General features: G+C 38.5%; 1 protein-coding gene across 3 annotated transcripts; it reads left to right on the forward strand.

Annotated features, from left to right (window-relative positions):
* The first annotated feature begins 25,050 nt into the window (after positions 1-25,050).
* Positions 25,051-103,500, forward strand: IGF1 (insulin like growth factor 1). 3 transcript variants are annotated; one of them, XM_045084779.1, is made up of 5 exons: positions 25,051-25,368; positions 30,143-30,299; positions 81,643-81,824; positions 83,315-83,366; positions 96,883-103,500. In XM_045084779.1, the coding sequence occupies exons 1-5, from the start codon at positions 25,306-25,308 to the stop codon at positions 96,999-97,001; spliced, it is 573 nt and encodes a 190-aa protein (XP_044940714.1). In that variant the 5' UTR covers positions 25,051-25,305; the 3' UTR covers positions 97,002-103,500. The 3 variants fall into 3 exon arrangements, with proteins under 3 accessions (XP_044940714.1, XP_004743052.1, XP_044940715.1); XM_045084780.1 differs by lacking the exon at positions 25,051-25,368 and adding an exon at positions 27,145-27,249; XM_004742995.3 differs by lacking the exon at positions 83,315-83,366 and having other exon boundaries at positions 25,056-25,368.
* The last annotated feature ends 40,679 nt before the right edge of the window (positions 103,501-144,179 follow it).

Genomic DNA, 144,179 nt, shown 5'->3' on the forward strand with positions numbered 1-144,179 from the left:
AAATAAAAGATTGTAGTTTTAAAGCTATTAAGTTTGGGAGTAGTTTGTGACATATTAGCAAATGGTGGCGCTCACAAATGAATACAGGTATTCTAATTCTCAAGTCCACATTTGCAGTTTATACAGAGTACTGCACTGCCCAGATAACCCCTGAAGGAAAGAAGGTTATATTCAAGTGCTGGGTGTGCTGCTTACCAATAGCTCTCAGTCCTCAGGCTTCCAGAGTAATTGCCCTTGGCTGAAAAGAGACACCTTGCCCTAAAGTCATGACTCCCTCGAGGGACAGTTTGCATCCAACATCTGTTTCATGTAGAGATATGAAAGCTCAGCCTCCTTCTCCAGTCTGGGCCAGTTCTGAAGGGCTTCCCCAGCTTCAGAACTCTCTAGGGTCAGCTAAGGCCTTGCTGCTGCCATGCGACAATACATCCTCTCTCCCAATCTGCTTCTTTCACTTCCTCCACAGGTGCAGATCCTGAGAAACATCCACCAAAACTTCCTGCACACAAATATCCACTTCAGAATCTTTTTCTTGGGGAATGCAGCCTGCAACACTATTCTTATTCATCATTAAAGTAGAATGAGATGTCCATAAAGGATAAGCTGAAGGCATTCAAGCACAGACACTTGATGGGGCTAGTTTGTCAATGTAAATAACTTGAATTGATTGCCTACTGCATGGGGATATAAAAATAAACTGTCTTTATCTAGAAATTCTTACTGTCTAATAAAGGATATACACAAACAAACATGAATTGTAATACAATGTAATAAGTACTATGAGAGAAAAGGATTCTAACACATCCATGGGAACCCAGAGGACCAGGAAATGTGTTTCCGTATTTTGAAATAGAGGAGAATGTAAGCATTATATAGGGATCTGTAGGCACTGCTAAAAATACAAAAGGACAGCGCTAGTAAGTGGTATGGCTAGAAAAACGTTCACAGGCTGGACCATGAAAGACTTCAGTACCAGGGTTATGGGATGTATTTTACTTTATAGAAAAATAGGGTTCCACTGAAGACTTTCAAGAAATGGATCATCAGAGTTATATCATATATTCTGGAAAGATCACTGTGGCCACATCTTGGAAGATGATTTTTAAAGTGGCAAGACTGGAAATAGGATTTAAGGTTTGCTGTAGCAATGATCTGGATGTGACTCTGATCTTTTTTATTCTTCATTGGAATCAACTAAGAAAAATGGGAATTCTGCACCTCTCCCCTAACTCCCTGCCAAAGATTAAACCACCTGGGCAGTCTATGCTAAATGTGGATGCCTGTACTGATTCAGCTGAGCAACTAGCTAACTAATCCTCTCTTCCATGGAGAGGCTGAGGAGGCGGAAGAAACTCTAACAGTTCACCAGTTTCATTAGGGAAAAATAGTTCCACTAGCCCCCAGTACTCCAGAGAAAGCACCAGTTATTCAAAACGAGAATCTGTATTATACACTTCTGTGACATGTCACTGCCCAGTCAAATGTTGAGACACTCTGGGCACCCCTAAGGAGTCGCTTCCCTGCCCCAGAGTGTCATGACCACTCAGGGACTTCCCTCAAGGATGAGAACATTTCTGCTGGAAGTGTATTATCAAGAACATCTAGTCCAGCTTGTGCCAGAATTTACTTGTTTGTGCTTGTCTTAAAACAGTTTTCAGCTACCATTTCTTTGGTTCACAGGAAAGCAGAGACCTGTGAAGCATGCAACAGCAAAAGAAGTCTGGAGGAGGTGGTTTTCATGATTGGCTGGGAATGGAGTAATCTCAGCATCAGGACATCTAAGATTTCCAGAAATTTTCTGGAATCCTTTGAGATTCAATTCCCTTGTGATTAGAAGGTGGGAATAGAAGTAGCGAGAAAAGGGTCTGTTTTCTTTATTTAACTACAATATACACATACATACACACACAACTCCAATTCACTTACCATTTTAATTTCTTAAAATAAGTATTACTTGAGCATATTAAAAAATTACACAATACAACATATTATAGTAAAAAAATAAGTTTTTTTCTCTTTCACCTTGTCTTTCTCTCATTCTCAATTTCCATGTCAGAGGGATTATCATGTCCAATTTCTTCAATATCCCTCTAGCAATATTCTATGCATATATAAATATATATATACATATATACACATACATGTATATGCACACATTTTTGCACATATGGTAACATACTATTCAAACCATTATTAATCTTGCTTTTCTATATTAATAATATATGTCAATGATTCTACTGTGTCAGTAGAGATAGAGCTTTCTTATTTATTTAGCAGTCACATAGAATTCCAATATATGGTGGTGCAATAATTTGTTTAATCAGCCTCTTACACTGATAGACACTGAGATCGTGTCCAAAAGTTTGCTACTATAAATAATCTTGCAAGGAATATCCTTGAATGTATACATGTATGTATTTGTGCAGATGTGAGCATTTCATAAGTGTGTAAACTTATAGAATTGGAATTACCGTATAGAAGAGTATACGTGTTTAAAATTTTGAAAGATTATGACAGATAGGCTCTGTAACTTTGCTCTTGATGCTCCCACCATACCCCTTCCTCAGTCACTAATGACTTCCTACTGCAAGCCTGCACCTCTTTTTATGAGGTTTTCTTCCTGGCTATAAAAGTGTGCTTTGTGCACTCACAAGGTAGGCCAGAAAAATTGGGGACTGAACATACCCAAGAGAAGTCCTCAGTCAATGACAAATAAATGCCCCCACTTTCTTCACCTTTGGCAGAGAACAACTTTATACAGAGTTCCCTAGTGGAACTGAGCTGAGCCTCAGCTATCCACAATGATAACTCCCTCATTAACATACCCTTTTATTGACTTCTTTCCCTTTCTGCTCCCTTACCAGTGCTATATGGGATCATCTTCTAAGAAAACTAATTGTGCTCAAATCTTTGTCTCAGGGTTCTTCCTTTTTTTTTTTTAATTAAACTTTTTACATTTTTAAAAAAATTTTATTTTATTTTGTGTGTGTGTGTTCCAAAATTCATTGTTTATGCACCACACCCAGTGCTCCATGCAATATGTGCCTTCCTTAATAACCACCACCAGGTTCACCCAACACCCCACTCTCTTCCCTCCAAAACCCTCAGCTTATTTCTCAGAGTCCACTGCTTCTCATGGTTTGTCTCCCTCTCTGATTTCCCCCAACTCACTTCTCCTCTCTGTCTCCCAATGTCTCCCTTGTTATTCCTTATGCTCCACAAGTAATTGAAACCATATGATAATTGACTCTCTCTGCTTGACTTATTTCACTCAGTATAATCTCTTCCAGTCCCGTCCATGTTGCTACAAAAGTTGGGTATTCATCCTTGTTTCTGATGGAGGCATAATACTCCACTGTATATATGGACCATATCTTCTTTATCCATTCGTCTGTTGAAGGGTATCTTGGTTCTTCCCACAGTTTGGTGACTGTGGCCATTGCTGCTATGAACACTGGGGTACAGATGGTCCTTCTTTTCACTAAATCTGTTTCCTTGGGGTAAATACCCACTAGTGCAATTGCAGGATCATAGGGTAGTTCTATCTTTAATTTCTTAAGGAATCTCCATACTGTTTTCCAAAGTGGCTGCACCAGCTTGCATTCCCACCAATAGTGTAAGAGAGTTCCCCTTTCTCCACATCCTCTCCCACACTTGTTGTTTACTGTCTTGTTGATTTTGGCCAGGAAACACAATTTAAAAGTACCCTCCATAAAGGCTGTTGTAACTTGCACTTCCACCAAGACTGTCTGTTCCCCATCACCACCACAATTCCATCCCCACCCCAACTCACCATCAGTTTTATTGTTTATTTATTCATTTTTTCATTCATTCAAAAGATAATTTTTGAGCATTTTCCTTGTTTCGAGCACTTAGCTGGCTCCTGGATATAATACAAAGCACTAGAGATCAGACATACCTCCATTACCTATATTCCTCCTCCTTTAAGTTGAAACCTGAATTTTTTTAAGAAAGGTAAGTCCAATATTATTTCACAGTCAGAGCAAAAGCATGGAAAAATGCCTAATGTTGATTAAAGAAGCACAAGAATAAGGCATTCCAAGAATCTGTAATCAGCAACAAGAAGACAGATTATCAAATCCTCCCCAGGTTTGTAGAGGTTGAGGGTTGAAAAGAACAGGAGATGTCAGACCCTTGAAGTAGGTCAAGGGGACCTGGGACAGAAGATATTCTTCAGTGATTTCACATGGTGATCTAGACTAGGGTCTGGTCCAGGACAAAAAGAAACTGTGTAGTGAGCAGTTCTGTCATACAGCTACAAATGTTCTGCTTTCATGATTTATGAACATGTTTTTGTTTTTCAGACTGCCTGTTTTCATAGTAAAGAGCTTTATTCCCGGGGCGCTAATTAATGGAGGTATTATTGTTCTTAACAGAACAAGAAGGAAAGTCACCCCTATCCTGGATAAATGCCACAGTCTGCCTTCTCTGCTCCTAAACCAGGCTGCCAAGCTTTGCTGGGAAGAAGTCCCTCCATTCCATAATCATGGACTCCAACCACAGCTGGGCCCTGGATACTTTGAGTATAAATTGTACTTGTCTGTGATTAACTTTCCCCCATTTTTCTCAGCAGTTATTTCCAACTTTCTCCTTTCTCTTTAAACCCTTGATCTTCTACCTGTGGCCTTAACCTAAGCACATGAAACTTTTTCCAATTTAAAGGGAAAAAACAGACAATCCAAACATGGGCTTCTCTACCCACAAATCTCTCCACATCTGCACCAACTCCTGCTCACTATTACTGAGAGGACTCAAGAACCTCACCTATTTCCCTGGTCCTCTCCAACCCCTTACTCTAGGGCTCACCTCCTGTGTCTCTTGTATCAACACCTTCTCAAGGCCTTACTATAGCCCTTTATTTTAAGCAAATAAATATGCCCAGATCTTTCCCATTTTTAAATAAAAGGTGCTTTTTCTGTCATTCTTTCTAACTGGTTCCCTCTCAGTTCTTTGATAATTTGATGCCTTCAAATAAGTGCCTATCTTCATTGCCTTTCCTTCTTCTTCTCCCAATCATTCCTAACTCCCTACATCTTTATCCACGCACCATAAACACGTGTACTGTTCTCCTCTTCCACATTTTCAATTCCAGTAAACTTTTCCCAAAGCTCACCTTCTTCAAAATCTCTATAACAATGAGTCTCAAAAGTGGTCTCCAGACCAGCAAAAAAAAAAAAAAAACACCATCACCTAGGAACTCCTGAGAGACTTAAATTCTTGGGCTACCCTCAAGACTTACTGAATTAGAACTGCTTGGGCTGGGCCCAACAATTTTGTTTTAGTAAGCCCTCTAGGTGACTTTGAGTTTAAGTTTACTACTTCCTCTTCTCTTCCTTTGCAAAATTCTTTCTTCACTTAGTTTCTGTGAACTAGATAGCGCTGGCTCTTCTTTTACATTTTAAGCTATTCTTTTTAGTCTCTTTCTTCCATTCATCCATAAATATGGTTTTTCCTGGTGTTCTATTATCTCCCAATCTGTCCTGCCCATGTGATGTCATCTATTTATAACACTTTAGTTAAAACCTGTGTTAATCAAAATTCTTGGTTATAAATGGCAGAAAATGCAATTCAACTTAAGTGATGTTGAGCAATGTTAAACAAAAGATGGAATTTATTGGTTCATGTAACATGTTTGTCTTGCCCCAGGATCTTAAATAATCTTATCAAGATTTGGCCTCATTCTCTTTATTTGTTAGTTTTGCATACATCTGAGTTAGTTTGGTTTCCAGTCCAGGCCCCCTCAGTGGGGTTTCTTGAAGCTCCAAAAGTACAAATTCTCAGTTTCAGAGCCATATTAGTTTATGTGCCCATCCTAAACCAGCCATTGTCTCCAACAAAGTAGAATATAATTACTTCCTTAAGCCTGAGTCATATCACCATCTCTGCTGGTAGGAGTGAGGTCAACTTTTAACAAACTGACCTTTATTTAAAAGCACTGAACACTTACTATGTGTCCAGTACTTTTCTTGGCTCTAGGAATGCAACAGTTACCAACAGAGTCAGTCCCTAGGCTCATGGAGCTTATATTACAGAGGGATATATAGTCAGTAAACAAAACAAGCAAGCAGATAAATATAAGCATAGGAAGATAAAGGGGTGGAGAGTGATGAGACTGCTGAGGGGTATAGGGGTAACTTCCCACAGACTATCAGAATATTAATAGGAATAAAGAATTCTAGGTGGGTAAAAACAATAGATACAATTACCAGGTCTACATCTTTAACAATTATAACCAACTGCCTATTGACCCTGTCACTTAATAGTAAAATTAAAATGTCCCAAACTAAAATTAGCACATTCCCTACTTTTAACTTTCTGCTTGGTTTTCTTTGAATAGATTTTTCTTTTTAAATGAATAACTTTTTAAACTAATAAGGATCAATTATTCTCTTTATCCCCTCAAATTGGAGGTTATAAATAACAAAGGATAATAGATTGGAAACCTCACCAACAGGAATGGATAGAAGCTACAAAGACTATTTTTGAGAAGTCTTAGGTAGGAAGCTTGTGGAAGGATGGCCAGAGTGCAAAGAAATAAAAAACCTATGGACAACAGAAATGAACAACTTCCCATGAGTAACCTTCCTATTAAGTCCCTTCCAATCATCCAATGAAGTACTCTGGGTAAAATCTTAAATCTAGAATAATTTCATTTGCCTGTTGTCTCCAGGTTCTACCCAATGGTTCCTGATATGAGCAAAGCTGATTATTTAATTTCCCAAGTCATGTTTCACTCATCAAATCATGCCAGTTCTGCCTCCTAAATGCTGCTGGAAAATATTCCCTGACCCACATTCCTGTGACCTCTTCTCTAGTCCATGGCTCATCATCTCTTTTCTCACTCTCTCATCTGAATCATACCCAGTCTTCTTCTTATAGTCTTATCCCCTCCCCCAACATTCTTCACATTATTTCCAAAAGTCATGGATTTCCAAGCAGGTTGACTTGATGTTTCTGGTAAAAAATAAATAAATAAGTAAATAAATAAATAAATTTAATGTGAGGCTGCTTAGCCTGATTAATATTTTCTTCAGCCACATTCACCTGCTCCAGGTACTCGAAAGGGATTCAGAATTGAGGTTTTGCTTGACAAGTATGATGGAAGAGTATTAAAAGAGATGAGCTGGAAAGATAGAAAATGGTATGTAGGGAGTAGTATACTTAAAAGGAGGATTTGGGAGATTATCCTTTTTTTTTTCCTTTCCTGAAAACATGTTTATCTATCATATTCTGAAAATAATGGAAAAGAAATAGATCGAATTCACTTTAAAGTGGAAGCATGGTTCAGCAATGGAATTTTAAGTGATAATATTTGGTAACCTAAGCAAGTGGCAAATGCCACAAATCCCCAAAGAGAAACTTGAACCCAGAACCCTCAGATTAAAAGTTCGATACCCTACCAATTGAGATATCCAAGATAGTGGTAATTGAAATAGTAATGTCTGGGTATAGTGTATGTGTGGGAGAGGGGGTGATAGCCAAGATAGAGTGGAGGAACAGAAGATTGGATACAAGGAGGTCAAGGAGTTCAAAGGTCACATTGTCAGATGTACTGTTCATATGGATGCTGAAGTCCTCGAGAATGGTGACAAGAGCAATGATGGAAGGAAAAACAATGATACAGACAACAAATCTTCAATGCATAAAGGGGAATGACCAAAAAGACAATCAGTAATAGCAATAAGGTGGCAGAGAAGGTGGCATATTCTGAGAGTTTGTGCTCCCAAGGAGGTGGAAGTGAAGTAGATTTGGATAAGAGAAAGAAAAGTCAGAAAGTAATCATAGGGAATAAGGAGGATACCTATCCATCATCCCAGACCCTTTTGTTTATGAAATATAACATAAAAAAAATAAAAAGAATCTCAAGAGAAGACTGGGAAAAATTTACATCCTCTAGAGAGACAGATGGGTTTCAGTTAGAGCAAAAAGGGGAAGCAAAAGAAGATGAAGTAACGGGGGATTTTGCTGATGACATGTCATGAGTTCTAGAGAGCACAGCAGAAGAGTTCAGGGAAAGAATACAGAAGACTAAGTCAGATTAAGGAATGTGTAGAGCAGGATAAAGAGTACTCACAATGAGATATGACCTGGAATGTAAACAGGGATCAAAAACATGATGGATTAGTCCATGTGGTCTTTTAGAGAGAAGTTAGTAACCAGCTATGATTGTAGTCTTTTCTCTGAGACTAGTACCTGAAACAGTTTTCAGTAGTGAGTGGGAAGTATGGAAAGCAACATGGTCTTGCTAAAAAGCATGAGAGAATTCTTTCATGTGTTTGTTAGTCATTCATATGTCTTCTTTGGAGAAGTGTCTGTTCATGTCTTCTGCCCATTATTCACTTGTTTTGGGGGGTGTTGAGTTTGAGAAGTTCTTTATACATCTTGGATACCATCCCTTTATCTGTACACTTTATTATTTACAAATATCTTTTCCCATTCCATGGTTTGCCTCTTTGTTTTGTGGACTATTTCCTTTGCTGTGCAGAAGCTTTTCATCTTGTTAAAGTCCCAAAAGTTCATTTTCGCTTTTGTTTCCCTTGCTTTTAAAGAGGTGTCTTAAAAGAAGTTGCTGTGGCCAATGTCAAAAAGTTACTGCCTATTTTCTCCTCTAGGGTTTTGATGGATTCCTGTCTCATATTGAGGTATTTATCCATTTAGAGTTTATCTTTGTATACGGTGTAAGAGAATGGTCAAGTTTCATTCTTCAGTATATAGCTGTCTAATTTTCCCAGCACCCTTTATTGAAAAGACTGTGTTTTTTCCCTTGGATATTTTTCTGCTTTGTGGAAAATTATTTGGCCATAGAGCTGAGGGTCCATATCAGGGGCCTCTATTCTGTTCCATTGACCTATGTGTCTGTTTTTGTGCCAGTACCATGCTGTCTTGATGATCACAGCTTTGTAATACAGCTTGAAATCAGGGAACATGATGCCCCCAGCTTCAAATCAAATCCACAGTGAGATACCACCTTATATCAGTTAGAATGGCAAAAATTGACAAGGCAAGAAACAACAAATATTGATGAGGTTGTGGAGAAAGGGGAACCCTCACACACTGTTGGTAGGAATGCAAGTTGGTACAGTCACTTTGGAAAACAGTGCAGAACTTCCTCAAAAAGTTAAATATAGAGCCACCCTGTGACCCAGCAATTGCACTACTGGGTATTAAACCCAAAGATACAGAGGTAATGAAAAGAAGGGCCACATGAACCCAATGTTCATAGCAACAATAGCCAAACTGTGGAAGAAGCCGAGATGCCCTTCAACAGACAAATGGGTAAGGAAGATGTAGTCCAATTGGGGAAGGTATGTGCTACGGTGAGTGCTGTGAAGTGTGTAAATCTGGCGATTCACAGACCTGTACCCCTGGGGCTAATAATACATTAAATGTTAATAAAAAATAAAAAATTATAAAATAAAAAAAGAAAATGTGGTCCATATATACAATGGAATATTACTCAGTCATCAGAAAGGATGAATACCTACAATTTGCATCAACATGGATGGGACTGGAAGAGATTATGTGACGTGAAATAAGTCAAACAGAGAAAGACCATTATCATAGGGTTTCACTTATTTGTGGAACATAAGGAATAGCATGAGTGACATGAGAAGGAAAGGAAAATTGAAGGGGGGAAGTCAGAGGGGGAGATGAACCATAAGAGACTGTGGACTCTGACAAACTGAGGGTTTTAGAGGGGAGGGAGTGGGGTTTGGGTTAGCTGGTGATGGGTATTAAGGAGGGCACAGAGTGCATGGAGCACTGGGTGTTACATACAAACAATGAATCATGCAACACTACATCAAAAACTAATGATGTACTGTATGGTGACTAACATAATGTAACAAAAGAAAGAGAGAGAGGAAGGAAGAAAGGAAGGAAGGAAGGGAGGAAAAAAAGAAAGAAGACAATTGACACAGGAAGGGAATGACTGAATTTCTTTACTAAATATCTGGATGGGCAGAGAAAATTTTGACAGTCCTTGACAGGTGATGACATCTAAAATGATATGTCAAAGTGTTGAATGAGAAATGAACATGTGATTTCAATTTATTATAAATATGTACAATAAAAATGTTTCATTTTAATGCAAAAAAAAACCAAACCAACAAACCATGAGAGGCCCTGTTAGCCTTATAAGGAACCCCAAAGAAATTCTATTAAGCTCTGCATAAACTGTAACCTTTTCAGGGACTGTTTGTATTTTTAAGTGAGGCTGTTTCCTTAACTGAATGGAGGAAGAGACTTGAGCCTCTGCATCTTGCTTCCTGTGACCCATTTTTATATATGTTCCCCAATTCATCTCAGCTAATTGTCTAGAGAGTTAATATGGCAGAACAAAGATTACAGCTGCTATTCTCCTATCATCAAATCATCAAAATAAAGTAAATACTAATACTTACTGTAATGTTTTTCTAAATTAAAGCTAACAAATATGACAGAGAGATCACTGTGACTATTTGTGGTATGAAGAAATTTCAGAATCTGAAATTTTTTGGATAGTTCTTAGGTTGGATATTTAAATTTGGTTTCCACTGTGGATTAATGACAGGGATGATACATTTTATACTAGGTTTATAGTAGTATTTCCTAAGAGGTTTGCAATCATTCATGTTAGCTAGCTTATTTATCAAGACTTACATAAATTTGGGAATACCCAAACCAGTTTGAAACGGGTCACCTTGAACTTGACCCAACTTTTCTACTAAATAGAGGCCATCAGAAAATTCTGTATTACAGATAACACAAAGTAAATTCCAAATTGGAGAACTTTATGTTAGTGGTTTGTACTAAATATATACAAGCATTCTCATACCTACAACATCTATTCTATTAGCACTTTTTGTGTGCTCAATCTGTGAGGTAGATATCCATATCCTCATTTTATAGATAACTAGCCCACAATCACACCAACAGTTAATGATGCCGCTGGGATTTAAGTCTCAGTCCATTTCAACCTGGGATTGTAAATAGGAAACCAGAATGAATAACTTGTCCAAGGCCATAGAACTAGTTGGCAATACTTCTGGGATTTTAAACCCAGATCTTGTCTCAACTTCTGTGACACTCATTTTGGAGGGCTATCATTTACTATTTCCAACATGATGCTTCTATGCCCCAACCTGGACCATCTTGAAGCTTGGCTTATCCACTGAAAAATCTAAACTTCCTTTCTTTTTGTGTTACCTCTCTTTCCTGAGACACACAAATCTAAAAGAAATATTTTTCCCAGGCAAGTGACTATCAGTGTGTCAAAGAGGTCATCCTTACCATTTCTTCTTCTACAAAGTGCCACACGAGTGAATATATGCAGTAAAAATACACATTTCTTCCTTCTTGTTCTCTTGCCCAGTTGAGATCACTGTACCTCATTATTCTGTACATATCCTTCATCAGATCTCCCTTTCTCCATTTCAGTAAGATATCAAATGAATAGGCAGTTGGACTTGAGGTGGTTTTCAAGGTCCCTTCCAATTCTAAAATGCCATGAGTCCCCCAATCTGTATTTCTCATTCTTGTCTTGAAATATAGTACATTAAGCACTGATAGTAGATATGTGTTTTTGTTGCCACCACCCTTCCACCCCTGACTCCAGCAAAAATATGCATAGTAATTATTTTAAGTATTGGATTTGCATGTCTGTAGTTTCTTCTATGATGTCAAGTAATAAAGTTTCATCATAAGGATGAAAGGTGGTCATGATTTTCTGTACTTGCCATCCACGTTTTCAAATACTCAGCAGTAAGATGAAAAGATGACATTGATTAGCCTGTCTGTGAGGCTGAGAATAGGTATATATTTATCAAGTTGTTTATGTTCTTCATGTAGATGTCTACAGATTGGCTGTTTTAGAAATTGTCTTGGCAATTTATCAGTTGAACGTTGTCTATTGCAGCTTTTGATTTTTCATGAGTCTTCTCAAATAGCCATCCACCTACACCTAACACAATTTTGGTACAGTTCTATGAGATAGATTGAATTATTTGCTGCCTATAAACTAAAATTATCATAGTTTTAATTCAGTTATATAAGGAGCAATATCTAATTCAGAAATGCATTCAAGATGTTTTATGTTCTAAATGTTTATGAACTCCAAGAAATCATAGCTGCATGAAGAAACTGAGGCATGTAGACATTAACTCACTTGCTAGAATACTGGCTATGAAGTCACATTATAACACACAAGCCTTTATTTTTATCCCAATTTTCTTTTTATTGTACCCACTTTTGAGAAGTGCTTTTTTCCTAAGGAAAATACTTCATTTATATCCAGTTGGAATCAGACCTTTAGAAATTCTTACCACTGTTAAACTGTGATTTCCCCTGCTCCTGGGAAGGTAGAATCAAGATGGAAAAACCAGCATATATATGTGCTGGTGAGAATGATGCAGGATGAAGGGCTAATTGAGAATACAGGAAAGGGGAAGAATTTCTGGAGTGACGTCCTTGAAGAGGCAAGAGGGGGATGCAAATGGTGGTTGGGGTCAACTAGGAGCATAGATATTCACACCTACTAATAGAAAAGAAAGCAATACACGTAGCAACAAAAGTGAGTGGATAGAAAAGTATTGTGGGAAGAGCGTGGAGGAAGTCTCTGGTAAAGCTTCTATCGTTTTGATGAAACAGGAAGTAAGGTTTTCAACTAAGAGTAAGGATGGTAGAGAATTTGGGAGAGAAATGTAAACAGCCATCTACAAGAGGAGGTGAATGAACAAACAAGAAAAATAAAGTATGATTGCCAAGATCAAAGACCCATTCTCCCCTTTCTGCTCACATAGCAATAAACACATATCAATAATCAGAAATCTAGAAAGTGATCACATGTTCAGTTTAATATTTCATGATTATATGGTCTCTAATCTTTTTTGTGTGTGTTTAGTGTCTCTTAGGCAAGATAACAAGCTTCTCAAGCCCATCATAGATCATATCTCTTCTTTCTTTGTGATCCTATAGTGCCTACCAAAGGTGCTGGGCATGTAGCAGAGTTTTAATGAATGCTCACTGCATTCAGTTAGAACCATAACCACTACCTCTCTAGAATCAGAATTGACCTGGTGTGCCAGAGCTCACAAGTCTGATCGCAACACAGAAAAAGGTGTGGTTCATAATGGTTGATTTTGAGCTCCTTGGCCTTTGGGGCTTGGGGATTTGAGCTGGGCATAGTGGTTAGGAGAGCACCAACTAAGAAACAAATACTGGAGAATGGTCTGCTATGTGGAGACTTCAGACCACAGAGATGGCTTTGGAAGACTTACTATGTTCAAGTAATGTCATGAGGAATGCATGACAGAAGTTTATTTAGCCCATGGCAAATACAGTAAAATCTTTTTATATCTGTAACATTTAGATGAGTTTACTAATATTTATTCTCAATCTATTTGCTTGCTCATTTTTTAAAAACATTTGAATATTTGTTTCTTAACTCTGTGCCTTCAATTTATAGAAACTACAATTTCAATGAGGAAGACATTTGATTCAATTTATAGTACTAAGCTTATCCTGCCAGTAAAAGGTTTAAGCAACTTGAGATTTTAGTTTTTGTTATTGCTTCTTGACACCATGATTACTATAACAGCTGATTTCTATATGTTCAGTTTTTTTTTTTAAGAACTACCTCTTGATTCTATTTCTAATCTTATTGCAAATTTAAATTGTCTACCAATTCTTGAATCTAACTTATTTCTACCTGCATTTTAAAAAAAAAAAAGTTACTTGGGGTTCATGTTGTTTAGTTAAAGCCCATAGTTAGTGCTCACAGCACACCATCCTTTTGTGCTTCTAGGAGGCCTTTCTTCAAAGTGGGTCACTGACACAATCAATTAATCTACATAGTGGATATTGGACTACAGCTAGAAGAATACTGGTTGTATTTCCATTTCTTAGAATGTTGTCTATTCGGCTCAATGACTGATTTATGAATGAAGGAAAAAATATACAAATAAGTGTCTACATGCCTACATAATGCATACAAGAGAAGGACATGAAAAAGTGAAATGAGAGCTTACAGGGATGAGTCGTCTCTTCTAGCTAGCACGGGGGTGAGGAGGGCATGAAAGAAATGCCAGAAGGATTAGGAAGGTGGAAAATGTACCAGAATTTTCAAGCTAAATATGCTGGGATTGAGACGGAGGTGAAGATAGTTTAGTAGGAGCTACAGGTACAAATGGAGCAAAGCATGTTTAGAGTACAGCAAGTAGTCTAACTTGGCCCAAGGGACAGATGAAGTTATGTAACAAGAGGTACATTTGTTTGCAAAGATCAGTTCAGGTTGAACTGCAAAGGGCTTGGAAATAGAATTAATTTCATAATAACTTAAAAACATTTGTGTGATTCAAAGCATTACCCTCCAGGATAGAGAACTTTGTGAAGCAGATATCTATAATCTAAAATTCTAAATACTTTTTAAGATGACTCTTTAGAGGTTGCTTAAAACTCCTCCTTTCAGAGATTTTTATATTTAAGCAAAACAACTAATAGAAGACTCTTGCTCTGATCATGCAGGACATTGAGAGATCTGATTTAACAAAGGTTGGTTACTGAGTGATAGTCAAGCTGATCTATACCTGTACCTGCATTTGTATTTCATGCCCCTAGACCTTTCCAGCAAAGGTTCTGTTTGACCGTGGAAATGAGCATGGCACCATCAGGCTAAACTGGGAAAGATCTCAGAATGGAAAGGTCCTTCAGGATCTCCTTTGCTTGCTTTTTCTTTTCTTTTTCTCTTTAGTCCCATTGTTTTTTATGTGTTTGTTTTGTTTTGCACACATACACTTACTTAACTGGAACTATGGTATTTCGCATTATAATTCCACACATATCATATTTCAGGTGTGTCTCCGTCTCAGTTACTAAAATCAGACTTCCCGGGCAAGGAGAAAGCCTCCACTTTGCTCCCAGCAGATGATTGGGACATAATGAACATCTGGAACATATACTCGGCTTCTTTACATGATTACTGATAGACCCAATCCTGTTGTGTTCTTCCAAGACTATAAAAACGTGTTAACATGGTTACATCACACACTTCAGCTGGTTTGTATAAGGCATGATTTTGCCACATGATATTTACTTTAAAAAGTAAATAATAGTCTCGTTCAAAGTGATGCTGTAACTCGGGGCACCCATGTCAGCCCTGCCCTGGCATTTCTTGCCCATTTTCTGGACTGAATGAACTTACTTGACAATAAGCTATGTAAGCATATTTTAGTGTTAACTACTAACTAAAGCAGCATAGTTTAGTAGTTATTGGAGGATGTTTTCTCCAGTTTGGGGTAACTCCAGCTTCAGTGTGGGTGGCTGGAATACCCCCATCTGATGAGTTGTATCTTCTAGTCCTATGTTTCAGAAATAGCTCTCCTTTCACGAAGAAAATCCCTTCTGTGTAGGATAACACAGCTCTGGGTTTGGCATGTTTGGGACATGGTTGTCACTAAAATTTTTCAAAAGGGCTCAGTGAGGATCCTGTGGAATTGTTATTTATAAATTGCAAAAAATGAAAATTTATCACCACTGGTGCTAGATGCTGACAATTGCTATTGTCTGGTTTTCCTGACTGCACTTAGCATCTGTTCTTGGTTCTTCTCTCCCACTGAAAAGATTCCCTTCATTCCCCATACCATGAACATTGGGTTTATGCTTTGTCTCTTTTGTATTTGGGTCCTAAGAGTTGGCCAGGTTTGGATCACAAGAGTCCTTTGCCCCACTGAGGCTGTCTTTGGGGGCAACACCTGGCAAATTATCTTTGATTTGGCAACATTTGATTCATCTTAAAAATTCACAAAAGTGAGTGGATAGAAAAAGTTTAGATGTTGGAAAACTTGACCTAGATAGCCTCTTAGGGGAAACAGATGCCTTCACTTAGCAGCCCTAGCCTCTCTCCAAACCCTGCGAATGCTACAAATGCCTCTGGATGTCTCTTGCTTTCCAAAGTAGTGGAGTGAGTTTAACAACCTTGGCACCTTGCAGAGAATTTAGTCATTCCAGGACATGGGATTGCTACCTTGATGGGAACTCAAGCCGGGAGGGAGCCTGCCAGTTGGATTGGCAGTGATCTAGCCCCAGCAAGATCCAAATCTGAAGTCACCATCTTCCTTGTGGAGAATCAAGGATGGAAAGCCAGAGAGCAGTTGATTAAAGAGAACTAGTTCAGTTAGTATTCATTAGCCAGCAAAAGAGTGGAAAGAAAGGGGGATATAAACAAACACAAAGCATAACTGGGAGCAAAAGGCCAAAATACAAATTAGTAAGCATACAGTCTGGTCAAACCATCCTACCTTGAATTGAGTAAAGTCTGTAAGACTTTAGGAACTGTCCCTAATCCACCCTGAGCTCCACTTGGGAATTGCCAGACAGGTAAAGTCATAGCTTTCTAAGAACTGTCAAGCGGCACTGGTTCTAAGGCAGGTTGAAAGGGATTTGCTATGTTTCTTATCCCAGGACAACCGTAGATGTTTCCCTAAACTTAAGAAGTATAGAAACAAAAAGACTGAGTTTGCCCAAAGATTGAGTTTGCCCTAATCTCTAAGTGTCTAAGAAGTTGAGCATAAATAACCCTTAAATAGGAAATGTTAAGGTGTTTGTGACTCATTGAAACGAAATTAATATAAATCGGAATAGGATGCAGTAGATAGATGCTGGACAGCGTGAGTTGCTTCACTACAGCTGCCCTCATTGACATCCTACAAATCTATATTCTGTTCTTATAGCAATCGTAAGAGTTAAAGTGGTTTTCTGTCTGAGGCAAGCTCTGCCTGATTTTCTGCCTTGGACTCCTGCACCATTTGCGCCTTGAGAGTAATTGTCCATTTAAGCAAATTTGGTTACTTGTTTTGCTTTATTAGAAGTCCCATAGTATAATGAAAAATCTGAAGGGACTTTTTTCTCTATGTTTCTGAAGCAGCAGCTCAGGCTGGAAGTAAACATAATCTTTCCTTGTTGGTTTCTCCTAAAATGCTCCACACATGGCTCTCCCCAGACTCCACCCTAAGGGCCCATCTCTGAACTTTTCGGACTAGCTATTTCGGAAATTAGTATTACAGTTATTCTAAATTCATGTTTAGAATTAATCATCTCTTTATTGAGCAGCAATGTGAGTACAACATTTTACAATGGGGGGTGTAGGGGTCATATAACAAAATACTGAAAAAGATCATTCAGCTACCAAAGTTGTGCAAATCATGCAATGTTGTATATTAGACCAGCCTGAATTTGAATCCTGATTCTGTAGTTTACCAGCTATGGGGCGTTAGGCAAACCATTAAATTTTCCTAGCTCAATTTTCTCTTCATTCATCCAACAAATATTTTTGAGAATCTGAGTATGTTCCAAGAACTGCACCAGGCACTTTGGAATGAAAGTGGAAATAGAGTATTTCTTTGAGGTAAGTGAGAATTAACGGAGACAATTAAGGTAATAATGGAATAAAAAATTGAATATAACATATATACAATAATGTTAGAGATTATTATCATTATTAACTAGCAAATATATATTGAGAAACTATTAAAAAGCAAGCACTACGCTGGGGCTAGTGTTATACTAACGGACAACAGGTTGTGAAGAAGCCATGATAGGCCTTAGAACGAGAAGAGGTTGCTGAAGAAGGGGGTGTTTGGGATGGGAGGAGAGAGACTTAGATGTGGCCCAGGGACTCTGAAGAGGTGTGAAATACATGAACATGGCATTTGAGGATGGAAACCAGAATTGGCTAGACTGACATGAGGGAAGACTGTTTAGAAGCTCATGTAATAAACCAGGAATTCATTAATTCAAAACTAGAACAGGGCTGGGCAAGTTGAGAGAAGGAGGCTGAACCTTTTGTAGACATTATAAGGGAGAGCGCCAGAATGAGGGTGATGTTCGATGAGTGCGTACATATACGTGTCCTATAAGTAAGCCAGGAGAAGACAGTAATCGTAGAAGTTCAAAAGATTTGCAGAGGTAAACCGAGTTACTAAATACACATCCACTCCAAAAACACACATATATGCTACATATTAAGTCAATACTAGGAACAGATAACACCTATCAATGATGTCTTCAATAATTGTTTGGACTTTTCCTGATTATAAAAGTAATACCTGCTCAATATAGAAAATAATAATAATTGGAAAATGCAGAAAAGTATTAAGAAGAAGGTTAAAATTACTTGTTGTCCCACTACTGAAAGGGCCATCACCCCCATAAAGCCAGGCAAGGCGTCAGTCTCTGAAGGCACAAGCATGAGGAAATTTCTCTCTCCATTTTGCCAAAAGGCAAGATAACACGATAGGCCTGAAACTTCTCTCCAGTGATATAAACAGCTATTTCTAAAATAAGGGAATGAATACATTACCTACTATCTAGAGAAACTAAGCTCAAATATTTATGTGTGCATGTGTTTGAGGTATATGAGTGTGTTGTGAGTGTTATATGCACACTTGTCCCCCTTAGTGGTAAGGGAAAAAACAGGGTTATTTTGGGCACTAATGACTAGTATCTTCATAAAATATAATGACATAATCAAGGCAAGTGCCTTGTGACTTCCTTTTATAAATGATCAGGGAATAATGAGTACAGGAGCCAAAGGTTTAAGGAAAATGTATGGGAGGAAAACTCAGAATTGGGAAATATAATCCATTAACTTGGGTTTTCCTTTCTGAAACTGGGAAAAGACTCTTATTATTGTTCAATTTAAGTGAGGGAGAACTATTGAGTATACCTTTACAGACCCAGGGGTGTGCTGGTTAATATATACGTCTTGACCAATTTTGGTCAAATTCTAGATGTTTCTGTGAAGACAAAATTTTTAAATAAGATTCAGAATTAAATCAGTAGACTTTGAGTAAAAGCAGATTATCCTCCATAAAGTGGGTGGGCCTCATCCAGCTAGTTGAACACCTCCTGGGAAGAAGAGGGAATTCTACCAATAGACCACCTTTGGATTCAAACTGCAACTCTTCCCTGAGTCTTCCACCTGCAGGCCTATTTGCAGATTTTGGACTTGCTAAGTCTCCATATTCACATGTGCCAATGCCTTAAAATAAATTTAGATAGTGATAGATAGGTATCAATTGATGTTATCAGCTCTGTTTCTCTGGAGAACTCTGGTCAGTACAACTGTGTTTAAATATTTATTTTGAGCTCTGAAAGAAACTGAGGACTACACCATGTGTTGTGAAAAGGAACAAAGTATGTTCTAGACATATCTGAATGCCTGCAAGGTGTCCACAGCTGACTTTCACTCTGGGATCAGGGGTCTGTGCTTGGCAGAGGATAAGGTACAGTTTCCAAGGGTACATGCTTACCAAATGGATCATTACCAAGAGTTTCCCTAGAATCTGTATCTCCTCTTCAATTGATTACTCAAACTGCTATTTATGCAGGGAACCTTGTCAGGAAGCAGTCTGAAATATTCCCTAGCAGCCATCTTTAAATAAATAATTAAGGCTAGAGACTGTGTTCCCTGCTCTTAAAGAACACAACAATACTTTTCTAACTGACCCACATGAAGAGTGGTAAGCTCTGATGAGTAAGTTTTTCTAGCAAGTTCAGGGCTCATCAGAAACAAGACCTTTTTGCATCAACCTTTATTCTGCAAAATCTTTATCAAGTATAATTATTTCATTTTTCTACTAAAAAGTACTTAGCAAAGTAGAAACAATCCAATCTTTCAAAATGGAAGCTCTGGAAAGACCATTAAGTGAGTGATAGACACTTCCGTTCTTCTTACCTAGCACTGCTCTCAAATCGACCTATGTTGTAATGTAACCCAGGTCTGTTGTTTCACATGTACCTCAAGGCATGATGCCATTCCCAGAATTAATCACAGATTTGTCTACATACAAATCTTTTTATACTGGGGGGTCATGAGAGAATTAAGATTTTTTTTCCAGTCTTTTAGCTAAGCAAGGACTAACTGATGGGGAAAGGAGAAAACCAAAGGGCTTCCACAGTACAGAAATCTGAGATCATGGCTACAACCTCATCCCCCACATTGCCCGAACACTGGGAACTTCCTCATTCTTATACAACTTTTGTCCATGCTGTTCCTTCTGCCCAGAACAGCCTTTACTATTTTCCTGTCATCTTGAAGGTAAACTCATACCTCAAGACCTAACTCAAATGCTATTCATGGAGCACTGAGTGGGGTGAAAAAATAATGAATACTGTTATGCTGAAAATAAATAAATTTAATTTAAAAAAATGCTATTCATTCCCCCAAACTTTTTCCAACATCTTTAAACTCTATGAAAGACTAGAATAAAAATGAGTGTGAGCTTAGAAGGTATTTAAATTACAAAGATCCATAATTAATACATATATAGGTGGTATTTTTCTTTGTTCCCTGCTTTTTCATTGTGGCTATGTACTTTTTTCCCCAGCGCACAGCATGTTCTACTGCAGTGATTCTCAAACATCAGACATTCAAATACCAATTACACTATTTTTTTTTTTTTTTAGTCATAACTGTTGGCCACTTGTAATAGTATTTACTTAAAACAATTTTTTCTTAAATTGATTTTTTAAGAGTTATATATCTGTTTCAAAAACAGCATCACTTGCCTTAAATAGAAGTTATCGTTAAAAATAAATACCAAGAAAATAAAACCGTATTGTTAAATTCTGGATAAAACCACTGCATTTTGTTTCATTAAACAAGTCACTTTTCTATCCACCAATGCCCTACCCTTCATTTTCCTTTTTCACTCTCAAGAGAGCTTATGATAGTTTTCACGTGAATTAGCTTTATTTTTAACATCACTTATTTTCCAGGCTTTCATTAAATCAACAAAATGTTTTGAACTCATACCAGAAGCTCAGCTTTGGGACTGCGACCACGGGGAAGACATTTGCACCCTCGCTGAGTTATCATCTTTCTTTCTCCCCTTAGCTCTCTTCCCCTTTTAAAAATTACAGCAAATCAAATATCCCGGTTTATTTATTTCAAACAGATGAAAAGATTAAACATCAGTGCATCTTAAAGTACATTTGAATCCAACGTTTTTCAAAACGCCCCATTCCTCCAATACACACATTAACCAAGATTGCCGTGGCAGTTTCCCCACAGGCCACTAGGCGGCGCGCACATTTTTTCGATTTCGAAAGAAAGTGCGTATCTAGGTACTACTCCTGAACTTTGGAATTGGTGTCTCCTTTCCCCACTTTCTGTTCAACTTGGGGTATTTGTGGCGAGCCCTCAGGTTCTTTCACTCCACTAAACCATCCTCGACCCATGCAGTGACTCCTTCCTTGTCTGCCATTACGAAGAATTCTTTCACTCCCCAAACCACAACAGTTTTGCTTCTGACTGTTTTCAGCATTTGCCCTTTTGACATTTTTGAAGAAGTAAGATCCAAGTTTAATGTTGAAAAGAAAGCACTGATTTATTTAGTGAGAAGATTTCTTCTCCCTATTACCGTTTTCCCTAGCTGTGGGGAAAATGCTCCTCTAAGGATTTAAAGCAGCTCCTTTGAGCTAAAGATCTTTCTGAGGAATAACAGAGCTCTTTATGAGATCTTTCCGAGCTGACATTGGTGCCCTTGTCAGCAGCATGTTGTATTTTTTAAGGTCCGGCCTTTTTCTCTGATTTTTACATTCTGACTTAACAAGGCCTTGATTTCGAATGCTGCCGAATACACTCCCAGACCAACTGTCCTTACAAATCATAATCCAAGACATACATCCAGGAGTTCCTACATTCTTTGCCTTGAGGATGGCCCTGGAACCTTCGACCTCACCCTTTATCGGATCCCAAAGTCCCCTTCCCGCTAAATATCCACCCTGAGCTTTTCTTGGGAGTCAGCAAAGACATTAATGAAATAAACTGTCAGTATATACACCCTGTTGCCCATAGATAGGAAATTGCCTTTTGGATGAGCACCTCTGAAGTTAACGTGGGGACCTCTGGGAACAGGGCTTCAGCAAAAAGAGTGAAGGCTGGGCCTTGCCCACCCCTTCCTGTGAATCTCAATCAGCCTGTTCTTTCAAGAGATGAACAACTTTCTTCCCCCTTTCTTTCTTTCTTTCTTTTTTTCTTTAACAAAGGTGTCAGAAGTCTTCTGAGGCTGCAGCTTTATGCAAATACACTACTCAAGAAGCTGGCTTTAGGGGAGAGTTATTTATATCCCACAGGCATTACACATGCAAAAGGTGAAACTGTGAATCTCTGAATTTCCAGGAGTGGCTATTTTCATGATGAACGCATCCTTGCAGTTAGCTATTTTGGTGGTACACAATTCCCATACCTAACTGTCAGATTGTTCTGGGCAGGAGACTACATAATGATCCAGTAATTTTGGAATGACCCTGTATGTTTCTCTCCCGGTGGGACCGCATGACCTGAACTTTTTCTCCGATTAGATTTACTACCACCTTGGTCTGTCTAGTAATAGATACATTTCATTTCTTTTTCTCCTAAACAGCTACAGCTCTCAGTTATTAAAAGGTAATCATGCGGCACATTTATTGCCCCTTTCCCGTTCAGACTGACTCCTGGAATTAGCAAAGAAAATGGCTATGTCTCTAGGAATTATTGCCCTGCTCTGTCGCCGGCTCACCCTACCCAGAAATACAGACCATTCTCCACATCGAAGTCTACAATAATCACTTCAGGAAATTGCTTTCCCTATTGGAAACTGAGAGCTCACATCGGAATGTTTCCACAGCACAGCTGATGATAATTACGACTCACTGAAATTTCAGTTTTCTTTGATTGTGACATAAAAACTGGGACATAAATTAAAACCCAATTATCCTTTAAGGGTAATTGGGGTTATAAAACCAAGAGACTGTGAGTCAGTGTGTCGATATCGCAGGAGCACAATGTCTGATGGAACAATATGTGTTCTGTATCCCAAACAGCCTTTCACTTGAAACGGTTGGGGATAAGGTGATCTGTGCACAGTGCATACCAAGAGAGTACATCAGACTGGGTGACAGCCTTGGAGAAATGCAGTGAGCTTCTAGGACATCTTGGAGAGATTAAAATATGTGAAAACTGCAACAGGAACCTCCTGGCCTTCACCTGTGAAGGTGCACAGCGGTAAAGCAAGGCTCCCAGCACCAAGACTCCAGCCAACACCTGAGTGCGCACTTGGAAAGTGTGTTTCTTTCTACTGGGGCAATAGGCACAGTTCTTTGGTTTAACACAATCTACGTCATTATGGTCCACGAAAGGATGGACTTTGTTTTTCACAAAGGGCATGATCCACAAAGGCTGCAGAAAAGATTTTTGGTAAATCAAGTCATAAATTAACTTCACGAAGAGGAGCTCATTAAAGGAAGATTTGGATTATTATTTAAGGACAGGAAGTGCCCATATACCTGTGGCTCCCTACCAAGCCACCTCTTGAAGATGCATATGTGCATAGGCTTCGGATGAAATCATATTCACCAAAATTTCCCAACCATGTACCCCAAACCCTCTCGTGACACATCCGTCATTCTGGATTGCCCAAAGAGTTTCACTTCCCTGTCTTTCTAGAGAATTTCTTATTCCCTTTCATGTGCAGTGTTCATATTTTTAAAAGAGTACATACCTACCACATGCCAGTGACATTTTTCCTTTCTGGCTCTGCCCCTCAGCTGAAAGCCCTTGCAGGGCTTTGACTGTGATGCAAGTGTTGGGCACATAGCAGACACCCACTAAATGATGCTGAATGGGATGCACCATCAGACAGCATAACTCCAGATTTTTAATTCTTCTTTTTAGAAGGTAAACATTGCCGTAAGTTATTAACTACACAGAAGACTTGACCAGCCCCAGCTCCCTTTCAAAACCAACCAGGTTTTACTTTGAGGGCACTCACCTCTGCAAACAATTTTCCGGCCACAGGACAACATAAAGGTCCAGACTAGGGTATCCAGCAGACCTCTGTTTTCAGTGGTTGCGTCAGTCTCATCAAGTCCCCTGAGAATCACGAGAGAGAAATGCAAGGTCCAGGTTATTTCCACCAACCCTGGGAAACCAAGCTTGGATAGACATCTAGGGAAAGTGTTATGTCTGATCTGGGCTTTTGCAACCTTATTTCGTAATCCACTTTCTTATCTACTATCTCACAAAACCAAAGAGCAATTGGTACAAACTGTATTGATAAAAGATCAGAACTTGATTCTCAATGGCAAAGGCAAGTATACATTATAAATAGCAAAACAGCTGGTTTGGACCATGTTGCTGGCCACTCATCCAGTTGAGGGATTTGAATGACATCATAACCCTTGAGAGGGTATTGCTAGCCAGCTGGTGTTATTTAGAATACACAAAAATTGGAGAAAGAAAACACACACACACACACACACACACACACACACACACACATACAGGTTTGAGTTATGCAGAAAAATATGAGTAATGGAAAAGAAGTTTGCCCCTCAGGTGCCCTTCCCCTTGGTGGGGCAGTGGCAGGGTGGCGGGGGCGGGGGCGGCACTGGTGATAGGAAGCCTAGTAGAGAAAGGAAGAAAAAGATTTTATTTTTTTCAATTGGCTTTATAGCTTAGCAAAGTCTTTGCCCTGTCACGGGCAAAAAGCATGAGACAGTGTCCTAAAGGGAGCCAACTGCAATGCTGCCTGCCCCTTTTCTAGGTTCTAGGAAATGAGATCATTCCCCTTGCTTGGCAACTAGGACAAGGGGTCACCCCAGTGCTGTCTTCCAACCTACTTTATCCCAGTCGTTTCAGGGTTAAAATTGTGAGGTTTGCTCGAGATGGTTTTTTTCTTCATTTCTGTTTTTTAATTTTGCATTTGCCCTGGAATATTAAATTGCTTGCCCATCCCCCATCGTATGTTCCTTTAATACCGGTAAGGTGTATTAGCAGATGTGTTGTCTCCATGCCCAGTAGAAAGTTAATCAGAGAACAGATCCTTATTTTCTATGGCAGCATCAGTATATTAATGTCTGCTAACCCTGTCACTCACACACATTCTTTTAAGGGAAAAAAATGCTTCTGTGCTCTAGTTTTAAAATGCAAAGGTATGATGTTATTTGTCACCATGCCCAAAAAAGTCCTTACTCGATAACTTTGCCAGAAGAGGGAGAGAGAGAGAAGGCAAATGTTCCCCCAGCTGTTTCCTGTCTACAGTGTCTGTGTTTTGTAGATAAATGTGAGGATTTTCTCTAAATCCCTCTTCTGTTTGCTAAATCTCACTGTCACTGCTAAATTCAGAGCAGATAGAGCCTGCGCAATGGAATAAAGTCCTCAAAATTGAAATGTGACATTGCTCTCAACATCTCCCATCTCTCTGGATTTCTTTTTGCCTCATTATTCCTGCTAACCAATTCATTTCCAGACTTTGCACTTCAGAAGCAATGGGAAAAATCAGCAGTCTTCCAAACCAATTATTTAAGTGCTGCTTTTGTGATTTCTTGAAGGTAAATATTTCTTACTCTTTGAAGTCATTGGGGAATTTTCTTTAAATTGTGTACTGTTTGCTTCTGCCTAGAAATGTTATTCACTTTAGAATTTTCATTGTTTCGGAACTGGGAGTTATTTATAAATTGCTGAATATGCAATTCTGTGGGATCTGAAAAACTAGCTCCGGGAGATGGATGCTTTTACACAGATATCTGTATGAGTAGAAACTATTGCAAGGTACTTATGCTAAATCCTCCACTTCTGCAGGGCTTCTGTGGTATCATTATAGACGATTCCTTTAAATCCTGACTATGGTTAAGGGCTATAGAGCATGGATATGAACTTTTGGATTTTTTTTTTTTGCAGGTGCAGATGTTTTATTTTTAAGACTGTGTTCATGTGTATGCATATATGTGTGTGTGTGTGTGTGTGTGTGTGTGTGTGTGTGTTTAAGTTGTCAGGACTTTTTATTACAAGCATGCTACATATGAAGAGTTACCTTTTAGGAGATGTTAAAGCTTTTAAATATGATCTTTGGAGCTAAGGTCCCAAAACTCTCTGCACTTCTGCCCAGAGAGTCAAAGTTACAGCGAAGTTTAATATGCTCTTCTGAAACAGAACTTGACAACTCTTGCTGACCCTGCATATTTGTATGATTTAAACAAATGCATGTTGTATATATGGAAAGCAGAAACTTTCTAGCAACTGCATGTTTAAGTTTTCTCTTTGGAAGGGGACTTTCATAGGTGAAGTTTGGACTTGGGATTTTTGTGTTGTAAAACTCTGATTTTTATACTCGGTGTTGTAAAGTCTCTTTAGGTAAATTTGGCTGCCGCTGTTAATGCCAACTTCTCGTTTCCAATCACTGGCCCTAGTTCAAGTTTCCATTCTCAGCAAAATTATATCCTTCAAGACTTGTGTTTTTCCAGTTTGCAAGCATTTTTAAGCCGCTGTCACTGGCTCCTAAGTGCAATTGCCTAAGAGCTCAATTCATAAAACGTCCTTGCCACTTAGTACAGCATTCATTCGCTGTTTTCAAATACTCCACCACTAGGATTTTTCTTAGTCAAGTAAGTGGCTTAGGAGTTAAGAATACATCTTTGTCGGGCACCTGATTCTGCTACCTTCCAGTTGCCAAGACACATGCTGACTATCTTGCTTTTTAAAAGAAATGAATTCTCTCTATGTACTATATACTATACTATATATATAATATATATACGTGGTCTGACAGCTCAGGTTTTTGTCTCACTACTTAGGTGATCATAAAAGGTGTCGTTGAGTGTTATCTCTGCACTGATTACAAGTTTGGAAAACTGTCTCCAAATGAACGTTTCAGAAATAGTACTAGCAATGTTGTTGCTTTTCCCCTGTACCTGGAGCAAGAAGTGGCTTAAGGGAGCTGCATGGTCCTTCAAATGTAATTCAATTAAGTAAAGGTGTCTTGCCTAGAGGCAGAACTCACAAGCTGATTGTACTGTGAGTCTCAAGGTATTTGTAAGTGTTTTGGTTCAGAGGGAAGGGGGTAAGGCAGAAGACTGGAGCTTGGGATCCCTGTTCTGAGCAGCTACAATAGGCACACAATGTAAATTGGTGCCTTGAGCTGGCAGGGGGTGGGTGGGTGGGGTCAAGGGTAAAAGGGGGGGGTTGGAGGGGGAAGATGGACTCAAATCCCAGCTGTGCAATTTGTTCATTGTTCGAATGGACAAAAGGCAGTTTACCCAGGCTAATGGCATACCTGCCTGGGTCTCCAAATGTAACTAGATGCTTTCACAAACCCCACCCACAAAGCAGCACATGTTTTTAAGTCCTCAGTTTTCTATTCACATCAGCTTCATAATACCCACCCTGACCTGCTGTAAAAGATCTGGAACACACAAAAAATGGTTACACCTACAGTGAGTATTTTCTTATGACTATTGCCCTTAAATTTTGCTGGGCATTTTCAGCACATCTGGAATCAATTGATATTCCATTTACTTAAGATAAAAAAGAAAGGTCTCTTAAATTTTGAATTTGGGAATGATTTTTGAGAAACAGTGCTCTGAATTCTTTTTTTCTTTTTTTTTCTCTTCTCCTTCTGGTTCTTCCTTCCTTTCTCTCTCTATCTTTCCTTTCTCTCTCTTTGTTTCTTTTGTGCCTGGCAAAATAGACGAACAAGAAAAGAACGGACATATGGGGCCACTTGTTTCAAACTTTTAACCCCTAAGCAAGTTTGTTATTACTTTCATTGGGGGGAACATAATGTGATAAAATTCTCTGGTTCTCTGTGGGTGTGCTGGACTGTTCCCTGAACTAAAAGAAAATGCAGTGGAGGTTTTCTCTTATCCTAGAACTGTAAGTGCTGATATTTAATCTAACAACATAACTCAGCAAAATAGAAAGAAAAAGAAAAAGAAAAAAGAAAAAAATTATAAAAAATAAATCTATATTTTGAAGTGCCAGTGGTCTATATGTGAGAACTTACATGTGTTATGCCAGAAATAACTATGTAAAATACAGTTCTGACATCTCACGGAGTTCTTAATTCACTAAGGCTACCTCTTTCCATGGATTTCACGAGAACTGAAGAACTTCAAGCCATCTTCAGTTACAGGTGCTTGGCCTTCAGCATTACTATAAACTCAACAAAGAAGGGAGGGATGGAGGAATAAGATTGGCAGAATAGCATGCATTCTAGAACTGGCCCATTGCCAGAGTGTGGGGTATGTTCTATAAGATCAATTCGGAGTTTGCTCTTTTGAAAAAGGCAATGAAATCCAGACAGGTTGGAACTGTTTCGATTTCCACTGGAAATACTGAAGGGGAAAACCCCCAATTATTTTATGACTTAAAAAAAAAAAATGCAGATTGGATGAGAATCTGTTTCTATCAGTCTTGGTGGCTTTGGCTCTGTGGGGATAGAGGGTTTCCATGCAGAGGTCCTATTGAGAAAATGGAAGAAGTGTTCAGTTGAGCTTTTACCTCCTCTTCTATTTTATGTCCATTATTTATGATGGTTTGCAAATGGAGGGCACTTTTCATCTTAAACTGTTTTACAAGCATTAACTAAGTATTTATGTTGTGTTAACGAGAGTCAGGGATTTAAAGTTTTTTTTTTTTCCAGTTGCTGAGCTGAAGTTGTGGCCACAAAAATGGAAATCTTAATTAAAATGATGGAGCAAACTCTGCCACTGATGTAGAGAGCCATTAGGTTCTGAGTTCATGGAGGGCCAGGAAGGCAAATGACTGAGTCTGTTTCACCAAAAGGGTTGGAGTTGAATGGGCCTGTCACTACTGTGAGGTTCAGAAATCCTCTTTTTATAATGATCGCTTCCAGCGTAACTCCATGACCCTTTTGATAAGGTCCCTTGTTTTCATCCGGCCAATGATTCTTCTAAGACCACTGAAAGTAAATGCATCTAAGGGAAGTGAAGCTACTCACCTTGGGAGGCTTCCTGGAAGAAGCCACATCTTTGTGCAACAAGGAGCGATATGGAAAAGTTAGTGATCACCTTAGCGACCTTAACGTTGTTTCTACTACTTTGAGAGAGGATGAAGCCCTAAGCCACAGAAATTCTGCCTTCAGCCAGACTGTTATTTGGCTATTATGGGGGTCCCTCAGTATATTATGCTATAAAATGGTTACAGAGACACTTAAGTCCCTCTAAGACATAAAGTCAGAATTCCTGTGACAGAAAAAAAAAAAATCTTTTGCAGGTTTTGAGCCCAATGCCCTGTTCATGGAAGGCAATCTCTCCACATATGTTGACTTGATATTTTACTTGACACAGAAGGCTTTAGAATACAGAAGATGTAGGGTCTACTTAGCATGAGCCAATTTCATTCCTAAATCCTATTTTTCCTGTTTCTGGTTTTTTGTTTTGTTTTGTTCTCACTTCCACTTGCGGTTTTGTTAAGTGTTGATATTCCCCAGGTAAGAAGTTATTCTGCCTCTCTGTCTTCCTCTCTGTCTCTGTTTCTCTCTTTCTCTCTCTGATTAAGTGAAAACAAAAACAAAAACAAAACCCTGTAGGGATGCCTGGGTGGCTCAGTTGGTTAAGCCGCTGCCTTCGGTTGAGGTCATGATCCCAGGGTCCCGGGATCGAGTTCTGCATCAGGCTCCTTGTCCAAGACAGAGCCTGCTTCTCTCTCTGCCTCTGCCTGTCACTCTTCCTGCTTGTGCTCTCTCTCTGACAAATAAATAAATAAAATTTAAAAAAAAAAAAACAAACCTATAATGACATATAACATTTTCGCAAAGACTTTTTTATCCACAGTAAATTATCTTTAATCAGTAGCTGGAAAATGTTGTTCTAGTTAACTTAATATTCTGGTCCATAATGAATGCCTATGCCATCTGTGGACAACAATCTTTAGAGAATTTAAATTAATAAAATGTATTTGGCCCCAAATCTGGAATGAGCATAGTTTAACCTTTGATAATTCAAAAGGTTTATCAGGATCTCTGAGTGCTATAGAATTCTACCGTGATAATAGCATTTTCCATTTTCCACTTATATAGTAAATGTTTCTAGCTATTTTATCTCATTGAATTGCCATGGAACTTGTAAAGAAGAGGTTCAGTGAAGTCCAGAGTGGCAAGGGGGTTAAACACAGGTTGTTTGATGCCAAGCCATGCTCAGTTTACACCACCCTGTGGTCTGTCTTGCACTCTGTTGCAATTCTGTGCAGGGTAGTTCTAACTAATGGCAATAATGGAATGCTAGGGCTGATGCACCTTTGTCTCACCCCCACGGCCCTTGCAGGGACCAAGGAGCAAACATGACCATCCTTCTATTCTTTTGGCAGGTAAAGCTGCACATCATGTCCTCTTCTCATCTCTTCTACCTGGCCCTGTGCTTGCTCACCTTCACCAGCTCCGCCACAGCTGGACCAGAGACGCTCTGTGGGGCTGAACTGGTGGATGCTCTTCAGTTCGTGTGTGGAGACAGGGGTTTTTATTTCAGTAAGTAGCCCCCCCTCTCACTGCTCTGTGGATTTACAACCGCAGGGAGTGTGTGAATAACTGAGCGACTGCCCATGGCTGGCTGCCGTCCTCTGCCTCTAAGATTCCTCACCTTAAACTAAGCCTAGTGTGTCAGCGGGGCTGTGGCAGGTTTTGCAGATTTAGGATGGAATTTTCCTCCTTAGCAGTTTGTCTTTTAACTGCTTCCTGCCGAGCTTTCCCAAAATTATTGTACTCTACCCTCACTATCCCTTTCCTTTAAGTAAAAGGAAGGGGACAGAATGACCCTGGGGAATTGAAGTTTTTGTTTTTGTGATCTGTGGATGCCCATATAAACATATGGAAACACCAAGGCCTGTTTTAAGTGCTAGGTAATTCCGAGTAAAATAGTAAGGTGGACTGGGAAAAAGAATTAAGGGGCAAATCCCAGATGTCACCATGCAATACGAAAGCACCAGGGACAGAAGGTGAACTTTGCTCAAAGGCACATTTGCAAAAACATAGCCACTCTCTAAATGCAAAGTGAAATGCCATATTAATTTGTCCTCTATGCAAATTGACCTTGATGTTTTGTTATTGCCTTCCTTTTCTCTGGGACTCTCCTGTGATCTCTCCATCTGGAAAAGGGTTTCTGACAAATGTGGGGTTACTTAGCCCATAAGTAGGTCTCAGGTGATTAAAAAGCTGACAGTCAATAAAAAATAGACAGCCCCGTCAATGTTTGCAAGTAATAAACACAAACATAAGCCAATGTTGCCTGGGGGAAATGAGCACTTACAGAATCTACCTCAGAGGCATCCATCTTATTGTATAATATATCTTATTGTCCTTACTGTATAGGACTGTGAAAGATTTAAAGCCAATTGCTCATTCTATATAATTATTTAGAATTTTAGAGAGTTCCAGGAAACTGATGTTGAGGTCCTCAGTGAGCATGAATCATTCTTAGAGGTTCATTATCACTCGAGTGTAGACAGCTTACCTCAGTTGCCCACTAAGCTTTGAATAGCTCCTCTGATGACTCACACACTTCCAGTCTTTCTCATCTTCTTCCCAGGGAAGGTGGTGTGTGCCTGTGTGTATGTGCAGTGTATGCACAAGTGTGAGTATGTGTGTGGGGAGGGGGGCTGTATAGAGCAGTCTGGGATGAGTCGGGGAGATGGGAAGGGAGAAGCCAATGGAGGACTGATGATTTGTACTCACCATAGATTTGGCAACAAATAGTCTTTAAACAACTAGTGACAGAGAATGAGAAGTGCTACCTGAATGGGCAAACACCCTTCTCTGTTTCCAACTAATGCTTTAATAGAGTGAATTCATTTATTTTTCTGGCAATAAAGAAATTCTATCCAGTTCTCTATTGTAGGGTTGATGAATAAGTTCATTGGGCAAGTACTTTTCAAATAGCAGACTTCTTTTACCTTTGAAATATACAATGAAAGGCAAATGTGTTACATCAACATCATCCAATGATGAGATGTCATTATTCTTTACTTTGCTGCTACTGATCCACATATAAAAAATGAATAAGTAATTCTCACATATTATGTCCGAGAGGATTTTTTTTTTTTTGCCTTGATAATCTGTTTTTGCAATTTCCTTTGATCCAAGGATCAAGGTAACTGCCAAGCCCACAATTGTCTTCTGTTATGTGCCAGGATGAATTGTCTTGTTCAACTTCATGTGTTCCAGGATTTCCATGTAGAGTGCAAGAAAACTGGATCATTCTGTGCCTGTGATGTTTGCATTAGATAATGAAAAATGGGAATGTAAATAATGATTTGGTCTCAAGTAACCATATAATCCTGATATATGTGCACACAGATGGTTAAAAGTATTGGACAACTAGGATGAAAACTGATTTCAAGGCACCAAAAAGGTTCTTTTATTGTTACTACAATGATTAAATTTTAGCAAATATTTTTCAATTCCATTCTAATAACTTGAAAGGGAAAGGTTATATTCAGCAGCTTTTGATGTTTAGAGTATGACATTGGATCGAAAATGGTTTCATAGATTGTTGTGATTGTTGTCAGTATTGTCACTGAGACTATGTTTCATAAATTCTGCCTTATAGAATTCCATGACTTACATATTTTATTTGTCTGACATAGACCAAAATTACTCTTTTTAGCTTTCTAGTGAATTGGACAATCCTTTCTGTCCAAAAGAAGTTAACCCCTTTAAGTTTTTTAATTCAAAACATCAATGTAGCATCTGCTACATTTTAGACATTGTACTAGGCATGAATGAGATGTCTAGAAATGAATGAGAAATTTTGCTTTCAAAGAACTCACAGTCTAGTTAGGAGATTAAAAAAATACACCTAAGTATTTTCAAGTGTCATAAGAGAAAAATAATCATAGGAGAATAGATTATGGCTCTTTACCCTTTTCCTGAATATTTTGTCCCATTTGAAATCACCTAACCAGGATCTACACTCTCAATGGGCTTCTTGATGCTGTAGACTGTTTATTTACCATGGAATCCCAGTATCTAGCTCAATGCCTGGCTGAGATAGTAGGGTCTCATCTCATCTTGATCACTGAACTGACAAGCTTGAATTAAATTGTATCCAACTGAATCCAGTGGAATGGAATGGAATTACTTATTTGGAATCTTAGTTTGGAATTAAGTTTGTCAAGTACTTTGGATAATTCCTGCCTCCTATTTACCCAGGGGTTGGATAAAATTGTTTTTCTTTCATTCAACTGAATATGGTGGATACTAACAATGACTTAGAGTCTGCATTTTGGTCATAATCCGTAAGCATACATTGATGGTCTGTTTTGTGTCTGAGCCAATTATTCTAACAAGCATTAACTGTTGTCAACAAATTTTATTGAGTTTCCTTTTTGTCCCCTGAGATTTAGTGTTTGTGGACAAGTCAGCTCTAAGCATTTATGGGTCTTTGAGATACTTTTTAGAGGAAAGCAGTGTTCTTCAACTCTATTCCCTGTCAATTGACTCTTTTCATTGTTTTTACCCTTACTTTGAAAGTTTTATTGTGGTTGTGACTTTTATTTTGAGCTGCTTCAAATCCATTTTGAAAATATAGTTTTGTTGTCGTTTTCTTTTTTTAAGAATGGAAAGCTGTTTCTGATCTTCGTTTAAAATCCAAATATCTAAAAGAAAATTGCCTCAATATTTATCCTTTTTGTCAGGTCAGAAGGCTTAACAAGGGGGATTTTTTTAACCTATTAGAAACAGAACAGTTCTGAATTTAAAAAAAAAAAAAATGTTTACTTTGTATAGACTGACCCAGTGTGTGAATGAGCTCATATTTCTCTATAAGCACAAGTTCCACTACAACATAGTGGAGGCAACCTTCTAGATTATCTGTTTTGTGAACAATTTTTCTAGCATAAGTAGAACAGTTCCTCTATAATTAATGCAGCTTCCCCAGACATTTTACAAAATGAAAGTTCCAATGAAGGGCTAATTACTAATTCTTCCCTATGCATCATAGTAAGAGAAGGTATCAGCCAGTCTTGTGCTCTCACAGTCCTGTGAGAAAAATGGTGGCGTAATGAAGTGGCACATTGGGAAAGAGCTAGCTATTATCTCGCCAGATTGACGGAGCCCTCATAGAGGAGGGCTTGTTATAACCTCATTTTGCATGAAACATAGCAAGAGGAACAGAGCTTCAAGTGAAAAAGAAGAAGTTAAGCTTGCCATAGATATAATTTTTTGACAGTCATGGTGATTAAACATTTTAACATGTACTTTAGGGGCTTGTGGAATTTCTGTCTTTGGAGATACTTAAAAATTTGACAGACAACCAACCATCTTGGATGGTTTCAATTAAGAGCAACCAAAAGAAAGGAAGTTTCTGGGGTCCTTTTTAGTTTTAAGAGTCTATAAACAGTCCCTTAAATAAACTGTATATGCTTTACCTCAGTGGTCTGGGAAAAAGGAGAAGTAAATCAATGAGAAAAGAAAGTTGGATATCCTTTCAGCTATTCCAGATTTATAGGTTTTGTAAAACATGCTTCCAATGCACAGTTATTAAGAACAGGTCTGAATAAAATAAGGCCATTCTTCATGTGTTAAAACATACTGCTTTATAGAGTTTAAGTGAAACTTTGCAACGAAATTCATAGTTATTGATTGTAATAACCTTCCTAGATCTAGGTATTATTATTAACTCAGGCTTCTTTCATTTGAAATATAGTGCTCAGAAAACTGCTCCCGGACCTGTCACTCATTAGCTGTATGACTTTGGCAGGCATTTAAGCTTCCTGGGTCAAAATGTCCTTGTCCATAAAACAAGGGGATTTTGTTAAAGCAAATGACTTCTTCTAATTTTAACAGACTCGTAGTCCAGGTTATAATGAGCAAGGATTTGGTGCTATTCAGGAAAGTCGAACCTTAAATTTAAGTAGTGACCAAAGAACTTTTAGTGTTCTTTATCTTCCCTAAAGAGTTTCCGTTTGCCCCCAAAGATATAAGATTCCAGTACTTACAGAAAGAATAGCCAGCTTCTTTGTTTTGCTTTATTTTGTTTTAAGCTGGATTTCAACCCCTCAGGAATGGAACAGAAGTTCAGACATGACCAAATACGCGAAGGTCATCTAACCAAAGGAGCACATGCCTCATGCAAGCAGATTGCTGTGTTTCTTTGTGAGGAACGACCAGCTGACAGTTCTCATCTTTACATTTTCTCACTTTCTTGGATGTGAGAACAAGGGAGTAGGTCAGTTTTTAGTTGCCCTTTATTAATAACCAGAAGGGGCAAATAAGAATCTATAGGCTTCTAAATCTTGACCAACTTCCTTTTGCCAGGCCTACTGAAACAGCCTTTCCAATTAAAGAAGAGAGTCTATAGTTCAGGACAAAGATATACACCATTAGCATTGCTTTGAGTGGGGCTGGGGTTGAGCCACACCACTTGTATTCCATGGCTTGGTACCCCTTGGACGGCCAGCCATGCATTTGTATGACAGCTGGTCAAAATTAAGGGTACAGTCTCTGGCTGTGGAAAAGCTTTTCTCTTTGAAATTATTTGGCCCATGTGCGGTTTGACCTTATGGCCCTGCCCTCATTAGCACCACTAAGTTACTAGGCCACAGATATTCTTAAAGAAAAGTAAGGAGTTTTTTGTATTAATGCTAAATGCTTGCTACTACTCTTTAAATATGCCCAAGAGGACCAGTCTATACAAACAAAGGACCACTTAAAAAGTGATAGTTTCTGTGAGAAATTAGAAGATAATTTGCATTTTTCTGACATTTTAATATTCTTTAAGACTATCTCCCTGATGGAGAATTATAAGAAGCAGAAGAGTGGAGGGTTCAGGACCAAGAGCATGGTCTCTACTGCCAAGAATTCAGAGTTTGAATTCTAGTTTACTTGGTGGGTGGCCTTGAGCAAATTACTTAACCTTTTTGTTCCTCAGTTCCTCATCTGTAAAATGGGGCCTACCTCATAGAACTGGTGTTAGGATTAAAGGAATTAATGTATTAGGACATATTAACTTAGAATACTGCCTGGCACACAGTAAGTGCCATACATATGTTAGCCACACTTATTTACTTTCTTGTGGGGTCAGTTGCAGAGTCTATTGCAAAGGTTGAGGTATCTGAACAGCCCAATTAGTTAGACACTCATTTTCTCTCCTTAGGGGTAGCTGATAAAACCTATTATTAGTAGTAATAGCAATATAAATAGAAAGAAGAATGTCTTGTATTTGACTAGTATATTTACTTTTTCAAAATTCGCTTGTATCAGCTCTCTCACTTTGGTTTTATCTCTGGAAGGGAAGAATTATTGCTTCCTTGGACAAATTAGAATAATGAGACGCTGAGATTTTGTTATTTACATCACTGGACAGATCTAGAACAAAAGTCAAGTTCTCTTGTCTCCAAGAAGCATGTTCATTTGGCCGTTTACATTATTCAGAGACCGAAAATGTTATGGCTTAGGGAGACGCTTCCAAAAATCCTATCCTTTTCTGAGAGAGAGTAATACAGTTGATTCTGAACACTTCTTTGAAAAGAGGCATGAGGGAGATATTCATGTGATGACCCTACATTTTATCTTCCAGAAAATTTAGGAAATACTAATTGAATATCTTCAGGGTGCCCAAGAAAATCTTTGATTAAGGGCTATTGCTGTTCAAGAGACTGGACCCTACTCAGGGTAAATACTGCAGCTCACCTGTGAGCACCAGGATATGCAGTACAATCCGGGGGAACTCTTCTTCTGGACAACTTCACATTTTCTTCCTTCTCTGCTAGCAAACGTCAAGTGCGTCATTTCTTGCATCTCTTAGTTCTGTTGTTTTTTCTCAAAGACCAACTGAAAAAGGGCTGTTTGTTGGGACTGGGAATCTTTCTCTGGGCTTATGGAAGAGAGGTGGTAAAGGAGAGGTGATCACAAAGTGCCATAATCCAGATAGTGTGCCGAGCAGAAAGAGACTTCTCCAGCTTGACTATGGGAGGAGGTATGAGACAGCCTGGGGTTTAGATGTAAGGCTTTCACCTGTGCAGATACCATTCAACCAGCTGTTTGACACTGTTGGTTTGGGATGTATTGTTTCTTAAGTGGCTAGTGAGTTAGGCACTTTGGATCCAGAAGACAGTCAAGACTGTCTTCTCTATTTTTCAAATTCCCTGGGCTACCAGAGGCGTTTTCCAGACATCATGTACCATGCCAGCCTTCCTCAGAGCCTCTGTGAAGAGCCGACCTCACCCCTCTAGCAAACTTCCTTCCCATTTCACAGTCTATAACAAAAAAATCAGACACTGAAAACAAGTACAAGATCTCTCTCAAGTAGACTTCTCATTGTTCTCAATAATGGGCTACAAAGCCTTTGCTCTTTCACAAAGCCGGATGTCTTTGACAACCATGGTGGCAAAAAATTGCTCTTGCCCGGAGCTGCTGCCCAGGCAGAGTTCCATCCTACACCTCTCTCTGAAACATCAGCAAGCTCTTACATCACAAATAATTATTTTTGGTTGCCTGGAAAGTTCCAATCTTCAGGCCTTATTAGCTGTTAGACTAAGAAGATGACAACACAGCATTTTGTTTGTCTTTATCTATATGCGATATCATGTTTAAAACAGCAAAGAGCTGTTATTTGACGTGTGATTCCTTAACTGCAGTAAGTTGTAGGCCATTTAATGCATTGTTTAGTCTCACATTGGCTAAAGCGACTTAAAGAAGCACTTGGCAAGCTCTGGCTTTTCATTCTTGGCATAGCTGCCCCTCTTACTTTTTCACTGAACCTTAAATACCAAGAAAAACCCTTCACTTACTTTATATCTGGCATATTGCTTTATACAATTGGCCAGAACTTTTGCATGTGGCCCTCTGCATTTGTCCTAGGGTAATTAATGGCTTTGCAATATTTGATCAGCAGCAGCATGGTTACAAAGAAAAATTGTGCAACTTGTAGAGACCACACACTCTTTTAAATTAAAACCTTTTGCATTTAATGCTCAGGCATACTACAGGATAGGGTTTCCATGCCAAAAAAAAAAAAAAAAAGGAAAGCAAAAAAAGAAATGCCATGCTTCAGCATCTGGAAAGACACCCAAGGTCCTGACTATTGATTAAGTATATATCTCTCTAGTCCCTGCTTCTTAAAAATACCTGATTATTCAAAGGAAGTAAAATTAAAGACTGCTACAAGGTTGGAACCCCTTGAAAAATAGTCATACATCAAGAATGAAACTCATAGAGAGGTGACGTGTCCAAGGTCACACTGTTACTTAGTGGCAGAAATAGAAAAAGATACTATTGATTCTCTTTTCTGATTCCAATGTGGTGTTTGTCTTTTGGCAACAATGAACCCTGCCTATGTCAAAGTTACCCAGTATATTAAAATGGGCTGGGACAGGCCTCCAATCAGGCTCACCGAAATGAATATAGATCTTGGTGGCTCTCTCATTCCAGTAAACTCACCTGAAACTTAAATTTAACACTTTCCCTTGGTGTAGAAATTTGCACAAACTAAAGTAATTCCTTGCCTGTTTCTTACACATTACACAAAATCTTCAGATGTGCTTTAGGCATTCCAAGTCCACTTAAGGTCATAATTTAGACTATTATTGTATATTATATTATTCTGACTCTTTGGTCACTCTCTCCAATGTCAACTTGGGTAGAGCTGCTTTGGAATGACTTAGCAAAGCTGTGCTCCTGGAAAATCTGAAACAGTCTGACGAGTTGTTGGATCAGCTTTTTTTTCTGGAGATTTCTCTGACGGCCCCAGGCCAAAAGAAATTTACACCTGATTTTTTTGCAGACTTCCAGGCAAATGCTCTATGAATCTCTTCAGCCTTTCTTCTTTAATCTGTGGTCTTTATGAGATATTAAAAGATTATTGGAATGGTCTTTTTAAACTTTGAAATTGGGTTAGTCATAGAGTCAATTCTGTGGATATGGCTGGGAAGACGGCACTGCCTCTGTGCCATTTACCCTGATGAAATGGCTCTTTCATCAGAGGCAAGTGATGAAGAAAGTCTGCATTGAGCCAACGCACATGCAGCCAACAACTTCTGATAATCTACGAAACTGGGGAAAGGAGCACCAAGAGTTAGAATTCTGCATTAAACTGATTTGAGGACATTATAGATTTTGGCCTCCTCACTTCTCCTTCCACTGCCCCCAGCTCTAGCCCCTTTGTGAGACTAAGGGGCATGTTTTTAAATCCTATTTTATTCCTGTACTCCCCGGTCACCTCCCTCAGCAGTGTCATTGGCAACAGTTTCTCAACCTCAACACTATTGACATTTTGGGCCAGGTAACTTTTTACTGGGGGAGGGGAGTTCTTCTGTGCATTGTGAATGTTTAGCACCAGACTTGGCTACTACCCTCTGGATGCTAGTATCCTTCCTCTGAGTCATGACAATCAAAAGCATCTCAACATTGCCTGATCCTCCCAAGGCAGGGGTGTGGAATCACCCCTAGTTGAGAACTACTGGACTAGAGGTCTCCAGAAGGGAAGCAGCTAGAGGGATGGGAAAGCCATGAGTGAAGGAAACAGAAAAGCTAATTATCAGTCACTGGTGAATAAGGAGTTTATGTTCCATTGCCCAGAGTAAACAGTGAGAACATTCACTGTGGCTTTGAAAACTTTTTTCTGAAATTAAAAGAACTCTTCCTATAGGCTATCTAGAAGGTATTTTAGGCACTCCATTTTGTGTTATAGCTATGGAACTCATTTATTTTAGTAACAGCAGTAAAGGAAGGTAGAAATGGTATAAAGCAAAACTTTGTGCTTAGAATTATAATGAAAAAAAAAAAGAAATATGATAATGACCACTGGAGCAAATGAAAAAGGAGATCATTATCTATGACCTCAATATTTATGGCATTTTCCTTCTTAGTCATATAATAAATAGCTGTTAATGTCCCATAAGTGAAAACGCCTGGCTCAAATATGGTGGCCACAATTTTTCTCTTTCTTTCTGTGTCTTTCCGATCTAAATATCATCAGAGGCATTTTATTGCCCAGAAGCCCCAGCAGAAAACAGAAAGATCAATGAAGTATTGCATAGGAAACTGAAGTTCCACATTTAAGTCTCACCCAGTTCCCCTACTTAATAGCATTTCTTCCCTTTGGCACAGTTACTTAATATGCTTGGTTCTTACATTCTCCTCATTAGTAAAGTGGGAATTAAAATATTACACCTTGTTTTGAGGTTCAACTATAGAAGGGCTTTGAAAACCTAAGAGGCCATCCAAATATGCTACCATTAATTGAATGAGCTGAGTGCTTTACCTTGTCCCTCTAATCATCACCACGAATTATTTCAGTGGTTCAACTTCAGTTATTAATGGTATTGACCCATCAGTTCAAGTGTTCTGCAATAATTATAATTTAGAAAAGTTAATTTGGCAGTGTACCACCTCAACTTTATTAATCAGAAAGAAAATTATATTGGTATCTTCTTTTAAGATATCACTTTGCATTTAGATGGCCCAAGACTTAACTAATGGATTTTCAGAATGTTCACCCAGTATTACTACTCATGTCCTCAATGCAGGAAGCAGGGAAAAAAAGGCAGAGCTTATCACTTTACCACACTAAGCTTGCTTAAATATTCTGTCTCCTCAAGGTGGTTAGGTAGTCACTGAGGTTTCACATGTAGGCAAAAGATTTCCATTCTCCCAAGTCAGAGATTTCCATTCTCCCAAGCTATTGGTGATTTCTGCTCAGCCTCAAATGCAGTGTTCAGCAGAGGGAATGTATTCAATAATCAGAAAAGTATCTCTGAACTCTCAGGCTGCTGAGTGTAATTCCTTCCTTATCTTAGGCTGACTTAGGACAACTGAATTTTTTGTTTGGGCATGTCTTTGATGAAATAAAAATTGTGAGTTTTATCACCATATGGCCCAGTGACCATGTTCTTCTGTTTCAGAGGCTTCACATCCAACAGCTCTCAGAAACATAATATTTGACTTAGCAAAGACACTTTTGAACCTCACAATCAAATACTGGTCACTGCTACCATGAATTTTCATTCTATTTTGAGCTCTTTCAGAAAAATTAAGTTTAAGTTGTTGTTGTTGTTGTTGTTGTTGTTGTTGTTGTTTCTGTCCTCCACAGCATCTGGTGTTGGATACTTAATAAAACTGTTTGATTTGATGTTGACAAAATCATTCCACCATTTCCTTCTACCAGTCCCCAGAATATATCCCAAGGACTTTCCACTTGTTACTGCCACCATTAAGGATCTGAGATTTAAGGTATAGGATAAAAAAGCTTATCTGAGATATCATTTCTTGGGACCCCTTCACTATTGCCCTGGTAAGAATTTCTGCTAGCTCAACAGTAAGCTAATTCTAGTCAACAGAGAATTTTCAAGGTCTACCAGAAGAGCCTTCACAAAGAAGTTCCATCTGTGGAAGTGGCTTTGAAAACAGAACCTCCCCTCAGTTCCTCTCTGTTTCATCTGAGATATTCATACTAAAAGGAGTGATGATTGTCAAGGGAAGGCACATAACAAATGGTCCATCTCTGGCAAATAAACCCCCAATACAAGTATAACAGTGAGAGCACAAGCCCTCTGAGAATAAGTAATTTTTTATTTGTCACTGCATAATTGAAGAATTGGAGATCTAGAAAGAACCATATAGAGCAATCTGGTTCAGTGCTCTCACTTCCCAGAGGAAGGAAGCAAGATCCAGAAAATAAAATAATAGATGAGGTCACAAAGCACACTGGTGGGAAAGCCAGAACGGCAATTTAGTCACCTCACTTAATCCAGGGTTTTTGCACAGGACTACACTGTAAACTTAACCTTGATAACTCACATAAAGTTAGCACTAGCAACTCAGGATTACTGTCAGTCAGTCACTTCTGTTATAGTGCATTAGAACAGCACTTTGAAAATCTGAGCCCTTAACCAATCAGAAAACTTTTTTTTTTCCCAACTTTTGTCACCCATTGGATAACATCATCAAGTCTCTTTATTCCAAATCTTATCAACCTTACTATAGGACTAATGGATTTTCATAGATTCTAGTAGTTTGATGGATTAGAAATTTTAAAGAAAATAGTAAAGAGTTAATTTCCTTTTAGAGATAACTTTAATTTCAAGTCCTGTCAGTTGGTTGCCTAGTTTATTCATTTTGTATTGCTTGTTAACTCAAAAGCCACCCAAAACAAAAGGTATTGTCAATGCATTATTTCTGTCTCCACACATTCCTGACTTGCTAGCCTTCCATGAAGGTCTTCCATGAAGAAGCTTAAATTTTCCTACGTATTCTGAGTTTTATGTTTCTTTCCATTAAAGTTTCCAGCCGTTCATAGACATATTTAGTTTGGCAGAAGGTAGTGGTGACTCATGGAATGAAGAAATTTAAAAGCAAAGCTACTGAAAATCGATCTAATTTCTTTTTGGGGTAATTTGGGAGTGAGCGATTGATAATTTGTCTAATTTTTCCTAGTTTCATCAGCTGCCATACTGCCAATATTTGTTCCATATGGGTGCTTTGTTATGACTGAAATATATAACAAATTTCAGCTGCAACTATATCTAATATGGTCAAAGGCTAAGACTATTGTTGGCTCATTTTCTCATTGTTTTTGGCTGGATACCCTCAATCAATGGTTATTGAGTGAAAAAACAGGATCATATTGAAACCATTTTCAGCATGTTCCTTCCTATGGATCCAGCCATTTCACTGTGAGTTTGTCAAGCACAGCAAATGTTCCTTATTAAAGGGATGATTATGTTTTCGACATAGATGTGACTGCCAGTTAACTGCATTCACCTTATAATTCCACTCTCTCGATTTGGTGTAGAGATGTTTTTGGCTTTCCAAAGATTCCTTCTTTTCAGCTGATTCTTGCCTCCCATTATGGAACAGATATTTAGGGATAGATTCTGAGATCAATGACATACTCATACAATAAGCATCATTTCAGGCTTACCTTAAGATAGACAGTCTGTGGGCCCTGAGTTATTAGAATCATAAGACTTGTAAAAGGTATTAGTGCCACAAATCTGGCTGGCATTTCTGTAGATTACTAGTGCTTTGCATGCAATTATGGAAATCTCCCTTACCAGAGAAATCAGACCAGGGTTTAGGAACATTGCATGAAAACACTATGCTGTGTAAGCTATAGACACAGAAGAACTTACTTCTGGCTGGTTCTAAAGTAGGCACTGATCACTGACATCCATCAAGTAGTTTATTTCAGTCAATATAAATGATTTCAATATCCTCCTCCAACAACAACAACAAAATGTCAATAATAAACAGAGAATTTTCTTAGAAGAAACCAGACGTTATTGAAGACCATCGAAAGTGGCAAGAAGTAGTCTCTTGTTTATGATAGGAAAGTTTGTTTTGATTAACAAATGTTCTAAGCTCACACATATTACATAGTAAAAATACAGTTTAGTGTATGAAGACTACAGCCTTGCTACTCGAAGCAACCTGAAAGCTTTTTGGAAACACAAAATCAGGGGCTCTACTCCAGACTAATTAAAACAAAATGTGCATTTTAAACCAGATGCCAGAGGATTCATATGCACATCAGGATTTGAGGAGCCCTGGTCTAGGGAATCAACAGAAAATAACAGGTACATGTTGGTAGGTGATTCATCTGTTAGAAAAGAGAACACAAGATAGTCAGGGCTGAAAAGTGTTGGAACCAAACATGTTTATGATCATTAACAATATATATGCCGATTCAACCATATCAAGTCCCCAATTCCTTCGCGTTGGTAGAGACTTTCCTGGGAGGAAGTATAGAACTGCTCCAAGGATAACCCCAAGGGCTGACCTTCTGTGAACTGGAAATTGGAACTCCTAATTGCTGTAGCTGCAATTTCCAAACCCATCACTGGGGCCAGGAACTGAGATCCAGTCCTTTAGATCTTGCCAGCTTCTTTTTCAATAGTTACATTTTATAAGAACAGCCAAGCAAGAGTCCTTAAAAAAAATATTTCTAATTGCATTGAGTGGACAAATGTGTTTTACTCATATCAAATTGCTTCCTTTGTCATGTTTAGCCAGGTTTTTATATTATTTCTTATGACTCTGAGTTGATTAGTTCCATTAGGTTTGCTATTGGAATTTAAAAGAAATTGTTTTGAGCTAAGAAAACTGGGTTTCTGTCTCCTATTGGAACATAAAGGGTAAACTTTAAAACTGCAGCTGGCTCCCAGTTGAAAGCCTTCACTAGACCCTTTCTGGAACTAGACAAGTTCCCCAGACTGAACCCATTAATGAAAGTCCAGATATCTAAAGGACATGCTTGTTCAGAAAGACCTCATCCCACACTAAGGCAGGTAAAAGTGAGAGAGGTCCAGTTTATAACTTCTTTTCCTTGAATGACACGAGAAAAAAAGAGGGAGGGCTTTGAATGAGGGACTTTGGGTATCCTGGGTTTACCCAGAGGTTTACCACTAAATAACTTGGTAAATTTGGTGAATAGTCCCATGAGTCTCAAAACCTGTTTCCATTGGAACAATAATATTAAGTTGAACCATGACATTCCACTTCTGAAATGGGGTCACTATGATCTCTTTTCACAATTCTCCAGAGGGAAAAAGTAAGTCATAGATATAGTTTTCAGAATTTTTTCATATACATTTTCCTTAAATTTAAAGTATCTGTCACCTCCTGATTATAATCAATTCAATTGGTAGTACTGGACTTAGCTCACAATTATATATTTAATTTATTTAGACTTAATCCTCAGCATTTTAATGCAACGTCCCTTACTCCTCAGCACTCTACCCACTGAAAGAATGTTGACCAGGCACTCTCTAGAACCTTTTCCAAAACTAACTTTTTCTGTTATTTCATGGAAACCTCTAAAATCATTTAAGAAATCCAACAGGACATAGAGCTATTATTGTTTCTTTACTAGAATTCTTCTTTCATTATTTTTATTCAGAGCTTTAGTAAAATGTATGGAAGTAAAATTATGGCATTAATCTATTAATCAATAATATAATAATATAATTACTATAATTATATAATTATAATATCATTAATAGCATTTACTGGGCACCTATTCTGTGCTAATAGAGAGGATAAAGCCATGCCTTCAAAGAGATTTCTCACTTGTATGTGAGAACCCATTAAATATCAATCATGAACCCCAAGCTTGGATCAGATAGAATTCTTCCTCCCCTATATTATTCGAACCTACACCATCCATTGAGTTCCCTCTTGTTAGCAAAACATTAATGATGAAAGGCATGAGTAAAGATACCTACTACCCTCACAGAGTTATTTTAAAGCAGATATCACAAAATTGTGCCCTATTCCTACCCTACCTGAATCTAGGCCACAAACATGGTTTTTTTGCACCAACAAATACACTTTCTAAATTTTGGAATTATAAAAACTAAAAGATTTTTGGCAAGTTAGGTGATCTAGTGGTACTAATCAGCATTCCTGAGTAGCTGCTATTAGCTAGAGGTTTTTAGGTGGGATATGTGCCCCTTTAGCCCACCACAGTGCCTTACAAGCTTGCTTTATTCATCTACATACCCATGGGGCCTCAGCATACACAGACCTGTGCCACCCCTTCCCCAGATATACAAGATCTCTTTGGATATTAACCATACACCTTTCTTCTTTATTCAACACAACACTCATTTATTGCCTTTGTACTATCACCCACACATTAGATTAGCCACTGCTGATTCCATAAACTTTTCTTTAAAGTGTTTCATTTTTCTCCTCAAACATAGCAAGGGTATAGTGCAGATAAAATTTAAAATATGATCAAGTCTTCCTGGTGAAGGAAGAGCCCAAGTATGAAAAACTGAACATTCAATAATTTAGAGGCTATCAGAGGGATATTTCTTCAAGAGTAAGTGAGCTTTTGGACAGTGACCTTGTAAGGAAGGAAAGACCAGTTTCCCAGCCAACTCAATGGACAAGTTACGCAATCACTCCAAGTGTTTAGGACAATGGAGACCGTCAAACTCAACTCTTCAGACAAAGTGAGTTGTAGCATTGTAGTTTGTTTTGCACCAAGATCCAGAACAGCTGTTACCAATTCACTGGAAGATTACACATGTGTCCTTCCTTCCATTCCCATCACTATTTAGGTCCTCCTCATCACTCACCAGAACTATTGCAACAGCCTCCTCAATGATCGCTCTGTGTCCAATATTGCTTGACACCAGCCATCCCACCCATGAAATTAATCTTTCTAAAGCACAGTTCTAATCACTTTATTCCTTTTCTAAACAACTTCAGGGACCATCCATGGCTAAATAAATTGAATCCAAATTCCACAATTTGATAGTAAGGCATTTTATATAAAACCTCTATCTAACTTTTCAACTCTATTTTCTAACATTTCCTTACAGCAAAGCTCAAAAACTGGCAGTCTGTAAATTGCATCCAATCTTCAGAAGTATTTAGTTTGGCAAATGCAGTGTTTTTACAAAACTTTGAATTATCTGTCTCTTACATCTACTTTAGTACCAAAATCTTCACCACTCTCTATTACATTAGTGTGGCCCACTGACTCCTTTACAGGATTTGCTTGGCTGTTATAGGCATTTGAGTTTACAAGTGCTCCCTACATAGTCCAACATCTAACCTAGATGATTTCCTACCATATATATTATTTTCCTGGGTTTTCTTCCTGTTTTTTTCTTTCAAATGTCACCTCTTCTGGAAAATCTTCTACCAGGGCACCTGGGTGGCTCAGGGGGTTAAAAGCCTCTGCCTCCAGCTCAGGTCATGGTCCCAGGGTCCTGGGACCAAGCCCCACATGGGCTCTGCGCTCAGCAGGGAACCTGCTTCCCTTCCTCTCTCTGCCTGCCTCTCTGCCTCCTTGTGATCTCTGTCAAATAAGTAAATAAAAATCTTTAAAAAAAAAATTCTACCAGATGCCAACTCTCTTTCCTCTGAATAACAATACTATTACTCTTACAACACTTAAAATCTATTCTATATTGTGTTTTTTTGGTGAGTGTGCATGCTTTATACCATCTGGTTGGCTATAAGCTCCTCAAAGATGACGACTGTTTTATTAATCTTCTGTAAAATCCCACATACTCCCTTGTACACAACACAGTCAATTTCTGCATGGAATTAATTAAGCTATCCATTTTTCTTTAGTCTCCCAGGCCTAGATTGGTAGTGTGTGCCCATAATAAGGTAGTAACTCATTTGAAATGCAGACATGGCTGAGTTGGAAGGTCCCCATGGACTCTGAAGCATTTTCAGATAGAAAGTGAGAAATGCTGTATCTAAAGAAAACTACTGAGGGAATTTAGGTAAATAGAACATGATCCTTTCTGTTGGAAGCTGGCTGTGATCTTCTGATTAAATCCCTATTGCATGTCTCACAAGGAGCATCAGCATCAGTTTAGTATGCTTAACTTTGTTAGAATTACAGGAGTCAGTCTTTGTGGGGTGGGGGGGGGGGTGCTGAAACAGTGAGTTTAGCCAGTGCCAGGTAAAGCACAAATACCCTTGAAAAAAATGAAAGAGAAAGAACTTTGCACACTGCATTCAAAGATATCCATTTCCAGAGTTACTGAACACTCAGAAAAGCACTCTCATTCCTGTTTGCCCTGGCAGAAGGAAGAGCCCATCAACAAGTTTAAAGGTTATAGAGTCAGAACTTAGTGGCTCCAGGGGCACCTGGGTGGCTCAGAGGGTTAAGCCTCTGCCTTTTGCTGGGTCATGATCTCAGGGTCCTGGGATAGAGCTCTGCATCAGTCTCTCTGCTCGGCAGGGAGCCTGCTTCCCCCTGCCTGCTCTCTAGTTCTCTGCCTGCCTGCTTGTAATCTCTCTCTCTCTGTCAAATAGATTTAAAAAAAAATCTTAAAAAAAAAAAAAAGAACTTAGTGGCTCCAGAAATGGATCCAACTTAACGGATTTTGATCAGAATGACCAGTTGTAAAATAAGAACTAAAAGGCAGAAAGCCACTCTTCTAAAATAGAATTCAATTAGGCAGTGTTTTATGGACTAATATGTACCCAGGATGGTACTAGAAATCAAGAAAAAGCTAAAACAAGAATGAAAGTGGGGACAACTAATATATTAACAAGCACACACCATATTCTCCAGATATGACATAAAAGCCTGCCTTAAGTTACTTCAGTCTGGTTAAGAATGCAACATTTACCCATGTGTAGAAATTATCATCAAGGTAAACTGAAAGCATTAAAATAAGTAATAAAATATAAAAATGACATTCTTTTTTTTTTTTCTATTCCTCCTGGACATGGCAGATGTCAAAACATGCTTACTAAATTTCCAAATGAATATTGAGAATTTTCATTCTTCTCTCTATATGTATAGTCTTGTGAGATTTTCCGTTGATGTTTAAAAGGAAGTGGAATTTGTCGCCTTCATATACCTTCTGTCTGCCTGGGTCCTTAACTAGGTAGAGGTATGGATGTGCTCTGTTCCTTGAGAGAGGCAAGAAATAGGCAAACAAGTTTCTTTGACTTTGAGTTGATGGGAAGTACGTGAAAAAAAACCTCCTTCTGTGAATTTGCCTGGCCAATCTTTCCAACTCAATCTCAATGATGTATCCAAATTCTACCTGGAGTCATGAGGTTCCCTTTGCATCTGATTCTCTGTATTTCCCTGTCCAGACATGGTCTGACACAGAGAACATGCGCAGCATTGATTCCTTTTCTTTCAGCACAAGGAGTCCTCAAAACAGATATTTTCCCAGATTAAACAGAAATCTAACTGTGCATATTTGGGTATATTTGAAATACATATTTTTATATAAAAATATTTATATAAACATATTTTATATAAAAATATATATTTATATGATGTGTTTTTTAACCAAAGGGACAATGTTGGGTATCAAAAGGAATTCTGATTATGAGGTGAGGAGACCTGAACACCCTGAGAAGACTTTGATACTTATAAGCTGAGTGCCTTTAGGTAATTCTCTTTTTTTTGTAAACAGGGTACTATCAAAACTGTTCTGCCTCCAAAAGGGGGGGTTTGTGAGTATCAGGCAAAATAATACCTCTGGAGTCATTCCATAGTTTCTGGGTAATTAAGGCCTAGGTTTCTAGAGATAACTTGAATGAGGTGTTGTTTGAATTGATGGAGTGCTAGGCAAAATACGTTCTAAAGTTGCGACTGGGTTAGCCAAAATGACATTCAGGCACCTTTCTCCAGAGGTTGGGACAGCCATTCCTTTGTGGGTCATGTGTCCCTTTTTGCTGGAAATACAAGGGGAAAAGTAGGAATAGCTGTATTATCGGACAGGGCTTCCTGCATTCCACCATCCCGTGAGTAGGGATAAGAGGTTAATTAAATAGATCTCTCGGGCAACAGAAATGATCAAGGCTGTCTCTGGAACACAGTTGCTTCAAAAAGTAGGCTTTTGTTTCAGGAAAATCTCCCACAGAGAAACATGGAACACCAAAGAGAACTATAAATAGGACTATCATTTATGTCAATTATAAATAGATTTGTTCCCTTTTGATTAGAAGATTAGTTCTAGCTGAAAGTCTGTAGTTGAACTGAAATGAGGGAAAAACTCCTGACAAAATATTATTACACGCTAACTGTTAGATTTGATACCTTTTCCTCCCTGGGGTGTTTTCTCTAATTTTCCCTAAATGAAGACATTTGTGTTTAGAATCCACTTTTAGTCTTTGAAGTACATTTATTCATACTTCATCACTTCCTCAGGATCTCTCTTTATCTTCTAGATTAGAATACACACACACACACACACACACACACACACACACACAGCACTTTTTAAATGGAAAAATTGAATAAATTGAATATCAGTGTTAGGAATGCAAAAGAGGTAAAACTCTTCTTGGAGGCTCCCAAGATGGTCACCATACCCTATCACAAAAGTTTGCCTTTTCATGAAGGAGACTCTTTACCAAATTATAGGTCCTTAGCAAACAAATAATAGAATAATGACTGAAGGGCCAAAGTAAAAGATCTGTAGACGAAGGGTCATATCCCATAGGCTGTTGCTACTTAGCACTTGTCAGATATGCAGCTATTTTCCTTTCATTCTATATGGAGCAATATCTAGAAGGATCCCAACTCTTTAGGTCTGGTTAGCCAACTCCTTGTCCTCTGCTCATGTCCATGACTCATTTCTTCCCAGGGCCAGAAAGAGAAGTGGTAGCTTCCCATTCAAGCCGTCTTCTAGGTTCATCCTGGGAAGATGGTTTGTGGATGGAGCAGCAGGGTGCTGCTGTACCAGGCATGATAGAATGCAATGGAATGTGTGTCTCTTGCCTGCTAAGATGAGGGAATGGTAAACCTTACCTGAGTCTAAACTACCTTGCCTCTTGGAGACTCTTGATTTCAACTATCCAAGACTCAGCATTAAGAAAGAGACTGTAGGTGAGAGTAATTGGGAAGAGAGGGCAGGTGCAATGAGCAGGGATCTTTCTGGGAAATTCCTCCCCCACTTTAAATGCCTTATCCTGTGTGTAAACCTGGCAATTCACAGACCTGTACCCCTGGGGCTAATAATACATTTTATGTTTATAAAAAAATTAAAAACTTTTTAAAAAAATTTTTTAATAAAAAATAAATAAATGCCCTATCCTGATTTCACTGCAGGATATTTTAAAGTGAGCTTAACTTGTCAACTGGAAACTCACTTCCTGACCCAAGATTCAAGGGAGATTTCTGGAAAAACACTAATCAAGGATTTGGAAAGCCTAGGCCCCAACACATAGAGAAATATATTGAATATTTTTAAAGATATAAAATTCTTAGAACTGTTGGACAGGTTTCTGTGTGTGACCTCTCTCTTCCAAGTGGCATTGCTCAACAGCCCAGCTCTCATCAGAAGGCTGACATCATGCTGTTGTGCAACTCACAGCCATTGCAATGTCACTTTGCTAACTGCACTTGCTGTGCGTTCAACTACTAAGAAGCCGAGCAGCTTTAGGTTTTGAGTCAGAAGTTCTGAGCAGGATCATTCCCGCGAAACCTGAACCCTTGTTTCTTCTAAAAAGTCAAAATACATTTGGATCTTGCAAATCGAGAATGTCAGAGCCAATATTTTCTTCTTTAATCAAAACCCAGGAATGCCACAGTGGGTGGCTGGGGCCATGTCCTCTCTTTTTCTCATTCCCTTCCCCCACACTGAGCCAAAATTCTCCAGGCTTGAGAGAGCTGAATGTGAACAAACCTCCAGACCTTGCATGTTTAGGCCTGAACTTCTCTACTGAGCACTGCCTTATGGTGGACTCTGACACAGTTGGATGTGAAAACATGAGACTGAGATCATGCATTTGTTCCCAGACAGATAGGTAAACAGAAAATAGGAAAGGCTTCTTCCCACTCAGTCTTGCATTCCCAGTCAAGTATTTAGGATTCTCTCCAACAGCCAAACTCTCCCTCCAGTGTTGGCCATTGAACCTGATGACTCTTTGATGGGGAATCTTCCATCCTCCTCCCCTTGGATCACTCCTCTAGCTCGATCTATGATACACTTTTCAAAATTGAGGAGATGAGACCCTTCTCCATTCTAAAATAGGCTGAATGTTCTTGGGAACTTCACAAAGAGCTCTCTCTGAGTCCTGTCTTCTTCACAAATGTGGCAATGGCCTCCAGGTTGGGTTAGGTAAAACATTAGCACATTCAAGAGACCAGGTTTACCTTGTTCCTTTTGTGTTGCTGTCATCTTTCAGGGAAATCTAGAAACAGCAGATAGATGAATCTGCCCTTCCCTCCCCCTAGGGAAAAGGAAGGGAAAACCCTCACATTCTTCAGACCTCACGAATCACTCCAGAAAGTCAGTAGTAACTTTGGTTAATGGGAAGTTTCAGAAAGGAAGCTTCCGAAAATTTACCATGATGCCTGTGAAGCGAAATAAGGATACTAACATTTGTCTAGAAGTTACATCTGGTGTTTAAGAGAGGCTTTGAATAGATAGGATTTTGATAGATGGAGAAATTCTAGGTAGAGAAAACAACTTAGTGGAAAAGCCATGAACAGCAAAATACAGGGCATCTTTGCACATGCATAAGCCATCCAGCCAGTTGTTGGGGCAGCATGCTTGTGGAGAATAGTGTAAAATAAGCCCAAATAGATATGTTAGAGAAACATTCATATTGAAGATTAATAATAACTAGAACTTTCTAAGCATTTATTATATGTTTGCTACTATTCTAAGCACTAATATGTATTTGTTCTTTAAATCCTCACAACAAAACTGTGAAGTGTATACTACCATAATCTTCACTTTAAAGTGAGACTACTGGGTGCCTGGGTGGCTCAGTGGGTTAAAGCCTCTGACTTCAGCTCAGGTCATGATCCCAGGGTCCTGGGATCGAGCCCCACATCGGGCTCTCTGCTCTGCAGGGAGCCTGCTTGCTCCTCTCTCTCTCTCTGCCTTCCTACTTGTGATCTACTTGTCTGTCAAATAAATAAATAAAATCTTTAAAAAAATAAAATAAAATAAAGTGAGACTACTGAGGCATAGAGAAGGGTATAATGTGTATAAAAGACACATAGCTTCTAAGAGGAACAAAACCATGGTTTTAATTCAGGCAGCTGCCCCCAGCATCCATTGTACCTGATAGCCTTTTAGCATACTGCCCATAGCATGCTTTTATTCTTTGCTTTTTCTTCCATTCCCTCTTCCCTAGCTGAGGAAATATTAGGTAATCTCTAAGGGCAAGCTCATATATTCCTTCTTTAGTGAAATCTCTTCCAACTCCACTGAGTTGGAAGAATTTATCTTTCCCTAATCCAAGTTCCTCTTTGCTTGTATTTACAGTAATTTTTCCAATCTTACTTATATTAGAGTTAAATTTATGTGCTCATTTACAAACTTCTATAGGTCAGACTTGTCTTTATATCCCCTTTTATACCCTCAGACCCTGGGATAGTGCTTTCATGTAGAAAGTGCTCCATTGGGGCGCCTGGGTGGCTCAGTGGATTAAAGCCTCTTCCTTCAGCCCAGGTCATGATCTCAGCGTCCTGGGATCGAGCCCCGCATCGGGCTGTCTGCTCAGTGGGGAGCCTGCTTCCCTGCCTACTTGTGATCTCTCTGTCAAATAAATAAATAAAATCTTTAAAAAAAAAAATGGAAAGAAACAAAGTGCTCAATTAACATAGCTGAATTGAATATCAAAGTCTACTGGCTGAAGCTTGGAGAAATGTTCCCTAATCCCACCATACCCCATTTGTATCATCTTTCCAAATTCAAGACAACAACAACAACAAAAGACTAAGAAATCTTGAGTCCTACAGGGAACACTTCCACTCCTGAAATCCTACAGCCCATCAAAAACCATTTGGAAAAGCACAATGTGGACAATCCTAGACCACAGACCAAGAACACCATTCCAGGGTTACCCTGCTTGGCTGCAAAAGAATGCTAACTCTAACAGTGCTTTAAACATGGCCACATGTGGATAAAGTATCTCACCAAGGGCTGTGGGGTTCCAGGATTTCTGAGAAGGCTCCCTTTATTCTAATGAAGTTCTCGGTTTCTCAACCCCCAAATCCCAACTCCCTGTGGGAGACTCAAAAACACCCAATTTAATTAAAACCTCTGTTTTTTCACGTTGAAGTCACAAGCTTTCACAGGGTGCAACGTGTTGCTAACCCAGCAATTTCCAGATTAGACTGCTCAGCAAGGCAGGTGCTGTTTTCTTTTTATGGTCACGTCCTTAAATTGCTTTGCTGCTTAGATATATCTGAGGTCCAGGTTGCTCAGACAGATTTCAGCCCCAATCTTTCCCTCTTCCACCCAGCTCTTTTCTGGCCTGGAAGATTTCTTTCTCCCATAGGTGGGGTTACCCAATAGGAAGAGAAAGTCTTATCTTTTTTAAAAAAGTATCCTTTTAATGTTTGTCATGAGTTACCTCTAAGTTCAAAGAGTCAATAACAACAAGTAAGCACAGTGTGATGCCTTTGGAAGGATGTCAGACAAGCATGTGGAATGGCCTACAATTATCTAATTGTCAAGGCTAACACTAACAAATTGAGATGTGCACAGTTGAGTGCTGAAATGTGATGGATGAGTGCACAGTTATTTACTGAGCATCTATTATATGCCAGGCTCTGAAGCAGTATTGGGAATTTAGAGCTGAACCAAACTGACACTTTTTCTGTCTGAGGCACTTAGAGTTGAACCAGAAAGCTCCTAAGTCCAAGAAATGGTGAGACCCTTATGCTCTGTATTTGTCTGGGGGGAGAACTATACAGTACAGTCCCCAAGATTTCTTTTCTTCCTAATCATTAGAATATTTTTTCTAATCATTCTCCCATTTTTTTCTCCTTACCCTCTCTTATTATTGTTGCCCTCTATAGCAGGCATTGTTGCACACCTACTGTTTCAGGCATTGGTTTAGATGCCTCGTGGCAAAGAAGCCTCGATGTCAGGGTTAGTTCGGATTCCTGCTCTTTCCTCTCCTTATCCCAGACAATCAAAGGAGGCAGCTTAAATTTCATGACCAGTTTGCTTCTATCAGGAGTCAGACTCATTGTTCTCCTCTGTTTTACTATACATACTCGGATATTCCATGTACACTGGAGTCTCTTGTCCTGGGAGAGCCCACAGTTCCTGAGGTGTTAAGTAAAAGAAACCATTTATTTATGTATTTACCTATTCTGTGTAAATTTATTACCTATTCTGTGTAAACAAACAAAATAGAGAATGGTAGGAAACACTGGGTAAGTCTCACATTACTTGTTTGATAAATATCCAAGTGCCTTGTGCAAGGGAGAGCAATAGTCTCTGGTTCTTGACTGAATCTGTAAGGAAGTCACAGGTTTTGATTCAACTTCATTGATGAACTCAATCCCATTCTAAGAGCCGAACGATTTACCTAGATGAGTTCTGGGAAGAGACAAGTCAGATTTAATGTAGAGAACCATTGATCAAGTCATATCAAATTAGATATGAAACTGAGTCACTTGATATATTAGAATATGCATTTTGACATTGTTTATTTTTCTTACCAGTAGACTTTCTGGTTTTCCAAAATCCTTTTCTTTGTTCTCTGACACTGTCACAGACTAACCTGCTATACAAGATCATCTGAAGCTTCACTCAAGACTAAACCTTTGTGATTCTGTATCCCTAGACCCCAAATCCTGTAATTAACAGAATTTTAGGAGAAATGACCAAAGACTTCTCTTCCAAAAATTTACACAAGGTGTTATTGGAGTCTTATTAGAATGGAAAGAATGAGTCAAAATTAGTTGCATAGATAGTAGGATAGGATATTGATAAACAGCATGTAGAACTTGGGAAAATAAAATCAAGAACAGGAGAGAACTTGTTTAAGTACACCAAATAAACCTGAAAGAAGAGCCAATGTGTCCTTTATCTGTATTTGCCAACATAGAGTAAAAATCATAATCTCTAAAGGAGATGGTTCAAAATTCTGGGTTGAAAACCCTGGCCTTCAAATGGGAGGTGAAAAGAGATTGAGAAGTCCAGAAAAGCAGTGTTTTATCAGGTCTAATTTAGTCCCAGAGCTATTGGGTGTCCATTTGTCTCCAAGTGGAGCATTGCCTGGTGTCTGTGTTTCTGTTCATGCAGAAAGCTGCTGGGGCCATCAGAGCAAGAGAGACTTCACAAAGAAAGTCAGAAAGCAGTGCCAAAAGGCAAATACGGTTCCTATCACAGCCAAAATAGTTCACTTAGCTCTTTGTGTTGCTCTTTTACTCTGTAATGGAGCAATTTCTATGAGAGTTGTGTAAAAGTAAGGAGATTTTTAGCTTTAAGCAGCAAATGAGTGAATTGGGCAAGAAAAGCATGAAATTCAGCTAGGGAAAGAGTGATAGGGAAATAATATAAAAGCCCTGGAAAAGAGTGCTTCCTCTTTAGAGAATCTACTATGTGAAAATCCACACTTGTAAAACAGATACACTCTGGATGGATTTTCTCAGCTCAGAAAAAGTTATCACTTTACTAAATGCTTTTGGGAGTTCTCATTTAATGTGGCTGAATATCTCCTTTTGCTCTCTCTCTCTCTCTCTCTCTCCCTCTCCCTTCTCTCTGCCTTACATTTACTGGCGATGAAAAGGAGAACCCATAAGGTGTAGTCCCTCAGAGGTCCCTGTGCCTACCCATGTTTGTGCTTCATTTTTACCATAGTGACAAGACTTAGAAATATGATAGGACTTAGAAACTCTTGGTAGACCATAAGGTAAGAGTTTCTGTCAAGAATGGAGATAGAGGGGGTACCTGGGTGGCTCAGTCAGTGAAGAACCTAACTTTGTCTCAGGTCATGATCTTGAGGTCCTGGGATTGAGCCCCACATCAGGCTCTCTGCTCAGGAGTCTGCTTCTCCTTCTCCCTTTGCCCCTCCTCCTCTGCTTGTGCTCTCTCTCTCTCTCTCTCTTTAAAATAACTAAATAAAATCTTTTTAAAAAGTGGAGATAAAAGGACTATAGAATTATAAATTTGCAAAAAACCTTCAAACTCATAAAATCCCTCTGTTCTTTAACATCTTGACAGAAGGACTCTGCTGAAAGCCCCCAACTTTACTACCCCACCTTGGTTTACAAACAGAAAAGCATAGCAATGGGGTGTTAGACCAACCCATGATATGGTCATCTCTTACGAAGAGAGGTCATGCCTTAGTTATTCAGCAGGATTTTTTAGAACCTCTATGGTACCTTGTACCTTCTCAGACACTTAGACTTATTCTACTTTTTATTATGGTTATTAATGGGTTATCCCATCCCCTGCTGAGTCATAAACTCCTTGAAAGCAAGGGTTTTGCATTACCCAACTATTTTCACATACCTTACAACACTTAAGATGGTGCATCTTAAAAATGGCAGGTAACAAAAAGTGTTTGATTTTTAAAGTGACTTGTTTTAAAACTGAATTCCGTCTTAGTTCTATAGGAAGACTACCCTGATTAGAAATTATTCTCTCAGACATTAGGGAGGGTTTGTGCTATGGTGAATGCTACAAATTGTGTAAGACTGATGATTCACTGACCTATACCCCTGAAACAAATAATACATTATATGTTAATAAAAAATAAGGCCAATATTATTACAAATAATACACATATTTCCTGCTGGTAAAAAACTAAAAAAAAAGAAATTATTTTGTCACCATAGATTTAAATTTCCTTAATATTCTCTTAATAATTAATCCATAATTTCTTGGATGAATTTATGAGTGAATGAGTCCATGAACAACTGCTCATGGAAGGGGCTACTCTGTTTCCCTGTGAAGTTAGGGCAGCATTGGGAGAATGCTTTATTATGTGACCCTCACTCTTCTGTTTCAGCCTAGTATTGCTGATACAAAGGTGTCATCATCACCGTTAGTCCAATACTGATGTAACCTGAACTTTTGCTCTGTGTTATCACAGATCTGGGTGAATTTCTTAGAAAAGAACAGTCCCTGAACTAAACTGTTAAGTAGACAAAGTATAAATTGGGCCTCTTCCATAATGTCAAGTGCAAGGGAGGCCCTAACTCTCTTCTGCCTCTTTCATCCTGACCCCCTCCCCCACTGCACCCTCTGTAGCAGCACCTGGTAAACCCTGCCACAGAATTATAGGACGGTCAGGCTTGCCTATTTTATACTTCTTCCTACTCCATTCATGCACCCTGAATGATCTGTTACCTTCCTTCCCAGAAGCTCTGTATAAATATATCCTAATCCAATGGGACAAAGCCATAAAGAGGTCATTTGAGGCTCTAATAATAAGCCAGTGACCTTCAATAAACTTTGCTCTTTAAAGAAGTAGTTATCATTAAGACTCTGTGCAAGTAACAATTCCATGGTTACATTGACTTAGCCAACATGGAAGTTCATTTCTCTCTCACATACAAGCCCCAAGATACATAGTTCAGAGCTGCTGAACTATCAGCTGACCAGAGCAGCTCAGGTACCAAGGTTCCTTCTAATTTTCTGTTTCACCATGCTTACAAGTGTGGCCCTCATCTACATGGCCCAAGATAGCTGCTGGAGTATCTTAGAACAACACTCCTTCCAACTGGAAGATTTTTAAGAAGAAAGGGATACATGCTGTTTGTCTTTTTAGGAAGGATCCCAGAAGCTGTATTGTGAAACTTTCACTTATATTTCACTGTCTAGAATTTGAGCAAATGATCACACATAGCTTCAAGGGAGGCCGGGAAATATAATCAGATGAAAATGAATGTTTCCATTATCATGGAAGGAGGGAGAATGGATATTGGACAATGAAAAGAAATCCCTGCCAGAAGGACCATCCCAGAAATCTTTAAGTCATATCACATAGATGTTCACATATACCCTGCAAAAAGCAAAGGTGGTTCTTATGTCAGCCAGATGCAGATGGCGATTCTGGCAGCATCACTTCATCAGTTCTGTGATCTCTGAACCTTTTTCCATGCTAGCAAACATGGGAACAATACCTCCCTCTTAGGTTCTTATAGGATGATATAGGATGACTGGTGATGCATAGCACAGTGTCTGACACAGAGTAGATGCTCAGTCAACATTTATCATTATTATTAATATTATTATTATCATTCTGCTCACATATGAGATCCCGATCTGCTGTGTTCCAAGCTTTAGGCCAAGTTGGGCATGACAACATTAATAAAGCTCCTGGTGGTCATGTTTCTTGAATAATTTCACATCCTATGCATTAGCCAGATGTGTTAGAGCAAATGAATGACTGCTCAAGAGAGTGTCTTTATCCTTAGTTGTCCTTTTCTTTCTGTCTTTGTTGGATGGTGTCAAACAAGACAAAAGCAATAAATAAACTTCTAAGCACTGCAAGAGATGATAATTAGAATCAGCAGTACTCAAAAATGATGGAGGGAATAGTGGGCTTTTTAGAATACAAAGAGTATTCATTGCCATTTCACTCTGTTTATCAGGTCAAGCAAACTACTGTGGAAAGTCACTCTGAAAAAGGGTAAAGAAATATATACACTGCTTTGGCACTGCTCACTATGGTGTATCAAGTAAATGGGTTAAGAGGTATACTTGGCTTTTTTTCCACTCTTCCCTACTAAGTTCCTCTTAGAAGATGCTCTGCAATGCACTAAGTTCCTCCCATTGTGTTCTATCTAGTCAGGAAGTTGATATTCTGATTGAAAAGTACTGTAGTTGAGTGATTTGGTACTTGGGCAGACATAAGTTTAAATCCTGGCTTGGCCACTTAATAACTGGGTTATCTTGAGAAATATTATTGGACTTTTCTAAGCCTTGGTGTTTTCAACTCCGAGATGAGTTTGAGGAGTTCATTATAGATCCTGGATATCAACCTTTTGTCTGTACTATCATTTGCAAATATCTTCTCCCATTCCGTGGGTTTCCTCTTTGTTTTTTTGACTGTTTCCTTTGCTGTGCAGAAGCTTTTGATTTTGATGAAGTCCCAAAAGTTTATTTTCGCTTTTGTTTCCTTTGCCTTTGGAGACATATCTTGAAAGAAGTTGCTGTGGCTGATATCGAAGAGATTACTGCCTATGTTCTCCTCTAGGATTCTGATGGATGCCTGTCTCACGTTGAGGTCTTTTATCCATTTTGAGTTGATCTTTGTGTACGATGTAAGAGAATGGTCGAGTTTCATTCTTCCACATATAGCTGTCCAGTTTTCCCAGCACTATTTATTGAAGAGACTGTCTTTTTCCCACTGTATATTTTTTCCTGTTTTGTTGAAGATTAATTGACCATAGAGTTGAGGGTCCATATCTGGGCTCTCTACTCTGTTCCACTGGTCTATGTGTCTGTTTTTATGCCAGTACCATTCTGTCTTGGTGATCACAGCTTGAGATGAGGATAATAATGGTGTTCATCTCATAGGATTGTTGTAATAATTAAATGAGATAGTACACGTATAAACCAGATGTCCCCAGGTTTTCTGGTCTTCTTGGGTCATACGTTTATCCACTATCTACATAAAATGGCTTGTGACCCCTTTCCACATTCCATGCCCAATAGCTCTAAATATTTGGGGCACCAGACTTTTCCTTAGTTGACTCCACAGTTTGCTTCCCCACTATTTCCTACTCCTATTTGTCACTCTTGACTCCTGAAACTGCCTTTTTCCATTACCTGCCCCCTTTGCTCTAGCCCTTCAAAAGATGAACCAAGGTAGGAAAAAACTAGATCCAGGAGAGTCGTGAGTGCCTGGAATTTTGCAGAAGCCCTGAGAGCTATGATAAATAAGACTTGATACAATATATTGCATACCTGGATAAAAGGGGAAAGGAAGAGCAAGTAAACAAAAGTAATTGTAAAATTTTGAGTCCGGATAAGCAGGAGGATGGTGGTGCAGACATGGACAAGTCCAAAGGAAGATTTGACTTCAGTTGACTTTAGTCAATGGCAAAGATGTTGACTTTGGTTTTAGAGATACTGAATCATAATGGTGCATTCAGGAGACAATTCCCATGGCTCATTACTAGTGCTGGTCCAAAGCTCAGAGAGACAGCGCCCAAGGAAATAGGTTTGGAAGTTTCCCTGTACACATGATAACCAAATCATGACCCCCCCCACCCCAATATTTAATTTTTAATGTTGTTTTTTTTAATAAGAAGGAAGAAATAAAATTGTCATTTTGGAGTCTCAAAAGAACTGAGCATCGTCCAGTTACATTACAAATGATCTCCCAAAAAGCTCATTCTTTTGGACCAGAAACCGAGTTTTTAGTCATTATTTTTCTAACTAAAATTTAGAATTATAGAATTCAAAACATTTTTTATTTGGATTAAACTACATTTGGAATAAGCCCTAAAATGTTCCTGGTCCAAATGCCTCACTTACATATGGGGAAATTGACCTTCTAGAGACCCTGTGTGACCTATTCTTGTTCACTCATGCTGGACAGTGATGCCAGGTAACCATAACCTACTAGTAGAATTTCTGTTCTTCCTTGCTCATTTTTTTCAGCTACCGTTCAGCTGCAAATGGTATGTTTTAGAGATTTTGCCTCATGAAAAATTTTCTTTCCAACTGAAGTACAAACACAGATAGTGAGGAGACAGTGTAGTAAAAGGAGTTGGAGGGCCTGGATTTTAGTACCATACAGAAAGAACTGGTTATGTAACATGGAGGCAGTCATTTAATTTTTCAAGATATCTGTTTTCTCAGTTGAGTAGCAAGGAGATTGGTCTGAATTAGCTCTGAAATGCCTTGCAGCTCTGATGTTCCTTGATTCATGGAGGTATCAACTGTCTTCAACTGGATCCACATTTTCTAATCCCACACAAGATGGAGAGCGGGCCCATTCCAGTATTTGGGGAGGCCCATCAGGACAAGAACTGGCCTCTCTCTGTGGGGGCTGGAGAGGGGAAGCAGCTGAAGCAACACTATCAGTTTCCTTCCCATTCAGAAGAGAACAATCGAGCTCCTCCCAGGGGAAACCATTCGGATTTTGACAGTGCGGGGTCTGTCTTATGACGGGAATGAAGGATTACTGAAGAATGGGGGTGCTTAGCGGCTGTGATTCTGAACACAAAATCAAAGATGGAAGGAAGTCCAAGAGGTCCTTAGGTCCAGTCCCCTGTTTCTGTCTAAGCCTTCCAAGGCAGATGGTTGTCATCCTACATTTAAAGATCTCCAGGGCAGCTTCCCACAGTGCCCTGGGTCAGCATGTTTCCCCTTTACAATCAAGAAATTCTTCCTGGTATTTAAGTGGAAACACTTTCAGTATAGCACTAGTCTGTTTGCCCTTGTCTAGTCCTCAGTGGAGATGAGGAACAATATTCCGTGTGAAAATAACACTTCTTATACCTGACAGTGGTAAATAAGTCAGCTATTAGCTTTTGGTGTTGGGGGTCGGGGGTTCGGGGGGGCTAAATCTTAACTCCATTTTCCATCCCGTTAATCTTTTTTGTTCTTTTTGTTCTTTTTTTCTTTTCCTTTCCTTTTTTTCTTTTTTTTTTTTTCTTTTTACTCCTAGCTGGATTCTTTCCAGCTTCTCCAAATGAGTCTTAAAATAGGAGGATGAAATCTGAGTTCCCACTCTAATTAAAACCTCAGCAATGCCAAGTTTTGTAGAAGGATTACTCTCTAGGCTTTCATTTCATAATTCTCAACATACGCCTGCCTCATGTTACAATTTTGTTGTAGTACTTTGCCGCTGACTTGGGGCCCATAGCTATTTACCTTTAGTACTTGTTTCTGCCAGTTGGAGTGCATTTTTATCCATTTTAAACATCTTCCTGCTTTTCATGACCTCCCCCTTTCTACGTTTTTTAAAGGTCACCTTAAATTCTAATCCTTCCTTCTAATATTTGAAGATCTTTTCCAGGCTTAGTTCAATCTGAAAGCATTCTAATCTATTATTTCATTGAGAAAGGAGTCTCAATTTTCTCCTAATACCCACAAGCATGGTTTGAGCATGAAAAGCATTGCAGACCACCCTTCTCCAGTCTTCTATTCAACAAACATCTTTTCAAGCACCAATGATAGGCACTGAGAATACAGTGATGGATAAATCATAACTTCTTTACCCACCCAGTAACATATACATACAATGTATACAAAATGTATTCATGAAGTACTCACTCTTTGCAAACCTGTGGTGGGTATAGGGACTATGACAGTGAACAGGACATATAAGGCTTTTACCTTTGTGGATCTCACATTCTAAGGGAACTAGAGGAAGAGGGAGACAAAGTACAAGTCGACAAATATGTCAAGTCTTGATATGTCTAGTCCTTTAGAAACTTTGTTCTAAAAGAAACAATGGGATGATAGACATCATAGTGGTGGCTGTCTTAGATGGGACAGACAGGAGAGACCTCCCCAAGAAGGGAACTCTGAAGACCTTGCAACTTAGCAGGGTTCTGCTATTCTGAACCAATCCTCTTTAGCAAACCAAACCCTCCTCATGGCCTCTTCTCTCAGACACAGGAATAACTGTTTCTGTGATGTTAATGGTGGATAATGCACTGTTCCTTAGTAATTATTCACATTTCCAATTATTTACATTTCTACTATTCATGTTCTTTAATCAAAAAGAACAGTAAATGAATTTCAGGATATAGATGCCTTAGTTACATAGGAAGTTAATAGACATTCCTGGAAAACAAGGGTCCAGTGGTCCCTAAGGTATAGAGAGAGTGGACTTCAATACCATCCCATAAATTTCTTCACTGCAGGGTCTCTCATAGCCTTGAATAGGTTGATGAACTTTAGGACTATCTCAAATGGGATGTTTACAGCTGTTCCCTAAGCTTTGGCATGAAATCTGTGAAAGAATATTTTGTGATGAATGCTGGGCTTAGGAGATGTCTTAGATCCTTTGGTGACTTTTGACACTGGGTTTGGCATTAAGGATATGATTCTAAATCATAAGCACACAGTATGCAGGCTAGCCTCGGATGTTTCTGAATGGTATGAAAGGGGTGAAAATGAGCTTCTCCAGGACCCTGGGCCTGTACTTCTCTTGCTTCTACAGACCATGGGGTATTTTGAGAGTCTTTTGAGTGTCTTGAATTTCCTCTTTCCAGGAAAATACGCAAACATACATACTTACACTCATGCGGAGGGATCACAGGTCTACAAAAATGCATGCATGGACTAGAAGATTTCTAAGGATCTGTTCAACGTTAAAGTTCTAAGTTTCTGCTCTCAGATCATACTGACCTCTCAGTTCATATTTTTTTTATTAGCCTGTGGATTTCTTGAAACTGGTTATTCTACCTCTTCCCAGGCTCATTCAGCCTTGGTGGAGTGCTCAGTACGCAAAGGATGCTAATTATCTGTGTGCCTGTGGTCGCCTCCCCAGAGGGTCCTGAGGTGGCTGCTGCCTGAGAAAAAGCCAGGGAGAGTGGGGAGACACCCCCCCCCCAACAAAGAAGTACCAACCAACCCTGGGGATACCCATTTGGCTTCCCAATTAGTGAATGAGATCATTTTCCTTCTGATCTTTTCCAGAAATAGATCCGTGAAGAAGGCGTGCACTGAAATGACCTAGCAAGGCAATGAGAAGGAAGTGACTAAAAAGGGAATTATTAAAAACCCAACTTCTTCTTTAAAAGGGAAATGGAAACAGGGACCTGGAGGAGGGTTATAACTGCCAAGCCAGCAGTGGCTCCTGCTTTCCTCCCCATGCTCCCAATATGGATTTCCTGCCTGCAGGGTACCGTTTGATTTAGAGCTATGGGAGCCTCACACACACTCTCATGAGAAGGGCTTGGAAAAGAAATAGAGCAGCATTTGCCCTCTCCCTGCCACTTCTGTATGAAGGCAGTAAGATTTATTAACCCTGTTTCCTCAGCAGGATTGATCCTGATACTTGCTTGAGAAATTGTGATGATTATGTGTAGCCTGACTGACAAATAACAAATTATGATTTTTTTTCTTTTTTACAAAACTGAATGTCCTCTGGTTTATATAACCACCTTGATTCTATAGGCACTCATCAGTGGCATACTTCCCTTTCACTCTCCTTTGCCGTGAGTTTTGAATGATCCATGAAAGGATGTTTTGATGATGTGGTCCTGAAGGTGTGCCAAAACCCCACCCCATCTTTTTGGCTTCTCTGCATTACCCTGGGTGGTTGTAAAGGGTGAAGTCATAGAAAAGGTAGATTTGGGTCCTTAGGAAGTCAGTCTTCTGAAGTAAGATTTACAATTGAGCAGATTGCCTTGAATACCCACCTGATAATTTTGAAAGCCTAAAAATAAATTGAACCTGGTACTTAGAAAAGGTGGCTTTCAATATTAGAGGACGTCCCTGTGTTTCTAGCTTTCCATGTGATCGGGGAATTTGTTAAGGCTCTAATTTCCTTCCTTGCGACCTGGCTTGTCTTCAGGTGCTAGCTGGAAGTCAGAATGACACAGACTGTGCAAATAAAAAATGCAGGGAAGGGGAAAAGGTCAACATGTGTTTTCCGTTTCAGTTTAGTTTCTTATTTTGGAGGGTTTTTTTTTTTTTTTTCCTTCTTGCAATAAAACTGGTCCTGCTACCAGACTAACATATGGATATTTTTATTAGGCAATCATCAAAAGAGATATCAAACATTTCTGGAGTTTCTATTTTTTTTTAAGATTTTATTTATTTATTTGACAGAGAGAAATCACAAGTAGATGGAGAGGCAGGCAGAGAGAGAGAGAGGGAAGCAGGCTCTCCACTGAGCAGAGAGCCCGATGCGGGACTCGATCCCAGGACTCCGACCGAGATCATGACCTGAGCCGAAGGCAGCGGCTTAACCCACTGAGCCACCCAGGCACCCCCATTTCTGGAGAACTCCGTCCTCATTGGCCCTTTCCTTCTTGCTAGTGTTCTAGTAAATCATATATTACATGCATGTATTGGAAGTCTACATCACACAGAGATATTGGCCTTGGCGTCATCTGAGTACTATTTAGAAATGCACATTCTCAGGCACCACCTCAGACCTACTGTAACAGAAACTCTGAGGAGTTTCTGGGGCCAGCGATGTTTTCACTGAGGGCCAGTGATGTTTTAACCAGCCCTCCAGAAGATACTGATGTAGGCTCAAGTGGGAGAAGCCTTGATGTACATCATTGTGCAACTGCCCACCTCCTGGTTGCACACCGGATGCTTCAGGAACCCAGGCAGTTTTATAATGAAATCCATCCTTGCATGGAGATTAGTAGAGACAAATCGTGGGGTGAGGTGGTGGGTGGGAGGGGGAATTTTACTATCTGAAATCCAAGGAACTTCCAGATTCCTAAGTCACTTGAACTCTCAGTTTTCTCATCTACAAAATGGGAATGGGAGTTATTCCCATTTTGTAGCTCCCAACTCTGTCTTGTAGGGTTGTTGATTTGGCTGAAGGACAGAATGTGTGTGAATGTGATTCCTGAACTGCAAGGCACTCTATGCATTTAGCTCTAGAGTTAACTATACAAATCAATAATGCTGAAGTGTATTATGAACTGCAGGCTCCTGGGGAGTAGGAGAAGAGGGGCAGGGTGCAGGCAGGGACTGCGTCTCCTTTGTCCTCATCAGTATTCTGAACCCTGAGTCCAGACAGCATAATGGCCATTCATTGACTTTTTGCTGAATAATTATAACTAATATTTGGTAAATGTTTACTCATGCAATCATCAAATAACCTTTGAGGTGGGTACTATTTGTATCCCCTTTTGTGGATGAGGATTGAGATATTAAGTACCTTATCCAGGCCCCCATAGTTAGAAATGGTGGAGCCAGCATCTGAATTCAGGCAAACAGGTTCTACAGCTCTAACTTCCCTGCACAGCCTCACAACTAATCCATGAGTAGTGATGCTATGGATGGTGAGGAGAGGAGACATTTCATGTTTGCTCTGTGCTGCTCACTGTTCCAAGCTCCCTTTGTGCCTTACCTCATCAAAACTTGAGAGAGGTACATACTATTATCATCGCCCTTACTAATATGATTTATTTTTGTAAATGATCTGAGGAAGTAGAAAGCTATTTCAATGAAGGTATTTACTGCTACATTAGTTAAAATAAACAGAGACACAGAGACTAGTCTTGATGTTGGATTTCTTCTGACCAAGATAAAAATGCCTTCATAGTGCACCTCTATGCATACTGTTTGTGCATTTGACTTACCAATCCACTAATCAATAAGCTTTTATGAAGTGCCTCATTAGTGCCCAGTGCTGTCCTTCTAGACACAGAAATATAAGACACAGTTTCTGCTCTTAAGATGCTTCAAATCAAGTTGGGAAAATGTGTCAATCTTCATAAAAAAAGAAAATAAAGGCTAAATAGGTAGTTAAATGCTGGTTATGATGTATAAAGTAATCTATTTCACACCTTCAGAGAGGTTGGTAGAAGCGAAGTCCTCAGACAGGAATTTTCACAAGGGTCTGAAGGAAACTCCTATTGCTAGACTCAGACTTCAGTTGATCTGGGCAACTGTCATTGAACTGTTGATTTCAGCATCCCTGCACACATTCTCCTTCTAGGCTATCACAGTAATCAGGATTATTAAGGGAATAGTGACCTGTTAACCCCTTTTTATCTGTTTTGTTGACTTATCCTCCGTACCGAGAGCAGTATCTGGAACATATTTGGTGCTCCATAAACATCTGTGATTAAATGATAATAAGCAGGAGAAGAATAATGTGGGAGAAGAAAGACGGATATAGTTTGCCAAATTTGGGGTTAGATGGGGAGGCCAACGGTCAGGGATACTACTCCCCAAAACTGGGTGAGGCAAGAGCCTGGCATTCCATGTAGAACTTGGGTTCAGAAGGAGAACAGGAACAGAGACTTTTGTTATTTACAATACAAATTCCCCTGCTCCATACACTGGGGCATGATGTTGTCTGGCCTCCTTGAAGTCCTACTCTCCTCACCTTAGAGAAGAAACCTCATAGGTACTTGGTAATTTTGAAAGTTGAGAACCAGGGTCTCTTGTCATCAATTTCATTTTTCCTGGTTTTATTTTTACTTAGCAAACTTTTGGATGCCAAGCCTAAGTCTTGGTTAAACCCCATGTTTCCTTCAGAGGAAACTGTACCAGTAATTGAAAACAGAAATTGGTTCTTTTATTCTAATTCATGGGATGCAGGTAAGATTCCTGTTTGTGCTCCACCTTGGTTGTGTCTTTTCTAATCCTGGGAAAATATCTGGATATAATTCTCTGCTTTAGTCCTTTGGTCTTTCCTTTGCATCTTTATGCAAAAATCAAGGTCTTTCATCAAAATTGGGTTGTCTGACCATATCCTTTGAGACTTAATGATTCCACTCCTGGGAATTTATTCTTTATTTTTAAAAGATTTTATTAATTTATTTGTCAGAGAGAGAGTCCCCATGCACAAGCAGGGGGAGCTGCAGACAGAGGGAAAAGCAGGCTCCCCGTTGAGCAAGCAAGGAGACTGAGGAGGGACTTGATCCCTGGACCCTGGGACCATGAACTGAGCCACTTAAGGCAGCCACTTACCTGACTGAGCAACCCCCAGGCATTCCAACTGAGAATCTGATCTTTGTTTTTTTTTTTAAAGATTTTATTTATTTGACAGAGAGATCACAAGTAGGCAGAGAGGCAGGTAGAGAGAAAGGGAGATGGAGGGAAGCAGGCTCCCCGTGGAGCAAGGAGCCCGATGTGGGACTCAATCCCAGGACCCTGAGATCATGACCTGAGCCGAGGGCAGAGGCTTAACCTGCTGAGCCACCCAGGCGCCCGAGAATCTGATCTTATAAATGATCTCAAACAGTAGAAAGATGTGTACACAAAAATAATGCTAGATTAGTTAAAATAATGATAAAACCAGAAATAGCCTAAATGTCTAGTAACAGGAAAACGGTTAAAGAGCTAAATGATGAAAAATCTACTCAATAAAATATTCTGCTGCTTTAAAATTATAATTATGAAGATTATGTAGCAATGTGTAAAATGCTTGTAATATAATGTTAAGCAAAGAAAACAATATTGCATTCAATTAAGGCTGTGACTACAGCTATGTCAAAACGATGTGTGCACCTGGATGAGAACTAGAAAAAAATGTTTAAGTGAAGATAATATTATTTGTTGAGATATCAAGATTATGGGTAAAATTTCTTTATTTCAATTTCTCCTGAAGTTGTTATAACATTGGTAATTCAAAAGAATTGGAAACAAGATGGCCCAGCTGCTGCCCCATCTGGAACTGGAAAGAATCACAGTGTACGGGGTGAGATGTGAGCATCCCATACCCAGCTGTACCCCAAACTGCAGGATTGCATAGACTTCTCTCTCAAGGGCTGAGGCCATGCATGCCATTCCTTCTGACACTGTCTAAAATACCTAGTGTAAAACTGTCCACAGCTCATGCTCAAACCATGGGGTTGGCTGACATAGATGGCCTCCTCCACATCCTTTATGGATATTAGCATTACATGTCTTTGAGAATCAGTTACATATTCAGTTACAGTTACATATTCAGAGTAACAGTTACATATTCAGAGTTTTTCCTCACCAGGGATTTCTCCCATTTTCAAGGTGTCCTCAGTTGAAGGGAACTGGCTCTGCAACTTTCTAACTGTATGATTTGGGTCAAGTTACTTAACCTTACCAAGCATCAGTTTCCTCATACATAAAATGGATATAGTAATAATGCCTACTCCATGTAGTACTGTAGGATATAAATGAAAAAAAATAGGAAAAATACTATTTACTATAGTAGTTTAATACAAAGCACTCAGCAAAAGGAAGCTATAGGTAATGTTTTTATTGCAAAGGCCCCCATTGTTCTAAATGTCAAAAAAATAAGTTTAAATATAAAATCAACAAAAGAATGAATGAAATGTTGCCTTTCACTCCCAAGAGAAACTTGTGTTTATTGGAAAAGTTTGCAACCTCATTTGATTGTATCTTTGGGTCTTATTATAGTTCTTTCTCTTCCACTGGCTAACCAGTATCCTCTGGGTTTGAGTCTTGTCAAGTGTTCTTGATGCAGGGAGGTACTGTCTGCACTAGAGTGTTTAAATCATGTTAGGGAGCTTAACTAAGCATCCAAGCAGGGAGCATGGTTGAGCACAGTAACTCTGACATTTGAAGAAATGCATAATTTCAGGCCAGATAGAAGGCTAAGAGAAAGAGACACTGCTGGTGATGCCGCAGATGACTAACCCAGATGAGGGAGATGGGAAGTCTGGGAAGCCAAGAGCAACAGCCAAGGACAAGAGAGGAATTTGGTTTGAAAGGAGAGTGTTAAGACATCAACAGCCTGAAAAGAGAAGTCCAGGGTAATTTGTGGCCTGTTGAGTACCAGGAAAAAAGATGTGGCAAAAGAAGGCACAGATGTTGTGAAGAATGCAAGGAATTTATGACGATTCATAGTCTAACTCCGGGAAATGTCTGCCAAGGGCAGATCTCAGTGGACCGTGGGAGCACTGGTTCAGTGAGAAGATATGTAAGGACAAGGACTTCACAAGTGACCTTTACCAGGGTATCATCTTGAACCAGAGCAAAGGAGGAGGAGGAGAAGAGGAAAACAAGAAGTTGTTTGAAAAGAAAAATAAATGTCAGCAAGTCTTTAGAAGTAATTAAAATGTTTCTAGGCCAACAGCCCCCTTTGTCCTATCATTCTTTTCTTTAAGAAGTCCTCATCAATGACATGAACTCTGAGTTTAGAAATGAGGATGCATGCAACTCTCTCCCCCATTCTCTTATCAGAACCCTTACAACTCATTCAAAGAGCTTTACTTCTCTCCTCTCACCCCAAGTACGTAGAAGTTGCTACAAGACCTTGAGGATCATTTCTTCTTATCAAACTGAGGGTTTCTATATGCAGTTTTTATACAAACACGCATCTAATTGACATATTGGAGATTATGGAGACCATAGCTATCAAGAAGTCAATGGACTTGATATTCTCCTTTCTCACAGGTATGAGAGACTTGGTGGGGGGTTGCAGGGAAGAATATACTTTCTGGAAAGCTGGGAAGAGAAAATTGAGACTGCCCTGCTAAAAGACTCAGCATCAGGAGAGATCTGTTAGCCCTCACTTGGGCCCTCACTTCCTGCCGGAGTTAAGACAAAGTTAATTTGCTTAAGTATTAGTATAAGCAGTGCCTCCATGCAACCTTCCCAAACCCAGATCTGAGCCAAAGAGAGCAGACAGAAGGCAAGTGTTAAAGGAAATAAAATGTCCCACAAGCAATATCCTGTCCCAATATGACACATTAGTCCTCAGGTTACTTGTTCCCAATGAGGCTAATGAATTCCCCAATCATGGATAAAGTGAAAAACAACTTCTGGGGCAACTGTCTCTAGTTCTCAGAAAGTAAATTCATGGAAATGAGCGACTGGATAGAAGGCCAAGAGGCCACTGCCTCAGAGTGGAATCCCAGAGCGGAGCAATGTGGTCATTCACAGCATGTTTGACTATGTGAGGAAAAAAATAAAAAGAAAGGAGTTTGGTTTCTCTTTTGTGATTTTGAATATCAAAGATGAAAGTGTTTTTCTTTGCTAAATTTAGTAAAATAAGTAAGAAAATCAGAGATTTTACTTAGTTGAGAATAATATTTGCTAAATAACGTTCGTAAGTTTTAAAGAGGTAGGCATGCTATGGGTCTTAGATGAAATTAAATTAAGAACAATATTTATCGTGGACACAAGCCACAACTTAACCACATGTATCCCTCTCCTTATTCATAATTTACTTCTTCAATTCAGAAAAATAATATTTGGGGGAAGAAGATTAGGATGAGTGGGTGGTTAAAAGCTTACAGGCTTAGTGATTTGCCAGATTGCTAAGAAATCTCTTTAGTTGACTTTAAGTTTGCTATGATGTCCAAAGATGTATGAAATTCTAAAATACAATAATTTAAGGAAAGCCTTTCAAGTCTATTGGTCATGTTTAAATAATCAAATGTTAAGAGAAAAGGGAGAAAAATTATAGCAGCAAAATTCCACTGAAAGAAAAGAAATAAAAGATGGTCTCATGAGTCCAGAATTTACCTGAAAGTTCCTGAAATAATATAATAACCCTAAATGAACTGTTCAGTCTAATCTGCATATCCGCTTGGTATTTTGATAAATAATACTACAACTTGAGAACTCCTTGTACAGATTTTAAAATTTTAGTAACCGTAACATTAGTTTAGTTTACCAAAAAAAGAGGTGATGTTTGAAAAGCCATGTTTATAGTGGTCATCTTCTAATTTTATCTGCTGGGCAGATGTTGGGTACCAATTGTAGAGATGATGACCTATCTGGAAGCCCATTCACTTTATCAGAGATGAGACAGCATATGGTTGTAGCTGGAATTTTCCAGGGAAACTATGCGTGTGTTCCCCTGGAAGAAACTGAATTATCTCACAGAGGATTCATATACCATACACAGACACCAAGAAAACCAGCGAAATAAAGTTGTAGCCATTCTGAGGGCTACAAGTTTAGCATTCTGGCCAACAGTATTAGCAACCCTCCCAGGGCTTGTCTGCTTATTCATTTTTTGAAGATGCAGCTTTGTAAAAAGTAATGGTAAAAGACTGTGCCCACAATTTCACACTAATTTTCATTTCCAAGTGCCCACACAAATGAAGGCCATCCCTCACCTACTCCTCTAAGCCTTCAGGACCTTGGTTCATACAATGTAGTTTGATTCTCGCTGCTGTTTCAACAGCCCCAATAAATAACTCCCCCTATTACCCTCTTTCTAATTCACACCTGTATCCTCCTTGAACTGGCTTCTTCAATCCCTATACATGGTCTTGTCCCCTCCTCTTACTCAAGCCTGCCTCCCTATTAGACATTCCCTATTTTCTTCCGTCAAATCCAACACTGATCCTTGCTTTTCCTAAACTCTTTCCTTCCTAAAATTTATTTCATAATAAATTTAAACCTGACAGAGAGGAAATTCCTGATTGTCTCATCCAACTTCTCTTCACAATATATTTCCCGATGATTAAGGAGAAACACTGATATGCCATATGTACATTATTGATTAAAAAGTGGGTAGCATAACCAGCCAGATAATCCTTACGGTCATGTTGTTAGGAGTGCTTGATGCTCTCCAGTACTTTGGTGGTCAACGTGAGAAAATTGGATCTCAGAGAGTTGAGGTGACCTGTGAATTTGCACCAAGGATCTGGAGCTAAAATCCAATGTTGCTTTCAATATACCACATGGCCTTCTTCTTCTTCCCTCTCTGCATATGACACTCTTGTAGGTGTTACAGAAACACTTCCCAGGACCTTTCAATTCAGGAACAGCACTGGTAACACACCGGCATGAAAGGGACATCACACACAACCCAACTGGCACTAAACTGCACGCCATGTGGTCATTTATATCATGTAACACCCTGGCCACTTTCTCCTTCCCTTCCTCCTCCTCCTTCACTCCCCGTGTTCAATCTGTCGCTCACTCTGGCTGTTCCTTCTCTACAATAATGCCGAGAACTATGTCTGCTGCTGTGGAGGCGGCCTTCCAGCAGCTCACTCCCTGAGGCAGGCCCAGTGCCTCTCCTTACGGGGCCTCCCCCTCCCAACACTCTCCCGTCAGACACGCCAGACTGCCCTGGCAGCTGTCACCCCTTCACCTGCCATCCTGACTGTGTCACACCCACCCCTGGGAAAATCTCCAGATGTGCCCTGAGCAAAACACAGAGGCCTGAGTGGGGAGACTGACAGGGAACAGGGCCCCTGAGAACGCAGAGCAGGAGCCAAGTTGCAAAGAAAAGAGAAATGATAGACTTTAGAGTGAAACTAAAAATAAAGAGAATGTGTTTCAATACTCTTTTGGCTGATTCATCTTTCTGTGGCACCAGAGAGAAGGGTGTTACCCTCTATTCACCAGTGCCTTGTGTTTTGCCTACAAGGCCTCTCTTACCACATTTGAAAGAATAAACGAACAGTAACAATGCAAGTAGAAGAGATAAAGTTGGTAGCATGGCTACAATCTCCAGGTTGGAGCCAGACTCATCTTACAATTTCCATCATATTCTTTCTTAAAAAAATGAGATAAGTGAAGTCCATATACGTAATTCCTCAACATCCCTTCATATTCTTTCTCTTTGTTGTCTATTTTTATCTTATTCAGGCATGGGTCCAAGATGGAGTAGTGACTAAGTGGGCCTGGTGACACTGTATACTTGGTGACTGCTTATTCCCAAAGTGAGGTTGGTAGGGGAGGTAGCCCTAGTTTTCAGTCATTCTGGGGAGGGAACTAAACTCTAATTCCTAGGCTACTATGAAGTCTGCATAGAAATTGTCTTAGAATTCATCAGTAAGTAAAAACATCAGCGGTTGTCAGTAGGAAGAGAGGAGAAGATTCAGAAAAGAAGAGGAAAGAAAGAGCTGAGGCATGAAGTGAAGAGAGAGGAGAAAAATACGGACGCTGGTGGAAAGTGATTGGGAAACCACTTCTCACCACCTATTTTGCCCGCACACACCTCATGCCTTGCAACACTGTTTCTCAAAGAAGTGGATGGATGGGGATGGTAACACTGAATAGCTATTGGGGAAAAGTCAAAGGTAACAAGAGTTCAAGATAAGCCCATATGACTTTGCCTTGTTTGACTTGATAGATGCACCCATTTTCAAAGGGTCTATTCTAGATTGAAACTATTTAGAACAATCTAGACAAACTATAGTTTGGATATCCTTTCCAAGGGAACGGTTATTCATTTACTTTAATGGCAAGTAGTCCTCCTCTATCTAGAAAGGATCTTTTCAACAAAACATTGGAAAGGATACATTTTTAAGATTAAGAGAGGAGGACAACACCTGCCCAGCGAGCTATGTTATCCAACTCAACTCCGTAATTATACTGCTTAAAATAGCTAACATTTATCCAGACCTTACTGCATACCAGACATTGTACAAGATACATTGCACACATTATCACTTAATCTTGGAGGTACTCTTTTACATATGTCCATTTTCTATAACTTCTGAGTCTTAGAATATTTGGTGCCTTGCCCAAGGTGAACAGTGAATAAGTGGCAGAATCCAGATCTGTCTGATTCCAAAACCTGTGCTTTTAGCCATTCCACATATTGCCTCCTTCATTGGTATGACTGATGTCACAGGCAGATCATGCTCAAATCCTGCAATATGTTCTAAATAACTGAAACTATGTAACTAGAAAATGGTAGCTAACTTATATAGCAGGCCCAACTGAAGTCATTCAAACATAAAAATGACCTCTTGGCATTTGATTATCGTTTACCTTAGACGTTGATAAACCAAACCATTCCCTTAGGGCAACATTTCTGTCCAGCAAAGCATTTCTCTTGCCAAAACATAATTTTGTTGGCTACATCTATCTCCTCCAAGCCTTGGAATCAGACCTAAGCTAGTAAATTGTGCTGTCCTGGCAAGACGGTTGTCCTCCAGGGCATTGTATCAGGCTAAAGTAATACATCATGTTGCTTCCCACTCTGTTGGCCCATTTCTCCAGAGTCCTAAAACGGTAATATTTCTGCTCTTGTCCCTAGGCCTTGTGCTTTAGTTTCCTGGTCTTAGAGATAGAGGTGGACTAAGTAACACTATTTTTACACCTGCCCTTGAGATGAGGCTTCCAAAAGAAAGGAGGCTTTAAAGAAAATGGAAGCCCCATAGATCTCTCCTTCATTCCTTTCAGACCCACAGATACACAAACATTGACTTGATTGGGTAACGAGAAGATTTTGGTCTTTTGGGGTTGTGGGGATTTAGTAGCTGAGAAAGAGTTGCTGAGTGGTGGGGGTGGGGGTGGGGTCAAGTAGAGCCAAGATTCCTAGAAAAGATGACCTCGTCCAACTGAGAAGTAGTGGGACCAGCAAACACCGGCAGTTAAAAATTAACATAGGCCAAAATGAAATCAATGCCTAAGTCTGATAGGTTTTCCAGAAAAGTTCATGATAGGTAATTCATAGAAAAGTGGACATTTTCTCAGTGTTCACTTTTGCAAATGCCAAAGGTCAATCCTACTTGGAAAGCTCTTGTGTAGAAAAGCAGAAATGTGTAGAATCCACTAGCAACATATAAGGCAGAAAAACTTCTTCAAAAACAATCTTAATTTCAAAGTGTATGACAATAGCCTTGATACTGATGGTAAGTCACTTGACTCCCTGATACATGTGTAAGTGTGTGCATGTATATTATTCTAAGTGCATAATAATGTACCTAGTTTACAGAAGTGAAAGCCTCTTTCTGTGTCTTTACTAATCGTATGATAACATATATCTCAATAATTGTTTTCATTCAAGTGTGATTTCCATAAAAATTTTTTAAAGGTAAAATACTGACTCATCAAAAGTCTTTAAGCTAAATGCCAATCCTATGAATTCAGAAAATATCAACCATCAATGTATCACATTTTGTGTTTGGATAAATAGCCTTATCGCAATTTTCCTTATGTTAGAAATTCATGAAAGGAGTCTAGTTTTCCATATGAAGCCATAAAATGTGTATGAAGGATTGAGAAGTAATTCTCACTTTTCCACCAATGAAAATAACAATTAAAATGCTAAAATAGAGACAAGTTCAAGATTACTCATATTTTACCCAACTTTCCTAGAGTATACCATGCAAAATTATGTCAACTGAATGATTTTTTATTAGACAAGGTGGCCCATGGGAAAACATTGCCCTAAGAAATTAATCATTCTGAGTTACTCTGAATTGTCAACATGTCTGGAGGTTTTGGATAAATAGTTGGTGTAAGAAACCCAATTTTCTGGCTTCTGCGGATTCTTACTATAGTAGTTAATTTTGAGATCAATCTTCAGTTAATCAAAGTTAAATGGAAGTAGTTTCTTATTACTTAATAACTCCATTTGTGTTTTCCATCAAACACATAGTTGTGGATTTTTTTTAGAAACAGCCAACTTGAATTGTCTTATTTCTTTTTCTCTGCCTTCCAAGTATGATTGACTTTAGAACCTATTCCTGTTAGCAATTTCTAGAAAATAGTTTTATTCCTCAGAACCCAAATAGTCGCAAGTTGTGTCTTCAGAACAGAATATTTCCCTGTTTGCAAAATGTTTGCATTTTTCATTGTTTAAATATTGATACTTCAAATCAATGTCTCCTCTTTCCATTGACAGGGTTTAAATAATTAAAGTAAAGCTTTCTCAATAGGAGAGGAAGTTTCAAAGGAAATTAAAATTCAGTACAGCATCCCAACTGCCTTCCGAGAAACCTATAAGAAGCACAGGCATACGTAGCACCAGAAGAGTTAGTATCATTTCTACCAGTAATGCACAACTAGAGTTCTTTGTTTTAGAAATTATTCTCCCAGTTTAATCTCAGCATTACACCTTCTCCTTCAGAGATGGAGGGAAGCAAGTTGCTTGCCTCCATGACAAAATGTGAGACTCAGCTAATTGGTGTGGTTTTGATGATGCCACAATTCTGCCCAAAACCCTTGTAACTAGCAAGTTTGCCCTGAAGATTATTGAATTACTCCACTGACCATGCATTATTTAAAGGGAAGTGCTATTATTATAGAAGCCAGCTGCTTAACCATTGGAATTCTGTCTGTTCGCCTACTTTCAAGACACAGCAGTGCACTGTGACTACATGTTATGCCTATGCGTAGTGGAGTCAAAGCCTAGGTTAGGTGGTGGCCAGTTTGTCTGCTAAGCAACATTTGGTGTGCATGCTTTGGAGCAAAACTACTGACTAATTAAATAAATAAATAAGTAAAATTTCAATGTCAAGACTCTGTCAGCAAGAAAAAAATTTGTCTGATTTTATACGTGTTATCTGTTCATGCTATATAGTCACTTCATGAGTATATAGTCACTTCATAATGCCACTACCACAGAACTCTGTGAATGTACCTACTTGTAGAAAGGACTCTTGTTTTTCTATTCTATTTCTTTTTTGGTAGTCCCAAGTGAGGAAAACATACTTTAAGCCTCTTGGGGAACTCAAGTAATAAATGGAAAAAAAAAATATTTTCACTTTCTAAGTTAAAAAAATATTTAAACCTCTTTCTTGAAGACAATGTAAGTAACTTCCAACCATACTGAATATTTGACCTAGAAGGGTTTTCTCCTCCACTTTTTACTTGTTACAGAATCTGAAATAGATGGCACCATGGCAGTCATACACTGTGTACAGTACAGGAATATGTTCCTAAGATCTCTGGCAGGTGTTCATATAGTCTTTACTTAACTGTTTCTAACAATGGGTAGTTCATTATCTTTAAAAGATGTTTATCCCCTTTTTAACACTTTTGAGTACAAATTGTTAGAAGTTTCTTCTTATACTAAGGCAATATTTGTTTCCCATTCACCTACCAGTTCTGACACTGCCCACTGGAGCAGAATTACATAGTTCCTAATGAGGAGTTTATAAAAGCAAGGATAGAAAAATTCATTCTATCTCATTTAAAAATTAATCATGATGACAACAGCTATAATTTACATGTCATAATAAGTCCCTATTTTCCTCAAAATTGATATTGGAGCAAATGATTTTACAACCTTTCCAGTGAAACATATTGTTTCAGTCTTCTAGTTTTAGCCCAAAGCAACAAATACCAAATTTTGGTTCTCTAAAAAAAGTAATAGGAGTGTACTGGTTGTGGGAATACAAAATGGTCCTGCCACAGTATGGAAAACAGTATGGAGGTTCCTCAAAAAATTAAAAATAGAACCTATAATCCAGGAATTCTACTTCTGGGTATTTATCTGAAGAAAATGTGACACTGGTTTGAAAAGATATGTGTACCTCTATGTTCACTGCAACATTATTTATAATAGCCAAGATAGGGAAGCAATAAGTGTCCATCAATAGATGAATGAATAAAAAATATGTGGTATATAGTATATATAATGGAATATTAGTCAATCATTAAAAAAATGGAATTTTGCCATTTGTCGTAAGATGGACAGACCTAGAGGTATCATACTAAGTGAAAAAAGTCAGATGGATAAAGACAGATATCATACAATTTCACTTATATGCAGAATCTAAAAAACAACACAAAGGAACAAACAAAACAAAAGAGAAACAGCCTAACAGCCATAGAAAACAAATCAGAGGGGAAGGAGTATAAAATAAACAAAAAATAAGAATGCAATGTGCAACACAGAGAATAGGTAATAGCATTGTAATAACTTTGTATGGTGACAGACAGTAGCTAGATTTATCATGGTGACCATTTCATAACGTAAATAAATATTGAATCACTACGCTGTGCACCTAAAACTAATATAATAGAGTATGTCAGCTGTACTTCAATTTAAAGAAACAAAAGAAGTCATATGAGGCATTTGAAGATAAAGGACAAAACATTGACCCTCAACTGTGGCCTCTCAATTAGTGAGAAATGATTTCTTTGGTTACATATCTTGATGTAGAACCAGAAATAGAGCTTATTGGACACTGCAAAGGATGAAATAAACTTTAAAAGGCAATAGGCAAACATTTGCTGTATTCATTTATTCCCAATGAAGGGCCATTAGTCTGTTGTAGATTATGATGAATATATGAACAAAGAAAAACATCTTTCTAGAACTGTGGTAACTAAAGTTAACCAGCAGTTACATGTATGATAAAATCCAAGACTATATACCACCATTTCAACAATATTTTTTTAAGAAGATATGGATATAAGGTAAACTTTTTTATGGGGCATTACAAAAAAGTCCTAAATTTCTGTTCCTAAATTCATTCATCTATGGACTGGAAAAGCATAGCTATTTTATAGACTGAGCCATGTTAAATTCTGAGCTCATCTAAGAAAGATGACAAAGCAGGTACCCAGGTATGTTTGTTTGTTTGTTTGTTTTGTTTGTGGGTATTTTGTTGTTGTTTGTTTGTTTGTTTTTTGTTTTTTGCTATGCTCATGATTACTTTCCATTTCATAAGAGGAAATAGACCTGTGGTGAGGTTCATGTCTACTGATAGTCTCCAAGAAGGGAATATGCAGTACATCGTGTTTTCTGTCTACCCAAGGTTTAGGGTGGTGTCTTCCTCCAGAAGGAAGATTACATTAGAAATGCATGAAATGGAAATGCTAAAGGGGTCCTGGAATTTCAGACCCAACCCCTCTCCATCTCCCTAAGCATGAATTTTGCAATTAGTTGTTTCTGAGTTAGCCAAGTTTGAAGGTTTTTGGAACCTCCTTTACTGCCCCACCTTTAAACTTCAAATTTCTATTCTACACTATACAGCAAAAAAATCCCAATTATGTCCCATTAAGAAATGTATCATTTCAACAAAGAGCAACCATTACCTATGGTGAACAATAGGGATACCTTAACGTAGGCCAAGTCCCCTTCTTCCCACCCTAAGAGAAAAACCAGTGTATCAGCTACACTTAACTGGCTGACCCCATCAACCTCTTGAAATATCCACTTAGCAAAAAGTATGTAGAAGTCCTTTGTGGATTACAATGAACCGTGTAGGCCCATTTGTGTCTTTCCTCTAATTTATAGTCCCAGGAAAAGATTATAAAAACAAAAAACAAAAAACATTGTTTACATTGCCCAGGGGACTGGCTAAGTCTCAGCTTGCCAGAGCCCGGCTGGCGAGCAGAACCAGAGAGTCTTCTGTACTAGTGGATTCTCCAATGGCAAGTGAAAACACTACTGAGGCTTCAATTGGGGCCAGCTGCCTGTCCCTCCCAAACCCCTCAACCATGAGGCACCCACAGGGCTTGCCCCTAAGTGAGAAAGCAGACCCCACCCAAAGAGACCACAAATGAACCCTCCCTGAGTTACTACCCTCAGCTGTGCTAAGAATGACAATAAACCTGCCTTACGGGGAGGAAGCATCCTCAGACTGCTGCGCCAAACATCAGGAAAACATTTGGGTTTGTAGAGGATGCCATGAACGGTTGGCCCTTCAAGCAGCAAGGCAGCCAAACTAGTTTGGTAGCACGCCATTACCAAGGGTCTGATCTTCCCTAACTAGGGAGTTCAAAATATACATGGGGATTTTGACCTTCAAAACACCATTCTGCAAAAATGGTGTCATTATTGCACAAACGTAAGACTTTTTGTTTAAACTATAACATTGTCTTCTGTGTCGGGAATAAAGATTGAATATATGCCAGATTGATTGATTGGACTCTTCAGGATCAGTGGTTCACAAATTTTCCTCCATGAAGGCTGATTATCAATGCAGAAGACCAGGCCTCCTGCCTCCCAAGTGAAGTAAGGGAGATGAGAGAAAGCCAAGTGCCAGTCCCCCCACGTTTGCCTGAGTTACAGCAGTTTCACTTTTGTCTGCCTTATCTATTGGTATATAAGCATGATTTGGTTTAACAGAAGTTCTACTTTAACAAAAAGATTACACAGAACTTAGGTACACTTTCAGTTCCCATGGCAAATTCATGTAAGCTTGTTTTGCCCTCTCTTTTAATTCTAGAGCCAGGAAAAATGTGTCCAAATCAAAACAATGCAAAATAAAACTAAACCCAAACCTACTTGCCAAGTAAAGAGGTCTAACTAATTTGCGAACATCAAAAGAAATTTGATTCATGATGTGCCCTCTGGGTAATTAGAAATCACATGAAAGATGGACATTTAGTTCATTCTGTCTCAGTGTAGTAGTTATTTTATAAGAAACAGAATTGATTGTTCTGGTCTCTCCAGGGTGATAGTAGAGGAAGCACCGTCACACTTGTACTGTTATCAATTCCAAATTCCAAGGCTTCTGGATGCACTTAACACTGAAGCTGTTTTGTCACAGACTATAAGATCCTGGAAAAGGGTACTCAGAGAACGTAACAAACATTTCTTTAGGATCTGCTTTAAGTCAGGTGATGTTCTAAGCACGTTTCATACATTATCTCATGTAATCCTCAAAGAATTCTTATAATGAAGATATTATTAAATATACTTTACAAATGGATAAACTGGGCCCAAGAGGCTTAAGTGACTTGTCCATAGTTACACGACAGGTTTCCTGGGCTCTCTGAAGTACTTGAACTCTGCAGGGAATATATCTGAGTTTGAATCCTGATTCAACCCCTTATTGCATGAATTACTTAAAGCAAGTCATTGCTTGAGTCTCAGTTTCCATATCAGTAAAATGAGGAGCCCTTTCCAGACTTAAAACTCCTTTGATACTCGACCTGACGTCACAATAGTAGTAGTTAAGCAAAAGAGCAAACACTTGAGCCATCCTGCTATATAAAACTGTATAAACAGTTTAAACAGTTTATAAACAGTATAAACTGTATAAACTGTGACACATCTGTATAAAAACTATACAGATTTGCTAAAAAGATAAAGAAAACTTAAAATATTATCTTCTTTTCATTAATATTCATAGCAGCCTCCAACCTAAGCGAGTATTTAAGGAAAGACTAGATTTGGGCATAGACAAGATCCTTGACTACAGGTTTCTGAAAACTCGAGAATTAACACAAATCAAGTACATGCTGCATGAGTTGATGCTAAGGAGTGTGGGGCAGAGTCCAGAGACACATCAGAATCCAGAAGGATCTGTGGGGTCAGGAATTGTTGGGGAAACTTTAGGAAGAGGTTGAGATGTGTAGGTGGACCAGGTATGAAAAGAGAAGAGGCTTCAGGGGCTGGGTGGAACTCTGAAGAAAGCCGTTTCCCCTCTAAAGCCAGGCCACTGTGTGTTTGATTTGCACAGACAAGCCCACGGGGTATGGTTCAAGCAGTCGGAGGGCACCTCAGACAGGCATTGTGGACGAGTGCTGCTTCCGGAGCTGTGATCTGAGGAGGCTAGAGATGTACTGCGCACCCCTCAAGCCTGCCAAGTCTGCCCGCTCTGTCCGTGCCCAGCGCCACACCGACATGCCCAAGGCTCAGAAGGTAAGCCAGCTGGTGGGGAGGGATCCACCATCCTCAAGAGATTGAGGATACTTGTGGGTAGGCCAGACAGAAATTATGCCCCATGATCTCCTGGCTTACAGGTCAAAAAAGTACCATTCTCACCTCAGATATCCATCCCTTTGGTCACTCCACATTGCATATTCTCCTTTCCACTGCTTTGGACAGTCTGATACCAGAAGACAATGGAGAACAGTCACTAAACGTGAGCCTTGGTATCAGACAAAACTGAAGTCCTAATTTCACCAGTCACCAGCTGAGAGCCCTTGGCCAAATAACATGGCCTATCCAAACCTTAGTTTCATCAGTAAAATTGGGGTAATAATATCTACTGCATCAAGCTGTTTTAAGAATTAATAAATAGACATGCACTTCTTTGCACATCCTGCACAAATTAACTATTGGACAAGTGTTACCATCTTTCATAATTGTAATTAATAACAAAGCATGTAACTTTTCAAGTCTAGTATTCTGCAAAGGTGTAAAAAAATATATGTTAAAATGGGAACTATTTGAAGTTCACATTCAGTAACAAATTCAATTAAAGAAAACCCCCACTACACATAGAAATTTCTGTTTCGCTCTAGAAATACCTAGAAATTTCTAATGATCAATATCTGTAGGTGTCTTTATCTATGACCTAGACTTCAAAGAAACCTTACAACTACTATCTATACCATCAAAAGTACATAAATCATCTCAGCATATTAGTCACTTTATAAATTTTGTTGAATGAGTGAATAAACGAGTAAAAAAATGAGAAGTGCTTAAATTTTAGTCCTGAAGTAGAAAGAATGAGAACTGAAGAGTCAGGGGTAGGTGAAGGAGAAAAAAAGAAAGTGAGGAAGGGTGGGTAAGGAGAGCAAAGTCCAAGTAGGTCTCCTTGGGAACGTTGTTTGAAAAACCAAAACCAGAAAACAAAAACAAAAAACTGTGGTTTTACTCTTTGGAGCCAAAACTAGCATTGTGCAGAAAGCATAAGAAGAGAAACCAAGAAGTTCACAGTGACACATGTGCTGATTCCTGGTCGGCAGCTGAGCCTGGAGGATGACCAGGGAGCTTAGTGGAGAGGTGACCCCAGGGAGCCACCATGAATGATGGAAAGGGCTTGGGCACAATCTGGTGCACAGAGAACACAGTAACCAGTGGGTAAGTCAGGGAGCAAGCATCATAGAAGTAACTTAAGTGAATGTGTTTGAGAAGTGTGCTTGAGGGGACAAAGGCAGGTTAATTCTTTCTCTTCCCAGGTGACCCAGTACCTCAAAATTTCTAGCTGGGGAGAAGGTGGGGGTCAGAGATAAGTCCCAGAGTTCTAGAAGTTTGGGTCTTTTGGCTGTGGCCTAGACATCCCTCCAGCACCAATGTTGTCTCCTGTACCACATGGAGCCCAGGCATTCTGGGCTGACTCAAAGGCTCTATCACACCAAGGGAACCACCTGTTCTCAATACAATTATTTTTGTGATGTTTACAGTATCATCCCCCACCTACCACCAAGAAAACGAAGTCTCAGAGGAGAAGGAAAGGTGGGCCAAAGGAACGCCCAGGAGGGGAACAGAAGGTGGGGACGGAAGCAAGTCAGCAGATGGAAGGAAAGAAGAAAGAGCAGAGAAGGGAGACTGGAGCTAGAAACTGAACACAGAGGCAAAAAAAGGAAACTGGAGGAGAGAAGGACTAAGCAGACAGAGGCAAGGACGATGAGAGAGAAGCAGACAGCGATAAAGAGAAGTGGGAAGTGCTATAGAGGAATGAAGAACAGTAGGCCTGGTGGAGCTAGATAATGCATGTGATGGAAGGAGAAGGAACCTCTTGTAGAATGTGGATAACAAACATGGAGATAATGGAAAAGAGAAATGTAATGCCCGAGGAAGTCCAAAGGAAAACAGAGGCAAGAATGAAAAAAAGAACACAAATTATGAAAGAGGCAAATAAGACACTACATTCCCCTCAAAAAAAAAAAAATAAGTAAATAAATAAGAGTTAAAGAATTAAGATAGAAATCAAGGCTTTGATATGCATTTTTAAAACTTTGTGTGAAGCTATTATAGAAGAATTGCCCAGGTTCATATATCTCCAAAGTTAAATATTAGCCCAAAATTCTCAGCAAGACTGAATTGTGTCATAGAAGTTCCCAGATTTTCTTTCCTGCAGTGTCATTGGAGGCTGGGATTCTTAGTCAAGTCCAGGTTCAGGCCAAAGGGCACAAAGTATTTGCCTAAAAGCCTGTGAGGCCGGTGAGGTAACCTACAAGAGAAGGTCACTGAACCTTTTTTTTTTTTTTTTTGCACTTTGGAATCAGATATAAAAATGTGTTAGTTGTATCATCTCTTGGGCTGCCATAACAATGTATCACAGACTGGGTGTCTTAAGCAACAGATATTTTCATACATTTTTGGAAGCTAGAAGTTCCTATAAACAAAGAGGACATGTTTTCAATAATGAGAGTCAGGACTTTAACAAACAAGTGGCCAAGGAGAGACACAATTCAGCCCATAACAGAAGACTTCTAATGTCTGATTATTGCCTTCTTATCCTATCTTCTATAAAACTCTGTGTGTATGTCTATCTCTGTCCTATATGCACACACACACACACAAATCTAGGTTTTCAGATATGAAATCTTGTAAGTTTCTGTTCCATGGAAACACTAGGACAAAAAGCTTCTGAAGTTGATGGGTTTAATCCCTTCACTTTTAAGATAAGAATACTGAGATCCATATAAGGGTAAAGGCATGCTTGAGTTCTAAGCTTCCCTCCTTCTGGCCATCAGAGAAGAGCACATAATCAACATGGACTAAGAAATAATTCCAAAAGGAAAAGACAGGGCAGAAATAGATGGCACATGAAATCTTCTTAACTTAATAGTTTTTCCTGAAGGTAAAAAATAAAGCCAAGTAGAACCATAGAATTCAGGTCTTGTAAATCTTCTCCTTCAGCTTCTTTGATTTAATTAGTAGGCTTAGAGTCTTCACAGATATAAAACAAAGTCTCAAGATCACCCAAATTATGAATTATAAGACCTAAGAGAGGGTGTAGGAAAGAAATGGTCGCCAAGCAAATGATGACACTTGGTGTAAGAAGATGACTAAACCAAGAAGTGAAACATTTCATCCAAGTAACCTACTTTGAAGATGTCATGGTATAGAGGAACCTCTTTTCTGCCTGATCCTTCATGCCCCTGATGCTTTTACTTCAGGATCATCTTTGCTCTATGGTGCAGTGAAAACACAGGATATATAATAAATATAATATAACAAAACATATAAGGCCATGCCCAAGGCTCAACCTGGGAGGAAAAGTCCAATCAGAAACATGCCAAGCCTAAGTTGGGAGCTAAGCCACTTCTGCTGTGGTTACAAATGCTTGGCCTATCTGAATAGACAAGGGTAGGCTGGTGCCTTAGCCCATCTAGCCAGCCACCTTATTCAGGAGATGCAGAGCTCTTCACTAAGACATCCATGCTTTGAGACCAGTCTCATGCATAAGCCGATGTTTATTGTGACCACCACCTGAGAGTAGCCTGCATACACAGATGGTTCTTCAAGTTCCACAGAAGAATTAACAATTCATGTCCTATGGAAAGGTTCCTTAAAGGATTATCTTGTCCCTATTTTATTGTTGACTGGGAAAATGTCAATTATGACTCAGGGTTTTGGATAAACTCTAAATTATACTCTATGATAAACTTCATTCAAAAGAAGTGAGTCAGAGACTCTAAAAGAAAAAAAAAAGGAATGGAACTTTCTAGTTAAAAAATGCTTAACTCTCATACTGTGGATTAAAATACATTTCTTTTTGGAAAGGGTTTTATCAACTCTAAAGCAGTCATCATGAATGCCTACATATGATTTCTGAATAATATGAAGAAATTAAGCATGAAGAACCTATTATTGTCTTTCTATCTCCTCCTTTCTATAGTCAATACCAAGCACCTAGTGATACATGGCATATAATGCTAGGTGGATGGGTGGTGGGAGACCATAAAAATAAGCATCATTGCTGAGATGAAATGATTCCTCTCATCCTTGCATAGGGCAATGAGGCATGGACAGAGTAAAAAAAAAGAAAAAAGAAAGAAAGAAAAAGGAGGGTAAAGGAATTGCACTGATACAGGCTAGCTTTGCATTTCTAGAGATTAAACTGAAATCATTCAAGGACCCACTGCTAAAAGTGACAACTGGCTGAGTAGTACTTTATAGTGAACGTTATATACCTGTTGCGTTCCTGGATGTTTTCTTGGAAGTGAGCTGAGTACTGATCATCATTTAAAATTCTGTTTCTACCATTTCTTGGTGCAAATTGATGATTGTGTGTAAAACTAATGGGAAGATGGAAGGAGTCATGATCCTGAAATAAAATTGTCAAAAAATACTTTTATTGAGCACCTACAATGTGCTAATCTCTGTACTAAGATGAAGGGAAATTATAAAGATTGAAGATGAAGTAAGACATAGCAGTTAAGAATACAGACTCTAGAGTCATGCTTCCCAGGTTGAATTCCCGACTCTTACTTACTGAGAGTGGCCTTGGGCAAATCATGTCATTCACCTGTGCCTTGGTTTTCTCATCTGTCAAACAACAGTGCTATTTGAATCTACTTTCTATGGTTGTAAGGATTTATTGAGATAATATCTATATATATGTATATGTGAGCATTTATGTACAAATACATATTATATTGCTTAAAATGATTCCTGGCACATAGTAATCACTATTAAAGTTTTAGTTAACATTATTTTATCTAGTTCTGAAAATTAGAGCCATCCGAAAAGAAATAGATCCCTTTAAGTAGAAGTGAGTCTTGTATCACTAAAACCTTCAAGGCCAAGCTTGCTAGCACTTTTTGGTGAGGTGGTATCGGGACTTCAAGCAGATGATAGAAGGGAACTCAGTGACCTAAGAGTCTTTCCAACCCAGAGAACCCCAGTTCTATGAATAATTCCAACTTAAGTGAAAGCTCAGCTCTCCCATGTGAGGAGCTGTTAACTTTTATTTCAAGGTCACAGAATGAACTTTCAGAAACCACCATTTTTCTCAACCAGTTAAAATCAAATGTAATATGTGTTTTCATTTCATGGTGCCTGAGGAAAATTTAATTGTAGCATGAACTCCAGCTCTTACTAGTTTTAAATAAAATTGCCAAAATAAATAGAAATGTGGGATATTTCCGGGCTCACACAGCTTCCGGGACATTTCAGTTTCTAGGGCTGCCGATCCAGTGCCTTTCACAAGCATTTGATCTTCTTTCAAACATCTCTTGAAAACAAACAAAACCTCATACAGCTTCAAATGTGCGTGCTGTTAGGATGTAAGGGTGGAAAAAGAAGCCAAAAAAAAGGAGTCCTCCAAGAGCCCCTAGCCTCTCCCTTCACCCCTTGACCACCGTCCCACCAACCACCAACAGGAAATAATGTTTTCTTAAGTAATAACATTTTGCAATTTCTCAAGTTCATTAACATCCATGGGGAAAGATGAGGTCTATTCTCTTACTTGTCTGTGTGAAGGGAATAAGTCTTTTTCATTATTTAATAGGTAACAGGGAGCTGACTTTTAATCCAAGGGTAAATTTGATAGTTTGAAGGTAAAGTGGTGGACACCTTTGGTAGCAATAAGAAGATAAATTGTTTTAGACAAATCAGGATGCCCTTTTATGAAGATAGGGATTTGGGGGTGAATCGTTTCCCAAAATTTTTGGTAAATACAATTTCTTGGCTTTTCTTTCAGTGAAGAATTCCTCAGGTTATATGCTCATCAAAATGATTAAAAGCCTAGCTACTAACTGCTATGGAAATCAGTGACAGTATTTATTGACCTAAGCAAGATAACTCCACTTTTAAAGAAGGAGCAGGTGAAGTTAACAAATGTTCTTCAGTGGCCACTAAACTTCCAGGTCAAAAACAGCTTCTCCATCCTTAGGGTGCTAACTGAAATTTGAGCACCTGTCCCTGATGTCCACATGTTTGGAGTTCATCTTTGATGGGACTCTTTAATGCCGTTAGTGCTACCTCACTTTTATCCAGCAACCAAAAGAGATTATTTAGAAATACTGACTTATGTTTAAACTCAAAAAGAGAGAAATAGAAATTGAGAATAACAGGGAAATTATGCAAGATGTAGGACAATGGACCTGTAAGTCCATACCTGGTACTTCTAGTGAACAGCCAAGAAAGTCCTCACCATATACTAGAAGCTCAGTTACAGATCTGATGGAATATTGTTAGATAAGCAACAAGAGCTAGAAAACATTTGGAAAATTCTTATCTCTACTTTATTAGCTAATATGGTTATAGTCTTAAGACCCATTGGTCAGGAAACTAACTCTTTTGAAAAGTGGAAGTTTGAAAGAAAAAAGAATGCATCCAACTAATTTTAATTCTAAATGTCCTTGCTGGTAATTTACAATCTATAATTAACTACAGAAAATAGTTTTGAGGAGAAAGGGATTCTTTCTTTTCTCTACTTTCTTCATGTGTATGTGTGTGTTTATGTGTGTTTATATAGTTTTGTGTTATAGCATTGTTGCAACCACTAGGGATTTGGAGTGAATCACTTTCCAAAATTATAGGTAAATACAGAATCTTGGCTTTTCTTTCAGAGAAGGCAAATTCTTATGTGAAAACTACTCATCATTCAGGAGAAATCACATTATTCCTTTATCTTCTCAAAGGCCCAGGTTTAGTCCTAAATTAAATATTATTCAGGAAATAATGGGAACATTGTTGAAGGGGCAGAAAGTAGTCACTTTTCTTTCTATTGTATATTCTAAAGGTCCATGTTTTTCAACTACTTCCAATCTGATCTACAGAGAGAGAGAATGGCTCCATAGATCAGAAAACAGAAACTTTCACATGGAACCAATTTGGAACTTTAGAAATTCTGAGGTCTCATTCTTGACCCAGCACAATCATAGCCTCAGTGCATCCAGCCTGCATTCCAGCATCCCCTGCCCCTACTTCTATTAGAGATTGGGGATATTGGAAAAAACAATCCAATGCCTTTTGTACCACTTTCCCCTTCCATAACCATAAACTTCTAACTTCCTCAATTCACCCTGGCATACATACACTTCTGTTCCCATTGGATCATATGAAGTTACATACATTTATTTGAGTAGGCATGTATCACTATCTCTCTGGAAAGAAAGTGGTAATGATTTATATCATCCTACATGGCTTTTCTAATTAGTAAGGTCAGAATTTCTATAGGAAGGTGGGATGTTAAAAGCAAGACCTATGAAAGACTAAGCATGATGGCAATTCTTCTATCTGGTAAAATAACCCCAAAGTTTCCACTGAGAGACCAAGAAATTTAACATCAAACCCAAACTGACCAAGTGGCCCATTCTTCTAAGATGAGATTCTTATGCCAAAATGTTTTATAAAATTCTGTGTAAAATATATAAATGTTTATATGGGGCTTTCTGTCTGGCCAGATCCAGGAAGTCAAGTAATCAAAGACCAACTCAAAGACCCCTGCCATCTGCGAAAATACGATGTGCTCTTTTCACAGCTATAAATAACAATTATGACAAGACAAAAATTTCAAATGATTAGGTGCAAGATTAGGTGCAGGTTGAGGGTTGGGTAAGGATTTCTGTTGACTGTTGTAGACTTGGGACTATGCAATATTTATGCCTTGGTGTGAGTGTGGCATGTTTGAATAGTTCCAGGAGGCATTGTAGGACTAGAAAATAAGGAAAGCATAAATGAATTAATAAATATATAGCATTATTACTGTCACTTTGTCAATATTGGCTGACTTAGGCCACTGTTGGATGTTCTGGTCTTTCTGTAAATAATGACATTTATTTCCTTCTTCAAATGAATATTAGGATAGAGACAGAAGTGAAATGAAGCAATTTTGATTTCTAAAAACTATATACATGCATGAATTGTTCTTGTGCCATTTTCTGTCTTGGAAAAGCTCCCCTGGCACCATGCATGTTTACTTTTATATGCTGAAAGGCTCCCATCAACCTCAAACAGATGCAAATCACTTTAACTTGTCATAGTGTTATTTTGCTCATCCTAAAAGTTCAGACAAGTCTTCCAAACTTCCAAAATTTCTCTCAATTCAGTGAGGAGGAAAATTTAGACACAGAATTTGAGTGTTCTGCCCAGATGTGTCACACACACAAAGAATGAGTGGAGGAAGGCAACACCCTTTCCTACTAATCCTGTGAACTCATCACTATGGCGTTGAAATGACACCAAAAGGTACAACCCTGGGCCTCACATCTCCTCAGAACATAGCAATATAAATCACTTCATACACTACTTTAAATATCCCAGTGTAAGTTATATGTCAGATGTATGGCATTTTGGAGGCTTGAGAAAAAAAAATAGTCAAATCTAGTTTTTAGGTAAAAATGTGCTGAAACTTTAGCACATGTCAGTGAAATTGCTAGAATGTGGTGTTTCACTTTTAAAATACCATGACATTTGAACCTTTCAGCAATTCCAAAATCAACTCCCTCTGGGGAAGATAGTGTGCTTAAACTTTTTTTTTTTTTTAATTTAAAAATGTAACACAAACACAAACAGCTAACTAAACAAGCTGCCCATAAAATCAACAGTCTAAGCAGTCTGAACCCTGAAGTGTTTTACAACATCCTTCAAGACTATTAAAGGCAACATAAATACCTCTTGCCCACAAGGGAAAATACCCTTCAGCACTTTTTTTTCCCTTTCTTTTTTTTTCCAGGCTTTTAAACAATTTTGGTAGTGATTTCTTACATCACAGAAATTTTTGAAGTAGAGTCAGGTGGTATCCTCTGAAGAGTAAGAAAGTTTCTAAATCTGGATAATCCATGAATAATTATGGGACAAATATAAATTCCCTAAATCCTAGGGATTCCTAGGGATGCACCAGTCTCTAGAAAAAAGAAGTATACATCTGGTATCCCAGCATTCAAGGGAGCCCTGAGCGCTCAGTAAATAGGTTCCCTTTCTTCAGCCAGGGAAAGGCAGCACCCTCCTATGGGATGTGCTTTGATACCAGTAACTATAAAAGGTCAGTGGGCAGTAAGAATAGCTGGTATTTATTAAGCACATGCCTGTGGTAAGGATTACAGTTAATTATTTCAGTTAATCTTCATCATTACTATATAGGGTAAATATTAAAATTATCCCCATTGTAGAGATTTAAAAACTTGGGCTAAGTAAGGCTGAATGTCTTACCAAGGTCTTGCTCTAACTAATGGCCAGACCAGAATCTAAACTCAAGATGGACTCCAGCGTGTTAACCATGCACTGCACTCTCTTTTCTGCATTTTTTTACTGATACTTCTTGTACCATAACCCACCAACTGTAAGTCCCAAAATAGGAGGGGGCTCTGTGCTATTTGTCTCCATAAAGAGCATAGCTGGAAGTAGGAAGCCATGCAAGGGTTGCTATTTAAACTCTATTCTACTACTTCTATAGAAAGATTAAAACAATTTAGCCAGCTTTTCGGGTTTGCTATGTTTGTTCAAAGCACTGTGTCTCTGGGGAGGATACAGAGCTGAAGGAAACATGTTACCTGCCCTCAAGGTGCTTACTTTTCAGTGGGGAAACAAACACAATTTATTCTACAACACATCAGGTGTTTTAACAAAGATAGAGGCAGAGTGGACTCTGATAGCACCGAAGCCTGAGCAAACTGGTGTTGCTAATAAATAACTTCACAGAATGGATCAAAATCAAGGGCTCTTGAAAGAGTAGGCTCTCTCGCATGCAGTTATGCCAGGTAAACATGTAAGGGAGATCACCTGCACTCATAACAACATTATGAGGTGGGTGCTCTTATCCAACCCTTTCATTTTACAGAAGAGGAAACAGAGGAGAGAACAATGTAATGATTCTTGAGGTCCTTAATTCCTGTGTGGGGAGGTAGGATCCAAACTAGGTATGTAAGCCCAGGTCTGTGGGGAAACAGATGAGACAGGGTTAAATGAGTAGGATATTATTAGGGGAAATACCCATGTGAAAGAGGGGAGGAACTGGAAAGTCTGGGCAAGCCATCAGAACACAATGTAAGTCTGACCGCAAGTGAAGGAGAAGGGCAGGCAGAGATAATGTTGGGTGAAGTGTCTTGGACTGCTGTACAGTCTAAGGAAACACTCAGAAAAGCCACTGGGTAGACCCTGAATCAAAAGTTTGGCAATAGAAGAAATCTTATGTTTCCCAGGAATGGGTCTACCTTATATCCCCACCATACTCAGTCTTGGCATTAGAGAAGATGCCAGCTCTGGGCCATTCACCATGGCCAGAGAAAAGGGTCTTATTGGGAAAAAATGGCCATTCCCACCATAACCAGAGAAAAGGTAGGATGAGGTAATTTCCAGAAAAAAAAAAAAAAGAGTCTAAGCAGAACGACATTACATCCAGTCTATATAACTTTTACTTTGTTGAAGAGGCAACTATCCCACCAGGGATATCCCACAAGTCTCTTGAAATGTGCACATTTGTCCTTTGGTTTTAAAAGTCACATCCCAAAGCACCAAGTTGTTCTTATGACACTTACTCTCTTGGCTCCCAGAGATGAAAGTCTGACCCAACTCTCCTGGAATTGGAACTTGTGATTCCCTGAAGTAAAGAGATAATCAAAGTTGATACTGAAACATATAAATTGTCCTCCACAATTTCACGTGTCTCCAGACCAAACCAGCAAAATAGCTAAAGTACATCCACTGTATTATATATGGTAATTACTCATCCCCCCCGTCATTTTGCCCTTTTTAGGAGAAGGTCAATGCTGAGTTAGGACTTTATGCTATACAATAGGCTGCTAATATTCCATGCTGGACAATATTTTCCTAGCATTTCTCACAGGGTGCCAGGCTTTTATTCGACTTTATGTCATATAATACTTACTTGTTTGGAGTAGTTGAGATGGAAACACAGTCTATTGAAAATGTCACTGCTTCCTCTCTGAAATTTAAAGAGACTATTATCATCCTTCTTTTAGATGCTGTTTCTCAGGCAAAATCTCATAAAGATAGGTGGGGCAAAAAGAAGGGCTTATAATATCCACAGGGTTAGCTTTTGCTAAATGAATAGTGTGCTACTAGATTCCTATCAATAATAATATAAATGGGTCCTAGCTCACTCTTGTGGTAAGGAATGGTACCCCTCCATAATTTAGAGTCTTGCCTTACCCTCTAAACAAGAATATACCACATCTGGGATCATGGGAAGCTTATAACACTGTTAATTATTATTATTGTTGGAAAGATATTTGGATCTTGAAGCACCCGATAATGTTTTATCTTTTGGGGAAACAATATGGTAGAATGGCTAACTGGTAAGTTCCAGAATCAGAAAAAAATTGGCTGTTTAGTTTTTCTAAGCTTCAGATTCCTTAAAGGTAAAATGAGCAAGACATAGTATCCATCTGCAAGAGAACTAGGAGAATTAAATAAGAAAAATATGTGCAATTAGCATGTATAATATAGTGCTCAGCCCTGAGAGATAGAACTATCTTATTAAAATAATAAGTTGTCTAATTATTAGTCCTAGGTCTATCAGTTTGTTCTTATGTGACCTCAAGCAAGTCACCAAATCTTAGCATGCCTTAAGTTATAAATAAGACTGATGCCAATATCATGTTACTGGTGATTACCGTATAAACTACAGGGTGTCTGCAAATGTTAATCAAGTTATTGTGTTACTGTCATCGTTATTAGCTCTCAGTGATCTTTTTAATCAAAAAGTTTGTGGATTGCTTTCCTTTGTAAAACCAGGAGCTAAGATAAGAGCCAAAAGACAATAGGAGAATGTGAATGTCATGTAATATCTCAGGGCATTTTCCAGCTTCCTAAATATCTGAGTATGGTACACAATGTATTATAATGTATATCACAAATTAAGATGTTCCAAAACTTTTTCCCTGATGAGTTGGTTAACGTTTCCTTCAGGGTGATAAATTTTCTCAATCAACCTGAGTGAGCTAGAGGACCAACATTTTTTTAAAAATAATCTTACCTTCCCTGGTGTCAATAGGAAACAGTATTTACTCACTACTGTTTTCCTTTCAAAAATCTGCCTAGTTGCATACTAGAAACAGTTTCAGCTGGTTTGTTTGTCTTGGACAAGCTGTTGAAGTGAAAAGTTTTTGCTTGGCTGAATGTGGGACAGTTTCATAACCCTCAAGAAGTGCATTGAAGGTGGGTGCCAGCTCAGGCTACTTCTAACATGCCTCCACTTGCTGCCCATTGTCAAGGGTGGCCAGCGTAATTAAATTAAGACAATGAGCAAAGCAACAGATGCGACTGGGACCAAATCTCTGAGTGCTTTTGTTTTGTCACTGTCATTGTCTGCAACAAAGAAGTCACATGTGAGAGCCTGGGAAGGGAGCCAAATGCAAACCAGACAACATCCCAGCTGGGTTTGAACAGCCTCCACCTTATGCATGTGTGCATGGGAACCATGCTACTTGGAGCAGTGTCTGCTCCACTCAAGTGAGTTTCTGCCCATGGCTTTGCTGCAAGGCCGAAACAGACTCAGAAGAAATACGCCAGAGGATCCCTGTGCTCAGACTGACACTTCACCTCTGCTTTGAGAGAAAAGAAGAATCTGTTGGGGGAAAGGATAAGATCCTTATGGTTGACCAATCTAACATCAATTCTTTTTGCTACAGCCCTCATGAACTTGAAGAGGGACGGAAATAAAGAAGATACCTGAACTTTTTCTTCTGTAAATCTGGGGTTTAAACATCTCTGGATGTTTAAACTGGAGACTAAACAGTTTAGTTTCGATGTTTATATATTTAGACTGGAGATTAAAGATTAATCATTTTTTAATTTGTTACTATTTCATTCTTGAGCATTTCTCTTAGTGTGCTCATTATCCAGATACTTAAAAACTTCTTTTTCTAAGCTGGTATGGATGTGAAAGAGAAAACAGAGCAAAATCAAATTTGCATATTTTTAGATCTGTTATTTAATTTGATTAGTAGTTTTGTAGAGAGGTGGTATCCATAATAATGACCATGTGGGGGTTTTGATGAGCCAAATACCATCTGCAGGGTCCATTGCATACTAAACAGAAAAGTTTCAAGGAGTTTGAGACAACAGTGATCCAAATCTGTAGCTCCATTTTTTTTTTTCTTCCATTTTTCAGGAGAACTCCTTTAAGAATGCAGAATAACATGTAAGATTAGGAATGTAAATTTACCAGTAGCTTAAGAGGAATGCTTTATATAGTTACAAATGCATGTTAAGTGGACTTGGTAAAATTGTATGATATCTGGGAGGAAAAGTGCCAGTATTTTAAACAGATGCATTTCAAGCTATCCTATACAAATGCCAAACTTCTTCCCACAAGTTTTCAATGGCCACTGAGTTAGTTACTTTAATAAACATATTTTCACAGCAACACTATCTTCTTTCTATTTAGTCAGTACAGGATATTGACCATCAACTTATAAAATGCTAACTAGCTTATTTGAAGAACTTGATGATAACTCCAACATTCCATGCAGAGCTGAAAAATACATGTAAGAAATATTACCAAATCCCAATGGGCCTCCGCCAGTAGGTATTATTTCCAGGGACCATAGTTGATTCTGTCCCAGCTTCTCACACCCTACAGGCTCAGGTCTGAACATTTTCCAAAGTCCCTTACAATGACCTATAAGTTCCTAAGAATGATTGGGTTGAGAGGTCATTACCTCAGCCAGAAGGAATAATTTGGAGATTACAGACACCATAGTGAAAACTCTTGGTTTTGGTCATGATGAAAACATGTTCTGGGAGAAAGCAATATTGGGGATTCTTGAACTTCATTCTGTACCAATAATGATTCATTGTGTCCTCCACTAAGGGCCTCCTGGCTAGAGGTAAAACCAAGAGAAAAGGCACCTTATGTTCATGCATACAGATACCATTTCCTCCTGTATTTAACCCACATCTTCTTATTTGTATAAATATACTTTTCTATTTAAATATATTCAAGTATAAAATAAAAACTATAGGAAAAGTATAAGGACATTATTAGATAGTCATTATAGTCATTTGATTCATTCTATAGCTATTTATTGAGCAACTGCAATATTCCAGGCTTTGTTTTAGACACAGGGATGTAAATAGTGAAGAGACAGAGATGGGTCTCTAATATATAGGGCTTCTATTCTAAGCAAAACTCAATATTCCTTGGATGGTAACAGCATTGCTTGCAGATAAATGAATGGTAGCACCAAAACAAGGAACCTAGAGTTTCTAGTCCAGGAATGGTTTCTAATGAAGATGAAATAATAATAATAATGACTTAATAATATTAATAATAATAAAAATAAATTGTTAATACTTATGTAGTGCTTACCATGTGCCAAACCCATTATAAATCTTTTGGTGTACTAATTCTTTAATTCTTAATCCTATAAGGTAGGAACTATTATTATGCTAGTTAATAGATGAAATTGAGACACAAGAGATTGCCATTTGCACAAGTTCACGTAACTAAAACTGAATGAGTCAGAATTTGAACCCAGCTCAGTATATGTGATTTACAGATTCTAAGTCAATTATAAAACATCCCAATCTTTTACTTCTAAAACTCTCCCTCTCTCCATAGGAAGAAAAGAAAAAAATGAAAAATGTCTCCTTTTTACAAAAATTAAGCCCCCCAAAATGCACTAAAACAACAGAGGATGATCCCAGAATGTGTTGTGGGTTTTTTTTTTTTTTTTTCCCCTCTTAGTAGGAAAAGATGCCACAGGCCAGAATTCTGGATTTTTCAGAGTCTCCTTCTGGTCAACAAATCTGTGATAGCAGCGGGTGAATAAAAACACACTTCTGTGTGATTATAAGGCAATCTCTAGTCCCCATGACAAACCAGGGCACATAAAAGTAGCCTAACTTTCACTAAACTGAAAGCTAAAGGCCTATTTACATATGTCTTTCTTAGAAAAAACAAACAAACAAACAAAACTGGCCCAAGCTCTCTGTGAGATTGACTGATGAGGCATCAACTATGAAAGGTTGAGACCCAGTGTTAGAAATGGATGGGGAGGGCACATGAAACTTCAACCAGTTAATGTCACTTTTTCTCCCTTATTTTTAGGAAGTACATTTGAAGAACACAAGCAGAGGGAGTTCAGGAAACAAGAACTACAGAATGTAGGAAGACCTTCCTGTTTTGTGAAGAATGACATGCCACCGGCAGGATCATTTGCTCTGTAGGAGTTACCTGATAAACACCAGAAGACCTACCAAAAAAATAAGTTTGATAACATTTCAAAAGATGGGCATTCCCCCCCAATGAAATACGCAAGTAAACATTCCAGCATTGTCTTTAGGAGTGATTGTTAAAAGCTTTGCACCTTGCAGCAATGGTCCTGGAGTTGGTAGATTGCTGTTGATCCTTTATCAATAATGTTCTATAGAGAAAAATATATATATAAATATATTAGTCCCTGCCTCTCAAGAGCCACAAATGCATGGGCGTTGTATAGATCCAGTTGCACTAAATTTGTTTCTGAGTCTTGGCTGCTGGAGCCATTCATTCAGCAGTCTTGTCTAAGTGGTTTATTCTTTTCTTTTTCTTTTTTTTTTTTTAATTTGCACTTCTTACTACGCAACACAGGCCATTTGTTTTACAGTGTCTGGTAATCTTGTTTGTTTATCTCTACCCTCCACTTCATCATCTTTATATTTGCCAAATTTGGCCTCCTCAAGAGCAACACAAGCTGTCAAGTAGCACACCCAAAAGATTTTAACCCAAAAAATTCCATCTGTGGCATCTGTACCAAATATAAGTTGGATGCATTTATTTTAGACACAAAGCTTTATTTTTCCACATCTTGCTAAAAAAAAAATGCAAGTAGTTGCAATTTTGAGGCCAATCATTTTTAGGCATATGTTTTAAGCATAGAAAGTCTCAAACTCTCAACAGTTATTTCAAATGATGAGTTAGTGTGCAACGTGATTAGTAACTTTTCTCTTATTTTTTCCATATAGAGCACTATGTAAATTTAGCATATCAAGAATACAGGATATATCACAAACAGTATGTAAAACTCTGTTTTTTAGTACAATGGTGCTATTTTGTAGTTTGTTATACGAAAGAGTCTGGCCAAAACGGTAAAAGGTGAAAGCAAAACAAAAGAAGCCTGGAGCCGAAGATGACACAAAGGGGAAGGGTCCTAAAAATCCATCCTTTTGGGAAAGAAGGCAAAGTTCCCCCAATGATGCCTTCCAAGAAAAAACTTAAGACACAAAGTCTGCTAATGCAAATTTGATTGGGGAGTCCAGAGAGGAGTGGAAGAAGCAGAAGGCTAGGAATTTAATAGTTCTGGCTTTTATTTCTCACTGAAGGAACAAACATCTGCTGACTCTGTCACAGACTCACCACTGTGTGACTTTGGGCAAGTCACTTCACCTCTCTGTGCCTCAGTTTCCTCATCTACAAAATGGGGGCAAAACGCCATCTACCTACCTCACGGGGGTGGTATGAAGATTACAAAGATAAAGCTCCAGATTTTATCCTGGATTGCTAGAAGGGCACAAGGGCAGAGCCCTTCAGTTTCTGGGTTGCAAAGAATTATAGAAACAACCCATTCATGGCATAGCTAGGAAACTGATCAGCCAAATGTTCCTGACATGCTAATTCTTGTCAATGTAGCTATCCTACTAACTATTCAACTATCCTAGTTAAAAGCTGCCAGCTCCATCTCTTTCAAAACCCTTTCAAAATGAGTAAGAAATATCTGATTTACAATTTGCTCTGAATTCTGCACTTGGATTTGTGAATACAAAGTGCAAAGAGAAAAATGAAAAGAAGAAAAAGGAAAAAAAAAAAAAAGATTTCCACCAATGAAAGAGTGACTGTGCCATCTGTTAGCACTCACTGACCCTTCCAGGCAGTTACTAGTAACCTAGTAATACTTCTTGTAATATTATAAATGATACTTTATTCATTTTGAACAATATAGTTCTCTTTCTCTTTCCCAAATTCTCTTTGGGCAATCTAAAAAAAATGGCCCAAGATTTCAAATATTGAAATAATATCTAATTCTAAATAATCACAAAATCACTTTCTTTAATGAGTTTTGCTCTCACCCTTAGCTATATTTACATATACATTTTTTTTAATTTTTGTTAAAATATATTTGACTCTAAGAGTTGCTAACTGAGAGGCAAAACTTTCCTTTAGAACTAGAAATTTTCCCTTATGTCTGCTTACCAGAGTGACCCCTGGCCCTCTGCAGATGCATCTTATCCATTTAACTGAAAATTGATATCAGGAAAATCCAACAGTGAGGACAGGCCCATGGTGACCTAGAAAATGTTTCCCATCTACATACTAAGATTTTCTTATTACAACAATGAATCATCCATCATTCACGTCTTTTTATCTGCCTTCAAACATTTTAGTGAAAAGCAACCAGGCCTGATTACTTCATGCAAATTGTATTTCTTTATTCTTGGAAATTGTGCACGGAAAACAAAAATAACATCTTTAGTTTTCATCCCACTGGTTCACCTCAAGGTTCAGAAACCAGAAAAAGTCCAAGACTTCCTGGATCTTCAAGCATATGCAAAAAGAAACCCGATGTTGTGGGTCCCCCTGCTCAGCCAGTAAGTGCTTAAACCCTCAGATCCTCAGCATTACTTGAATTGAGCACCTCTGGCACGCTGAGCAATGTAATCACTACGCACAAATGTAAAAGAAACAGGAAGTCATTTTGCCCTTTATCTGTTTTCAGACCGTTGTGTTCTGTGGATTTAGACGCAGGACCTCCCTTTCCAAAATGACAGTCATTCTGCTTTTTATTTCTTGTTCTTCGTGTATACTGTCTCCCAGCAACACTTTACATGCAATCCTCTGCAGACCTATGGGTTTCCAGACACAGCTGGATATAGTAATTCTAAGAATATCTATGACTTATTTGATTCATTTAATAATTCTATTCACAGCCAAAATTATCCTAGTGAGGAAAGCTTAAATATATAAAACTATATTATTTTTAATTTTTTCTGACACATAATCCTCTCCAACTGTATTATAAATCAATGAATAAAAATTAACTAATTATACTAACTCACTATCTAATTTTTAAATGCACTAAAACTAGAAGACAGATCAATGTAAAACTTCAGAAGTCAGTTGATCTACACACTACAGTGGAATGACCCGGGACCGATAGAAAGGAGCACCTAAAATTTCATATCTCAAAACTTTTATAACCTTTGCTTTGGATTTTTCAAATGAGGCAATTTCAAAAGCTTTATGAAAAAGCTGTAAATATCAGTGAGAATGAGCTTTCAGCTTACAGGCTTAGTTCTAATTTAACTGACAAAACTGAATGCCTAGATCAAATTTTGGTTCCCAGTTCCCCAAATAACATCACAGTATCTTTTGAACATTTTAAGGTGAGGAGGCTCCACTGAAAAAGTAAATGTATCCTTCCATCAGAATCCATTCTTCTAGAAATAAAAACTTGCAACATCCCCACACACAACCACCACATGCACAAGCACGTGCACACACACATTCAATTTAAGAGAGCAAGAAGAAATCACTTCCCTGAAGAAACTTACTAGGAAAAAAAAAAAAAAAAAAAAGCCTGGCCTCCCTTGGGAATCCATCCCCTTCTTGGAATGTCAATGTTTGTGTAGATGAAACCATCTCATGCACTGTGGCTCCAGGGTTTCTGTTACTAGTTTATGCACTTGGAAGACTTCTTAAATGAAAGATGTAGCACATCTTGCTTTCCCATTTATTGTTTGGCCAGCTATGCCACTGTGGTGCTATTGTTTCTTTAAGAAAGTACTTGACTAAAAAAAAAAGAAAAAAAAAAGAAAAAAAAGAAAATAAAAGAAAAAAAGAAAGCATAGACATATTTTTTTAAAGTATGAAAACAACAATTCTATAGATAGATGGCTTAATAAAATAGCATGAGGTCTAGTTACCACCACCTTTCAACTTTTTATCACTCACAAGTAGAGTACTGTTCACCAAATTGTGAGTTTGGGGGTGTAGGGACAGAAAATGGAATTTTTGTAAAGTCAGAAGGCTCTGTTATTCTGCTGGCTCTCAAACTCAGCAAAATTAGCAATATGTTATCCAATCTGAACACCTCAATCAAGAGCATGGAGTATACATAGGGGAAAAAAGAAAGGACCTTATAGGCAAACGGCAGAACAAAACATGATAAAGTTACTTATTGATTTTTGTGCTCTCTGCTCTAAAACAGATAATTCAGCAATGGAGAAAATAAAAACAAAGAGAAACAATGCATAGATTAAATCTGCTAAAAATAGCTTCTGCCACATCCCCCTTAAGTCATTCTTTGGCATTTACTGGTTTATAGACAATACTCTCCCTTCAACTAAACATCTCAGAGCAGTAGCTCTCATAAAAAGCAATCACTGATCTCATTGGGAAGTGTTGGAAAGTATTTCCTTATGAGATGGGGGTTATCTACTGATAAGGAAAGAGAAGAATTTATGAGAAATCGTTGAAAGAGATGGCTAACAATCTGTGAAGATTTTTTGTTCTTATTTTTGTTTTGGGTTTTTTTTTTCTGTTTTTTACTTTATACAGTCTTTATGAATATCTTAATGTTCAAAAATGACTTGGTTCTTTCTTCCTTTTTTATATTGGAACGAGGGATGATAAGTTAAACCCACATAGACTCTTTAAAACTATAGGCTAGATAGAAGTGTATGTTTGACTTGTTGAAGCTATAATCAGACTATTTAAAATGTTTTTCCTATTTTTAATCTTTAAAGAGTGTACTAATTTATTAGAGACAAATCATGTTTGGCTCTCTTCATAAAAAAGAGCAATCTCATTCGAATCACCTGGGCTTTCCCATCAATGTTTTCAAAAGATGAATCTGATTTATCCATCATTATGGTATCATTCATTTTAAAAATTTTTAATAGAAGAATTGTGGTTCTTTATGCCCCTCTCTTGCAATGATCATGAAGTTCAGAATATGAGGGAGCTAAAAACAAGAGGAAAATTTTCTTGATTCTTTGTTTTTGGTTTGTTTCAATGCTAGTGTTTAATCCTATAGTACATATTTGCTTATTGCTATTTTAATATTCTAAAAGACTTTCCTATTAGGTGTTAGAAACTGATACATAGATATTTATGTGATTTCTATTTAAAAAAAAGCGGGGGATGAGAGGACTGTCTAAAACTTTAAAATGCATATGGTACAGGATAAAGATACCAATTGAAATAACCAAGTCCTATCTAGAGCAACACTTTTTTGGGGAACCCTCTCATATATAAGACAGAAGCCCAGGGAGTTTTTGAAACTGTCTCTATTCCTCCAAGTGCTTATTCATTTAGTATTTGCCTCAAAATTTTAAGGAAGGGTGACCAAACTTAAACCCTGGAATTAAAGGGATCTCTTTAAAATATATATATTTCACATGTTCCCTCCTAATTTATGATGACACATTGATCTTAAACATGGTCCCTCTTTCTCCCCATTCTTCAGCTGTCATTGGTAGGGTCTGAAGAAAAAAAAAAATTGTTAACTTTAAAAGAGGATCACAAAAGTCCAAATGTTATTGCCCAGTTGAAATGGGAGTTTAGATGGAGAAAGTTTCCCATACTTAATCCCTATTGAATCACCTGAACCTTCAGAATGACCTTTTGCAAGCCTTAGAATCTGCCTTTTATTTAATTGCCCAGGCCTACTGCATCCTAAAGGTAAATATTATTCATTTTCTTTTGGCCAAAATGGACTGATGTAAAAATAGGAAAAATAAAAAAACTCAAAAATCCCTTCCAAGTCACCCACTGGCCCCATTTACCTACCCAGAGCAAAAGCACTTCTGTTAATCCCTTAATCTGATTTTGTTTGGATATTTATCTTGTACCTGCTGCTAAACACACTGCAGGAGGGACTCTGAAACCTTGAACTGTCTACTCACATCTCTTATCTGTGTCTTTGTATCATTAAAATGTCTATTCAAAAAATTAAAAACTTTCAAACACCATGCAGCTTGTATTCAGTTTACATAAAGGCCCCAAACACCATGTTAGATCTCCTGTTACTAAGAGTTAATGAACAATGAGAACTGGGATTGCAACATGTGTTTTGCTTCATATGGTTTTATCACACTTAAAGGCCAAGTGTGATAAATACTTACAGACACTGAATCTTTCCCTGCTACTTTGAAACCAGAAAATAATGATTGGTCATTCGTTATCTGTCTTAGTTCAAAAGCATATTTTTTATTAAATTAATTCTGTATTTGAAATCATTATTCATTTATGGCAGAGGAATATCAATCCTAATGACTTCTAAAACTGTAACTAACTGAATCATTATCTTACATTTACTGTTAAGTAAGCATATTTGGAAAAATGTATGGCTAGAGCGTCATAATAAAATGATATATCTTTCTTTAGTAATTACATTAAAATTAATCATGTTTGATTAACTAGTTCTTTTGGACAATGTTGGTGTAATGTGTCATTCCTTAAGAATTCTGTTGTTATGTAGCATTTTTATTAATTGAGGTCACTGCAACAAATAAACAAGAAAACTTACCCAGAAAAATAAAACTAATCATACACCAGAATGGAGATATCTTATAGAATTTACAGATTATATTTAAAAATAAATGTTTCAAAGAGCTTGTACAAACTATGTAAGAGATGTATGAATTGTACGATATATGTATTAACAATAAAGCAGGTGTAATTAACTGATCCCACTCACTGTAACCCAACAGTGAGTTATAATCCATGACACAAAGGGTCTGGGAAAAGATTTTCTATCAAACAGGGCACATAATACACAAGTAGCATTCAATATTCACCCATATTGTGAGATTCCATAAGAATGTGGTCTCTTAGCCCTGAGTTTTTATTTCAATAAATCTCGCTAAATCTTTGCTGAATATCAAACGCACAACAGCATTTGTAGAAGCACAGGGTGGAAGAAGCACTTTCTTGTTTGAAAGTATTTTGTCCTATTTTCCTTTTCTTAAAACTTCCATGAAGTATTTGAAAACTTACCTGAATGTAAAAAAGGCTCAGGAGACTTGTACTTGATTTTAAGGAATGACTAGCAATACCAGTTCATTATTTTCCCATGTGCATCTCACCAGGACTCCCGTAACTCCCTCAGAGTTACCGCAGCTCTCCTTAACCCTATCCTCTAGACCTCCTTGTCCTATTTCTGCTCAACATCTTGCTGCCTATGGCCATGAGCTTCTAACTGCATTGCTTCTCTCCCTAGACAATACTTTTCTCCCTTTGGCCACACTAGGCTAAATTGGGTGCAGTCTTTCACTTAAGGTTTTGGGAATGATGAAGTGGGAGGCAATTAAGCACGTGACAAAAATTGGCTGCTAATGTCAAACATCACTATTAACTAAAATTCATTGAGGAATTTTGGCTGCTCATGTGCCTCTTGTCATTTTAGTAAGCCTCCTTCCTCCCCTCAGCAAACTGTTCCTGGAATTACTTCCTATCCAACTCTCCATCCTCTCCCTTAAAAAGAACTTGCAGGGAGTAATGGGGGTTAGGTGACTTGGGTGGCTCAGGCAGTTAAGCATCTGACTCTTGGTTTCAACTCAGGGCATGATCTCAGGGTTTTGAAATCAAGCGCTCGGTGGGGCTCTTCACTGGACCTGGAGCCTGCTTAAGATTCTCTCTCTCCCTGTCCCTCTATCCCTCCCCCTTCCTAAAAATAAATAAGGACATGCAAGGAAATCTCTTTTGTTCTCCTGCAGAGCAATCTTGACCAACCCAGATTTACCCATGACGGAAGTGACAATTTTATTACTCACTTTTTATTACTGAATATGCCCCGAAGATTATTTTTCCTAAAGAGAAAAGCAATTCTGTCCCTAAGAGGAATTCTGTCTTCCTTCTTTCATCCAAGTCGAACTGTAGCCTCTTTTAAAAAATGATATTTTTTCCTTCCTATAAGGTCTATATGAGTGGTAATTATCACCACCCCAACAATAACGGTTAATACAGCTGATTAATAATATTCAATTTGGGGTGACTAGATGGCTCAGTTGGTTATACATGTGATTCTTGATTTTGACTCAGGTCATGATCTCAGGTTGTGAGACTGAGCCCATGTCAGGCTTCATGCTGAACATGGAGCCTGCTTAAGATCCTCTCTCCTTCTCCCTCTGCCCCTTCCCATGGAAAACAAAACAAATAAAAATAGTATCCATATTTGCTGAGTACTTACTAGGGGTTAGTCACTATGCCAAGTGGTTTACCTCTATTATCTTACTGGTCTTTATAAAAATTATCTGAGTCAGGCACTATTATGAACCCTATTTTACAAGTGAGGAAATGGGAGATTCAAAGACATTATGTAATTTGCTAAAGGTCACAGAAAGGCAGGATGGGCTTGAATCTGGGTTTAAGGACATCAAACCTGTGTTTTTACTACTTTGCCTTTCATGCCCCAATCCAGACACAAGGACAGTTCCAGAAAGAGACAGATACATTCCTATTAAAATGTGTTTATACATGGTACAGGCAGAAATACAGGTAATTGCACCTTTGAGTGATAAACTATTTATGAATATTACATTATCAAGATCAATAAGCATTTTTGCTCAATAACCCATGTATCTAACTGGGCTTTCAACCTTACCTGCTGCCATTTCTCAGCTCCTTCACACTGCAATGTCAGTTCTTGGCATTCCTTCACATGGTGTATGTAATATCAGACGTTAAAACAATCTCAGGATTCCTCAGTGAGGAGGTATGATTTTTGTCTTTACAGTCCAAAAATAAACCATTTCTACATAAGTAAAACTAGAAGCTGATGATGAAGAAGCTTGCCAAGTGTTGTCACTCTTGCCTGTGTGTCAAAGCCAGTGTGGTCTGAAGGAACATGGTTGAATCAGGGCTTCCACAGATTAAAAATGTAAATTTGGAGAGTCAGTTTCATGAGACCCATGTTCTTATATCTCTGCCCTTCAAAAGGGCTTAGTTACCCCACTTCCAGGAGTTCCAAAGGGTATAAGGCTAGCCCTACTTGGCATTTTGGAAATGTGTAGGGACATTTGGGGTTGTCATTCATGGTAACTGAGGAAGGCATTATTGGCATTTAATTGGGCAGGGTTTAGGGTTTCAGAAATCTCATGTAGATAACAAACTTATTTGTCAACAAACTTATTTATACAACAAACTTATTATACAACAAACTTATTTGTTATCGACTTATTTATAGCCTAGGCTTAGGTTATAACTCTAATTTACTTACAAACTCAAAGTATTTCTGCGTGATTTTAATATAAACGGAATTTTTCAGGAATGCAATTACCATGTAAATTAAGAAGAAGGTGGTACTTTTTTTCACTTGGAACTTTGCCAAGTATTGTCCACAATTTTAGAAAAAACATCATTGATGACAATGCTAATTGTGCTGTTTAAATCTCTCCATTCTCTGAGCAGATCAGTCTACTTGCAACTGTCACATTCATGAATCTCCACCTAAGTGTAAACATCTGACCACTTCATTACATGTTCTAATAGAGTTGTGTCTGAGCCTTTTTATCTTATAATGCATGTTTTCTTATTATAAACTGTTTTCATTTTAGTTCTCTTTTATATTATAGTTCAGGCATCATTTTGATTTTTATTGAAATTGTATATGTCAGCATTATCTATAAATTTCTCTTCGGGACACCAGAGGATATATCATAAAATATTTGTTACATAAAGGAGAACTTGGGTTTGATAGAAATGAACCACTTGTCTATACATACCAATTATGAACCTTCCTGGGTCATAATGACAGGTGGATGGCAGAGCCTTTGTCCTTTTCTTAGTGAGGCATCTTTAAAGTGTAAAGCTGAGCTGAAAGCTGGTATCTTCCTCACCTGTTTATGGATAGAGATTAAATCTCTTTGGGATCCAATAAAGGATAATGGTTATGGCTAATATAACATCTGGTTTCTAAATGTTCTTTCCTTCACCCTGTGATGGGATGAGATGATTCTAAAAAGAATAAAGCAATCAGTAAAAACAGAAACAGATGTAAATTGGATTTGAGACAATTGCAACAGTACATCAGAAGTAAAATTTGACCTTGGATCTCAAGCAAGGTACGACATGTGACCTATAAAGGAGGTCTCTCTCTCTCTCTTTCTCTCTCTCTCTCTCAAGATTTTATTTATTTATTTGAGAGAGAAAAAAAGAGAGCAGGGGGAGGTGCAAACAGAGATGGAGAGAGAGAAAATCTCAAGCAAACTCCACATTGAGCATGGAGTCCAAGGTAGGGCTCAACCTCATGAACTGAGATCCCAATATGAGATAAAACTAAGAGTCAGACACTTAACCAACTGAGCCACCCAGGCACCCCAGGAGGTTTCTCTTTCTAATGGCTACTACCAGGAAAGTTAAAACTGGAATACCTGTCCTATAATTTCCAAATTCTATTTTGTTTATTTAGCTCAATGGCTCCAGCTTAGCCCCAGCCTCCTCCAGGGGAAATACTAATCTCTTTCTCCAAATGGCAATTGGAGAGTGGTGGGGGGGAGGTCCTAGTCTCCATTTATGACTAGTCTCTAAGTGCAATGGCCGAATCCATCATTCTACTCCACAAATATGGAACTGTCCTTCCAACTCCAAATCTCTGAGAGACGGAGAGAGAGAGTAAAGAGAAAGTGATTGTTCCTCTAAAGAGGAAAGGAGACATAATGACAGAGGGAGAAATGATAGAGTTGGGCTTTGCCACCTTATGACCTAGAACTTCTAATTTAGCCACCCTTATAAAACCTAAAATACTCAAAGGCAAGGTTACCTTAAGACCAAAACTCTCTCTTTCTTTTGTCTCTCTCTGCTTTAAAGGTCATTTGGAAATGGAAACCTGCCCATCCCCCTCCTATGGCCAAATAAATTTTCTTACACTCACTGTTAATACTGATAAGTCCCTTCTGGTATCTCTAGACCTTACTGCCATAGTAAAAGGTACACTGAAATAATTTATTACATATTTAGGCTATAATATACTGGTCATTTATCTGTTCGCTCTCATATCCATTTCCCAACATTCCCTTCTTTGACTATGTTCATAAGGAACATTTCCTAGTCCCTGTGTTCTCTGGTTTCTGAGTAGGTTTGCCTAATAATAAGAGGCACTAAGGAAAGAAGCAGAGCAGGGGGAGGGAAGAAGCCAGGGTATTGCCCCCCGTTTTCTCTCTCTGCTTCAAGTAGCATCTTTGGCAACAATGGCAGTTCCTCCCTCATGGACCCTGTCTCTAGAGAATCAGCACTCTGTCCCTGGAGGAAATCTAGACCTATCCATATAGTTTTTCTCAGTTGGGAACACCACCTCCTCTCTGGGTCTCTAGTCCTAGGGATGGTGGGGAATTCTTGATATTGATATCTGGGTTGACTCCCCTTTCTAATTTGTCTAATCATTTCTTCCATCGCTTGTATTAAATACCCTCTGTTTACATACCTAGAATGATTTCTGTTTCCCTCATTGGACCCTAACTAATACCCAAAGGAATAACATACTGGTAAGAAGCATGGGCACTGAAATCAGGCAGACATGGGTTGTGTTGTGGTTCTGACACTTCTGGTTGGAAGCTTTGGAAAATTAAAATAATTTCTGTGAGGCTGCTGCCTCTTTTGTAAAGTGATAATAATAATAACAATATAATATACCTCTTATTATTTGAGGATTAAACATGATCATGCAAGTCCCTAAACTTCTAGATTTCTCAAAATAGTGAAATTTCCAAAAATAAAACTATAAATTGAATTACAGTGGGAAAATATATTTGGCTAAATAAGAAGTTCTTTTAGAGAAACATCGACCATTATGTCATTACAAGGGAATTTATTTAAATAACATGGATATAATCTCAGAATAAAGGGAAGTTTAATACATTAACCTTTAGGGAAACTCATCACATTGTATTAATTTGTTCTTTTCATCTTTTCAGTTTCTTTTTTTTTTTAAGATTTTATTTATTTATTTGACAGAGAGAGACCACAAGCAGACAGAGAGGCAGGCAGAGAGAGAGAGGAGGAAGCAGGCTCCCTGCTGAGCAGAGAGCCCGATGCGGGACTCGATCCCAGGACCCTGAGATCATGACCTGAGCCGAAGGCAGTGGCTTAACCCACTGAGCCACCCAGGCGCCCCATCTTTTCAGTTTCTTTATGGCTAGATTAAAACACTGGTGCAGTTCTGCATTGGTCTGCTTATCAGCTCTTGTGTGGTGTGATTCCTAACATTTGTACAGTCACCTTCAGTATCACTACTTCCATTGTTATTATTAGTTATGAGACAATTAATTAAAGATCTAAGATATCCAAGGTAGAACATCTCCATTGGCTTGTCACACTCTTTTTTAATTATTATTTGTTCATTTATTTACTTATTTACTTATTTTGAGAGAGAGAGCAGGGGGAGGAACAGAGAGGCAGAGAGAGAATCACAAGGAGACTTCATCTCACAACCCTGAGATCATGATCAGTGTTGAAATCAAGAGTCGGGCACTTAACTGACAGAACCACCCAGGTGTCCCTTGTCATATTCTTTTCTGTATACATTCTGGCTCATAACCTCAACTTTTCTGACAGTGACCAAGTGATCAGTGTCACTTTTTTCCCTAATTTTACTCTGACTTAGCAAAACCAGGTGAACAGTACTCTTTGAACCTAAAATTCCTTGCACTACAAAGGCAATGTAAAATCTCAAATCTGGCATTTTCATGCTGTGTCACTGATCCTCTTTATTCACCCCAGCCCAGCCATCAGGGCTACAAACTTTCCAAATAATGATTTTTAATTACTTATATGGTATTTTCAGGCTATCTCTAAGTAGTACCAAAATAATTCCTCGTGTCACTATAATCAATTCAAGAAAACAGTAATTAAGTCCCTTGTGTGTCATTATGTATAACCCAAACTCCACTAATTTTTTAACCACTTTTCCTGGATTCATCAGCATATAACTTTTGTTATTCTACCACTTACTTTTAGTCATATTTGTTCTACACCATATTCTTCTAAGTCATCACTGTAATTTTTGGCAATCTATTTAATTACATTTGATGGTCTGGTCTCTTACTCCTCGACCTTTCAAATTTTCCATAATGTCAAATAGAAATATCCCTGATGTGGCAAACACAGAGTCCCTGAAAGAAAAGTGAACCTATTTTCAAGTCCTTCCTAAGCTGTGAGGATTTACTTTGAATCTTTCAATATGTGCAAAATATTATTCCAAATCCTCTTTGGGGTTGCTCCTGTAGGACCCAGGGATGTATCATTCAACTGGAAAAGCAATTTGAGAACGTCTAGGATTGATTTTTGAAAATGCAGTATCCACAAACAAGACTTCAGATATTATCCCAGCAAATCCTGGCAATTCTGTGCTTGCGTAGAAGATGCCTCCTGTGGGTTTTTCCAAAGGTTGTTCTATGGACATTGTCACTCGTTTAAACACAGGACTGTGTATGACTATTTAGCAAGAATTCTGAGAGTAGACTTTTATTTCCCAGTAAGAGTATGCAGCAAGCTAGAGCAGCCTGATAAGATAAGGAAAATCTGTCAGTGAAAGGTTTGCTAAGAGAGTCTTTTGGGTACATTCATGCTCGCCAGGGTTTATTTGTACAATATTAGTAAGCTGATTCACAAAGTCAGACTGATAATATTCAAATATTTCCAAGAAGACACTTGCACCGAACAACCCAGTCTTAGATCATCACACTGCCTTTTACCTGAGAAGTAAATAAATGTGGAAAAACAGATGTGGGTGGTCTTAAACAATACAGTTCCATGTGCTTTTGGTCATAACATTGTCTCTGAAAATATGTTCTCTGTCCACAAGCTGAAAGAGGGAGGCAGACAAAATTTCTTGAAGAAGCAACCCAGATAAACCCACTTGAAGCCATTCTTTCAGTATTTTAATGGATTGTACACAATCAATCACACTTTCTCATGGGCCGCTTGGGACCAATGCTACATAGTTTAGAGACAAGTAGACAAGATTAGGGGTGAAGTCTGTGAACCACAGAACACAGTTTTCTTCTCCATGAAACTAACTGGCCCTTCTGGGGATCAAACCCTTGACCTTGGGCTCATTAGCACTCTACTCCAACCATGCCCAAAACAAATACAGGTTTGAAGTTCCTCTGGCTTCAAACCACACATAAGAATGTAATCAACAGAGCCACAGGGAAACACATAAAGTAAACACTTTCTATATAGGAAAAAAGAAAAGAAGATTTGGAAAGAGACTACATTCTCTGAATCCCTTAGTCATCTTAAGGCTTACTGGAAATTTCCACTTGGATATCTTCCATCACTTTGACTTCAACCCATTTTCCTCTCTCGGCTCCCACCTCTGTAAGGAATTTACCATTTGGAACTTCTGTCTATGGCACCATCACTCAATCAACCAAGTTCAGAACCTTGGAGTTCACCTTAGCAACACATTTGACCATCTAATGCATATTTAGTCCAAAATAAAATCCCCCTAAAACCTGTATTCAAACAAAAATTTAAGGTTTGTTAATATCAAGTATTGACAAGAGTATGGAAAAACAGGTATTCTCATATTCTGCTTGTGGATGTATATTCTAGTTCATTGGAGGGTGAGTGGGCAGTAACTATTAAAATTTAAAATGTCTGTATCCTCCACCAATTCAACTCACTACCCTAGGGACTCCCTGACAAGTCTGTGCATAAGGAAAGCATAAGGATATCTGATGCAGCATTATTTGTTAAAGCAAAAATATGTAAATAATATCAATGTCAACAGTGTGGAAATGATTAAATAACTCTGATTGCATTCAGGTAATGAACACTATCATTTAGTATTAAAAATGGGTTGTATCTCTATACACTACATGAATAGATGTCTAAAGCAAGATTTAGAATGATATCTATGGTGGCACATAATATATGCAATAGAAAACAAAACAATACATTTTTCTATGGAGATAAATAGATAGATGATAAATATCTTAATCCATTCAAGTTGCCAAAACAAAATAGTACAGACTGGGTGGCTTATAAACAACTGAAATTAATATCTTACAGTTCTGGAAACTGGAAGTTCAAGGTCAGGGTGCTAGCATGCTCGGGGTAGGGATTTTTTCTGGACTGCAGACTTTACATTATATCCTCACATGACAAAAGGGTTAAGAAGCTCCATGGAGTCTCTTTCATAAAAGTCCTAATCCCATCCATGAGGCTCTACCTTCATGACCTAAGCATCTCCCAGAGCTCCCACCTCCTAATATCAACACAATGACCATTAGGTTTTCAACATTCGAATTTTGGGCAGATATAAATATTCAGACCATATCAATAGACTAGATAGATAGATGTAAGAAAAGGAGGGTGGAAGAAGGGGGAAGGAAAGAAAGGAAGATCATTTGGAACAAGAAAATGGATAAAAACACCTAAGGAAAGAGTATGCAGAAGAATGAAGGGCCGGGGACTAAATCCCAAGGAGCCATATTACTCAGAGTTTGGGTAAAGGAAGAGGATTCTGAGAAGCTGCAATGCCAAAGATAGGAAGAGAACAAAAACATTGAGGTGCCACAGAATGAGGTCAAGAAAATGTTACAAGGAGACTGTCAGTGTTCCACTAGATTGAAAGGTGATAAAAATGATTAGTAGATTATGACTTTTCTTGAGTAATATTGGTAGATAAGAGAGAGAACACACATTAAGGTGAAGGTAAAGAATCAATGAGATGTGAGGAAATGAAGAAAAATGTATAGAGAACTTTTGATCAAGAAGGTGTCAGAGACAAAAGGGGATGTGAGTCTAAGTTGGTTTTAATGGAAAATACTAGAGAAGGCATGTATGATAACAGAAAGAACCCAGTGCAAAGGTAAAGATCAAAGACAAAAGTGAGAGAAAGGGAAAACTTGAAGAACAAAGTCCTTGAAAAGATGAGAAGGGATAAGATCCAGACCCTTGTGGGGGTGGAGGGAGTCATATTTGATAAGAGAGGAGCTACTTCTTCAATGATAACAGGAAGGAAAAAAGTGAAGCTTCAGATAGGCTTTTAACGTTGGCAACAAAAGAAAAAAATGGGGTGTGCACGTCTGAGGATGTCTACATTTTCTGTGAAGTAGGTAGGATTCAAGGTCATCACAAAAAGAATGAAACGTTTTCATCAACAACAACATGGATGGATCTTGAGGGTATTATGCTAAATGAGATAAATCAGAGGAATTAGACAAATACCATATGATTTCACCAAATGGAATGGAATCTAAAACCCAAATCAAACCAAACAAATAAGCAAAAGTCATAAGTACACAGAACAGATCAGTGGTTACCAGAAGGGAAGGGGTTAGAGGTGTGGCCAACCGTAGGGTGATGTGTGGTAACTAAACTTTCGGGGGGGGGGTCACTTTTTGGTGTATATGGATGTTGAATTATAATGCTATATGCCTGAAACGTATATAATAAAAAAATAAAGTGAGGACAGTGTAGGGTGTGAGGGTAGTCAAAGTTTGAGGTGGGAGTAAAAGGTCTAAAATACATTTATTGTGGTAGGTAGGAAGACAACCTTAGTACTGAAATGTATTAGCAAAGAATATCTATTTGAAGTTGAAGATTACAAATATATATGCCAATATGATCACCTGTCTGTGACTATAGGTTAAATATACTAGAGAAAATGAGCAGCATTAAGTTTTCCAGTAAATTTATAGTCAATCAAAAAGTGTACATTCTACCAAACATTTATTTTTTGAAATCAAAGAATTATTTGGAGAATATTGTTTAGTGTTGTTTCATTAAAGCTGTTCCAAAAACTTCTCCAAAAGTTTCTTAAATGAAAAGTATTCTTTTTGTTTTTGTATATATATGAACTAAGAAACAATAGGTGTAAATGAGTTACCTTTGATCCTTCTCTTTCCTTCCTTCCTGTAGCTACCTCGAGCCAGCAAGCCCTCCCATTCTGCCTTTTGGGTGTTTCTCTAATGTGTTCCATAGTTACTGCTATTACTTTAGCCCTGCATATCAGTGGGGCAGAAGATAGTTGAGCATAAGAATCCACAAGCTCTATCCAAACTGGTTCAAAACTTCTAAAGACCACACTGTTTTGATTATTATGGTTTTGTAATATATTCTGAAATCAGGGAGTATGGTGCCTCCAGCTTTGTTCTTCTTTCTAAAGATTGCTCTGGCTTTGGGGGATCTTTTTTGGTTCCATACAAATTTTAGATTTGTTATATTTCGGTGAAAAGGCCATTGGAATTTTGATAAGGATTGCATTGAATCTGTAGATTGCTTTGGGTATTATGGATATTTTAACAATATTAGTTATTCCACCCATGAGCATGAAATATCTTTTCATTTATTTGTGTTTTCTTCAATTTCTTTTACCAGTGTTATAGTTTTCAGTGTGCAGTTTTTTTCACTTCGTTAAATTTATTTTAATAAATTTAAAATTTTAAATTTCCAGTAATTTTATTATTTTTGTTTTGATTATAAATGTAATATTTTTCTTAGTTTCTCTTCCTGGTAGTTTGTTGTTAGTGTGTAAAAACACAACAGATTTTTCTATATTGATTTTGTATCCTGCAATGTTACTGAATTTATTAGCTTTGAAAGTTTTGGGTAGAGACTTTAGGGTTTTCTATAGAGTTGATCCTTGAACAAAATAGGTTTGAGCTGTGTGAGTCCACATATACATGGATTTTTTTTTTCACTAAATATAGTACAGTACTATAAATACATTTTCTCTTCCCTATGATTTTCTTAATAACATGTTTTCTTTAGCTTACTTTTATTGTAAGAATACAGTATACAAAATATGACATACAAGATATGTGCTAATCAACTGTTTATGTTATTGGAAAAACTTCTGGTTAACAGTAGGCTATTAGTAACAAAGTTTTGATGGAGTCAAAAGTTATACACAGATGTTCGGCTGTTCAGAGGGCCCATATCCTTAACCCCTTAACCTTATTGAAGGATCATTTGTATGTAAAATCATGTCATCTACAATCAGTGTCAGTTTTATTTCTTCCTTTTCTATTTAAATGCCTTTTATTTCTTTCCCCTAAAATTTTCTAATTGTTCTGACTACTCTTCCAATACTAAGTTGAATGAAAGTGGTGACAGAAGGCATCTTGGTCTTGTTCCCATCTTAAAGGAAAACCATTCAGCTTTGCATCATTGAGTCTGATGTTAGCTTTGGACTTGTTATATATGACCTTAATTATGCTGAGATACATTTCATCTATATTCATTTCATTGAAAGTTTTTTTTTTTTAATCATAAACGATGTTCACTTTTGCCAAACGCTTTTTCTGCATCCACTGAGGTGATCATATGGTGTTTATCCTTTATCCTATTAATGTGGCATATCACACTGATTGATTGAACCATCTTTACATCCCTGGAATAAATCCTGTGTGATCATAATGAATGATCCTTTTAATGCATTGCTGAATTTGGTTTGCTAATACTTTGTTGAGTTTGGGGATTTTTTTTTTTTTTTTTTGCATTTATATTCATCAGGGACATTGGCCTGTAATTTTCTTTTTGTGGTATCTTTGTCTGGTTTTGGTATCAGGATAATGCTGGCCATATAAAATGAGTTTGGACATGTTCTCCGATTCTTTTGAAAGAGTTTGAGGGGGATAGATATTAAATCTTCTTTGAATGTTTGCCAAAATTCACCACTTAAGCTGTGCAGTCCTGGACTTATGTTTGTTGGAGATTTTTTTATTACCAATTCAATCTCCTAACAAATAATTGGTCTGTTCATATTTTCTATTTTTTCATGATTCAGTCTTGGAAGACTGTATGTTTCTAGGAATTTATCCATTTTTTTCTATGTTGTCCAATGTATTAGCATAGACTTGTTTATAGATTCTTTGTATTTCTTTGGTATCAGTTGTAACTTCTCTTTCAGTTCTGACTTTATTTATTTGAATCCTTGCTCTGCTCTTTTTTTCTTAATGAGTCTAGCTAGAGATTAGTCAATTTGGTTTACCTTTTCAAAGAAACAGCTCTTAGTTTCATCAATCTTTTCTAATGTCTTTTTAGTCTCCATTTAATTTATTTCTTCTCTGATCTTTCTCATTTTCTTTTAGTAAATTTTGGCTTCATTAGTTCCTCTTTTTCTAGTTCCTTTAAGTGTAAAGCTAGATTGTTATCTGAGATTTTTCTTTTTCTTGAGGTAGGGCTTATCACCATAAATTTCCCTCTCAGAACTGCTTTTGTTGCATCCTATATATTTTGGCATCTTGTATTTCCATTTTCATTTGTCTCAAGGTATTTTCATTTCTCCTTTGATTTCTTCATTGACCCATTGATTGTTCAGTAACATGTTGTTTAATCTCCACATATTTGTGGAGATTAACCTTTTCAAGGTTCCTACCAATGTAGTTAGAAATAATGTGCGATGATTTCAATCTTCTTAAATCTTTTGAGACTTATTTTGTGAGCTGGTATATGTTCAATCCTGGAGAATGTTCTATATTTAATTGAGAAGAAAGTGTATTCTGCTTTTGGATGAAATGTTCTGTGTGTGTATGTGTGTGTGTGTGTGTGTATATATATATATATATTAAGTCCATTTGGTCTAATATGTCACTTAAGGCTGATATTGATTTTCTGTCTAGGTAATATATCCATCGGTGTAAATAGGATATAAAAGTCCACTACTATTATTATAGCACTGTAAATTTCTCCCTTTAAGTCTGTTAATATTTGTTTTATATATTTAGGTTCTCCCAAGTTGAATGCATAAAAATTTATAAATGTTATACTTATTGGATGAGCTCTTTATCATTCTGTAATGTCCATCTCTGTCTTCTATTACACTCTTTGTTTTAAAGTCATTTTGTCAAGTATAGCAGCTATCCCAGCTTCCATTTGCATGAAACATCTTTTCTCCATTCCTTCACTTTCAATCTGTGTGTCCTTACATCTGAAGTGGGTCTCTTGTAGGTAGCACATATATGGGTCTTTTTTTCCATTCAGTCCCTCTATGTCTTGATTGGAGAGTTTCACCCATTTATATTTAAAGTAATTTTTACATTTTTTATTAACTTATAATGTATTATTAGCCCCAGGGGTACAGGTCTGTGAATCAACAGGTTTACACACTTCACAGTACTCACCATAGCACATACCCTCCTAAAGTTAATTTTGTTAATTGTTTTCTATTTGTTGTAGTTCCTTTCTATTCCTTTCTTTTCCTCTTGTTTTCTTCCCCTGTGGTTTTTCTCTAATGTTAATGTTTAGATTCCTTACTCATTATCTTCTGTGTATCTACTATAGGTTTCTGTTCTGTTGTTACCATGAGGCTTACATATAAATACATATGTCTATTTTAAATTGATAGTGTATTAAGTTTGAACACATTCTAAAACTCTACATTTTTACTCCCCAACCCCTCATGTTTTATGTTTTTGATATCACATTTTACATCTTATTTTGTATATCTCTTAAGTATTATAGTTATAGTTATTTTTACTACTTTTGTCTTTTAACCTTCATACTAGCTTTATAAATTATTGATCTGTTGCCTTTACTGTATAATTTCTTATAAGACCAGTTGAGTAGGTTATGAACTTCCCTGGCTTTTGCTTATCTTCTTCGATTATGAATGATTACTTTGCCAGGTAGAGTATTCTTATTTGGAAGTTTTTTCTTTCCAGCACTTTGAATATATCATTCCACTCCTTTCTGGCCTGCAAAGTTTCTGCTGATAAATTGCTGACAGTTTTACAGGGGTTCCCTTGTAAATGATAAGCTGTTTTTCTCTTGTTGCTTTTTATATAATAATTATATTCATCAGCTCTATGACTTTTGTTTGGTACTTTCTTTCTTTTTTTTTTTTTTTTAATTTCTTTTCAACGTAACAGTATTCATTGTTTTTGCACCACACCCAGTGCTCCATGCAATACGGGCCCTCCCCAGTACCCACCACCTGGTTCCCCAAACCTCCCACCCCCCGCCCCTTCGAAACCTTCTTATACTTTCTCTTTGTTGAAGTTCTCAGTGTGTTCATCCATTCTCTTTAGCTCAGTGAGCATATTTATGATGACTTGAACTCTTTACCAGATAAATTACTTATTCATATTTTACTATGGGTTTTTTTTCTGGAGTTTTATTTTGTTATTATGTGTGTAATATATTCCTCTGTTTCCTCATTTTGCTTGACTCTGGGTTTATATTTGTGTACTAGGTGAAACATCTCACCCAGTCTTGAAGGAGCAGCCTTGTATAGAAGATGAACCTTATCATTTAAATTAGCCCTAGATCTTGTCTCCTGAACTTTTGTGATTGCTAAGAAGCCTGATTTATTCTTGATAGAACCCTATTATTAAAGGTATGTCAAATGTTCCAGAAGACAGGATCTCATCAGCACCTAATTTCAGGCTGACTGGAAGCTAGAACTTCAGGAAGCAGCTTTTATTGTATAAAAATGCATACTGTCCTGTGGGGTTGCAATTGTAAAGCCAGTTGGCCTTCAAACCATGTGACCTGGAGAAGTCCCCTCAGGAACAGTTGCAAAAATCAGGACTCCAGACAAGCATATTAGCTCCTTTCTGGGAGGTCATGGAGACATGTAGTAAGGTCAAGAGAGAGCACAAAAATGGCATCCCATGCTGTGTTTCTTGAGAGCCTCTAGATGTGTGGTAAGCTTAAACCTGCACCTCAGACTGAAGCTCTTGGATGAGTATATAGGCCTTTCTCACAGGAAGACTAGGGTATTTTATTTGGTCTGCTGTCTGTGCAGTGCCTTGGAGTGTTAGCCCACCGGGAACCATCTCCTGATTGCTTCAGATCCATGGGGCCCAGAAAGACTACTCCTCCCTTGCCCACCAGACCTAAGTGCTCAAGGGGCATCCCCCGTACGACCTGCATGTATGGCTTTGAAGGGGCCATAGGAGCAGCACAGAGGTGGATCCCCTGCTGGCAGGTAAGAAGGAGAATGCAAAAATGGCATTTGCCAGTGGCTCAGTCCCCAGAGAGTTTTAACAAGCTCCTGTCCTTCTAATAGATGTTTTAAGATTAGCAAATTAATTTTATCACTTGGTCTGGGTACTGTTCAAACTGCTGGTTTTTCACTGAGTCCCAGGCTAAATGAGTCTTCATGTGAGCTCTTTAAAAGTGGAATCTTCATTCCTTACAGCACTCTGGTTCTCCTGGACATAACCATATTGGTTTTCAGAGCCACATATTTTGGTGACTTGTCTCTCCAGGACAGATCCCAAGGGCTGGGATGTCTGATGTGGAGCACAAACCCTTGGTTCCTTAGGGATAAGCTCCATATTTGTGAGATCCCTCACAATTGTGGGTCATCATGCCAGAAGTGGGATTTTAGCAAGACTACATTTCTGCCTCTCCTACTTATCTTGATATGGTCCTTTTATCCTTTGTTGTGAAGATGCTGTTCAGCAGGTTTTCAGAAGGAATCATTAGCTATAGATTCGTTGTGTCTCTGGGAGGTAAGTTCAGGATCTTCCTAAGCCATCTTCAGGCTAAGCTCTTAAAATCTCCATTTTTAACAAACTTCTCAAGTGATACTTTTTCAGTCAAACTTCTCAAGTGATACTTTTTCAGTCAACATCTGTCCACGTATGGAACACACTCTACCACATGCAAGGTATATTTTGGTCTTTCTTGACTCTGGAAAGAAGCAAGCACGTGTGTGCATGCACACACACATATGCACACGCACACACACACACCACTGCCCCACCTAATAGAGAAACAAATCTAAGAAAGCGAAGAAGACTTCCATCTCTGAACCAATAAATTACCCTCAGAGATGACTGCTTGAGTCTAAAGTACATAATAACATTTTGTGTGTAAGATTTGTTTATGGAATGAATAAATGAATGGAAACACTTGAGTCCAAGGAGGGGACAAGGAGATGCTACATTCAGTAGGAATCTATAAGACTGGAAAAAACTTTTGCACATCCTGTGTTGAAGAGCTGCCAGGGAGAAGAAATGCTTAAGGCCAAGGAAAAGTAGTGTAAGAGGAAAACTTAAAGAGGAGTATGAAGCTTGGAAGGAACCACATATGAAATAAAATGTCATTTATTCTTTTCTAATCACAACTCAGTTTAATGAGGAGATTTGGCAGGGAGGGGGCCCTGGTTGGAATAAAGATGCTCTATTAACCAAAGAAGCCAGTGGAGATTACGTAGTCAAATAAACTATAACAGTCTTCCCTAATTTACCAGCTGTTTCCTTTCTGTTGAATGGAAATAGAAAAATTAAACCTCCTAAACTCAATATAAAAATAATTCCTTCAGACTTTAGAGAGTATGATCAGGTTTTTACAAGAGAAAGTATTTAGCAGTGACTTAATAATGCACCTTCAGAATACAAATTCAAGGGACCAGACATGGAATGTTCATCAGCCTTTCTAATGATATTCACAGAGTTATTTTTATGCTTAATCAAATGAGTCTCAGACAGCTTTTGAATATGGAAAGGATGATACACAAATGTTTGTGCCAATTTCTGGTTATGCACTTTGCTTAAAAATTGACTTGGACTAGTTGGATTTTGGCTGAAGGGTTTTCTTGGTAAGAACACAGTAAAATATGTGGGCATTTCGTCTGAATTGGGAAGGTGTCATTTCACTTTGGGTCTCAGGGTTGTAAAAGTTCAGCTAGGTGACAAAGTGACAAATTCTCATTACACCATTTAACAAGATTTTCTAGATTACATGTTGAAGTAGGAGATTTCCATTACCATTTCCTGGATGGGGAATACATTGAAATCTTCTATTAAAAGGATAAATGACTCAAAACATAAAAATTAAAGCATGTTTCCTTCATTTGCTTTTCTTGCTTTAGAAATGCAAATTAATAATACAATTTAGAAATAACATAAAGCATCTAACTCAAAACATTTGTTTCACAAATGAAAAACATTTGTCAGATTTAGTTCAAAGTTAGAGCACCTAATAGTTGATTGGATTTTTAATAGTACTGCCGACTTAGTATGACTGAAAACCTTTTTGATTTTCCATATATGCACTGAAAAGACCAGTGCTCCCTAAATAATATCCCATAATGGACAGTTGTCCTTTTCCTCAAAGTCCTTGTCTTCAGATCTTTCTCACAATATGCTGGTTTCTAGGAAATACCTGGTGGAATAAAAAGCAAAGAGAAGAAGGAAGACCCTTGCAAAATCTTACCAAAACTACCAATTCATGTGAAGAGAAAAAAAAAATCATTTTTTCCTTGGCTAAAGTAATTTAGTTTGGCTTTCCACATGACCCAAATTCACCAGATAATTACCAGTTCTCTGTTTCTCTTCATGCCATTTTGGTCTGGCCTTTGAATCCTGAGTGTACCCACAGTCCAAGGGATTAACTGAAAATTTCCCCTGACATTATTAAATCCATATACCATGCATTTTATGGCCTGCTGCAGGACCCCAGATTGCCAGCACTAGGGAATATGCTCAGGAGATTGCCCTGTGTCCCCAGATCAGATAAAGGGAAAGAAGTTATTTGAAAATATAGCTGGGGTCGCAAACTACACAAGTGTGGAAATATGTCTCTCATGTCATTTTATCCTCACCACCTTGCACACTACCTGGCAGTCAGATAGAAGTGGCTGGATAAACATTTCTTGAAAACACATATAAATAAATAGAAAATCAAAAAACCCAATGTAGAAAGTTGAGACAGTGAAATGTAACTTACCTCTGGGTTATTGTAAAAGAAAAAAAAACTGTCAGTTTGTCAGATCTATACTACACACACAAAAATTTGCTCCGGTGTGGCTGAATACAGATAGTAAGAACAACTAGAAATAATAATTAGTGGACACTTCTATGTGTCAGGCACTGTTCTAACTAAGTCCTTCATAGGTATAAATTCATTTTAACCAAAGCAAACCTATGTAGCAGACGTTGCGATTATGCCATCTGGCAGACAAGGAAACTAATGGGTTGAGAGTCTCATAAATTTTCTCAGAGGTCCTCATCTAAAAAGGGGAGAGAAACAAGATATTAGGCACATACTCATAATCACTGTGCTCTGTTAACTCCCAAAATTAATGTTAAACCTAATGAAGATAGCCGATGACTCAGGATACTTATGCTAGGGGCTCACGCTCCGCATCTCCACCCACCTTCTGAGAAGTGTGGCTGTGTTGGAGGTTATTTGTTAGTGTCATTGGCCGCTAAAGGAGAAATATCCAAATAGGTGCTTTTATGGAATCTTAGCAAATCTCGGGACCTTGTGGGGTTTCCCTTCTGCTGAGAGCCACGCAAAGGTGACATGCAGGCTGCTGTTTATGGAAGGTCCTCAACAAAAAAGGTTGAAACAGCTAACACGGCCCTCCCCTAAATGGCACCTGATTTTATGCCATAGATTATATAGCCTGTTTCCTTAAGGAACTTTCCTTAGGATTCTCAAGGATTTTTTTTTCCCTCTGTCAACAAAACTTGTCTCTTCCAAATCCAAAGTTCTGGCATTCGAATCTATGCTTCTGTTGTAGGCTGCACGGACATATTTTATTAGTTTCTTTCTTTTTGCTTCCTTATCTAACAATCCTAACTGTCCTCAAAGCAATATAGATGTCTGTGGCTAAACAGGGAAGAAATGCTGAAATATAAAGAGAGGTTAGTATTTCAAAAACAAAAATAAAAATAAAAAACTCTCTTTCATGCCAGTCAACCATAGTCTACTCAATTTAAGAAATCATCAAAGCTATAAACATTGAGGTACATAAACAATGAGTCTTGGAACACTAAAAAATAAAATAAAATAAAAAATAAAACCTCACATAAAAAAGAATCATCAAAGCTTAAAAATTTGTTTCATTGAAATATGTTGGTTCATTTTCTTTTGTTTCATTTTGCCTCCCAAAACCTGTGGAAGCAATTCTTGTACATGGCCTGATTTGCTTCAGAATGGAAAACAGCTCTGGGCCTTAACTTTTGTCCTAAGTCTGCCGTTAACTTACTGCAAAACTTGGGCTGGCCTCCTCCCTGCACTACTGGATAATCTCTTCCGGTTGTACAACCTATGGAACAATCCACCACTTATAAGGCAGTTACCATGAGGCAAATCTCACTGGGAAGGGGTATATGCCTTGCCTCTCTTGACTTCACAAGAATCCTAAGAGCAAGGAAAGTATTTTCATCCCCATTTTATAGATGAGGCAACTGAGGCTTATCATCCAGGTGTGGTGATAAATCCAACATTCAAACCCAGGTTTTCTGAACTCTGAAGCCCTTTTCACTCTACATTTGTGTGTGAGTGTGTGTGTGTGTGTGTGTGTGTGTGTGTGTAACTACACAGCTGCTAAGTCCATGATAGGGGAAACATTAATCAGAAAATACACATTCCAAAACACATCTATGCCCACTACTGGAAACACCCAATAGCTAGTCATCCTAGTCAAAGGGCAGAGCCCTGGGCATATCTTTATCCAAGAAGATACAGAAAGCAAATATGAGTGAACAAGCAAATTCCCTTCGGTTGACCAATCTGGGTTGATTACATTGTTGGGACAACTTCTCACCCTTCTAAGGCAAGAATAGAGTTGCAAAATTTTTAGAAAGGGCAAGGCAGAGACCACAAGCATTCTGGCAAATTCTGATTTGCAGGAGCCTCTCATGATGACTTATTTCTGCTGAAATGATAAGGATCCCAGACAGGCTCTCTGGGCAGGAAACTCCAGTGCCTAGGGAGGGAACCTAATTGGGAAATGGACAGTGAACCATATGCAGATTCTCATATCCCTGACACAGCAACAACAACAACCAAAAAAGTCTCTTTGCTCTGCATGGCAAAGTTGTTTTCCCACTGTGTGCGTGGGAGAGAGATGACGCCTTCTGTGACAGTAACTGTGAACAGGTTGGGGGAAAATAAGGGTCAACTTCCAAGAGGTCTGTTAAAACTTTTCCTTTTCAAAGTCTGAGGAAATAATAATGTGTCTGCCCAAGTGAAAGTCTATCTGTTGCTATGCATTCAGTGTACCCCTTGCCTATCCACTCAGAAGTCTCAATTAAAATTACAGCTGTGATTTGTGTGTTGGGTTCAGAAACTCTCCCATGGCCATGGCAAAGGAACAAAGGAAAATACCCTTGTTGGTTGTTACACCTGCAAATGGGATGAATGGAGGTTGATGTCAGCTGCATTCGTATTATATCTGGAATAATAACAGTGCCTTTCATTTGCAGAGTTTTACAGTCTATGAAGCCCTTTTGTGTACATTTCATGCATTCACTTAACTATGGTACCTCCCTTACAGAAAATAACACAAAGGGACACTTTTTGAAAAATCCATTTCTGCAGCATATAGATGACCAAATGATTCTGAGTGCCTTAGTATATTCATTACATGGTCATAGCACCCTCAAGACTCCCCACTCGACAAATTTCTACTCCATCATAACAACAGTAACACACACACACACACACACGCACACACACAGAGCATATAAGCATACTTCCTGCTTTTAGTTGTGTTAGGGAGGGAACCTAATTGGGAAATGGACAGTGAACCATATGCAGATTCTCATATCCCTGACACAGCATTCTTGCTTACACATTCTTGATATGCGTTCTTTGATATGAGTTCTCAATATGAGTCAGATATATATATAGCGACTATCTTCCAATTCCTTATGGAGTCTGTGACTCATACTATTTGTTGAACTTTGTAGCTAGAAAAATTACTAGCGGTTCTTTAGCTCAATCTCTTCATTTACAAATGAGGAAAATGGGCCCAGAGAGAAGTTTATAAAGCTACTTAGTGGTAAAATTAAGATGTGAACCCAAGTCTTCTGATTTTTTTCTCCTGAGCTGTAGCTAATATTCTGCACTGGTAAATTCTTAAGTTGTGTGACTGTCATACAGTGTGATATAATCATACAATTCATATATAGTAAGTAAAAATAAAACAACCTACTGACATGTGAAAACAACATGGATATATCTCAGACTTAATGCTGAGTGAAAAAGTCAGACATAACAGCCATGTACTCTGTGATTCCATTCATGTAAAGTTCAAAACTAGGCAAAACCAGCCTGTAGTGGTAGGAATTAGATCTCTATTCCTTGAGAGAGGACAAAGACTAAGAGACAGTATGAAAGAGCTTTCCCCTGGTGTTGAAATGTTCTATATTTTGATGTGGGAAGTAGTTGCATGGATGGATACACATGTAAAGATTCACCAAGCTGTACATTTAACATTAGTGCATTTTATTGTATATATGGTATACATTCATAGAAAACAAAGAAGAAAACCAAAGCAGAGACTTAACTATTTCATATTGACTTGATGGATATTGAGCAAAAAAAGAATAATTCTGGCCCTCAAATGATTTTTAATCTGAATTATTCCTTTTGGCTGACTTTCACTGTTACACAAACCACAAAGTTGCCAAATCTCCATTTTTTTGAATAGTCTGGCTCTGCCTTGAACAAGCTGTGGGTTGGGCTAATTGACCTTCAAAGTCACTCTTGGTCCAAATTTCTGGGATTTTTTGAAAGAGATGCCAAAATATATATAATCTCTGAGTGGGAAGGAACATCAGAAAGTGTCTGGTTCTTGTCTGCTATTTTGTAGGAACAAAGAGTGAACTTGGAGAATGGAAACGACTTGTCCAAGGTTGCCCTGATAGTAATTCTGTGCAACTCTGCAAATGTCATCTCAACTCAGTTCAGCAAATAACCTGAGTACCCACTAAGTGTCGGGCCCTGAGTCGGATACTATGTTAGGTTCCCAAGTTCCATAAAGCCATAGCCAAAGGCGCCACTGTGTTGCTTTGTGAAAGAAGCAATGAGCTCATTTCCCACATCCTAGTGTGAGAGCAGCAACAGATAAGGTCAGAAGACTTGAAAAGAAAGTAAGACAAAGGTCACACATAGTGTAATCACACAATATCCCTTTCTTGCACTCAACCACAGAATCAAAAAAAGTGTCTCCCTGTCCCAGGATAGTGGTTCTGGGACTCTAAATAGTGATAATGGCAAACTATAATTCTAGAATCTACTATATGAAAAATCTGATCATATGGCCTAAAATTATATGAGTCTGAAATTCCCTATTTTGTAAATTTGTATTTCCTTTCCAGAGAAAATTGTATTTTTAAGCAAGGTAGTTTTCTTCTTCAGTTGACTTAGCAAACATGGGGAACTAATTGCTGTAGCCTTCTTATAAAGTGGCTATAGGAACCAAATTGTTGAATATAAAATTTCTCACTCAAAGCATGCAAAACCTAAGAATTCACCATTGTGACAACAGCTTAGTACAAGCAGACACAGTCCTAGAGAGAAAGTCAGAAGACATGGGTCTATCTTTTATTTATGTGGTTCATTGGTTGGTTTGTTTTTCAAGTTTTTACTTAAGTTCCAGTTGGTTAACATACAGTAATCCTAGTTTCAGGTGTAGAATTTAGTGATTCATTACTTACATATAACAGCAAGTGGTCTGTCTCACTTCTACCACTGACTAGTTGTGTATCTTCTCCTTTTTGGAGAAGATACACAAATTAAAGTTTCTTGGACCAAGAATCTTTTTCTCAGCTCTAAGATTCAACAAAAGCTCTGACTTGTGGGCTCATTCAAAAACTTCTGAGTCTGGGATGCCTGGGAGTCTCAGTCAATTAGGTGGCTGCCTTTAGCTCAGGTCATGATCCCAGGGTCCTGGGATTGAGTCTCCCATTGGGGTACTTGCTCAACGGGGAGGCTGCATCTCTCTCTGCCTCTGCCTGCTTGTGCTCTTTCTGACAAATAAATAAAATCTTTTAAAAAAAATAAAAAATAAAAAACTTCTGAGTCAGGAAAGTTTTGCTGGTTATTCCTGGGAGCTCTATGTGTAATGAGGAAGCAGAGGTGTTAATGAAGAGGAGAAAGCATGGAGAATACAGAAGAGAAAAGGGTAATTGGAGCAGACTCTAAGAGGAAGAGATTTCATTGAGGTCTGCTTGAGTAGCTGCTAGGTAGGCTCCTGTACTTCTGACCCCCTTTCCTTTGCCTTCACACCTGTACCCATGAAATATTTTATTCTATCTTGATCAAGTTGATCACAAAGTTTCTAGGATCTTAACCTGGGATGGTGACTGGATGTTTTCTTGTACTTTCTCCCTCATCTCCTATCTCTCCCTCATCCATGCTATTTTGCTCTACTCCAAAACTTCTCCTCTGTGTTCCAAAGGCACCATAATCCACACATTTCTTTGTATTCATTAATCTCAAGGCCTTGGTTGAAGTTTATACCTCTAACCTCTGAGCTTAAAGGAGACTATGTAAATGTGTAACTCCTACTACCAATCTCCTTGCAGTCTTGCCTCTTTGAAGCTTAGCATGGCTAAGAATTCACCTGGGATGCAGACAGGGATTTTTCAACAGTGGGCATCATATAGGTGCCCAATGCATCTCTGAAGAAAGTAACAGGAATAATCAGTGCCCAGTTACCAGGTAAGCACGGTCACACATAGCTGAGCCACTTCATATAGACAAGCTCCCAGGAAAATATCTCTTCCCCCAACAAAAAGTGTATACACACCAGACTGGGTCTTATTTCCTACTACTAGTATTTAATGAGACCAAAAGTAAAATGTGAGCTTGTAGGAGCCACTCACCCCGCCCCCATTCTATCACTCATAAAATCAAAACCAAACTCTGCAATCTCTGCAGACTCCTTCATGAACTTCTTACATCTCCATCATTCACCTTCTTGAATCTGATGCTGTGGTGCTGTGGTTTTCAATGTGGGGTGGACTGGTTCTCCACATTAGAATCACCAGGGGAGCTTGCTGTAATGCTCAGGCCACACCCAAGATCCAATCAATGACACTCTCTGAAGGTGAGACTCAGGCATTAATATGTTGTAAAGCCCCCTGGTGATTATAGCATTCCGAAGTAGAGAATCACTGCATTAATTGGTTCAAGAATCATCTAGGAGGATTGTTAAGAAGAAAGATGGCTTAGCTCCCTCCCCTGAGATTCTAAATCGGTAAGAGGTAAAAGCCTTGAAATGTACATTTTCCACATATTCCCCAGAGAATGATGGTGCAGATGGCATGAGGACCACACTTGGAAAAAACACTGCTCTTTGTCCACCAGGTTACTCAGTCCAAGTTTCCTGAGCACAGAGAGCACTCTCACTCTCTTTGGCTTTGATTCGGATTTGCTCTCTCCTTGGAATGTCTTCCCCTCACCCTGACCTCTAAGAGAACTTTCAGTCACCTTCCAAATGTAAACTCTTCTCTGTGACTTTTCCTGACTCTTCCCAGGAGGAATTAATCACTTTCCCCACCTGAGTTTCCATAGCACTTTGTACATGCTGTTGCTGAAGCATTTATCTTATGGTATTATGGCTGTTTCTTTATATGTCTTTAAACTATGAATATTTTCCTTTTTTCATCTCATCAGCACCTAGCACAGTGCCTGGGACATAATTCAAGTCAGTAAATGTTTATTGAATTAAATGAAGTTGTTTGTGAAGTTGGTCATCGTATTTGATATCCATCCATCCATGTGTGGCAAGACTACAGACGCTGGGATATGGAACAGGAAAGATTCTAGTGCCAAAGAGGAGTGTTGGCCATAACAAGGTGAGGTCGGAGGACTGCCAGCCCCAGGACCAAGGCTAGGGCATGACTCCTTCAACACAGAGGATACAAAACAGACTCAGGTTTGTGTCCTAACACCAGCAGGGATAAGGAAAACACAGAAGATAGTAATTGGAAGTTAGAAGTATATATGAAGCAGAATTCCAGACTCAAGGATATGGTTAGTAATCATAAGAATAACTGACACACTTAGTATTTAAATTCAAATAATGCAGACTCAAGCCAAAGCCCAGACCTACAAACAAAATCTTCACGAGATATGCTGAGAATCTGAAAGTTTAACAAGAGTCTCAACTGATACTTATAATCCTTCAGGTTTATGAAACATCTGGCCAAGCAAATTTAGGAAGTGCTGAGAATAGGCAGAAAAGCTTTTTAATGCAAAGGAAAGTCAGCACCCCCAAGCACCTGATGACCTGTCCTTGTGGTACTAAGTCTCTATGCAGTGGGGAATGAGGAAAGTTTGAAGTCTGGGGAACACTGGGCATGGGTCATCCCTAGATCCCTGAACACCATGTCTAACTTTTAGAAAACCTATAGTGAATTACACCAGCTGAAAGGAAGCTCTTCCTATCCATTCGACCTCTGTGAAGTAAAGAACCGAGCAAGTTTGAGTATAAGGTAATGGACATTGTGGAAAATGAAAACAGAAGCTGAGAAAGGCTGTAGAAATAAAACCATCACAGACTGAGGGGGTGGAAAAATAAATCAAAACAAAAGCAAAGGTCAGCCCTGTCTCTCTCAAGCTAAAATAATACTTCTGGTCATGTTTCACACTCTGAGAAAGGAGGGAAATATGGGGGTGTCATTACCAGAGTTAGCCAAGCTGCAAAGTCTCAGGGCACAGTCTCTCAAAGTTCACCCATGTCTGACACTAAATATAAGTTTGGGGGATTCCCAACACCACCTCAGTTTTGATCATTCACTAGAAAGACTCATTGAAACCTATGCTATACAGAGTCATGACTCATTACAGGGATTAAAACAAAAGGAAAATTCATATAGGACAGAGTTTCAGAGAGCTCCAAATGCAAAGCTTGGGTCATTTTCAGGACACATTACTTTCTCAGCATCAATGTGTGACAGTACAAATACAGTAATTTCCAACTGGGGAAACTCAGCTTCAGTGTCCAGAGTTTTTACTGGCTTTTATTACATAGCTATAATTGATTGATTGATTGATTGATTGCCCACATTGTTGAACGCAGTCTCTAGTGGCACTTTCACTTCCCCGGAGGCTGGACTAAGAGGCCTGAGGGTAACCCGGTGCCCGGTCTTGGCCATACTTGAAATGGAAGGTAAGGTTTGCAGAACTAAAATTGGACTTTCCAAGGAGTTGTAGAACCCCCATCCATAATACATAATCATGGCAACCATGGCATCAATCCAAGAACAGCCTTCCTGAAAGTTTGGAATTGAGGTAAAAGTATTCAAATATATTATGTGTGTCATTGTATATTATATATATATATATATATATATATATATAGACATATATATATATATATAGACATATATATATATATGTCATTATATGTGTGTGTGTTATTTGTGTGTGTATACACACATATAATGGCTCACCTAAATTTCAGTATAACCCTCAGTTAGTAATCAATAAAAAAAAAATCTATCAATCAATTACTTTTTGTTGAAAAGAGCACTTGCTATGTGCCTAGCACTATCCCAGATGTTAAGTCACTGTTTGGAGGAATACTATAGAAAATTGAGACACAATCAAGGATTCCAGAAGTTACAAACTGGTTGAGAAAGATAACGGAGATAATTGAAATAGGCAGAAGTTTTCAAATAGAAAGCAGCGGGGCATAGCAAATTCTCCTCACTGATGATCACTGGTGGGAGAGGAGATCTTGGTAATGAGAATGTGGGATCTGATAACTGTCTGGAGGCAGAAAAGATTTTGAACCCCCACTGAAATAAAATGCCAAACAGTATGTAATTAAGGTCATAAATGTGAGGTAGAAACTGTATATGTGAAATGAGCTCAAAGGGAAAAAGCAGTGAGGCATGGAAGAGCAGCAGAAATTTCTGAACAAATCTTGAAGCTGCAGTATAGTGTGGACAGAGCAAGTGGAGAGAAGGCCACCTTGACCACCCGGATGGGAAAGTAAAGAGTTAACTCCATACTATATTTTATGACAGTCATCTGAGCAGCAATGTGGACATTCTGATAATGAAAATACCAAACAAACGCTCAAAATAACTTCAAAAGCTGATACACAGAAGCAAACAGGCACATTAATCAGGATGCTGGGTGATAACAAAGATATAAGGCCCCCTCCACCATCTTTATGAACCAGCTGCCAGATAATTAAGATATATCACTTGAGAAGAAAATGTTGGGGGAAAAAAACAGAAGTCAGTAGTTTCCTGGAAAAGGAAATGAGGATGCTCATTTGGGAGATTTGGAAGGAAGAATTGGGAGTAGTTTGGGAAGAATAGGTACATAATACATAAAAGCATTTCAGAGTAGAATAAGCCATCAGCACAATTCTGAATGGCTAAAGAACTTGGAAGATAGCAAAGGACCCAGAGCAATTTCAAAAACTCTCTCAAACTTCTTTTATGTAATGCTTAGTAAGTTGTCTGAACTTTGAGAGATACAATCTGATTTGCAAGGCTTTCCATTATCTGGTAATACATTTTATCTAATTTAGATAATAATTTATCTAATTAACTAATTAATTAGATCACTTATTCAATGTGTATCTGAACACCTCCACTATTCTAGGCCTTATAGATATAATAATAAACAAAAAGTTTTTGTTCTCATGGAGATCATATTCCATTGGAGAGGGACAAACAATAAATATATGTATGTGCCTACTAGCTATTATACATAGACATAGATAATGGACATAGATAATGTCTACTATCTAATATGCAATATAGTCATTAGAACTAAAGCATGGATGAGGAGGTGGACGGAAAGTTTAGCGTGGGCAAGGAAAGTTTCACAGATGAGGGGCGTTTGAGCAGAAATCCAAATAAAGTGAGAGATGAGATTATGTAGATATCTGGGGGGAAATCATTACAGGTTGGGAGAACAGCTAGTACAAATCCTGGAGACTAGAATGAACTTCGCTGGTAAGCTTTAACATGACAGGCAATGGTTAAAATGGAATGAAGTGAGAGAGTTAGGCAGTGGCAAATTCACACAGTAAATCAGAGTAAACTTTGGATTTTATTCTTGTTGCAAAAGTAAATACTCAGAGGGTTTCCTTTATGTTCCTAAAAATGAGTATTACTTCCTATTCTTTTTCATGTCTACTCTCAAACAATAACTCCTCTGGTAAGAAGACCATAGTAAATATGGTCGACCAAATTTGGTCGACCATATTTACTCATCCACTCCAGTACTCATCCACTACTCATCCCTTTACTTTCTCTTCAGATGGCTAGTGTTCAGATTGACCCAAAATTTTATTCCTGAAAGATACGAGCTTTCAGTGGTTCTCGCTTATAGGGAATGAAAATAGCTTCCCTTAACTTGTGATTGAAGAGGGAAGTCCTATGAGTTTCCTCTGGATTTCATTCATACTCCTCTCTGACCACACTGTATCAGACAGTTTTGGTAGACAAGATCAGTCACATTAGTCACCCCAGCCAACATTATGGTCTATATTTTCCTGGCTCAGGGTAAAAGGAGCCTGGGATGGCAGAGTGGCAGTCTCTGTTTTTTTCCTCTGGGAGAGGCATGTCTTCTCCAGGTACTAAAGCTGCTGTACAACTATTGCCCAGAAGTCATAGTATAATGACCATAATATTAAATGTAATTATGAGAAGTGGCACTCCCATTTCCTCACTTTGGTCCCTGGATCCATATTTTCTGTAAGGGTCTGCACCACATATCAAACACAAGTAAACATAAGTCTCACCTCTAAAATGGTACCCCAACATTTCAAGATGTTAACTTTATTTTGGCAGAGTAACTGGGTCTTATCTCAATCATTCTACTGTTAAAAAACAAAACAAAACAAAACAAAAAACAACAACAAAAAAAAAAAACAGGTGCTTCCAGGACAGAGCTTATGGTAAGACTACAAATTTCCATAGGCATCAGCCTATCAGCATCCTTTCCTAAAATGTGAGTTTCATGGTGAGAAACAACATTGGGTAAGATACTGTGACAGTGAACAAGGCATTCAGAGTCTCTACAGATGATGGCTTTGGCAGAAGCATGGAGGGAAGGGAAACAAATCCAAATCCAAATATTATCTATTTTAGTAAGGACACACTGCTTCTGCCTCCACAAAAGAAGTAAAAAATGATGAACCTGCCACCATGTGAATGAATGACTGAAATGGTATTAGTTGAGACAGTTAGGGTTGGTCTCTAGAGCTGACAAGTTGGTGATTCTTGGAAATCCTTAGTGAAGGGAATTCCACATAATTAAACTAGTAGGTTAGTTCCTGCTGCCATGCCCACTTAACTAATGAGTCCACTCAGCATATTGGCACAGCTGAGGTCAAAAACATACTGGCATTCAAAGGACAGATCATAATTAATCACCTAATTATCACAAACCCTTTTAGTGACTTTTTATATGGAACTCAGATATTGTGGACCCATTTTGAAAATACAACAGGTTAAAAAGTACACCTGGGCACACCAGAATGTAGGGGTTTTATGGATCAGAAAACATTGTGCATGGTTCCAATTTCTGTATCTTTTATTTAGCTATAAGTATCAGAAACAATTTTATGACTTACCAAAAAAATGATGTTAGGTAGCTCACAAAATCTCTAGGAAAGTCAGCAAACCAGGCTCGGATGCTACACATTCAGTGATCATGTTCAAAATCATGTTACAGAACCTGGTTGGTAAAGACACCATTGCCACTACCAATACCACTGTATATTGATGATAGCCCTGAGGTCATTGCTGTCCCTGGAAATCAAATGTACCTACTGATCACTGTAATGGATCTGTGCATCCCCAAGCCTCTGCATCCCTGACTTGTTTTTGCGTGTGTGTTTATTTGTTTCATATAAAGGCTTGTCTCTAGTAGCCAAGTCTAGAGAAATAACAGAGTATGTAACATAAACCAAGGAAAAGGGGAAAATGAATGATGAGCTAAGAGCAGTTTTTTTAAGTTTTTTAAGGACAAGGGCAATCTCAAGAAGCTTAACTAGTGTTTGTATAAAGTAGCTCACCAAGAAAGGACAAGCATCCTGTCCTCCTCAGAGGGTCATAAGCCCAAAGCATAAGTGAAACCCAGGGCATGTTCACAGGCACCTAATTGTTGCAAGGAACCATTGCTTGGTTTCCCAGTGTATGGCCTGGGAGACTACAAACCTTGCCCGAGAGCCTCAGTTCCAATACAAAGATAAAATAGCATTAACTGAAGGAGGTGTAGCAGTTGGTGTCCAGCAAGGTAAACGGACATGCCAAAAGAATTTCAGAGGGAAACAATGTCAAAGGAACTGGTTACACAGGTGACGAAAGAGCTAAGAAGTCAAGGAAGGATGGTAAGGTAACTCAGCTATTAGCAAGAACAGAAAGATGCCCCCAGCCTAGGGCTGAAGGGACCCAGGGAAGATGGGGCATTTCCAGAGCCAGGAACTGAAGCCAGTGGCTGAGATTTAGAACTGTGGTAGGGAACATGCCACAGAAGCTGGGAAAACAGAAGATGGGATTGCCTGATAGGAGCTGGAACTACATAAATAAACAAGCATACAAAAGCAGCTAGTGCTGGAGGCCTCATTTGAAGCAAAAAGGAGGAGAAATACTCTGGTCTGTCCTACTTCCACCAATACCTCACAGTGGCCAGACCCACCTGCAAACGAGGTGGCAAGGAAACCTGGTTAATGTAGCTCCCTGCATGCAGATGGTCTGAACTCTTCAAGGTCCACCAGAAGGTATAGGATTCCACATTACGCACACACTTGCTCACCCTCTGAATCACAGCAGCCGTCAGCACTAACCTTGCAGGTCCCAGCCAGGCTGGAGGTACTCAGCCTCTCCCAGGTGGAAGGCTAAAATAGAAGAAGGTCACATTTGTGTGACATCTAGTAAATTAGTTTATAACCTGTGGCGAACACAGGAATACAATGTTAGTGCAATCATGAGATCACCCCACTGGGTTCTAGGGTAATGTGGCTGGAAGTTGGGGAAACACCTAACTGGATCTCCTGTTAAGACTTGCAAGCTCCTAAAAGGTCAAATTTAGCAAATGACCCTATTTGATATCATCCTCAGGCTTGCTAAGACCTACTTCCTTTAAGTTGATCTCAGGGAAGTATAACTCACATAAAACATTCATGTACTTGTACCCATTTTCACCTATTCTCAAGCCCAGTCCTCTGTTGTACTGATGGAGGAGTGGCTGACCCAGTCCTAAGCTCTTGTCTCTAGTTGCAAAGTTCTTGTCTCTAGTCTCAAGAGCTCTACTGCTCAGGGTGGTGAAAGTGGCCATGAGATTGTCCCTTACTCATGCTTGTTCATCCATTTAGGAGAAAGTTTGTCTCTTCAGAGCAGCCTCTGACACCCTTACACCATGCTGTCTTGCTTTTTCGCTGGGGCAAAACCCCCAGTAAAACATACTAGATGTCTAGCCTTCTGAGAAAAGGGAAATATTTACTGGTTGCCTTCTGGATGCTATACACCTTGGCACATTTCAAATATATCACATAATCTATTCATAGAACTTCCCTGTGGTAGTGCTAGTACTTCACTTTATATATAAGGAAACAGAATTCAGAGAAGTAAGGTACTTTCCTAAAGATATAGCTAACAAGTGGAGAACCAGAGATCGAGGTACTAGCATCCAAGGCTATCTTCCCAGGAAATATTTGAGACCCCTCAGAAGAAAAGATGCAAATCAAAGCTCTAGTTACCCGAACTAGGGGAATCAAAGTCCCTTAAGGTTAAATCAGATCTGATTCAACTGGGAACCATTAAGACTGCAAAGGAAAAAGAGCTAAGGACTCAAGACACCAAATCAACAGAGGATTCTGGAAATTTGTCTAGCATTAGTTGTTTTCCAAATGCTTCCTGTATTTGCTTTGGATTTTCAGTGACCCCTTTATATAGCCTGGATGATGGAAATGTTACAGTAAATTATACAATGCCATTTAGGGTGATGGATTTATCAATTTGAGTTTCCCAGTACTCACCTAATCTGAGAACTGGGGAGGGAGAGCAGTAGAAAAGAGGGAATTGCCGCAATGCACTTGCTTTCCAGCACAGGGTACCTCTCCTCCTCCCTCTCTCCACCCCCACTCACATCTGACTCAGCTTCTGGGAAGGAGTCATCTCCCTCACAGAGTACCTGTTTGGCATCAACTCCAGACAAGGCACTTTCCCACCTGTGAGGAAACTGCAGGCTCTGAGCTTCTAGAGTTGGAACTGAATGCCCTGCTGCTGGTAAGCTCAACTCAAGCTCAATGCTTCCCACTCCACACACTCACTTATTCAATAAAATAATGCTTTCAAAGTATGAGACAAGCTCTTCCTGGCATGTCCTGTGACTGCCGGCTTCATTAGTATGCTGGCCTTCCTGCCAGCCCCTCCCTGGCAGTCCCCTGGCTGGGGGGCTCAGGTTCTCTCTCCTTTCAGGCAGTTTGTTCCATTTCTACCTTTCGGATTCAAGCTATTGTCTTGTTACAAGGGCAGGGATACAGAGGGGGTGGGAGGTGGAGGGGCAGGCTTTGCTCTTTGGGTCCCCAGAGAAGCTGGGTTCTTTCCTGTTATCTATCTTCTCCCTCCAGCCCTTAACCTAGGTCTTTTTAGAGGATGTCCTTTTTCCTGTCTCTGGACTAAACAAACTGGGATTCTCTCTGGCTTTTGGTCCTGAGGGCTTTGTCTGCAGCTTGCCTTGATTCTACATCCTCTCTGATCTCTTCCCTCTTCCTGCTGAGTTTTTCTCACCTCCCCCACACCCAGCGTCACTTTTCCTGCCCCCTTCTCTTTCCAGTTCCCCAAACTCTCAGGCTATTGTCCCAGGAACCCAACCATCCTCCTCTCTCATCATCTTTTCTACACATAAACTTGGCACTACCTGCACACATCTGACACAGGTCCTGCCCTTTTCCTCCATCCTAGACAATGCCGTTTTCCTTGTGCGGTGGTGGCCACAGCTTCACAGTCTACATCTGCATTTCAAAGCACAGTCATTGGTCCCAAACACACTACTGAAATACTTAAAGACTGCACGTTCTTATTTTAACAAAACATTTTTAGCCAATGATGACTACTTTTTCAGGGGACACTGCATTCTTTCCCAGAGTGAGTACTGGTAAATATACATAGCAAATCAGAAATATTCCTACAAATTTGTGCATATGAAATATTTTGGTTTCATATTAAAGTCAATATGTGTCTAACAATGTTTCTCCTCTCTCCTCCTCAGTATCTCTAGAAGATCTTAGTATGCTACACTTACTACCAAAAACCTCCATAATATCTTGGGGAAGTCTCCTCGACATATTCCTGGACTTATTTACTATATACATAAGCAAGTCTACTAAAAGAAAAGTTTATGTTGTCCAGGGTCAAAGGCCAAAAATAAAAATATATTTCAGAATGAGTAAGAAGCAAGCAACTAGAAAGCTAAATAGAATTCTGGAGCAACTTCAAAGAATGATGGAGTGGACTAACAGGAGAAAGTTGAAGCAGAATAAATTGATTTTTTGGTAGATAATTTCTTCCTAAGCCACAGAAATTCTGCTAGCATCTGTTCCTTCATGTACCACAAAATTCAAGCCACAGCTAAAGCTACTTTAAGTAAAGTTAGGGGACTAGAAAGCAAGGTATTTCATGTAAGCACAGAGTTTTAAAGCTGTCAGGAACTTTAAGGATCACTCACCCAAAAAAATTAGGCTATAAGAAGATCAAATCTATAAAGCCAGTCTCACTCATGGTATCAGAATGATAGTTAACACTGATTTTTTAATTATCATAGAAAGAACACTTAAAGTGAGATTCACTCTTAGCAATGTCTAATTGTACAATATATGCCTATTGACGGTATGCACTACGTTGTACAGCAGACCCTAGAGCTGATTTATCTTACTTGACAGAAACTTTATGCCTATTTTTAGTGACTCCCCACTTCCCTCCCTCCTAAGACCTTAAAAGGGTATCCTCCAAGCTGAGTGTTTATTATACAATATTTTATTTCACCTCACAATAGTCTTGTAAGGTAGGAATTTTAATTGTCTGATTTTCCAAATAAGGAAACTGAGATTCAGAGTTGGAGTAACTCCATCAAGTTACAGGTAGAAAATAGCAGGATCAGTACAGGAACAGAGGCAGCCTAATGGCACAGACCTCTTAACCTCTAAACTATCCCATTATTACAAGGGGCTAGCCAATTCAAAACTCTGGTTAAACCACTCAGATAAGGAAAGCAGATACATTTAGGAAGGACTTTGGGGTTTCTACATTCTGGATGGATGAAACCTACATTATTAGGTCGTGTTCCATTCACAATCCCCAAATCTCAATGTCTTAGAACAAGGTGACTTCTCATTTATGCTGTATTGGGTCAGTAGTGAATTTGGCTTAGTATTATCCTCACTCACAACTCAGTTGGCAGAGCCTCCCCCTTTGGAGTGCTGTTAGTCATAATGACTGAAGAACAGGAAGATGGTGATTTGTGCACTGGCTTTAAAGGCTTCTCCCTGAAGGTGATACTCATCAATTTGTTCATATTGCATTGGCCAAAGTAAGTTACATGGCCACACCTAATGTTAAGGATGTGGGAAAGTAGAGTCTAACTATGAGGATTGTTTACTAACATGTTATAGGACACAGGGCATTCCTCGGGGGGTTATCGGGGAATAATGAAGAATAGTCTCAATAACTACCAGAGTACCAAATTCTTGGAATTACTCACTTGACTCTGGTTGTATGGACTAGCCCTACTGTAATTTAAATTTGTTTGAATTGATATATTTCACAAACAGGTCTAATTCCAAATTATTTACTACCACCATTGTTCTTTTAGAACACCAAATTCACTTTCCCTCTAGTATAAAACTACATAGGTAACATTTCAGACCAAATTAATAAAAACAAGATTAAAAAAAAAAAAGAAGAAGAACTAAGTAAAACCAGGGGCACTGAGTAGCCCAGTTGGTTAAGTGTCTGCCTTCAGTTCAGATCATGATCCTGGAGTTCTGGTTTCAAGCCCCGCTTTGGGCTCCTGGCTCAGTGGAGAGCCTGCTTCTCCCTCTGCCTGCTGTTCCCCTGCTTGTGCCTTCTCTCTCTCTCTCTCTCTCTCACGCTCACTCTATCTCAAATAAATAAGTAAAATCTCCAAAAAAAAAAAAAACTAAGTAAAATCTATATTCCAACTAAGACACACACAAAACATTGAGGCTTTATGACATAATACCTGTAGAAATTCCTAGCACATAATGCCGGGCACAAAGTAAATACTCAATAATTGTTAGTTTCCTTAAATATATCAGGCTCCAATTAGTATTTCTTTAAGAGACATATCTATCTCAATATCTGTCAAAGAGTGTTGAAGGCTGGCAACACTTCTGGCTCTAGTGCTCACTACTAGATGCATAGCATACTAAAAAATTAAAAGGCAAAAATGAGTGACCTTGAAAGATGTTGTCCCAAAGCTCTTCCCCAGGGAGAAAATATACAAGTTAGTTCTCTGGGCCATAATTATTTTCACATGAACTAAACTTCTGAAACCGTAGCTCTAGAATTTCTAATTAACCAGAACATTTTTCTGACATGAACAGCACCTCTCCGACAAGCAATTACACATTAGTACAGAATACAGCAGGTAAAGGCAAGTGGAGGACAATAGAGGTTGTTTTCTCAAGAAAAAAAAGAACAAAACCACAAGTGGCACAATGGAATTTTTCTATTAACTGCTGGAATAAAGAGAGATATGGGTGTCCAAAGGCAAAATGCAGAAAACTCCACACAAAAGTGAACCAAAGTAATCGGAACTGTAGATCTTGAGGGAAACCCATGGTATGAGAACAATTCTCTTTGAGAATTTAGAAAACAAACAAGGGTAGTGCCAATCACATAATTCGGCTCATCCCTTTTCTGATTAAACCAGGGTCAGGAATGCCAGTCCATTAGAAAAAAAAAAAACAGATTTTTATTATTATTACTGCTTTGGTCTCACCCATGATGAAGACATTTTGATGATGGAAGATCTCCCCAACTTTACTCTACCTTACTTGACCCCAAATATGAATACCTCCAACTGAAACCTTGTTTCTTCATTTTGTAATATGAAGAAATGCTTGCTGGGGGAGCTTTCTAGCCGGATACCCTTGAATGCACTTCCTGATGAAGTGGGAGATTCGCCAGCTGCCACTACAGATGCTGAAAGAACTGGGAACAAGTGAAGCTGATTGTAATAATATGCTGCACAAGGCTGAAGGAGGAATGGTAGTGGAGAGCCCCAGTTCAGTGGGTAGGCACCTTCCAGCTAAACAAAGGCCAAGGCAAAATTTGGTCCATTGCTCTAGCAAAGCTATGAGGATGGCTTGCCAATTTATTATATGACACTGAAGGGCTACGAATATTTCTTAAAAAGAAAAAGAAATAGTAGCAACAAGGGGAAACTGAAAGTTTCTTGTTCCTAGAAATTATGATTGCCAATTTAAGTAAGCTGTATAGGCTGTGATTTCATAGACATGGAGAAAGCTCTCAGCTAAGAAATATATCATTTTACTACTTGCAAATGCTTTACTTATCATCAATACAGATGTATTTCTTTGGTCTGAATCTTGTTCTGTTGTTAAAATAAAAATTCAGGCCATAGTAAATCAGCATTAAGTCATTTACACCTTACTATGAATTAATTAATAAATTAGAATCCTACCTCAGAAATTTATGAACATCTCCTGGTAACAAAATGAGGGACAAAGAAAATAACAAGGTGTTCCATGTCTTAAGGGGATCTCTGGCATATGTGCACAGATTACTTTAAACTTAAAATCAGAGGTTAAGAGTTAGGCTTCTGGAAATATAATAGGAAGAGGAAAACAGATGGGGAAGGCAAAGGTAAAATTAAATGTTATTCCTTCATGTAAATTTTTTTGTTTCAATAAATTGATTAATGGATCCATTTGCAGAAGTGAGATTTTTGAAAGCTAATCTTTTGGGCCGAAGATGAAGTCCTGAAAATAAACATTTTCTTATTTTTTAATTGCTCATAACTGCCTTTTAACTGCCTAGAAAACCACTTGCCATGTGGCAGATTAAACATTTTTTTCATGAATGATTAAAGCTTCAGACCCCCAAAACAGCATTTCCTTCCAAGCTATCACAAATTTATCACATACCACAGAGTACACAGGGTGTACATAGCCCACTCATGCCCTCATTGCTCAAAACATATCCAAATGTTCAGAAAATCCCCAAAGCAAGAGAAAATTCATTTTAAAATCATCAATGAAGCATGCCCCGGTGGCCCAGTGGGTGAAGTCTCTGCCTTTGGCTCAGGTCATGATCTGAGAGTCCTGGGATCAAGCCCCACATCGGGCTCTCTGTTCGGAAGGGAGCCTGCTTCTCTCTCTCTCTCTCTCTGCCTACTTATGACCTGTCAAAAAAATAAATACAACCTTTAAAATAAATAAATAAATAAAATAAAATCATCATGATGTCAACTCATCTCCCTATGGTGAAGTATTTGGTTTTATTTTTTTTTAATGTTACAAGTATAATAGCAGGTCAATTTTAAGCCAGTTCTATTTTTTAAACCAAAAAAGTGAGATACAATTTTATGAAAATTTACGCTGACTTTCTCATGTGGCATAAGCCAAACTAGAATTGGCTCCCAATCTTTACAGGAAAGTTCTAAGAAATGACAGCATTGTTAGGACAATCGGCTAGCCCTCCCAAATGGCTTCTTTGAAGGATAAGATTTTTTTGAGTATCTAAATTTTTCTGTTTGTTATCAAACAGATAAATAAAAAATGTATTAAAGTCATACTCTGTTACTTCTTATTACTCATTACAAGCATCATAAAAAAGCATAAAATAATGTTTAAGCTTGTTGAATCTCTATGTTGTACACCTAAAGCTAATAAAACATTGTGTGTCAGCTATGCTCAAATTAAAAAAATATATTTTTTCCTAAAAATCTCTTTTAGGATAGAGCAATGATGTCTATTTTTCATTTGTATTACCTCATTTCTCCACTTGCCCTGCATCCAGCTTAGATAATAAATACTATATGTATATAGAAGGACTCCACATATATCTCTTCCACTTGGACCTATGGATGTATACTGCCTTTCTCAAATTCAAATATCTAACAATAATATCTTATATCCTTTATCTTTCCCATCTCAGTTCTTGCTCATAAATCTAATCTCTTCAGCCAGATTAGAAATCAAAAATCAAAAAAATGTAAATCAGGCAATGTAAACCCTCTAAGACCTACTATCAGCTTAAAATTCAAATTTGCAGCCCTTGGGCACAGCGCTCTGACCTGGTCTCTGCCTCTACCTCAGCCCCAACATCTCTCCCTTTTACTCACTCTGCTCCAACCCCTCTACTCTGTCTGCTGTTCCCAGAGCCACCAAGTTCAATATAGATTCAGCCCATTACACTTTCTCTTCCTTCTGCCTAAAATTCCTTCTCCTCTAATCTTCAAATGTTTAATTCCTTCTCATCATCAGGACTCTGTTCAACTGCTATCTTTTTTTAAAAGTTATTTCCTGATCTATCTAAAATTTCCCCACTCTAGACACTCTCTATTCCCTAACCCTGATTTATTGTACTCATAGGACTAATCATTTCTGAAGTCATTATTTTATTGCTTGTTTACTGTCAGTTCCCCTACGTCTGGAATGTCCCCTACATTAGTGCCATGAGGGTAGGAATTTTGCTTATCTTGTTTACTGTTAGGGTTTAGAATAGCACTTGGCACAGAGGAGGCATACTCTTGTGAACGAATGAATGTTCAATAAACCATACAAATTGTAGAGTGCTTCTAAGAAAGACCTGAGATCAGACTGCACTCTTCTGATAGTGAAGAACTGCTTATGAAGACAGCAGCCATCAGTTATGTAAATAAAGCACTGGATTTAGAACTAATGCATCCACACAGGCTTGTGTCGGTTACTAGGTATGTAATCTGTATTACGTATTACCTGCAAACAGGATATGTATCATTTCACAGTATCTTCAGAATCTTTGAGTACTGGATAAAATGTTGCCTTGGGAAGCTGGAAGATGACCTGAAATAAATGAATAATATTCTCCTGACCAGCTCTGGCAAGGTGTAGAAAATGACAAATACTAGCTTCAGTTGGCTATCCTCCTTTGTTCTCTTTCCTTTTCGAGTATGGAGCCCATTGGAAAAGAAGCATTTTATGAATTCAAAGAATTATCTTATCAAACCCCCATAATTATTTTAACTATGTGGCATAATCTGTGCATAGTCCGTGATTAAGTTGTGCCATAATTAAAACAGTATCATGAAACTAATTACAAAAAGCTAGACAGACTGTATTATCTTCCTGCTCAGTGTCCAAATGCTACATTACAGAAGAATATAATTCTACTCTGCAGACACCATTAAAATCTTCCAACATATTTTTAAATCCCTGGCTGTCTGAGGGGTGAGTTGGGTCAGGGAAGGACGGGGGATGACAAAGAGTGCAGAAGAATCCTGAATGAAGTTTGAGCTTTTAGATAAGCCTTTCATCATGAGATGGGAAAATAACTAAAAATGATTGTTGGGGAAAAAAATTTTTTTTTCTCTTTAGAAAAACTGTCTAATCAGAAAACCAGATAGTTTGGCTGGACTACAGGAACTATCTAGAAGACAGAAAGACCTGGCTGATATTTCCCCATTTAGACTGAAACTACAATTATTTTCCTAATTAGAGCAGATGAACGAAAGAAGAAAGAATCCAAGAGCTAATGTTAAATTCATCCTTTCAAGTAGCTATTTACACAAGGTCAGTGGCATAAGTAAAATACTTCACATGTATACATGTCTTTGCTAACAGTACATTTATGTGTTGCTTTCATTGATACTATCATTGTTTTTACCTCCAAATAATGGCAGGAGAGGCAGCTCATAAGTACATAGGATAAATGGCAAAAGGAAAATATCTGACATTTAAAAACTTGCCCTGGGTCACTAAGAAATAGCTACAGAATAATTCCAACTGATTTTCTTTCACCCCAGGCTACCCTGACAAAACCATAAAAATAGAATCACCCTATGGGGTTGCACAAGAGAATGGCAGAAAAAGACATCAGGTAAGTATCAGGGCTTACCTCGGATCAGCGGGTGTTGGCCCGTATCATCTGCACTGCTTGGGAACTTTTCAGAAATACAACTTCTGGAATCCTAACCCAGAACCCCTGACTTGGGAACTCTGGAGGTGGAGCCCAGCAATCTGTGTCTTAATAAAGCTTCCTGGTGATTCTGATGTTTGCCTAAGCTTGAGAGCCACTGTATTTTTGTCATTATCGCTGAATTCCTTTTATCTAGTTTTACTGAGCTATAATCGCCATATGTAAGTTAACATTATGTAAATGGAAGGTGTACAAATGATAAGCTCTCTATCACTTTTCCTGGAGAATTAAGGATCCAAACATCCCATGGGTGTTCCAGGCCTCCCTCCCTGCTCTAATCCTGACCCTCCCATATGCTAGATGAATGAATAGCAACACAAATAAACTGCCAATTAAACTTCTCTCTACAACTGAAGAGAGGAGTGCCAGTAGACCTACCTATAATACCAAATCAGAGGAAAAGAGCTGGAATTTCATGTCTTTTCTCTGGATAGAGTTTGCTATTGGAAAAAACAGTTTATGATAACATTGTACATTGGACTCTTAGAACTAAAGATTAAAAGATTATAAGCTCTTTGATTT

The sequence above is a fragment of the Mustela putorius genome, unplaced genomic scaffold (assembly GCF_011764305.1).
Source record: "Mustela putorius furo isolate JIRA1106 unplaced genomic scaffold, ASM1176430v1.1 tig00000788_pilon_pilon_pilon, whole genome shotgun sequence".
Taxonomy (NCBI): Eukaryota; Metazoa; Chordata; class Mammalia; order Carnivora; family Mustelidae; genus Mustela; species Mustela putorius.

Coding starts and splice junctions, on each gene's coding strand:
- IGF1 (XM_045084779.1), top strand. CDS start 25,306: ATGGGAAAAATCAGCAGTCTTCCAAACCAATTATTTAAGTGCTGCTTT. Junction 25,369..30,142: donor GCTTTTGTGATTTCTTGAAG/GTAAATATTTCT, acceptor TTCTTTTGGCAG/GTAAAGCTGCACATCATGTC. Junction 83,367..96,882: donor GTCTCAGAGGAGAAGGAAAG/GTGGGCCAAAGG, acceptor CCTTATTTTTAG/GAAGTACATTTGAAGAACAC.